General features: G+C 40.5%; 1 protein-coding gene, 53 non-coding genes and 1 pseudogene across 54 annotated transcripts; 16 read left to right on the plus strand and 39 right to left on the minus strand.

Annotated features, from left to right (window-relative positions):
• The first annotated feature begins 15,514 nt into the window (after positions 1-15,514).
• LOC127440874 (gastrula zinc finger protein XlCGF8.2DB-like) lies at positions 15,515-38,593 on the plus strand. Its single transcript, XM_051697920.1, has 3 exons — positions 15,515-15,690; positions 15,965-16,151; positions 35,219-38,593. The coding sequence occupies exons 2-3, from the start codon at positions 16,067-16,069 to the stop codon at positions 36,061-36,063; spliced, it is 930 nt and encodes a 309-aa protein (XP_051553880.1). The 5' UTR covers positions 15,515-15,690; positions 15,965-16,066; the 3' UTR covers positions 36,064-38,593.
• A 7,752-nt stretch (positions 38,594-46,345) lies between these two features.
• Positions 46,346-46,454, minus strand: LOC127441722 (uncharacterized; annotated as a pseudogene).
• A 1,484-nt stretch (positions 46,455-47,938) lies between these two features.
• LOC127441699 (U5 spliceosomal RNA) lies at positions 47,939-48,053 on the minus strand. Its single transcript, XR_007897364.1, has one exon. It is a non-coding gene; the product is annotated as a U5 spliceosomal RNA (small nuclear RNA).
• A 613-nt stretch (positions 48,054-48,666) lies between these two features.
• On the plus strand, positions 48,667-48,738 carry trnad-guc (transfer RNA aspartic acid (anticodon GUC)). Its single transcript has one exon. It is a non-coding gene; the product is annotated as a tRNA-Asp (tRNA).
• Positions 48,739-48,995: 257 nt separating this feature from the next.
• On the minus strand, positions 48,996-49,067 carry trnag-ucc (transfer RNA glycine (anticodon UCC)). The gene has a single exon. It is a non-coding gene; the product is annotated as a tRNA-Gly (tRNA).
• Positions 49,068-50,722: 1,655 nt separating this feature from the next.
• Positions 50,723-50,837, minus strand: LOC127441700 (U5 spliceosomal RNA). Its single transcript, XR_007897365.1, has one exon. It is a non-coding gene; the product is annotated as a U5 spliceosomal RNA (small nuclear RNA).
• A 612-nt stretch (positions 50,838-51,449) lies between these two features.
• Positions 51,450-51,521, plus strand: trnad-guc (transfer RNA aspartic acid (anticodon GUC)). The gene has a single exon. It is a non-coding gene; the product is annotated as a tRNA-Asp (tRNA).
• Positions 51,522-51,777: 256 nt separating this feature from the next.
• On the minus strand, positions 51,778-51,849 carry trnag-ucc (transfer RNA glycine (anticodon UCC)). The gene has a single exon. It is a non-coding gene; the product is annotated as a tRNA-Gly (tRNA).
• A 1,655-nt stretch (positions 51,850-53,504) lies between these two features.
• LOC127441701 (U5 spliceosomal RNA) lies at positions 53,505-53,619 on the minus strand. Its single transcript, XR_007897366.1, has one exon. It is a non-coding gene; the product is annotated as a U5 spliceosomal RNA (small nuclear RNA).
• Positions 53,620-54,232: 613 nt separating this feature from the next.
• Positions 54,233-54,304, plus strand: trnad-guc (transfer RNA aspartic acid (anticodon GUC)). The gene has a single exon. It is a non-coding gene; the product is annotated as a tRNA-Asp (tRNA).
• A 257-nt stretch (positions 54,305-54,561) lies between these two features.
• trnag-ucc (transfer RNA glycine (anticodon UCC)) lies at positions 54,562-54,633 on the minus strand. Its single transcript has one exon. It is a non-coding gene; the product is annotated as a tRNA-Gly (tRNA).
• Positions 54,634-56,288: 1,655 nt separating this feature from the next.
• LOC127441702 (U5 spliceosomal RNA) lies at positions 56,289-56,403 on the minus strand. Its single transcript, XR_007897367.1, has one exon. It is a non-coding gene; the product is annotated as a U5 spliceosomal RNA (small nuclear RNA).
• A 612-nt stretch (positions 56,404-57,015) lies between these two features.
• trnad-guc (transfer RNA aspartic acid (anticodon GUC)) lies at positions 57,016-57,087 on the plus strand. The gene has a single exon. It is a non-coding gene; the product is annotated as a tRNA-Asp (tRNA).
• A 257-nt stretch (positions 57,088-57,344) lies between these two features.
• trnag-ucc (transfer RNA glycine (anticodon UCC)) lies at positions 57,345-57,416 on the minus strand. The gene has a single exon. It is a non-coding gene; the product is annotated as a tRNA-Gly (tRNA).
• Positions 57,417-59,071: 1,655 nt separating this feature from the next.
• On the minus strand, positions 59,072-59,186 carry LOC127441703 (U5 spliceosomal RNA). Its single transcript, XR_007897368.1, has one exon. It is a non-coding gene; the product is annotated as a U5 spliceosomal RNA (small nuclear RNA).
• A 612-nt stretch (positions 59,187-59,798) lies between these two features.
• trnad-guc (transfer RNA aspartic acid (anticodon GUC)) lies at positions 59,799-59,870 on the plus strand. The gene has a single exon. It is a non-coding gene; the product is annotated as a tRNA-Asp (tRNA).
• A 257-nt stretch (positions 59,871-60,127) lies between these two features.
• On the minus strand, positions 60,128-60,199 carry trnag-ucc (transfer RNA glycine (anticodon UCC)). The gene has a single exon. It is a non-coding gene; the product is annotated as a tRNA-Gly (tRNA).
• Positions 60,200-61,854: 1,655 nt separating this feature from the next.
• Positions 61,855-61,969, minus strand: LOC127441704 (U5 spliceosomal RNA). The gene has a single exon (XR_007897369.1). It is a non-coding gene; the product is annotated as a U5 spliceosomal RNA (small nuclear RNA).
• An 813-nt stretch (positions 61,970-62,782) lies between these two features.
• On the minus strand, positions 62,783-62,854 carry trnag-ucc (transfer RNA glycine (anticodon UCC)). Its single transcript has one exon. It is a non-coding gene; the product is annotated as a tRNA-Gly (tRNA).
• A 1,655-nt stretch (positions 62,855-64,509) lies between these two features.
• On the minus strand, positions 64,510-64,624 carry LOC127441705 (U5 spliceosomal RNA). Its single transcript, XR_007897370.1, has one exon. It is a non-coding gene; the product is annotated as a U5 spliceosomal RNA (small nuclear RNA).
• Positions 64,625-65,437: 813 nt separating this feature from the next.
• On the minus strand, positions 65,438-65,509 carry trnag-ucc (transfer RNA glycine (anticodon UCC)). The gene has a single exon. It is a non-coding gene; the product is annotated as a tRNA-Gly (tRNA).
• A 1,655-nt stretch (positions 65,510-67,164) lies between these two features.
• Positions 67,165-67,279, minus strand: LOC127441706 (U5 spliceosomal RNA). The gene has a single exon (XR_007897371.1). It is a non-coding gene; the product is annotated as a U5 spliceosomal RNA (small nuclear RNA).
• Positions 67,280-68,094: 815 nt separating this feature from the next.
• On the minus strand, positions 68,095-68,166 carry trnag-ucc (transfer RNA glycine (anticodon UCC)). The gene has a single exon. It is a non-coding gene; the product is annotated as a tRNA-Gly (tRNA).
• A 1,655-nt stretch (positions 68,167-69,821) lies between these two features.
• LOC127441707 (U5 spliceosomal RNA) lies at positions 69,822-69,936 on the minus strand. Its single transcript, XR_007897372.1, has one exon. It is a non-coding gene; the product is annotated as a U5 spliceosomal RNA (small nuclear RNA).
• A 1,507-nt stretch (positions 69,937-71,443) lies between these two features.
• Positions 71,444-71,559, minus strand: LOC127441717 (U5 spliceosomal RNA). Its single transcript, XR_007897382.1, has one exon. It is a non-coding gene; the product is annotated as a U5 spliceosomal RNA (small nuclear RNA).
• Positions 71,560-72,171: 612 nt separating this feature from the next.
• Positions 72,172-72,243, plus strand: trnad-guc (transfer RNA aspartic acid (anticodon GUC)). Its single transcript has one exon. It is a non-coding gene; the product is annotated as a tRNA-Asp (tRNA).
• Positions 72,244-72,500: 257 nt separating this feature from the next.
• trnag-ucc (transfer RNA glycine (anticodon UCC)) lies at positions 72,501-72,572 on the minus strand. Its single transcript has one exon. It is a non-coding gene; the product is annotated as a tRNA-Gly (tRNA).
• A 1,655-nt stretch (positions 72,573-74,227) lies between these two features.
• LOC127441708 (U5 spliceosomal RNA) lies at positions 74,228-74,342 on the minus strand. The gene has a single exon (XR_007897373.1). It is a non-coding gene; the product is annotated as a U5 spliceosomal RNA (small nuclear RNA).
• Positions 74,343-75,849: 1,507 nt separating this feature from the next.
• Positions 75,850-75,964, minus strand: LOC127441709 (U5 spliceosomal RNA). Its single transcript, XR_007897374.1, has one exon. It is a non-coding gene; the product is annotated as a U5 spliceosomal RNA (small nuclear RNA).
• A 612-nt stretch (positions 75,965-76,576) lies between these two features.
• trnad-guc (transfer RNA aspartic acid (anticodon GUC)) lies at positions 76,577-76,648 on the plus strand. Its single transcript has one exon. It is a non-coding gene; the product is annotated as a tRNA-Asp (tRNA).
• Positions 76,649-76,904: 256 nt separating this feature from the next.
• On the minus strand, positions 76,905-76,976 carry trnag-ucc (transfer RNA glycine (anticodon UCC)). The gene has a single exon. It is a non-coding gene; the product is annotated as a tRNA-Gly (tRNA).
• A 1,655-nt stretch (positions 76,977-78,631) lies between these two features.
• LOC127441710 (U5 spliceosomal RNA) lies at positions 78,632-78,746 on the minus strand. The gene has a single exon (XR_007897375.1). It is a non-coding gene; the product is annotated as a U5 spliceosomal RNA (small nuclear RNA).
• A 613-nt stretch (positions 78,747-79,359) lies between these two features.
• Positions 79,360-79,431, plus strand: trnad-guc (transfer RNA aspartic acid (anticodon GUC)). The gene has a single exon. It is a non-coding gene; the product is annotated as a tRNA-Asp (tRNA).
• Positions 79,432-79,688: 257 nt separating this feature from the next.
• Positions 79,689-79,760, minus strand: trnag-ucc (transfer RNA glycine (anticodon UCC)). The gene has a single exon. It is a non-coding gene; the product is annotated as a tRNA-Gly (tRNA).
• Positions 79,761-81,414: 1,654 nt separating this feature from the next.
• Positions 81,415-81,529, minus strand: LOC127441711 (U5 spliceosomal RNA). The gene has a single exon (XR_007897376.1). It is a non-coding gene; the product is annotated as a U5 spliceosomal RNA (small nuclear RNA).
• Positions 81,530-82,141: 612 nt separating this feature from the next.
• trnad-guc (transfer RNA aspartic acid (anticodon GUC)) lies at positions 82,142-82,213 on the plus strand. Its single transcript has one exon. It is a non-coding gene; the product is annotated as a tRNA-Asp (tRNA).
• Positions 82,214-82,470: 257 nt separating this feature from the next.
• Positions 82,471-82,542, minus strand: trnag-ucc (transfer RNA glycine (anticodon UCC)). Its single transcript has one exon. It is a non-coding gene; the product is annotated as a tRNA-Gly (tRNA).
• A 1,655-nt stretch (positions 82,543-84,197) lies between these two features.
• On the minus strand, positions 84,198-84,312 carry LOC127441712 (U5 spliceosomal RNA). Its single transcript, XR_007897377.1, has one exon. It is a non-coding gene; the product is annotated as a U5 spliceosomal RNA (small nuclear RNA).
• Positions 84,313-84,924: 612 nt separating this feature from the next.
• trnad-guc (transfer RNA aspartic acid (anticodon GUC)) lies at positions 84,925-84,996 on the plus strand. Its single transcript has one exon. It is a non-coding gene; the product is annotated as a tRNA-Asp (tRNA).
• A 256-nt stretch (positions 84,997-85,252) lies between these two features.
• trnag-ucc (transfer RNA glycine (anticodon UCC)) lies at positions 85,253-85,324 on the minus strand. The gene has a single exon. It is a non-coding gene; the product is annotated as a tRNA-Gly (tRNA).
• A 1,655-nt stretch (positions 85,325-86,979) lies between these two features.
• Positions 86,980-87,094, minus strand: LOC127441713 (U5 spliceosomal RNA). The gene has a single exon (XR_007897378.1). It is a non-coding gene; the product is annotated as a U5 spliceosomal RNA (small nuclear RNA).
• Positions 87,095-87,706: 612 nt separating this feature from the next.
• On the plus strand, positions 87,707-87,778 carry trnad-guc (transfer RNA aspartic acid (anticodon GUC)). Its single transcript has one exon. It is a non-coding gene; the product is annotated as a tRNA-Asp (tRNA).
• Positions 87,779-88,034: 256 nt separating this feature from the next.
• On the minus strand, positions 88,035-88,106 carry trnag-ucc (transfer RNA glycine (anticodon UCC)). Its single transcript has one exon. It is a non-coding gene; the product is annotated as a tRNA-Gly (tRNA).
• A 1,655-nt stretch (positions 88,107-89,761) lies between these two features.
• On the minus strand, positions 89,762-89,876 carry LOC127441714 (U5 spliceosomal RNA). The gene has a single exon (XR_007897379.1). It is a non-coding gene; the product is annotated as a U5 spliceosomal RNA (small nuclear RNA).
• Positions 89,877-90,488: 612 nt separating this feature from the next.
• Positions 90,489-90,560, plus strand: trnad-guc (transfer RNA aspartic acid (anticodon GUC)). The gene has a single exon. It is a non-coding gene; the product is annotated as a tRNA-Asp (tRNA).
• A 256-nt stretch (positions 90,561-90,816) lies between these two features.
• On the minus strand, positions 90,817-90,888 carry trnag-ucc (transfer RNA glycine (anticodon UCC)). The gene has a single exon. It is a non-coding gene; the product is annotated as a tRNA-Gly (tRNA).
• Positions 90,889-92,542: 1,654 nt separating this feature from the next.
• LOC127441715 (U5 spliceosomal RNA) lies at positions 92,543-92,657 on the minus strand. Its single transcript, XR_007897380.1, has one exon. It is a non-coding gene; the product is annotated as a U5 spliceosomal RNA (small nuclear RNA).
• A 613-nt stretch (positions 92,658-93,270) lies between these two features.
• Positions 93,271-93,343, plus strand: trnad-guc (transfer RNA aspartic acid (anticodon GUC)). The gene has a single exon. It is a non-coding gene; the product is annotated as a tRNA-Asp (tRNA).
• Positions 93,344-93,600: 257 nt separating this feature from the next.
• trnag-ucc (transfer RNA glycine (anticodon UCC)) lies at positions 93,601-93,672 on the minus strand. The gene has a single exon. It is a non-coding gene; the product is annotated as a tRNA-Gly (tRNA).
• Positions 93,673-96,783: 3,111 nt separating this feature from the next.
• On the plus strand, positions 96,784-96,855 carry trnad-guc (transfer RNA aspartic acid (anticodon GUC)). The gene has a single exon. It is a non-coding gene; the product is annotated as a tRNA-Asp (tRNA).
• Positions 96,856-97,112: 257 nt separating this feature from the next.
• On the minus strand, positions 97,113-97,184 carry trnag-ucc (transfer RNA glycine (anticodon UCC)). Its single transcript has one exon. It is a non-coding gene; the product is annotated as a tRNA-Gly (tRNA).
• A 1,976-nt stretch (positions 97,185-99,160) lies between these two features.
• On the minus strand, positions 99,161-99,275 carry LOC127441716 (U5 spliceosomal RNA). Its single transcript, XR_007897381.1, has one exon. It is a non-coding gene; the product is annotated as a U5 spliceosomal RNA (small nuclear RNA).
• Positions 99,276-99,887: 612 nt separating this feature from the next.
• Positions 99,888-99,959, plus strand: trnad-guc (transfer RNA aspartic acid (anticodon GUC)). The gene has a single exon. It is a non-coding gene; the product is annotated as a tRNA-Asp (tRNA).
• Positions 99,960-100,216: 257 nt separating this feature from the next.
• Positions 100,217-100,288, minus strand: trnag-ucc (transfer RNA glycine (anticodon UCC)). The gene has a single exon. It is a non-coding gene; the product is annotated as a tRNA-Gly (tRNA).
• Positions 100,289-139,188: 38,900 nt separating this feature from the next.
• On the minus strand, positions 139,189-139,275 carry trnac-gca (transfer RNA cysteine (anticodon GCA)). Its single transcript is given in 2 exon segments — positions 139,189-139,224; positions 139,239-139,275. It is a non-coding gene; the product is annotated as a tRNA-Cys (tRNA).
• Positions 139,276-141,055: the final 1,780 nt, after the last annotated feature.

The raw sequence follows: 141,055 nt of genomic DNA on the forward strand, positions 1-141,055 counted from the left end.
GCATCAAGTGCAGCGCGAACATCGCTATTTATCCATGGCTTCTGGTTGGGGTAGATCCATATTGTTTTGGTCGGAACAACATCCTCTACACACTTTCTGATGAAATACGTTACGCTATCAGCGTACACCTCGATGTCATCATCAGAGGCGGTCCGGAACATCTCCCAGTCCACGTGATCAAAACAGTCTTGTAGCGTAATATCTGATTGGTCCGACCAGCACTGGATTATTCTGAGGGTGGGTGCTTCCTGTTTCAGTTTCTCCATGTAAGTGGGCAGAAGCAGAATGGAAGAGTGGTCTGATTTGCCAAATGGTGGGCGGGAGAGGGATTTGTAGCCATCCCGGAAGGCAGAGTAGCAATGGTCCAAAACTCGGTCCCCTCGTGTGTTGAAACTGATGTGTTGGTGGTATTTTGGTGCGATTTATTTAAAATTGTCTTTGTTGAAGTCCCCAGTCACAATGAATGTGGCCTCAGGGTGCACGGTTTCCTGCTTGCTTATAATCCTGTACAGTTCCTTGAGTGCCCGGTCTGTGTCGGCTTGTGGGGGGATTTACACAGCTGTGATTATGACCGCTGTGAATTCCCACGGTAGCCAGAATGGTCAACACAGAAGCATGATAAATTCCAGATCAGGAGAGCAGAAAGACTTGATAGAATGTACGTTCCTCTGATCACACCAGGATTTGTTGACCATAAAACATACACCACCACCTCTGCTTTTACCTGAGAGGTCTTTCGCTCTGTCCGCTCGGTGCATGGAGAACCCTGCGGGTTCGATGGCTGAATCTGGAATCTCAACAGACATCCAAGTTTCCGTAAGGCAGATAATGCAGCAGTCCCTCGTCTCTCGTTGGAAAGAGATCTGCGCTCTCAGCTCACAGAGCTTGTTGTCCAGAGACTGAACATTTGCCAGTAGAATACTGGGTAGTGGGGGTCGATTTGTGCGACGTCTAACCAGGCAACTACTAACAGTTAACTGTGTGAAAAAAACAGAAATGAATTTTGAGTATTCCACTATTCCTGCAAAAGTTTTAATATGTAAAAACAAGTCTAACTTGGGCATGGTTCAAAATACATATGTGTTTTATTGCATCCATGGTTGTATCATGGAAAACCTCAGCTGTTTTTATTATTATTGTTTTTGTCTTTTTGGAGGCACAAGTAAGGCTACGTTCACACAGTCAGTGTTTGGGATTGACAACCGTTTTTACTTACAGGTGTGAGTCTTGAAATGTACTGTTACAGTAGCAGTTCAAATGCTGTCTGTATGAACAAACAACCGAAGTCACAACCGTATTCTAACACCTGTAACCATAGTGACCGTGACTAAAGTAAATATCAAAGATGGCAACGTCCATAACACCAGTCTTAACACAACTGATGCTGCGTTATTAGTTCTTCTATCAAAGTGCGCTGTCCCAGCAGCTTTCACTTTTGCTGTTGCACGCTATCTCCGTGTTTATATCCACGTCCCTCTACTGAACGCACTTAGATGTGTTAAAATTCAATATAAAATTCAGGTAGTAATTCACTGCATTTTCATAAATTCTACGTATTGTATACAGTACACTGACTCCTGTTTTCTGTACACACAGTCCACAGAAACACTGCAATGTTTTGGGAGTGACAACCGCATTTATATGTGGGAGTGAATACTCTAAATTATCATTTTGAGTGTGCACAGAATACAGGAGTTTCTCCTGAAATTGCGGTGATTGACGATTGATAACGATTGCAACGCTTTACCATCTTGTGCCTGTGAACAAGAAACATCAGTTTATTTTGTATTCACTATTTTTACCAAAGTAATGTAATATTGAGTACATTTACATGCACTTTAAAAGTTTTATTTCATTTTTAATTATAACAATTATTTGTCTTTTAAAAATGTCATGTAAATGCAATAGTCCGACTGAAATCGTTCCAGTTCAGTTTTTGTGAAATAGAACTAACAGACCTAGATAATGTGATTGTAGATTGATTGTCCATGTCAATCATCCACAATAGGCCTCTGCGTCATGCACATGCTCCGAAAAAAAATAAAAATAATAAATAGAGGTGCTGCACAACATGTATTTAGCTCGGAAGTGGAACACAACACAAAGCAGAGAAGCAGCAGAGCAACAACAACAACTTGTGTGTGTTTCATTCTGAAGTGATCATCCCTAATGCCATATTCCCTTCACAGACTTTCCCATACACTGTGAGAGCTTTGGAAAGCTGAAGGGTGTGGGGCTTAAAAATAATGTTTATTCAGAACTCACCTTTTAAGTCATTTGTATTGGAAATTCTGTTTGGAGCGACTGTTGGTTACTGTTATGATTGTTCTCCCTTCTCCCTCCCTTCCCCTTTTGCAGTAGTATCAAATATCTTCCTTTATAAAAACAACTATATATATATATATATATGTAATTATTATTATTATTATTATTTTATTTATTTTTTTTGTACCATTTTCATGGTCTTACGTGGAGTATTTTCACAAATTCCATCATAAAATGAAACAAAAAAGGGTAACAGATGCATACTATGGCTAAGGTTAGCATGCTAGCATTAGCACCATTAATGCAGAATGAGAATGAGCTTTATTGCCAAGTATGCTTACACATACAAGGAATTTGTCTTGGTGACAGAAGCTTCCAGTGCACAAACAATACAACAACAAGACAGAGATAATAAAAATAGAATAAAAATTAAAAGCTAATAGAAAATATAAGTATATATATAAATAGACATAATAGAAATAGAAATACACAATAAGACAAAAAATATCTATATATATGCATATGTACAAATACAAATCTGTTATATACGATAGTGCAAGGGAATGTAATGGCAGAAGAAGTAGGATATGTTGGATAAATATAAATAGACTAAGCTGTGTATTGCACATAATTATTGCTCAATGGGGTAGTTTTAACTGTTCATGAGATGGATAGCCTGAGGGAAAAAACTGATCTTGTGCCTGAGGGTTCTGGTGCTCAGTGCTCTGTAGCGCCGGCCAGAAGGCAACTCACTCTGGAAGTGTACAGTTCTTGAAGGGAGAGCAGGGGGTAACCAATAATCTGCTCAGCAGTCTGAACTGTACTTTGTAGTCTTCTGATGTCTGATTTCATAGCTGAACCAAACCAGACAGTTATTGAAGTGCAGAGGACAGTCTCAGTGACTGCTGAGTAGAACTGTATCAGCAGCACCTGTGGCAGGTTGAATTTCCTCAACTGGCGAAGGCAGTACAACCTCTGCTGGGCCTTTTTCACAGTGGAGTCAATGTGGGTCTCCCACTTAAGGTCCTGAGATGGTACATCCCAGGAACCTGGGTGACTCCACTGCTACCATAGTGCTGTTCAGAATGGTGAGCGGGGTCAATGTTGGGGTGTTTCTCCTAAAGTGTTCTATCATCTCCACTGTTTTGAGCGTGTTCAGCTCCAGGTTATTCTGACTGCACCAGACAGCCAGCTGTTCAACCTCCCTTCTGTATGCAGACTCATCGTCATCCTGGATGAGGCCGATGACAGTAGTGTCGTCTGCAAACTTCAGGAGGTTAACAGAGGGGTCCTTGGTGGTGCAGTCATTTGTGTACAGGGAGACAGAGAGTGGGAGAGTTGTAGAACGGCACTGTTCTACAAACATATTGTTCTGGTTTCCTGCACTGACATTTAAGCATTCAGCTGTAAATGCATGAGATTAATATAATTAATGCTGTTAGGTATTTATTTACCACATTTGGCATGTTTTATTATGTTCTTTAATTGTTTTTGATGCATTATGAAGAATATACTGTAGAATCTGTGTTTTTGAGCCAGTGAGATGAGTAATGAGGGCTGTTGCATTCTTCCCATGTCTTCATGTTTTTTTGCTATTACGAGTATATTCCAAACAGACTCCCGAAACCAACTTATACATACACTTTAAATAATGAAGTGTAATCAGGTATAGTATAAAATATGATGCATCAGAACATTTAAAAAACAATATACTGTAAAAGAAAACATAAGTTCACAGTTTTGTTTCTCTTAGGCTGTGTTCCACTTCAAATTTTTATGCCCTCCCTCCATGTCATGGACTCGGATGTGCGCCATTGCTTATGAGTGCCCACTACCGGCAGAACCCATGCAGTGGGTTGAAATGGAACAGCCTAAACACTTGACCTCTTGTTATGTTATTTTATGGAATTTTTTGGCAATTTTTGCACCTGAGAAAACAACGTCTTCAGAGATGTATGAAATCACAGGTTCAGGTAAATTTTAGCTGTAATTTTAGATGCTTATGTATAAATTGTATTTTGTATAAGTTAACTTTTTAATTGTCAGAGGATTAATCAAGTTTGATTTCACACAAATGAAAATGTAACATTGCAATTAAAACAGGCTATGACTCAGTTTAAGGTAGCTACAAATATTACGCGGTTAAATGTCAATTGAACTCTTCTAAACAGCTTAATTTACAAAACTTCACATACAGTTGTAAACGGGGTTATTATTCACTAGAGTTGGGTGGGGTGGGGGTTGGTGAAGCACGATCTGCTGTGATTTCACAATCGAGTTGCATTGTGGGATATGGAGCTGCCTGAATTGTACATCTGAGTAGGCTCGCTCCCTTGGTTGAAATCGAGGGGTTGAGGGTCTGTCAGCAGAAACTTCCCTTGCACAATTATAGAAAATTTGTCTAAATGTGGACAGATGAATATCTAAGCTCTTCAAGATAACTTTGTAATCCTTTCCAGCTTAATGCAACAATTCTTGATCATAGGTCTTCTAAGTTCTCTTTTTTACGAGGCATGGTCCATGTCAGAAGATGCTTCTTGTGAATAGCAAACTCTAAATGTTTGAGTGCTTTTTATAAGTCAAAGTAGCTCCAACCCACACCTCCAATCTCGTTTAATTAATTGGATGCCAGGTTTGCCAACTCCTGACTCAGTTAGCTTTAGTTGACGTCATTATCCTAGGGGTTCACTTACTTTTTCCAAAATACTCTGTGAATGTTTGAATGATGTATTCCATATGAACAACAATACAATAATTTGTCTGTTATTAGTTGAAACAGATTGTGTTTGTTCATTATTGTAACTTAGATGAATATCAAACCAGATTTAAAGACAAATTTAGGCTATACATAAATGCAGAGATCTGGGGAATTTGGAGGCCAAGTCAACACCTTGAACTCTTTGTCATGTTCCTCAAACCATTCCTGAACAATTTTTGCAGTGTGGCAGGGCGCATTGTCCTGCTGAAAGAGGTCACTGCCATCATGGAATACCATTGCCGTGAAGGGGTGTACGTGGCAACAATCTTTAGGTAAGTGGTATGTGTAAAAGTAACATCCACATGAATGCCAGGACCCAAGGTTTCCCAGCAGAACATTGCCCAGAGCATCAAATAGCCCCCGCCGGCCTGCATTCTTCCAAAGTGCATCCTGCTGCCATCTCTTCCCCAGTTAAACGACACACACACACCCGGCCATCTACATGATCTAAAAGAAAGCATGATTAATCAGACCAGACCACATTCTTCCATTGCTCCATGGTCCAGTTCTGATGCTCACGTGCCCATTGTAGGCACTTTTGGTGGTGGACAGGGGTCAGCATGGGCACTGTTATGGGAATTTATGCTCATTCCACATGTCTTATAAATTTATCGTTTATTCTTCTGTGTTACTCGTTGCTTTTAATGCTGTCCTCTGTTGAAAAATGCTGTCCTCTATTTGAACTAATGTTCTGTGTGTGTGTTGAAGAAGATGTTTTTTTTTTTTACTCTAGTGTGGGTGTTGAGATAACAGCAAAGTTAAAGGCATAGTTCACCCAAAAATTTAAATTTGCTGATAATTTACTCACACTCAGGCCATCCAAGATTTATCTGAGTTTCTTTCTTCATCAAAACAGAATTTAAGATTTTTAGGATTTCATTTCAGGCCTCCTGCTTTAAACAATCAAGTGAATGTACTCCATTTTTTGACGGTCCAAAATGCATATTTAGGGTGCATCAAAATAATCCATACGACTCCAGTCGACAAATAAAGTTCTTCTGAACCCAAACGATTGATTATTTTTAGAAACAAAACAATACTTTTTAACTACAAATGTTCACTTCCATACATCTCTGTGACGCATGCTCATAAGAGGGATGACGTAAGCTCGTTGGTAAGGTCACGCGTCACGTGGAGTAGGAGGCAGGAAGCGCGTCATTGTTTAAAAGAGAAACTTGCACAGACCACTGACAAAGCGCCATTCACAAACCAAAACAGTCCAAAACAATAATATATATATATATATATATATATATATATATATATATATATATATATATATATATAAAATCATTTTCAAATAATAATAATAAAAAAAAACATTAACTGCAGTAATATTTTTAATATTAAAATACAGCAGGAGAAGCGATCTATCTACAGGAGTCTGCAGTTGCGTGTAAGTGTGTTTATTTCATTGTTTTACTTTGTTGTAGAGTGGTATTCATTGCTAGACTTGTGCTGTTTGTTTACTGTCTTGAACTCGTGTCGCTTAAAGGTGTGTTGTTGTGTGCTATATTGTTTTGACTTGTCCCAGGGTATTCACTGCTAGATTTAGAGTTGGTTGTCCAGTGTGTGTAAAATTATCATTGTTTTTAGTGTCTATAAACAGTGCTTCACTTGTTTTAGAGTATTATTTATTGCTAAAGTGCAGCATAATTTATTGACGGTGTACGGAAGTCGCGTTTGTACATGTGCTTGTCACCTCGTGCGACCCTTAATTTCAGTTGACCACGTGACTAGCTTTGTTGTGCTAAGTAGCATTAAGGCGTGTCCTGCTTTTTTCACTGAAAGGCTTGTTAACATTGTGTATATATTTGACTTGAATGCTGACGTGGAAGCAGCAGCGGAAGTGGTAGCCCTTGTGTAAAGCCCTCCTCGTGTGAAGACCTACTTGTGTAAAGACCAGCGAGTCTACCCGTGCGAGTCCACCAAGCAAGGACACGACAAGGCACCACTCATCATAGCACTTAAGTATCTGTTACTTTTATCTCGTCTTATTTTCCTTCTATATACTAACATGTCTACTTCACGAATAACACATGCCTTCAAGCACATCCCTGTTATCTGTTACAGACCATTTACACGATATCGATGCAAGACCAAATGCAACCCACACAACCTACGGCCACTTTGCACTTCAGCACCTGTTCCGTTCTCTTTCTCAGTGGGACTCTGGAACTGCCAGTCAGCTGTGAACAAAGCTGACTTCATTCCAGCCTTCGCCACACAGTCCACCCTCAGTATCCTGGCACTGACAGAAACATGGATACGTCCAGAGGATACAGCAACACTTGCTGCTCTCTCCAACAACTTCTCCTTCTCTCACACCCCTCGACACACCGGTAGGGGTGGGGGAACAGGTTTGCTCATTCATAACAATTGGACTTTTTCACCACAGTCTTCACTATGTAGCAATACTAGTTTTGAATTCCATGCTATTACTACAATGCAACCCACAAAAATAAATGTTGTTGTCATCTATCGCCCTCCAGGTCAGTTGACAAACTTTTTTGAGGATTTGGATGTCCTGCTCTCCTCCTTGCCGGAGGATGGTAGGCCACTTGTGGTTCATGGTGATTTCAGCATACACCAAGACAAGCCCCAGGCCACTGAACTGAATATTCTTCTGGCCTCATTTCACTTGGAAAGACCAACACCACAGCAACTCACAGATCGGGCAACCAGCTGGACCTCATTTTTACACGTAACTGTACCAACTCAAATATTCTTGTTACGGCTCTACATGTCTCTGATCACTACTTTGTTCAATTCAACATGACTCTCCCATCTACATTAAAACAGACTCCACCTTTGGTTTCCTTTTGCCGTAACCTCCATTCTCTTTCATCCTCATGCCTTTCCACTGCTGTCTCTACCTCTCTTCCCACACTAAATGTATTTTCCACGCTTGATGTATACACTGCCACAGACACACTAAGCTCTACTTTAACAACCTGTCTAGACAACATCTGTCCTATCTCCTCTAGGCCAGCACGTGCTACACCACCCAGCCTCTGGCTGTCTGACGTCCTTCGTGAACATTGGACTGACCTCAGGGCAGCTGAGAGGAGATGGCGGAAATCTAAAGATCCAGCAGATCTAGGTAAATATCAGTCTCTGCTTGCAACTTTTTCAGATAATGTTAAATCTGCAAAAACCTCCTATTACCAGAACAAGATCAACAGCACCACAGACACTCGCAGCTTGTTTAGAACATTCAACACACTTCTCTGCCCTCCCCCTCCACCACCTGACACATCACTGACAGCAGATGTCTTCGCCACATTTTTTACTAATAAGGTTACAACCATCAGCAATACATTCTCAGCACCACACCCTGTCAAACACCTATCTCCTGTATGCAACACCTCTGTCTCTATGTTCTCTCCTCTGACTGACACTGAGGTCTCTAAACTCCTCCTCTCCAACCACCCCACCACCTGTTCCCTTGACCCCATTCCTTCTCACCTTCTCCAGGCCATCTCTCTGTCCATCCTACCTGCACTCACACATATAATTAACACATCTCTACTTACAGGCACTTTTCCCACTACATTTAAGCAGGCTCGAGTAACCCCGCTGCTGAAGAAACCCGCACTTAACCCCACACAAATAGAACACTACAGTCTCTCTCATCCCATTCATGGCAAAAACACTTGAAAGGGCAGTTTTCAATCAAATCTCAGCCTATCTCTCACAGAACAAGCTGCTGAATGACAATCAGTCAGGCTTCAAAAGTGGACACTCCACCGAGACTGCCTTGCTGTCTGTCACTGAGTCACTGAGACAGGCGAAAGCTGAATCGAGATCATCCGTCCTGATACTGCTGGACCTTTCTGCAGCCTTTGACACAGTCAACCATCAGATCTTACTCTCTACCCTCTCCTTGCTGGGCATCACAGGAACTGTGTTTGACTGGTTTAATTCCTATCTCTCAGGTAGATCCTTCAAGGTAGCCTGGAGAGGTGAGGTATCCAAGTCACATCAGCTACTTACTGGGGTACCTCAGGGATCAGTGCTTTGGCCACTTCTCTTCTCTATATACACAACATCACTGGGACCCATCATTCAGGCACATGGTTTCTCTTACCACTGCTACGCTGATGACACGCAACTCTACTTGTCTTTCCAGCTCAACGACACCACGGTGACTGATCGAATTTCAGCCTGCCTGGCAGACATCTCGGCCTGGATGAAGGAACACCACCTGCAACTCAATCCAGCCAAGACTGAACTCCTTGTCTTTCCAACCAACCCTGCTGTTGAACACAACATCACTGTGCAGCTGGGTGCAACTACAGTAACGCCTTCCAAAATGGTCAGAAATCTAGGGGTAACCATTGACAACAGACTAAATTTCACAGACCACATCTCAAAGACTGCAAGATCATCTAATTTTACACTCTACAGTATCAGGAAGATAAGACCCTTCCTCTCTGAACATGCCACACAACTGCTTGTCCAGCCACTTGTCATAACTAGACTGGACTACTGTAACACTCTCATTGCAAGCCTCCCTGCATGTGCAATTAGACCCCTGCAAATGATCCAGAATGCAGCAACACGTCTGGTCTTTAATGAACCAAAGAGACCGCATGTTACACCACTCCTTGTCTCTCTCCACTGGCTGCCAATTGATGCACGTATCAAATTCAAGGCTCTGATGCTGGCATACAGAACAGTCACTGGGTCTGCTCCAGCATACCTAAAATCATTTATGCAGAGCTACGCGCTCACTAGAAGCCTGCGGTTGGCAAAGAAACATCGCCTTGTTGTACCAACACAAAGAGGCACCAAAACACTTTCCCGGACTTACAGCTTCATCATACCATGATGGTGGAATGACCTGCCCAACTCCATCCGTGAAGCTGACTCACTCTTTGTCTTCAAAAAATGACTAAAAACACATCTTTTCCATGATCACTTAACCAGTCATTAAAAAAAAGCACTTTAATCTGTTTTGAATACTATTCTGATGATAGTGAAACATTGTAATATGGCACTTTTCATACCACTGTCTCCTTAAGAAGATTTGCTTTTGTTTTCCTCTTTTATAAGTCACTTTGGATAAAAGCGTCTGCCAAATGAATAAATGTAAATGTAATTAACCATCCTTTATTTTGAAGCAATACCATTGTGTTATCTACTAGTGCTTTTTCTTTAGCAGAAATATATAGGCTATATGACTGTCAGGAATTCAAGTAACACAAGTTGTATTTAGTGAAACCAAGTGCGAGAGCGTTTACTGAGATTTGCAGGGTTTACACCGTGAGACAGTGAAGTGGTGTGAAGGTGAGTTATTTATGCAGGCAGTGATGAGCGAGTTAACTGAGTGAGGAGCGGAGTGCTGAGGGAGGTGCAGAGCCCGAGGGAGGCATGACAATGACAAAGTTTTCACACATATCTGAGTTCACTGGAAAAACAGCACGGGCACAGCCGATGAATTCAGATATCGACCCTTTGTTTCTTTCGATGGTCTGAAATCCACAGGGGTAAAATGTTCACTGCACACCCTCCAATATTTGAGAGAATGTAGGGGTGTACTGATATCCAGGTTCAGTGCGATAAGCCAGAGCTTCAATCGCTCATGTTCATGTACAGGCAATCTATGAAAAGTTTATATTTTTCCCGGCGTGCATTTTCTTTGGGGTTTCTGAATACTGAAGCATCCAGGATACACACGTCAAATGACCATTTTGAACATTACACTTATACAAATACAAATGTACACCAAAGACAATTAAACTTTTGTACAGCGCTCCTCTATGACGCGTTTCCTGCCTCCTTCTCCATGTGACGCGTGACCTTACCAACGAGCTTACATCATCCCTCTCATGAGCGTGCGTCACAGAGATGTACAGAAGTGAATGTGTACGTCCTGCCCCTAATTGGGCTAATCAGCCGAGGATAGGGATGAATTTGAATGAGTTGGTGGTCATCCCAGTTGGTGGAGAGTCATTTTCGCCATCTGCCGGTCTGTAGCTTTGTTGTCCACAATGCCTGCTGCTTGACCTTGTTCTTATGAACTGGCGTCTTTAAAATTTTAAGGATGGAGGCAACCTGATGCTCACTGTATCCCTCTGCCAGTAAAGCCAGAATTGAACCCTTCTTTTCCTTACTAAAAACTTTTCTTTTCAACTCTATCATGGTCGATATTTATTTTTTTATTAGAATGAGGTGTGCTTGTGTTGGAATTCAACAGACACTGGAATGGAATGGCTGCCATACATGTTGAAATGCTGATTTAAGAAAAATTTGGAGTGGTCTCTTAATTTTTTTTCAGAGCTGTATATTAATATTCCTGTATTCTTGTCCAAAGATTTGCTGCTGTCACAGGATAAAAACTAGGAAATTTGAAAAGTCTACTGTACCTTTAAAGGGATAGTTCACCCAAAAATGAAAATTCTCTCATCATTTACTCACCGTCATGCCATCCCTGATTTGTATGACTGACTCTCTTCTGCAGAACACAAAGATCTTTCAGCTCTGTAGGTCCATACAATGCAAGTGAATGATGATCAGACATTTGTAGATCCAAAAATCAAATAAAGAATACGTAAAAGTATTCCACAGTGCTCCAGTGTTTAAATCCATATGTTCAGAAGCAATATAATAGGGAAACAGAACAATATTTAAGTCCTTTTTACTCTAAATCTAAAAGTTAAAGTGGATATTTAGAGTGAAAAAGGGCTTAAATATTGTTCTGTTTCTCACCCTTCTGAAGATATGGATTTAACGACTGGAGTCTTATGAATTCTGTTTCCTTTATTTTATTTTTTGAGCTTGTTTTATTTTACCCTCATTTAAATTTTAAAAAACTCAATATGAAGAGGAAATGCTTTATGTTCTGTGTGGCTGCATATCTTGCAATATTCCTGGCAGCGGCTGGTTCAGGAGTGAACTCAATGAGCAGTGTCCTCGTCTACACCCGGGAGGAACACTTGCTGCTACTACCTCGATCGCAAGCCTGCTGCCTGCAGTTGAATTTGCCAGATGATTGCAGGGAACTGCTCAGGAATACCAGGAAAAAACACGCATTAAGACTTCATCAAAGAAGTGAGGATCGAGAGGAGGGGTACACCAAAGACTGAAAAGAAGAGGCCATAGACCTCCTTTACTGGTAATTACATTACCGGTAACCCTGTCTAACGTACGCTCCTTGAAGAGTAAAATGGATGAACTGACCGCAAAATCTAAATATGATAGTGATTTTAGACAGAGTAATTTATTATGCTTTACAGAGACTTGGTTAAAGGACGAAACTCAAGACATTGGTCTAAGTGTTTATACAGTAATCAGAGCTGATAGAGATGAATTAACGTCTCACAAGTCTATTGGAGGAGGTCTGTGCATTTTTGTGGATAATAGGTGGGCAACGTTTTTTTGGATCCATGAGCAAGTGTGTACTCCTGACTTTGAACTTTTGTCTGTGTCTTTTAGACATTTTTATCTACCAAGGGAATTTGGACAGATTACTATTATTTTAATATATGTTCCCGGACCAGACAATGTGAAAGCCGGGAACAAAATAACAGACAGCTATAATAATGCACTTGCTCGTTCCTCAGTTCAACCGATTTTAATCCTTGGGTGTGTTAACTCCTGTGATCTGTCATGTCACCTGCCAACCCTTCATCAGTATGTGGATTGTCCAACCCGATCCGCGTGTACCCTGGACAAATGTTTTGGCAATATAGCCGATGGTTACAAGGCCGTGTGCCGCCCCCCATTGGGGAAGTCAGACCATAATATTGTACACTTGCTTCCCAGCTATAAGCTTAATTAAACAGATACAACTGTGGACTGATCAAAGTAAAGAGGAGCTCAGAGACTGCTTTGATGATACGGACTGACAACTGTTTTTTAATAAATGTGATAATGCCCATGAAATAACTGACACCATTATGTCTTGTATACGTTTTTGTGAAAGCAATTGTGTTCAAACAAAAACAGTCCTAATGTATCCAAATAACAGTATGTGGCTTACTAAAGACCTTAAAATGAGTCTTAATGAGAAAAAGGTTGCTTTTCTCATAGGTGTTTATAATTTGGTTAGAGAGAAAAGAAGGGAACTCAGGACAAATTAAGAAAGCCAAGTTAGAATATAAGAACAAGATTGAAAGTAAGTTTTGTATGGGTAACGCAAAGCAGGCATGGGAAGGTCTTAACACTATGAAGGGAAGAGAAAGTAGAAATCAAAGATATCCTTTACATAGTGCATCCTTTGCAGAAGATCTGAATATATTCTACAGCAGGTTTAACATTGGGGAGTGTACTACTGAATGTGACAGTGTGTGCCTTAAAATTCCAACATATGAGCCTATTATTCTTAAAGAGCACGAAATCGCAGCCAGCCTGTCCAGCATTAAGCCTAAAAAGGCACCAGGCCCTGATGGGTTGAAGGGGCTAGCGTTAAAGGACTGCGTGTTTCAACGTTTGTTAGATAAGAGAACAGTTCCCAGATCTTCGAAATTATCAACTATTGTTCCTGTACCAAAAAATTCTGCCACTACTCAGTTAAATTATTTTAGACCCATTGCACTTATGTCTATCTTGTGTAAATGCATGGAAAGGGTTTTAACAAAACACAATGTCTTCTGTAACTAAAGATTTAGACCCCCTACAATTTGCATATAAAAGAGCAAGGGGTACTGATGACACAACATTAACTTTATGTAATTTAGTTGCTGAACATATACAGCAAACAACAAATTATGTTAGAATTGTATTTATAGATTGTAGTTCAGCTTTTAATACAATGTAGATAGACATCCTCTTACAGAGATTACTTGATTTATGGGTTAATGGAGGCCTCATCTGGTGGATCAGATATTTTCTTTCTAATCGTCCACAAAGAGTGTTCGTTAATGGTAAAAAGACAACTATTTTGAACAAAGGTTCACCACGGAACCATATTGTCACCTTTACTATTCTCATTGTATACTAATGAATTTAAAATTCAGGATGCACATTTTAGTTTAATTAAATATGCAGATGACATGGCACTTGTTGGCCTTTTGCAGGGAGGTAGAACAAATATGAATAATCTTTATTATAATCATGTAAATTCCCTCCAGAATTGGTGTCGGTTGAGTGCACTTGAGATTAATGTGAATAATCCCAAATAATTAGCTGTTACAAGCAAGAAGCAGGAAATCTCTGAACAAGCTGAACCTTTAATACTTGGTGCGCACCCTGTAGAAATAGTTTGCAGTTTTAAATATCTGGGAACATGTATAGTCATCTTAATTTTACTGAGAATACAGATTATGTTTTTAAAAAAGCAATGCAGAGACTGCAACTTATTAGGAGATTAAACAACTTTGGTGTAAGTAAAGACATTTTAGAAATGGTTTACAAGAATCTCGTGGAAAGCATTATTTCTTTCAATATGACCACGTGTTACAGAAACCTGAATGTAAAAAAACAAAGCAAAGTTGTCTAAAGTTGTTAATGTAGCAAGTAAAGTTGTAGGTAAGACACAGGTAGCTAAATGATATGTTTATATATAAAGTAAAACAAAAAGCTTTGGCGATTATAGAGGATCTTACCCATCCTCTACACAGTCAATTTCAGTTTTACCCTCAAGGAGGCGTTTTGGGCAACCTCGGGCTATCAAGAATGTGTCAGATGTCATTTGTGCCAACTGCAGTCAGATTATTAAACGCGTAGCTGTATATGTGTAAATATGTGGGTAGGTATTTGAATATGCCTGAAGAGAGTATACTTTTAATGGATTATATATATATATATATATATATGTATGCTGTTTTATGTGATGTGGTGGTGTTTTTATTGTGTATGGTGAAGCCGAAGACAAATTTCCACACTGTGGATAATAAAGTCACTGAACTGAACTGAACTGAACTGAAGGTCTGATCACCATTCACTTGCATTGTGTGGACCTACAGAGCTGAGATATTCTTTTAAAAATATTTGTTTCTGTTCTGCTGAATAAAGAATGTCATACACATCTAGGATGGCATGAGGGTGAGTAAATGATGAGAGAATTTTCATTTTTGGGTGAACTTTAAAGTGCATTATCCATTATCTATTTTAAACAAGTGCCTTGTCGCAGTAGTGTTACATTCTTCATTTTGAATTGTTTAAAAAGACATGCAACACACTTAACTGTGTAATTTCATTAAAAATCTGAGGCTGTTTATTCAGTTTAGTGTCCATACCGAGGTACCAGTGTTGGTATTTACTGAAGCCAAAATTTTGGTATTAAAGCAACCCTAACTGGGGGCACACTAGTGAAAGCTATATTTCCATATTCAGAATTGCCAGATGAAACTGAGACATATTAATAAAGTTGGTAATTTAGAATAAAACATGTTCTCAAAATCTAGGTGTGTTTTGAAAAATTATAAAATTAAAGATCATCAAATATTTTTAAAATATTTAATTAATGGTAAAAATAATATATTAGGTTACATTTAATATTTTTATCTCCCAGATTCCATTCTAATATTTTGTACATTGTTTTATGTGTTCACTATGCATAGTGTGATTTAAGAATTAGATGCTTTTTTGTTGTGACGTCATAAAGCCGCGCCGCGATTCAACGGTCTATTTCAGATTTGTCTTGAGCTTTTAATGTGAATAAATCGATACAAAACGTTCAAAAGTGCTGCAAAGCTTTACAAATATGTTCCAACAACATGGTAATGTTATTAATGTTATTTAAATCATTTTGAGGTGGTTTATGAAGTGCTGATAGTTGTAAATGTGTTTGTAAAGCGCATTTTATTGTTACTTTTATTTGTTTGTGATTCGTAATTTCTTCAGCATGCGATAATGAGTGGGCTGTCAAAGTATGTTTAGAAATGCAAGTCTAAAATTACAGTAAAGGATAAAAATAAGTAAATGTGATGATAAATATAGAAATGTATAAAGCAGATAAACTTAAATTCTGACATTTATTTTTAATGTTGGCAGGTCTGCTCTTCGCTACCACACAGTGATTGTGAATCCACTCCTTTCCAGAAGAGCAGGACAAACTTCAAGTGTGTCAACAATTTCTGACATACTACTACAAAGATGGATTTTATTAAAGAGGAGAGAGAGGACATGGTTTATCCAGAACCACACAGAGTGAAAGATGAAGAAACTGAGCAACAAATAGGTTTGTGTCCATTCTTGATTCTTCATTAATAACTGCTGAAGTGTGATTTGAGAATCAAAACGCATGTGAACATATCACATTTTAGGTGCAAATGCTAATTCGTCCTGCTGCATCCCAGACAGCAATTTTCTGCACCAAAGTATTCAGTTCTGGTGACATTGGTGGCAACTCCAGTGGTTTAATCCATATCTTCAGAAAAGATAGATGTGGGTGAAAAACAGATCAATATTTAAGTCCTTTTTTACTATAAATTTTCCTCTCTGTCCAGTAGGTGGTGATATGCATGAAGAATGTAAATTGCCAATTTTCTTTGGGAATCGGTCTACTGGTAGCACTTTATGTCTCATCTTGCACTGATTCAGTAGCAGTGTTGGTGTGGCGCTTAATAGTAATACAGGAAACACTGTCTGAGTATTTTAGTCCGGTTTTCTGTCCGCATCACCGAAATAATTCACGTTCAAGAACCGTTAACGAAACCGCATGTCATAAAAATCATTCGTTTTTTTTATTATAATGCAATCATTACCAGAGAAACTAACTTGCACATCCACTGTAAATCCAAGAGTGGTCTTCCTTTTATTCCGCTTATTTACTCTCCAGAACAGGGGTTGGCAACCTTTTTGACATGAAGTGCCATTTTTTATTTTCCTGGTTGATGGCTGTGCCAAAGAAAATGAAAAAAAAAAAAAAAAAACATGAGCATATATGTGATTTTCCGAAGTTTGAGTCCACTTGTGAAAATGTTTTTATTTTGCATTTTTCTTATTTAATCGTTTCTTTTTAATTACAAATTATATTATCAGCATAATAGTTTGAGTGAAAATTTTTGCAAAATCTGATGATTATGATACAATTATGATCCTGCATGTGAATTTTGTCTGCATTTTTGAATGTGCTTTAATGAAAGACAACCAATCCTTTTGTACAAAATGAGTTATCACAGTTAATGTCACAAATCTGCTTATTTGATTACTGATCATGAAATTGTGTGGAATCTTAAATATTTATTATATTATGTCATACATTTTTCAAAATCACGCAGTCTGATCACTAGCACACAAGCAACAGCGAGAGAGGAGCAGTCTATTTTATCAATATTACGTTTTTCGTACCTGCATTCCAAACTACATCTTGATGTAATCCTTCCTCTTGATCACGCAGTGTGTTTTCATCAGCTGAATGGGAGTCTAAACACTATTAAAGTGTGACGAGACTCGTGCTGCATGTGCAAGCCATTCGTGCATCACAAGCCGATCAACTATTTAGCCCTTTTTAGTGAATTGCACCTGCAAAATCCTAAAACTTTATTTCCAGGTTTAATGTATATTTTGAATAGACTCCGATATTTTGACCCCACGATGTGGGTTTGTTTTCTCTTTTAATCATTTAATGTCATTTTGAGTGTGACCATGGTTTAATGAGGGTGTACCTGGATGCTGGGTTGGAAATCTCAAGGCTTAATAGTGGTTTTTCCACAGGGCCTGGGTAGCTCAGTGAGTATTGATGCTGATTACCACCCCTGGAGTCGTGAGTTCGAATCCAGGGCGTGCTGAGTGACTCCAGCCAGGTCTCCTAAGCAACTAAATTGGCCCAGTTGCTAGGGAGGGTAGAATCACATGGGGTAACCTCCTTGTGGTCGCGATTAGTGGTTTTCGCTCTCAATGGGGCACGCAGTAAGTTCGCGGGATCACGGAGAGTAGCATGAGCCTCCATGTGCTGGGAGTCTCCGCGGTGTCATGCACAGCAAGCCATGTGATAAGATGCGTGGATTGACGGTCTCAGAAGCAGAAGCAACTGAAACTTGTCCTCCGCCACCCGAATTGAGGTGAGCAACCACGCCATCACGAGGACCTAGTAAGTAGTGGGAATTGGGCATTCCAAAGTTGGGGAGAAAAAGGAGATAAAATAAAAAATAGTGGTGTTTTCCTTATTACATCACGTGTTGTTCTGAAAGCAAAAAGAAACAAATGAAACATGGAATGTAGGCTGTCATCCGCGCAGCCTCACCGAAGCGAAGCGGGTGCATTTACTCACGCGATTAACCGAACATGAAGTGCTGCCGGCTCGTGATGCACACGCTGCATAAGTCTGTTGGGTATACTGCAGTCTCCTCACATTTTAACTTTTTGTTTATCCTCCTATTCAGCTCATGAAAACACGCTGTGTGATCACAAGGAAGGATTACAACAAGATGAAGATTGGAATGCAGGTGCGGAATTTATATAAATAAAATAGTCTACTCCTCTCTCGCCAATGCTAGCGTGCCAGTGATCACAACTGGCATGCGTGCCACAGGTTGCCGACCCCTGCTCCAGAACATTACTTTCATCTTACATTGATGTACTGCTAATGGTACGTGCCCACTAGTATTTTCTACTTTTATTTTCCAGTACGCAAGCAATGATGTCATCTTAAATATGCGCAATTACAGTTGGAAAAATGCCAACTTCATTTTCAAATGCCCAGAGTATACAAACAGTGTTGATTCATTAAACATTTGCATACCCAGCTACAGAATTGCCACACAGAATGCTTGCAATCAACATTTGAAGTCTGGATTAAAAGCACTGAATCCACCTTCGCTCACCATGCGCCAGTGAACACACAGTGTTTGAGACTATAGATGAGAAGCGGCACTACGAGCTAATAAGAGCCGTTCTATGTAAACATGTTTTACTGACTGTACTGTAGGCCTACAGAGCCTCCTTGAGGCCTCGCTTCACAGTTAGAGCACGGAGAGGACAAATGTACTGCAGATTGGTATAAAAATGAATTAAACAACAAATAAACATGCAAAGACAAATATGAGTATATGTTATGTAACGTTAGTAGTGACAGTTAGATGGTGTGTGGAGCGAAGAGACTGTTTAAGTGATCATTAGGGCTTTCAGCCTCACTCCCATCAACGTGCACTCTCTGTGTCAATCAAACAAGCAAGCTCTCCAGGTGCTTTCAATCTCATCAGTCACTCATCTAAGCGCTATTCTGTGAGGATCCCAATTTAAATCAGATTAATGTTAATGTTATTGCACCATATAGCCGATACTGCCTATGCCAGTAACGTACACATCAACGGCTAAAAATATTCTAGGTGTCAGATTCTGTTAATGTTGCTAAACTCCTATGCTAACATGACTAAATATCACTTAACAGCTGGACAGTAATTAAATAGGCTTAAATTCTTAGATGCTTTTTATTAATTTTTTTGACAGGAAAAAGCAAGATTGGCCGGTTTTTGAGAGGATCTCACTTGAGTTATGATGTTTCCAGTCGCACTGAATGCACTTCCAGAAAGCTGTGTTAATCTCGTCAGCAAAATTACAGACAACATTTTTTTGAGGTGTTGCTTGATTCAGTTAACAAAGACGGGATCATGAGGATAATTAAACTATTTTAATTCAAACATTGTTGATGAAAATATGATGAAATAACACTGCAAGATATTACCAATGCACTGACAATGTTTTAGAAGAAGAAAAGCCTTGTTGAATAAAACCTTTTTTATTGAAATGACACAGTCATAGTATTGTGAGGATTTTTCCTGTCTGCTGTGCATCGTGAGATGAAAGCGCTGATTCCTGGCAAACTGAAGCACTTTTTAATCACTTATTTTCAAACGCATCGTTGATTATCAGCTGCAAAAATATAATATTACAACTTAAATCTACAATAAAGTAAATGTACAATAGAACTTAAACAGCTGAATGAACTTGTAAAGAGAATTTTGTGAGGATTGCCTTGTGCACGTGCTGCGTGTTATGAGATGAAAGTGCTGAATCCCGGAAAACTGAAGCACTTTTTAATCCCCTATTTTCAAACGCTTCATATACAGTGCATTCATAAAGTATTCAGAGCCCTTTTTTTTCACATTTTGTGAAAAAAAGCCTTACGCTAAAATGCTTTATATTATTTTTTATCATTTTGTTTTCACAATAATCTACACTTCATACCCCATAATGACAAAGCAAAATCCAGATTTTTGATAACTTTGCAAATGTATTAAAAAGAAAAAACTGAAATATTGCATTGAAGTATTCAAACCCTTAACTCAGTACTTAGTTGAAGCACCTTCGGCAGCGATTACAGCCTCAAGTCTTTTTGGGTATGATCCAGCTTTGCACACCTGGATTTGGGGATTTTCTGCCATTCTTCTCTGCAGATCCTCTCAAGCTCTGCCAGGTTGGATGGGGACCGTCGGTGGACAGCCATTTTCAGGTCTCTCCAGAGTCCCTAAGCCACTCTTGCGTTGTCTTGGCTGTGTGCTTAGGGTCATTGTCCTGATTGGAAGGTGAACCTTCGGCCAAGTCTGAGTTCCTGAGCGCTCTGGACCAGGTTTTCAATAAGAGTATCTCTGTATTTTGCTGTGCTCAGCTTTCCTTTAACCCTGACCAGTCCCCCATCCCTGCCACTGAAAAACACCTCCACAGCATGATGCTTCCACCAGCATGCTTCACCGTTGGGATGGTATTGCGCAGGTGATGAGCGGTGCCTTTTTTCCTCCAGACATGATGCTTGGAATTGAAGCCAAACAGTTCAATCTTCGTTTCATCAGACCAGAGAGTCTTGTTTCTCACAGTCTGAGAGTCCTTTTAGGAACTTTTTTGCAAATTTCAAGCAAGCTTTCATAAAGCCCAGATCGGTGGAGTGTTGCAGTGTTGATGGTTGTCCTTCTGCAAGTTTCTCCCATCTCCACACATGATCTCTGGAGCTCAACCAGAGTGACCATCAGGCAGGGCAGCTAGCTCTAGGAAGAATCCTAGTTGTTCCAAACTTCCATTTAAGAACTATGGAGGCCACTGTGCTCTAGGGAACCTTTAATGCAGCCGAAATTTTTTTTAGCCTTACCCAGATTTGTGCCTCGACGCAATCCTTTCTCTGAGCTGCAGGCAGCTCCTTTGACCCTCATGGCTTGGTTTTTGCTCTGATATGTATTTTCAGCTGTGAGACCTTATATAGACAGGTGTATGCCATTTCAAATCATGTTCAATCAATTGAATTTGCCACAGGTGGACTTGGGGCTGGGCGATATATTGAATATTAACAATATAATCGAGATAATTTTGCAAAAGACGATGTAAAATTGACCAGTATTGTCAATATTGCGATGATTTTAATGTGCTTTCATTTGGCCATTAAGTTTCATAAAGAGTGCATCAGTAGACTAATTTCACAATTCTTCAGGGCTGCACAATTAAACAAAATAACATAAAAATGGCAAGTTGGTCATATGTGCTTATTAATCTACAAAAGTCTGTGATTAAAGACAGATTAATACGGTCTGTGTGTGTGATTCAGGACAAACCAGTGATGCGCTGATCTGTGTGCACGCGCATGGCGGCGCTCTCAGATCAGTTCATGTGCATTGTGAAATCAAAGTAATGCTGGTTCAAGCATTCGCGCAATTCCAAATATTAGTAACTGCTACAAGTTATTATACAAATCTACAAACGTGACACCGTATAACAGAAAAGGAGATTACAGCTTTTCATGAAATGCAGAACATTGTAAACTGTCAAATACACACAGACCTTTTTCACAGACTGTGATGACGTGTTTCCGCATTAAATAGCAGCGTAAGTCTAGTAAACTTTTTTAAATATAATTTTTTTAAATACTGAGTGTAAGTTTACAACATTATGTTTTGTGTTAAATTACCCTGGAATCAGTTTTAAAAAAACGAATTACTATAGCTGCGAGGGGGTTTCGATTACAGCTGCTGAGTGAGTGACAGTAAATTTGGCATCTTCTCCCATCTGACTGTCTTAATCCACCACTCTTTTTTTTTTTTTTCTTCTGGAAAGTCATTCAAATGTAATTGGGGATTTTTTTTATTTTGTTCTTGGAGCAAATGGGTAAGTGAAAATAATATTTGCTGTGGTCTCCCATTCACTCCCGTTCTCTGCTGTCGAAGTTTACTCTGCAAACGTTTACTTCCACGTTCCAAAGAGTGTGAAAAAGGTCTATTGCCTTTTCTGTGTCGAAATAAATGCTCCTTGCTAAGTTGAAGTAAATACTGCAGCACTTTCGGTGTCAAAATAAAAGCCCCCAGGTGAAGATGAAGTAAACGGGACAGAAATATATGACTTTTGTATAACGCAAATCTAATAATCAGAATAATAATGATAATTCAGAATGATATTATAATAATCATCCTGACATGTGCCACAGTAATAATTTAATATTATGCAATGTTCAACTGGGGTTTCCAAAATAAGTCAGTGAAGTAGCTTTACACAGTAAAAACATTTGAAGGTAAATAATGCTTTTTATTAAGCTACTATGTATCATTGTGTATGAAATATAAATATAAAGTGCATATCAATGAAATTGATTGAATTTCATTCTCCCTTGTGTTTATTTAATGACAAATGAATATTTAGATTTGTATTTAATGTCTTAAAAATATTTTATCTACTTGGCTACAATGGCTGTTTGGATGAAATGATGGTTCCTCTAATTAAAAAAAAACAAAAAACACTTTTGAGCCATTTAAGAGCAAATAAATAATTATCGAGATATATATTGAATATAGTCAATAGGCTGAAAAATATTGAGTTATAATTTAAGGCTTATCGCCCAGCCCTAGGTGGACTCCAATCAAAGTGTAGAAACATCTCAAAAATGATCCAGAGAAATGGGATGCACCTCAGCTAAATTTCAAATGTCATAGCAAAGGGTCTGAATACTTATGTCAGTGTGATATTTCAGTTTTTTCTTTTTAATAAATTTGCAAATGTTTAAAAAATCTGTTTTTTGCTTTGTCATTATAGGGTATGGAGTGTAGAATGATGTGAAAAATATTTAAAGCATTTTTAGCATAAGGCTGCAACATAACAAAATGTGAAAAAAATGAAGGGGTCTGAATACTTTATGAATGCACTATATATGAGCTTAATCTGCTATATTATTAACATAAATATAAAATTACAACTTAAATTTGCAATGAAGTGAATGCATAATGGAGCTTGACTTTTAGATAGAGCACATAAATATTGCGAGCCCTTTCTTGTTGTTTGTTGACGTTATCACGAATAAACTCTCCTGTGTGTGAGTTGTGAGAATTTCAAATGAATACAAAACACGATATGTGTGCGCTTGGCTTGAGTTGCACAATAAATGTGTCTCATTATGTGAATACGCCATTGCCACAACAATGCACTATGTAGCGCAAAATCAAGAGTCTCTAAAAAACTGAAAATTAATACGTCCCTAGAATGAAGAATCCACAACACAGTTACTAAGGATCTAATACTTTACTCATTAAATGACATTATTCCAGGAATTTATTTCAAGTTTTCGCAAGGTCTTTTATGTAATTTGATATATTTACATAACGTGCATAACCGCCAGTGGCACTTTGTCACACACACAAGAACTGGAAAGCAGCTGCCGACATGAAATAGTCCAGACTAACTCAAGCTGCAAATCTGAAGGGCTAAATAATTTGTATGCAAAGCTTTAGGCATATACCACACCATTGTCATTTGTTACCCTCTGCGGTATGCATTCTTCTTGCATAATAAAATAATTAAATCTCACAGATGTTATGGTGGTAATGCCACCTGGAGGCAGAATAAGTGTAATCACTTATAATATAAATATAATATTTAAAATTTGTCAAGCAAAATCTATATTTTAAAAAAATCAGCCCATTGTGTCTAGAATTTTCGGGGTTGATTTCAACAGCACAATTTTAGTAAGCAACTCTCTCCCTAAGTAATATTAACACTGAGTGGAAGCGTCGTCCCATTATATTTCTTAATTATTTCTTAGTGTATAACACATAATCAGAGCAGTAGATGGAATCGAGTAAAGGAGTAGATCGAGCACAGAACTGCTCTGAGATGCTCTGATGCATTCTCTTGAGGTGATGCTCTGATGCATTCTCTTAAGTCAAAAGTTTAGGGTCACTTACTCATTCTTTATTATTTTTCACATTTAAGGATAATAGTAAAGTCATTAAAACTATGGAAGAACAAAAATGGAACTATAGGAATTGTGTTGTGAATAAAAAAATCCCAAATAAATCAAAACTATGTTATATTTTAGCATCTTCAGAGTAGCCACCCTTTGCATAGACTTTGTAGAAATGTACTCTTGACATTTTCTCAACCAGCTTCTTGAGGTATCACCACGGGATGCTTTTTAAATGGTATCGAAGGAGTTCCCATCAATACTGGGCACTTATTAGCTGCTTTCTTTTAATTATTCGGTCCAAGTCATCCATTTCATAAACTTTTAGTTTTTTATATGAAATGTTAATTTTGTAATGAAATAAATTAATATGTTGGCACAATTATAATTTTGTCTACAAAACTAATTTCAAACATTTAAGCGTATGCCTTCAAATCAAAAGATTTTTAATCTTTTTACTCTGCATCTTACACATTATGAAGTGTTTAGCCACCAAAATCTCTTCTGACTTAAGATAATTTTTGTAATAATCAGCAGTCACTTTGAGATAGTACAGTGAGAAGTGAGATTCTACAGGCTTCACTTCCGTAAAATGCGGTAATTAGAATTCACACTGAAAAAAAGATACATTTATATTTAAGTTGAAAAATATATATCAATTATTGATTGGCATGTTATTTTCATGATATATTTTTGAGGCATCAATATATAACATTTGCCGACATTTAAATTAGAAACTTAATTTGTGTGCTTTCCAATTCACTGTCAGTTGGCTTTATGTTTAATGGAATATTCAGAGTTCAATACAAGTTAAGCTCTATCAACAGCATTTGTGGCATAATACTGATTACCACAAAAATTTACTTTGACTTGCCCCTCCTTTTCTTTAAAAAAAAAAAAAAAAAAAAAAGCAGAAATGTGGTTTGCACTAAGGCACTTACAATGGAAGTGAATGGGAGGCCAATTTTTTAATGTTAAAATACTCTCTTTTTCAAAAGTAAATCCACAAGACATAAACAATGTGCATGTACGGTTGTGCTCAAAAGTTTGCATACCCTGGCAGAAATTATGAAATTATGGCTTTGATTTTGAAAATATGACTGATCATGCAAAAAAACTGTCTTTTATTTAAAGATAGTGATCATATGAAACCATTTATTAGCACATAGTTGTTTGGCTCCTTTTTAAATCATAATGATGACAGAAATCACCCAAATGGCCCTGATCAAAAGTTTACATACCCTTGAATGTTTGGCCTTGTTACAGACACACAAGGTGACGCACACAGGTTTAAATGGCAATCAAAGTTTAATTTCCCACACATGTGTCTTTTTAAATTGCAATTAATGTCTGTGTATAAATAGTCAATGAGTTTGTTAGCTCTCATGTGGATGCACTGAGCAGGCTAGATACTGAGCCATGGGGAGCAGAAAAGAACTGTCAAAAGACCTGCGTAGCAAGGTAATGGAACTTTATAAAGATGAAAAAGGATATAAAAAGATATCCAAAGCCTTGAAAATGCCAGTCAGTACTGTTCAATCACTTATTAAGAAGTGGAAAATTCAGGGATCTCTTGATCCCAAGCCAAGGTCAGGTAAACCGAGAAAGATTTCAGCCACAACTACCAGAAGAATTGTTTGGGATACAAAGAAAAACCCACAGGTAACCTCAGGAGAAATACAGGCTGCTCTGGAAAAAGACGGTGTGATTGTTTCAAGGAGCACAATATGACGATACTTGAACAAAAATTAGCTGCATGGTCGAGTTGCCAGAAAGAAGCCTTTACTGCACCCATGCCACAAAACAGCCTGGTTACAATATGCCTGACAACACCTTGACACGCCTCATAGCTTCTGGCACACTGTAATTTGGAGTGAAGAGACCAAAATAGAGCCATAAGCCCTATGTTTGGAGAGGGGTCAACAAGGCCTATAGTGAAAAGAATACCATCCCCACTGTGAAGCATGGTGGTGGCTCACTGATGAGCCTATGTGTGAGCTGATGTGTGAGCTCTAAAGGCACAGGGAATCTTGTGAAAATTGTTTGCAAGATGAATGCAACATGTTATCAGAAAATACTGGCAGACAATTTGCATTCTTCTGCACGAAAGCTGCACATGGGACGCTCTTGTACTTTCCAGCATGACAATGACCCTAAGCACAAGGCCAAGTTGACCCTCCAGTGATTCCAACAGAAAAAGGTGAAGGTTCTGGAGTGGCCATCACAGTCTCCTGACCTTAATATCATCGAGCCACTCTGGGGAGATCTCAAATGTGCGGTTCATGCAAGACGACCAAAGACTTTGCATGACCTGGAGGCATTTTGCCAAGACGAATGGGCAGCTATACCACCTGCAAGAATTTGGGGCCTCATAGACAACTTATTACAAAAGACTGCACGCTGTCATTGATGCTAAAGGGGGCAATACACAGTATTAAGAACTAAGGGTATGCATACTTCTGCATTTAAATTTTTTTCTTTGTTGCCATGTTTTGTTTTATGATTGTGCCATTCTGTTATAACCTACAGTTGAATATGAATCCCATAAGAAATAAAAGCAATGTGTTTTGCCTGCTCATTCATATTTTCTTTAAAAATGGTACATATATTACCAATTCTCCAAGGGAATACAAACTTTTAAGCACAACTGTAAACATGATTTTAGTAGGATAAAATCACTTGCTAACCTTTTCTGTGTAAAGTTACAGCCAATTTTACAACTTGCTACAGTCGTTGCTATGACGATGTAATGTCAACAAACCCTAAAACGACTGTAACAGTTTTGATTGTAACAATTTTACAGCTCAAATAATGAGTTTTAACAGAAGAATTAATGTAAGTGCTTTTGTAAAATTATAAACTTCACATTTCAAACCTAAATTTTTACTTTTTTAAAGAAAAGGAGGGATGAGTTGAAATAAATTTTGTGGTAATCAACATTATGCCACAAATGCTGTCGATTGAGCTTGACTTGTATTGTACCCGGAATATTCCTTTAAAAGCGTGGTGACATATTCCTTTGCACAGTGAAATTCTGCGTGCAAAGACAGACATCTCAATGGGAATCCGCACGATCGTGAACTTCGTACGGTGGACTTCCGGTGGCTAAGAATTTCCTTGTGATGATTTCGCCTCAATTTCAAGTTTGGTGAACTTTGACTGGTGAAATCGCCACGTTGACCATTAGGAAGTTGCTTGGCTTGGCGGTGACCTCTGTGTGGGCGGTGCTTCGTAAACAGCTACACTAAATATTCACAATGAACAAGGATATAATTTTAGCAGCGAGTTTACTCTTAACTCTTTTTATCTTAAGTCTCACTGAGTATAAATTGCAGCATTAATAAGGCTGCTTGACAATTATATTTTTGCTGGTTTCACACACACTCAACTTCTGCCCACGCCATCTTCACCCACGGAATTTTGCCTTGAGAAGGTATGTGTGACTGTGCCTTAAGCCGTGTTCTCCAGGAGAAACCCAGGTGTGTTAAACTGCTTTCTATTAATCCCTTAAATGGCGTAAGGAAACTGGCTTTCTAGTTTACATGACATTGCCGAGTTAACTGGCAAATGTTAACTGCACATAAATTAATAAAACTGATTTAATTTCATTACCATAATATTGCACATTTCTGTGGGTGCTCGACCATACCTGTGGATGTCCAGGATCGGCGCCTATGCTTGTTGGAGTTACACTGGCGGCCAGAGGTTTGGAATAATGTACAGATTTTGCTCTTATGGAAAGAAATTGGTACTTTTATTCACCAAAGTGGCATTCAACTGATCACAATGTATAGTCAGAACATTAATAACATGAAAAATTACAATTTGAAAAAAATGTTCAGAACTTCTTAAACTACTTCAAAGAGTTCTCATCAAAAAATCCTCCATGTGCAACAATGACAGCTTTGCAGATACTTGGCATTCTAGCTGTCAGTTTGTCCAGATACTCAGGTGACATTTCACCCCATGCTTCCTGTAGCACTTGCCATAGATGTGGCTGTCTTGTTGGGCACTTCTCATGACTTTACAATCTAGCAGATCCCCCAAAAGCTCAATGGGGTTAAGATCCATAACACTCTTTTCCAATTATCTGTTGTCCAATGTCTGTGTTTCTTTGCCCACTGTAACCATTTCTTTTTGTTTTTCTGTTTCAAAAGTGGCTTTTTCTTTGCAATTCTTCCCATAAGGCCTGCACCCCTGAGTCTCCTCTTTACTGTTGTACATGAAACTGGTGTTGAGTGGGTAGAATGCAATGAAGCTGTCAGCTGAGGACATGTGAGGCATCTATTTCTCAAACTAGAGACTCTGATGTACTTATCCTCTTGTTTAGTTGTACCTGGGCCTTCCACATCTCTTTCTGTTCTTGTTAGAGCCAGTTGTCCTTTGTCTTTGAATACTGTAGCATGTACACCTTTTTATGAAATCTTTAGTTTTTTGGTAATTCCTCAATGATTTCTTTTTTTGTTGTTGCCATTTTTGACCTAATATTGACCTTTAGACATGCCAGTCTATTGCATACAGTGGCAACTCAAAAACAAACACAAAGACAATGTTAAGCTTCATTTAATGAACCAAGTAGCTTTCAGCAGTGTTTGATATAATGGCAAGTGATTTTCTAGAACCGCAATTCAGCATGATTACTCAAGGATAAGGTGTTGGAGTGATGGCTGCTGGAAATGGAGCCTGTCTAGATTTGATCAAAAATTACTTTTTCAAATAGTGATGGTGCTAATGTCCTGACTATGCTTTGTGATCAGTTGAATGCCACTTTGGTGAATTAAAGAACCAATTTCCTTCTGAAACAGCAAAATCTATACATTATTCCAAACTTTTGGCCGCCAGTGTAGGTAAAAATTAATATTCCACTAACAAAGACTGCAAATTATTTGGACATTCTTTTTTTATAAATTAACACCAAAGGTCTTTTTTCCATTAGTTACTGATAAATGAGAAACCCAAATTTGTTGGTCCTGTCGGACTTTGGTCGGGGAGCAGACCTCATAAAATATGCTCTGTCATGACAACTTAAAGATATTTAAGGCTATTGCTGCATTTAATTTTTTGACATTTAATATTTCGCATATTTAGCAATAATTATTACATCAACATTTGAATGAACAACTGTATATTTCCTTATATTTCGTAACAAACAATTATTGAATGGCTCGCTGTTTGTCAGTTTAACAATGAAAGAATAAAAATTAGCCAGCAATTTGTGCTGCTGGGGAATCCAAATCATTTTTGTTTAGAAAAATCAACATAAACTCAACAAAAAAAGAAACGTCCTCTCACTTTCAACTGCTTTTATTTTCAGCAAACTTAATGTGTAAATATTTGTATGAACATAAAAAGATTCAACAACTAAGACATAAACTGAACAAGTTTCACGGACATGTGACTAACAGAAATGGAATAATGTGTAGCTGAACAAAGGGGGGGTCAGAATCAAAAGTAACAGTTAGTATCTGGTGTGGCCACCAGCTGCATTAAGTACTGCAGTGCATCTCCTTCTCATGGACTGCACCAGATTTGCCAGTTCTTGCTGTGAGATGTTACCCCACTCTTCCAACAAGGCACATGTGCAAGTTCCCGGACATTTCTGGGGGGAATGGCCCTAGCTCTCACCCTCCAATCCAACAGGTCCCAGACGTGCTCAATGGGATTGAGATCCGGGCTCTTCGCTGGCCATGGCAGAACAAGACATTCCTTGCAAGACATTCCTGTCTTGCAGGAAATCACGCACAGAACAAGCAGTATGGCTGGTGGCATTGTCGTGCTGGAGGGTCATGTCAGGATAAGCCTTCAGGAAGGGTAACACATGAGGGAGGCGGATGTCTTCCCTGTAATGCACAGCATTGAGATTGCCTGCAATGACAACAAGCTCAGTCCGATGATGCTGTGACACACTGCCCCAATTTGTCTTGGTGACAGGAGCTTCCAGTGTACAACAATACAAAAACAGCAGTAAGACATAGATAATAATAAAAAATAAAAATAGTTATACACATACGTACATGCAGACACACACACACACACACACACACACACACACTACCGGTCAAAAGCTTTGAAACACTTGACTGAAATGTTTCTCATGATCTTAAAAATCTTTTGATCTGAAGGCGTATGCTTAAATGTTTGAAATTAGTTTTGTAGACAAAAATATAATTGTGCCACCATATTAATTTATTTCATTATAAAACTAAAATTTTAAAGTTTTTGAAATTGATGACTTGAACCAAATAATAAAGAAAAGCAGCAATTAAGTGCCCAACATAGATGGGAACTCCTTCAATACTGTTTAAAAAGCATCCCAGGGTGATACCTGAAGAAGTTGGTTGAGGAAAAAGTCAAGAGTACATGTCTGCAAATTCTTGGCAAAGGGTGACTACTTTGAAGATGCTAAAATATAACACAGTTTTTATTTATTTTGGATTTTGTTTAGTCACAACATAATTCCCATAGTTCCATTTATGTTATTCCATAGTTTTGATGACTTTACTATTATTCTCAAATGTGAAAAAATTATAATAATGTTTCAAAACTTTTGACCAGTAGTGTACATACATACACACATACACATACGTAGTGCAATCTAATACAAATCTGTTATCTGTTATGTACAGCGCAAATACAAATCTGTTATGTGCAGTGCAAATTTATTTTTGTGTTTTTTTTTGTTTTTTTTTTCGAGAGGAATGAAATGGCAGAAGAGGTTGGATGTGTTGGATAAATATAAAAAAAGACTAAACTGTGTATTACACATAGTTATTGCTCAGTGGGTCAATTTATCTGTTCATGAGATGGATAGTCTGATGGAAAAAACTGTTCCTGTGCCTGACGGTTCTGGTGCTCAGAGCTCTGAAGCGTTGGCCAGAAGGCAACAGTTCAAAAAGGTAGTGGGCAGGGTGAGTGGGGTCCAGAGTGATTTTTCCAGCCTTTTTCCTCACTTGAAGTTCTTGAAGGGAGGGCAGGGGGCAACCAATAATCTTCTCAGCAGTCCGAATTGTCCTTTTGTAGTCTTCTGATGTCTGATTTCATAGCTGAACCAAACCAGACAGTTATTGAAGTGCAGAGGACAGACTCAATGATCGCTGAGTAGAACTGTATCAGCAGCGCCTGTGGCAGGTTGGACTTCCTCAGCTGGCGAAGGAAGTACAACCTCTGCTGGGCCTTTTTCACAGTGGAGTCAATGTGTGTCTCCCACTTCAGGTCCTGTGAGATGGTAGTGCCCTGGAACCTGAATGACTCCACTGCTGCCACAGTGCTGTTTAGAATGGTGAGGGGGGTCAGTGTTGGGGTGTTCTGACTGCACCAGACAGCCAGCTGTTCAACCTCCCTTCTGAATGCAGACTCATCATCATCTCGGATGAGGCCGATGACAGTGGTGTTGTCTGCAAACTTCAGGAGCTTGACAGAGGGGTCCTTGGAGATGCAGTCATTGGTGTAGAGGGAGAAGAGTAGTGGGGAGAGCACACATCCCTGGGGGGCACCAGTGTTGATTGTACAGGTGCTGGAAGTCAGTTTCCCCTGTCTCACAAGCTGCAGCCTGTCCGTCAGAAAGCTGGTAATCCACTGACAGATAGACATGGGAACAGAGAGTTGGTGTAATTTATTCTGGAGTATAGCTGGGATGATGGTGTTGAAAGCCAAACTGAAGTCCACAAAAAGGATCCTTGCATATGTCCCTGGTCTGTCCAGTGTTGCAGGATATGATGCACTCCCATGTTGACTGCATCATCCACAGACCTATTTGCTCGATAAGCAAATTGAAGGGGATCTAGAAAGGGTCCAGTGATGTTCTTCAGGTGGGCCAACACCAGTCTCTCAAATTATTTCATGACCACAGACGTCAGGGCGACAGGCCTGTAGTCATTAAGTCCTGTGAGTTTTGGTTTCTTTGGGACAGGAATAATGATTGAGTGTTTGAAGCAGCATGGGACTTCACACTGCTCCAGTGATCTATTGAAGGTCTGTGTGAAGATGGGGGCCAGCTGGTTAGCACAGGATCGAAGACACGCTGGTGAGACGCCATCTGGGCCTGAAGCTTTCCTCGTCTTTTGTTTCTGAAAGTCGCGGCTCACATCATCTCCACAGATCTTAAGTGTAGGTTGAGTAGCAGGAGGGGGGTTGCAGGAGGTGTTGGTGTTTGTGTGAAGTGAAGGTCAGAGTGGGTGTGGGGTGTGAGATTGGGCCTTTCAAATCTGCAGAAGAACACATTCAGGTCGTCAGCCAGTTGTTGGTCCACCACAGGGTTGGGGGTAGGAGTCCTGTAATTTGTGAGTTGTTTCATGCTGCTCCACACTGATGCAGGGTTGTTAGCTGAAAACTTGTTTTTCAGCTTCTCAGAGTATCTTCTTTTAGCAACTCTGATTTCCTTGTTCAGTGTGTTCCTGGCCTGATTGTACAAGACTTTATCCCCACCCCCTGTAAGCATCCTCTTTGGCCTGATGAAGCTGCCTGAGCTCTGCTGTAAACCACGGTTTGTCGTTGTTGAACTTTAAATAAGTCCTAGTAGGAATGCACATATCCTCACAGAAACTGATATATGATGTAACAGTATCTGTGAGCTCGTCCAGGTATGTGGCTGCAGCCTCAAAAATACTCCAGACCTTGTAATCGAAGCAGGCTTGTAGTTCCCGCTCTGCTTCATTGGTCCATCTCTTTTAGTCCATCTCAGTCCTTACTACTGTCTTGGTTGATTTTAATTTCTGCCTGTAGGTTGGAATAAGATGAACCAGACAGTGATCAGAGAGTCCCAAAGCTGCTCTTGGGACAGAGCGATATGCATCCTTTATTGTTGTGTAACAGTGATCCAGTATGTTCCTGTCTCTGGTGGGGCATGTAATGTGCTGTCTGTATTTGGGCAGTTCACGTGTGAGATTTTCTTTGTTAAAATCCCCAAGAATAATAATAACTGAGTCCAGGTATTGTTGTTCCGTGTCTATGATTTGATCAGCCAGCTGTTGCAGCGCCGCATTCAAACACGCGTTTGGCGCGATATACACACTCACCAGAATAAACGAGGAAAACTCCCGCGGTGAATAGAAAGGCTTACAGTTAATAAAGAGTGCTTCCAAATTAGGACAGTGCATCCTCTTTAACACTGTTACATCTGTACACCAGCTTTCATTGATGTAAATTTAAGGTAATTAAACGTTCCACCACCTCTCGTTTTCCCCGTTAACTCTGCGATGCGATCTGCTCTGAACAGCTGGAAGCCCGGCAGATGTAACGCGCTGTCCAGAATGGCTTCACTCAGCCAGGTTTCTGTGAAGCACAAGGCAGCAGAGGTTGGAAAGTCCTTGTTTGTGTGGGTGAGGAGATGTAGTTCATCTGTTTTGTTAGGAAGAGAGCAGAGATTCGCAAGATGAATGCTCGGCAGCGTTGTTCGAAAGCCCCGCCGACAGAGTTTGACCTGTGCACCGGCTCGTCTTCCTCGCCTGCGTCTCCTGAACAACAAACTCTTTACTCTTTACAACCAAACAGGTTTCATTAAAAAAAACGTAGAGGTTTCTAACCAGAGGCACTTTTGTTGGCACTGCGCCCGTAGGAGTGCTTCACGGAAATCGTTGTCACATGACACAACAGCATGACGTGGTGCGCCTGAAGTTTAACCCTTACATGACAGTGTAGAGTCTTGTAAACAGTATTCAGTCAGTTAAAAGTAATTTGAATTATGCATTGCGTATAGCGAAGCCAAAATACAACGTCCACACATATGGATGCGGTTCAATGTAAATAATACATTAAAAGATATGCATATTTCCTTCATGTGTCTCTCAAGTATGCATTGCTTAATGTTTTTAAGCAGGGCCCTAATGAAATCTTTTTTCTTTTTTTTTCTTTTTTTTTTTTAGAATTCCCTTGTTTTAAAGTTTAATTTCATCATCAAAATGGTGTGTAATTAAATTCTTAACATTTAAAAACGTTTAACAAGTGAAAATAGAACAGATACTTTTCAACATACTACTGCATTTTTAACTGTTTTATTCAGTACAAAAGCACTCTTGCTTGTGATACATTGCTATATTATTATTATCATTATTCATTATTATTATTAGTATTACTACTATATTGAATATAAAATTTTACTAATAATTTGCAATTTATTTTTGTTGCAATTTCTTCAATTTCATATACCTCACTTTTTTTTGTTGACGTGGTTTTGACAGAAGCTTCACTTCTTCAGACGGATTCATAGTTTGCCACATGGCTCAGTGTGATCGTTAAAGCGCAAATGCTGTGATTTAATTATATAAATAGTCTACGTGTAATACGCTTTCACAGTGGGTTAGTGCTCTGCTCTGTCATGCCATGCCACGTGAATGATTGTTATTGTCTGTGGAGTTTCCAGTGTATGAGCGGTCTGCTTCATACATTCATTTAAAGCACACAGCTCAAATACAGATTAGATTGCAGCCTTTTGTGGTTTAATAATCACACTTGGACATATCACACTTTTAACTTGATTAATTGTCCATTTCAGTGTTAAAGGAGTAACAGTGCACATGCTAAAATAAGTGTGTGAGCATTTGAAGGCTGTTGTGTGACGGGTACCAAATAAATCAGTGCTCGGTACAACCGGTACTACAGAAACACTGGTATCATTACATCTTTTTTATTTTAGTATGACATAGTACCAAAGTACAGGTACCTTTGACAACACTAAATTATATATATATATATATATATATATATGCCATCACTGAAGCTCAATTTACTATCCAGATATGTAATTGTTGATTTTAAACTATCGACAGTTTCAGCAGGATGCTTATTGCTACTGGAGATACTATGACTTCTTGTTTTGAATTCCTGATCATCAGTTCTTCGGTTTTATTTATATTAAACTCAAATGCACTGTCATTGCACCATTTCACTAAAATATCTGCTCAGTTTAAATATTGATCCAAGTCTTCTCCATTGTCCTTGTTGAAGCCCACCAATGCCCTATCATCATTTTATTTAAAAAGATGAAAATTGGGCTTACAGATCATAAATTCATCGACAGAGGGAAAATAATATTGGTGATAGGACACACAACCATGTGTTAACAAGACCTTTATCTAACATATGGTTAGACTAATTTTCTTTTCATTTTACATATTTTGCCCTTTTTTTTTTTGTTGACCATTTAATGTTTGTTTTAGGCCTCGTGGAAGTGAAAGTGGAAAGTCAAGAACTGAAAGAAGTGGAGGAGAAACATCAGGATTCTCATATATCCATAACTGAGGAAAACTCATTTAGTTGCTCACAGACTGAAAATAATTCCTCACAACAAACAACTCAAAGCACAGAAGACGCAGATTCTTTAATCTGTCCTCATTGTGGAAAGAGTTTCACACGTAGAATAACCCTAAAGGAACACATAAGAATACACACTGGAGAGAATCCTTTCACATGTCCTCAGTGTGGAAAGAGTTTCAGACAGAAAACAAGCCTTAATGCCCACATGAGAATTCACACTGGTGTAAAGCCTTACACATGCTCTCTGTGTGGAAAGAGTTTCAGACGAATAGGAAGCCTTTATAGCCACAAAAAAATTCACTCTGGAGAGAGGCCTTTCACATGCACTCAGTGTGAAAAGAGTTTCCCACGGAAAGCAAACCTTAAATCTCACATGAGAGTTCACACTGGAGAGAGGCCTTTCACATGCAATCTGTGTGGACAGAGATTCAAATATTTAAATAATCTTCGACGTCATATTCAGTCCGTGCACACTGGAGCAAAGTCATTTAACTGTGATCAGTGCAATGAAAGTTTTATCTTGGAATCAGACCTGAAGACACACCTGAAAATTCACAAGGAACCCCAATTGTGTTCTTTTTGTGGAGAGAGTTTTTCATGCCCGCACCGTTTTAATGAGCACCAGAAAATTCATACTAGTGGGAAAACTCATGTGTGCCCTGAGTGTGGTGATGCCTTTTCAGGAGTTGGCAACTTCAAGATGCACCAAAGGGTCCATATTAAAGAAAAACCTAACAGCTGTTCATAATGTGTATAGTTACACTCATTCAGGAGTCCTGAAAACAAATGGAGGTTATCCTTCAAGCCTTCAAGGGGGAAGAGTTTCACCGAATCAAGTACCCAATCAACTAATTTAAAAAAAATAGAAATACACTTATAGAAATATCTATTATTGTAATGTCTCCTTTCAGTTTAATTTTTTTTTACATTTTGTTCACTGTTGAAAGGTGCTGATGCATTAAGTATTTGAAAATGGAACAGACTTTCTTGCAATAAAATCAAGATTATAGAATCTTAACCAGTCAGCTACTAACAGTTAACTGTGTGAATGAAAAAAAAATATATATAGAATTTTGATTATTCCTGAATTCCAGTTACATTTTTGCTTTGTAAAAGCAAGTCTAACTTGGGCATGGTTGAAAATATGTCTTTTATTGCATCCAAGATTGTATCACGGAAAGCCTGGAATTATCAGGAAATTTCAAAATTGTGTTTTCCAGGCCTAGAACAGTCATGCAAGTGCAATAAATTGTTAAAAGTTATGAAAATCTCTATAGTGAATGTAATTTGCTGTCCTTGGAGACTTGGTAAGCCCAGCTGTTTTTATTTTTATTTTATATTTTTGGAGGCCCAAATACGTGTAATTGTATTATCAAATAATTAAACTGTATAATGTAATGTCCAAATTCCAAGGATTGGTGGACTACTTGGCATGGAATTCCTCCCCAACAATCTCAATAAAATGATTTAAAAACATTTATACAATAGTCATTAACGGCTAGAAAAGTTATGGAGAGTCATTTGTCAGAAAGCGTGGAAACCCTATTTCCAAGGTCACTACAATGTAGTTGAAATCAGAATCAGCTTTATTGCCAAGTATGCTTACACATACAAGGAATTTGTCTTGGTGACAGGAGCTTCCAGTGTACAACAATACAAAACAATAAAAAAACAGCAGCAAGACATAGATAATAATAATTAAAAAATAAAAAAGAATTATACACATACGTACAGACGCACACATGCATACATACATACACATGGGTAGTGCAAATCTAATACAATCTGTTATGTACATTGCAAATACAAATATGTAATGTACAGTGCAAATTTGTTTGTTTTTTGTTTTTTCTTCAGAGGAATGAAATGGCAGAAGAGGTTGGATGTGTTGGATAAATATAAGAAAGACTAAACTGTGTTGCACATAGTTATTGCTCAATGGGGCAATTTAACTGTTAATGAGATAGATAGCCTGAGGGAAAAAACTGTTCCTGTGCCTGACGGTTTTGGTGCTCAATGCGCTGAATCGTCGGCCAGAAGGCAACAGTTCAAAAAGGTAGTGGGCAGGGTGAGTGGGTCCAGAGTTTTTTCCAGCCTTTTTCCTCACTCTGGAAGTGTATAGTGCTTGAAGGGGGGGCAGGGGGCAACCAATAATCCTCTCAGCAGTCTGAACTGTACTTTGTAGTCTTCTGATGTCTGATTTCATAGCTGAACCAAACCAGACAGTTATTGAAGTGCAGAGGACAGACTTAATGACTGCTGAGTAAAACTGTATCAGCAGCGCCTGTGGCAGGTTGAATTTCCTCAGCTGGCGAAGGAAGTACAACCTCTGCTGGGCCTTTTTCACAATGGAGTCAATATTGTGCTGATTGCAGTGATGCGTTGAGAAATAAAAATATTTTATTGCATTGAAATCACTTAGAGACTACTATCTATGGCAATGAACACAATTCAGTTGACTACGGTTGGCACTCTCCTTTTTAGTTCTTAATCCCATTCTGTACACAGTTCAGTAATTTGTAGCAGTGACATCCACTTTCTACAACCAAATAAACTCCTGAAGAAATCAAGTACTTGCACCGCATTTTCATAAATTCTACGTATTGTATACAGAGTCTTGTTTTCTGTACACACAGGCCACATAAACACTTTTGGGAGTGGCACCCGCTTTTGAATGTGGAAGTGAATCCCCTAAAATCATTTTGAGTGTGTACAGAATACAGGAGTTTCTCCTGAAATTGCAGTGATTGACGATTGATAACAATAGCAACGCTTTACAATCTGTCGCCTGTGAACAAGAAACCTGGATGCCACCACTATTTTAACCCATTTTATGTTTAATATTTTTACCAAAGAAATGTATTATTGAGTGTGTTTACGTGCACTATAAAAGTTTTATTTTATTCTAAATAAAGAAATAATTTGTTTTTCAGAAATGTCATGTAAACACATTAGTTCGACTGGAATCGTTCTAGTTCAGTTTTTGTGAAATGCACCCAACAGACCTATATAATGTGATTGTAAATCGATTGTACATGTCAATCTGTCAACAATAGGCCTCTGGGTTATGCGCATGCTCTGAAAAAAAAAACAAAAAAATAAACAGAGGTGCTGCATGACATGTATAGCAGGAGGTGCTCTGAGAGTCATATGCAACTAATTTTTTTTGTACATTTATTTTTTGCTTGTTTGTTGTTAAATTCGTGGATGGAGTTTATTTAGATTTTCTTGAAAACTTTGGGGAGCACAAATAAAACTGTTGCACTTACTGTATATGCTCGACAACTGTGCCATGAATTATTTTGAAATACCCTCCATGCAACTACGCTACTTGAAATATGGTGGCAGCGGTGGGATGGCAAGTCATAGAAGTGGGTTGCTGTCCCAGTCCAGGGCTACCATTGTGCAGGAGATGGATGATTGGGGAATGGCGCCCTCCACTTGGTGTCTGAGGAAGAGCAAGAAGACAATGGGGTAGAGATGGGGGCCTGGCCAAAGACCACAACGTATAGAGATACTTTGCCCCTGCTCCAACCCCAGGAACTGAACTGACATCTCTACTGTGAGAATTTTTGTCAGACCAGAGAAGAAGGCAGGAAGGCCTCCTTGAGGAGCTTAAAGGGCTGAGGACGACATTAAGAGAGGTTGGAGATGTCTGATTGTACTTACCAGAGATAGACCCTTAGTACTCAATCTTGCACACACCATCCCTTGGGCAGGGCACCTAGGTCACCAAAAGACATACCCTTGCATCAGCACACGTTTCTAAAAGCCAACCATGTATACTGATGTCCAGCTCTTTTGCACCACATACAACGTCTGCCAGAAAACAAGTGCTGTCTGTAGGTTTGATAGGCCTCCTCTGTACCCATTACCAGTCATCTCCAGTCCAGCGAGTAGCTATGGACATCGTAGGCTCATTAGAGAAGAGTAGTTCCAGATACCAATACAGCTTAATCATATGTGACTATGCCACCCGGTTTCCTGAGGCTTTCCCTCTTTGTTCTATCACAACACCCTAAATCATCAGTGCCTTCGTCCAGATGTTCTCTAGGGTAGGGTTTCCAGAGGAGATCTTAACTGATCAAGGGACTAATTGCACATCTCATCTCATGAAACGCTTGCATCAACAAGCTATCCGAACCAGTCTATGCCATCCCAAGACGGATGGACTGGTAGAAAGAATAATCAAACGTTAAAGAGAATGCGGAGGAAATTTTTCAGTGACTTAGGAAGAGACTGGGATAAGTGGCTTCCATTCCTCCTCTTCACGTACCATGAAGTTCCCCAGGCATCTACAGGTAATGCGCATTTACTACTGTATGGATGGCCGGTGCAGGGACTCTTAGACCCGCTGGGCAAGACCTGGGAAGACCCTAGAGGAAAAACTCTGGAAAAGGGAACTGTGCAGTATGTCCTGGAGATGAGAGACTGGTAAGAGTGTTACAAGGAGAGGTTCAATCCAACATGAAAAAATGATGGTATGATCAGTATGCATGCCACAGACAATACAAGTCAGGCCAGAAAGTTCTCCTGTTACTGCCAACCTTAAACAGCTCCTGGCAAAGTGGCAAGGGCCCTACACCATCACACGAAAGATGGGGCCTGTTACATATGAGATGTATCATCTTGATAAAAAAGGGCAAACAGGTTTACCATGTTAATCTGCTCAAGGAATGGAGAGAAGACCACCCAGCTACAGCATTTTTGGTATGCAAGGTACAGAAGTAATGAATCTGTGCCTGTAACTTTTAAGTTGTTTAACAACTTAAAAGTTTTGGTAAGCAGCACATATTTAAGGTCTGTCTAGCATTAAATGGAGTACTCTCTTCCACAAGATGGATAAGGCTGGATACAGACAGCAGGCATGCATTTTCAATTGGGGTATAAATTAGTATTTAGTTAATCCAGGCTTGTCCCCTGCTTTTGTATATTTGTGCACTTTTGAAAAACAAGTCTCCATCTGCTTGCTTTGGTGGTATAGTGGTGAGCATAGCTGCCTTCTTAGCAGTTGACCTGAGTTTGATTCCCAGTCAATGCATTGCATTTGGATCAAGCTGTTGTTACAATGAAATGCAGCTGGGTGGCTTGTTTCTTCAGCAGCTTGAAAGTAGACTTGTACCTTGTTTATGTGATCCAAGTTGTTTAGCAGCCATTAAAAAAAAGACACTTGCTGTCAGGGAAGAGAACCTAGGTCTAACATGTAAAGACAAAGTCCACTGTACTAACGAGGATGTGCTGTTAACTCATAGCATGAGCAGATTGCCAACTTGTGCAAAAGCCTGCCTGTTTGCAAGAATTCTATTGCTTACAATTTGAGAAACACTTTACAGAAACAAGCACTTCTGCAAAGTGTAAGGCATACAGGAGACAACCCTTTAAAGACACTTGAAGGTACACACACACAGCTCATTTAGAATGTGCAAGCTGTTGTTCAGAAGCCCCAAACTGTCAACCTCCCATCAGGGAAACAAACCCAGGTCTTCCACATGACAGGCAGAGATACTGTCCACTATACTAACAAGGACTGGCGTGGTAGTGTGCTCCCAGTCATAGTGACAAGCTGTGCAAACAGCCTATCCATATTTATATTTATACTATACTTGTATAGCTGTAGAGGAGATTTGCAACCTGTGTAACTTTTTTATTAAGCATTTGAGAAATAATAATTCATAATACATTTTGCAATAAATTGTCCAACCTTTGTGTTTACTGATTTATTTGTTTACTTAAGTTTTCTGTTCTGTATTTTAAAAGACAATATTAGAGCAGTTGTGAAATGGTCCTGTAATGAAAAGACATTTAAGAGGAAAAAATGGTATCAAAAATACAAAAAACAAAGTCAATATTAACCAGTTATGTATAAAAACATGGAGTAACATTCAGAACTAAATCAAATCAAATAATACTTTATTTGTGTAGTGCTTTTTACAAGCAATGTCACAAAGGGCTTAACAATAACCATAGACCAAACTTAACCCTCAAAGACAAGGGAAAAACTCAGTGGAGTGGAACAAGTCCAGTTTAACTGAGATGTCCTGGTTAAAATTGGTCCTGGAAGCACAGGTTTTGGTCAGATTCCCAGAGGTCACCTCGGACACTAGAGCGTCTGTGGTCTTCCAGGCGTCCCACAAGAGATGCTTGTGAGGCTTAGAGTCTGATACTCTAAAAGCCGCACAGCAGTCCCTATTGAAACAAGAGAAAAGAAAATATAATATAATAATAATTTATGATAAGTATTTATGGTTATAGTAAGTATTTAAGTTTATTGTAAGTATTACGTCTTAATTGCAGACTAACTTAAATCTCATCATTGAAATTGTATTACTTGTGAATGTAAATATATAGAATAATACTAGAAACTGTTTGTAATGTAGTGAGGGGTTCATACCTGTCCACCCAGTGGTGCCTGGCTTTCTCCACTCCAGCAGCAGTGTAACGACAGGCCAGCCCCTCATACATGGGCTCCAGAGACTTCTCACTCTCCGACTGAAGCATGACCCAGGACAGGATCATCCAGTTCTCATTCATCATGGCATAGGATGACATGGTGCCAGATTAGAGAGTCACCTTCCTGGCCACTTTGCGGGTGTGGTCAGATCTGAACACCTGACCGAAAGTGCCCTGTAGAAGCAGGTTGAGGGCTTCATCCTGCCGCTTGTACTCCTGAAGGAGACAGTCTGTCAGGTACTGTGAAGACACAGAAACACCATACCAGCCATCTGTGTCTTCATAGCCTCCAAAAGCAGCAGGTGAGTCCCCCTGTCTCAACATCCCTGTGATGCTCTTCTGCCCATACACCCTGCCTCAGCATCCCAGACATTCTGCACACTGAGCAGGTAAGCTAGGTGGGCCCTCTCATACTTCAGGTGCAGTGTCTCCATCACCTGGTTGGCCATGTTGTTGGGAGACTTGCCAGTGCATCTCAGCTCATCCATCACAGTCTTACAGATGGCCTTCTTGTGGGTGAGGAAGGCTGGCAGGATGTTGACAAAGTGTCTTGGCAGTTTGTCTAGCCACTGGGGTTTGTCAGCAAACCAGTACTTTTTACAAACCTTGCAGATGAGACGGGATGCCAGAATGTAGTACTGGCCACTGGTTCCGATGATAACACGAGGCCTCCCCACACCGGCAGACACCACCTGGGGGCTGTGGCAGCCATAGACAAGGCAGGATGTAGCTGTTCCTTAATCTCTCCATGATTTCATGCTCAGGTTTCCAGATGAAGAAGGGATGGAGCTGAAAGTACTCTGGGGACGGCAGCTCAGAGTACGTCTCGATGAGCTCAGGCTGAGGTGGGTAACGCCACAAGGACACCATGTTCATGAGATACCGTACCGGTCGGGACACTGGCCACAGACCCATGGTCTCCATCTCTGTCTTCATCCAGATTCTCTGCTGTTGAGAGCTGTTCCAGCGGCTGACATCCTGGTCATAGTTGGGTAGTGGTGGAGGAGGACACTCTGCGGGCTGTTCTGGGACAGGAGGAGAGTCTGCAAGTCATACCATACTGAAGCCAAATGTATTTATTTATTACGTTCTAAAACATGAAATTCTATTTGAAAGGTACCTTGAGAATGCAACATTTCCTGCTGTGCTATGGTGGGAATATGTGGCCTCACATTCCGTGGTAGAGAATCTGTTGTAGTAAGAAGTAATCAAACAGGAATTTGTAGCTTGTTAACACAAAGTAGGTCATAACATCCTTTAGAATAGCACTGGGCTGTGAGCAGCAGCTTTCAGTTCGAAACAAAAACATAATAATAATAATAATAATAATGTATTCATTTAAACAACACCTGGTTTTAAATGACTACTTATGAGGTTAGCCTACTTATTATGGGGTACTCTGGTAAATCCTATACAATGAGATCACATACCTTCTGTAGCCACCACACGCTGCTCTGACAGAGGACATGGAGTCAGGGATGGAGCCAAGGCAAGCAGCTGAGGAGGTACTGGCACTGGCACCTTCACTGGAGCTAAAGAAAATAACATGATAACATTATTCTGAGAGAGATAAGTGTTTCTAAGAATAAAAGGTGGACTGTAAAGAATGTAGAGCTTTCAACCTGGTAACAAATCTTCAGGAGCTCTTGACAGCATAGCTTCTGGTCTCCTTTGTACTGTTGAGGAAAAAGTGTTACTCTTCCCTCATTATGGCCTGGCTTACCAATATAAACTTTAATTGTGCTAACAATGACACAGTCAAGAATTTGGCATGGTTTGTATAACATTCTAAATTTGGCTGGTTAGATAATATCCAAATCAATATTCATACTTTAATGTAACATGCCAAAATCTTAAGACAAACTTTAAACACGCATACAAAAAGAGAACTCATGCACGCTTACCCTCTCCCCTGTTATGTTAAGTCCTTAAAACAGTTATTAATAGAACAAAAGAACACAAGCATCAGAACACGGCCAAAATAATAAACTAAAATATGGAAAAATAATTCTGTTGTGGTTCAACAAAGTCATCCTTCCAAACCGATGGAGCAAAACCTCGCGCTGTGGATGGTCCAATTACTGCTGCTGCTGGTGGTGAACCTGTGGAAAAGCACATGTAACAGATAATGTAACAGACTGGATAGATGAAAAGATTTAAAAATACAGGCTGTTGTTTCACTCACTGAGCTGGGTGAGGAACTTTGAACTTTGACCTTCTCCAAATCCTCATCCTCCTCCATCACTGAGAAAGGAAATTTAGATGGCATTATATAACCAAAGGAAAGGGAAAACACCAGGACCAGGAGAAGATTTAATATTTTGAAGATCACAGGTCATGGCTGTGGGGCAGAAACAACTGTGGGGGGGAGGAGCTGGATATGTAGTCAGCATCTGGCTCTGCCTCAACAGGTACTGCTGGAGCTTGTGCATTTTACTGCCAGGGACACATTTTGTTGTCATGATGAATGCAGCGTACCCATCAACCCTGATTTTCCATATCTGCTCCCAGGTGTTTTGAGCTTTGGCCCCAAAGCCAACAAGGTTGTCTTCTTCTCTTGCCACAACAGGTGCTGCAGGCCTACGAAGGTCCTCAACTTCCTTGAAGCTCCTGGAGTACTCAAGAAAAGACAGTAGGCTGTCCTTTCTGTGGCCGACTGGGTTGAACTGTCCAGCATTCTCCTCCTGTTCAACCTTACCGGTGAGGTACAAGGTGTAGCCAACATCATTCTCCAGCAGCCAACGAAAGGACTTGCCTTTGTATTTGCCAAACTGGAGGATGTAGTCTCCTAACACCTCCTGCCTGTCAGACACATCACCTCCTCTCAGGAGCACCTCAGAGCGGGCATTGGCCTTGACAACCTCCTCCCGTTGAGGTGCAGATTTGTCTTGCAGGGAGGGGTTGTTTTTTATTGTCATTGCCTCAGCGGAGGGGTCCTGTCTTAAATGCTCCGATGGGCCTCTTCTAAACTGAACTGTCCTCCTCCCGGGAAAGAACTCTATCTTCTTCATCCTGTAGATTAAAGCACATTTAAAAAAATATGTAATAAAGAGTAATTTAGTAATTGTACAGTTAAAAGTGTTGATAGAGATAGATAAAACAAATATTAATGAAAGTAATACGCAATAACATGCAATATGTCATTATTAATAACACATACTACATAGTAATACTACTATTAATACTGATAAGAGATTTAACATTACTTCACTTGTAGATCTTACTGTCCTAGAATTATGTTTCAGCTCGAATGTTATAATATGTTTGTATTACCTATATTGAAAGGTGCAATATAGATAAATTAATTAGTAAACATCCAAAATTGAAAAGTGGTACCAGTACCAGAATAGTGATATAATTGCTGTCATTGCAGACAAACAAAACAGTAACTCTATATGAGCTAATGTCCTTAACAGTAACTTAGCTTACAGTAGCAAAGCCCATCCACAATTATGGAAATGACAAAGGTAAGCTAATAACTCACTGGTAAATATGTAACGTTATGGTACTTCACTTTATCATTCAGGTTTCTTTATTTGATTTAGGCCCTACTATAGCATAATCTAAATACTCGGATGACAGACTATGTTGTGTAAAAGAAGTTTGTAATTTTTCGCAGTTCACGTTCGTTAGTTTAACTATTCACGTCAACAAAAATAACTTCAATCAAATCTTGAATACCTAACCTTCCATTTAAATTATCATAAAATATTGAGACATTGAGAGTGTTAAAAACAACAAAAACTATAAAACAAAATATTAAATCGAACTTTATTTACCTTGATTCTAGCGGTTGAGATGCGATTGAGACGTTGTGATGAACGTTATCTGCGCCTGTCTGTCTCCCTTACCATACAAAAATGCGGAACAGCGCCACTCATTTCGACGTGTGGCCAAAAATATATTACATCCGTACTGTAAGACATTACCATAGAGAATGCATTGGAACAGTTAAGGCTAACTATTTTCGGCTCCCGCGCGGAAGACCGGGGTTCGATTCTCCGGTGGGGAGGTTGACATTTTGGGGCTTCCGAACAAAAGCTCACACATTCTAAATGAGCTGTGTGTGCATCTTCAAGCATCTTTGAAGTTGTGTCTCCTGGATGACTAACACTTTGCAGAAGTGCTTGTTTCTGTAAAGTGTTTCTCAAATTGTAAGCAATAGCATTCTTGCAAACAGGCAGGCTTTTGCACAAGTTAGCAATCAGCTCAGGCCTTGAGTTAGCTGCATTTCATGACTGCAGCCTGTATCCGGCCTTATCCATCTTGTGGTAGAGAGTACTCCATTTAATGCTAGACAGACCTTAAATATGTGCTGCTTACCAAAACTTTTAAGTTGTTAAACAACTTAAAAGTTACAGGCACAGATTCATTACCCATCTCCAAACAAAAACAAAATGAGTGTTTTTCATGCTTTATCTGCAGAACAATTATCCCCTTTGGATCATTTCAAGATCAAGCAAAGGCCCAAACATAAGGTAATTCCACAGGCTATTCCAATGACCTGCTTACAGATCCCATGAAGCATCCTGCCTTGCAATCCCATGTTCATTCTTATGCTGTTTTTAACAAACTTGTGTAGCTCTGCTTGCAGCAGAGCCCCCCAAAATATGAAAAACTCACAAAGGCTCCCATCCACGGAAATCTTTAGTGAAAGATTTATTCGTAATGAGCTGTAAGCCTGATCCTCTGGTGCAGGCTCCTCCTGAATTGCTTTTTCTCAGTGGACCATTCCAATTTGGAGCATTTAAGGTAATACAATCCCCTCTAAAATTGAAAACAATCCCAATCTGAGGGGATCTCACTGAAGCTGAGGTTAAGTAATAATGGCCCTAATGGAAAGCATTGCAAATATTAGTTGACTTTAGCACAACGTTTGATAGGGTTCTTCTGGAGTAAGGGGTGTGGCAGCACAAGAAAGCTGTGCTTTGTGCAAGCATATTGTGACACATTAATATCATTGCCATTTGTTCTTAAGAGTAAGACATACAAAAACTGTATTGAAAAGGGCATGGCCCACACAGCACAGAACCAAAACATCATTTACACTGAGATACATCATGTGGATTTCTTCCATGGGCATCTCTCAGGAGTGAGTAAGAAACAGTTTTGTTTCCACTCAGTCTTTTCAGGCACAGGCTAGTACCATGTGACAATGTGATTCACACTGCACAGTAGTATTCAGGAACAAATAACGAATAGTTATGGGTGTCAGTCACTATCTGCATTGCGTAGGTGATTCACAGCACTGTTGACTAACACATGAACGCCAGTTACTATCTGCCTACGTCGGTGGAATTAACAGCCAAGGCCTTTAGCACACGAGAAAACTTAGCAGAAGTGCTTGTATCTGTAAAGTGTTTCTCAAATTGTAAGCATTAGGATTCTTGCGAACAGGCAGGTTTTTGCACAAGTTGGCATTCGGCTCAGGCTTTGAGTCAACGGCACATCCTTCTTAGTATAGTGAACTGTGTCTTTACCTGTTACATGTTAGACCTGGGTTCTCTTCCCTGACGGCTAGTGTCTTTTGTTTAGGGTTGCTAAACAACTCGGATCACATAAACAAGGTACAAGTCTACTTTCAAGCTGCTGAAGAAATGAGCCACTCAGCTGCATTTTATTATAACAACAGCTTGATCCAAATGCAATGTGTTGGCCAGGAATCAATCCCAGGTCAACTTGCTTGGAAGGCAGCTATGCTCACCACTATACCACCAACACAAGCAGATGGAGACGTTGGGCCATGTTTTACAAAAGTGCTCAAATATACAAAAGCAGGGGACAAGCCAGGATTAACTAAACTAGTTTATACCCCAGTTGAAAATGCATGCCTGCTGTCTGTATCCGGCCATATCCGTCTTGTGGTAGAGAGTACTCCATTTAATGCTAGACAGACCTTAAATATGTGCTGCTTACCAAAACTTTTAAGTTGTTAAACAACTTAAAGGTTACAGGCACAGATTCATTACTCATCTCCAAACAAAAACAAAATGAGTGGTTTTCATGCTTTATCTGCAGAACAATTATCTCCTTTGGATCATTTCAAGATCAAGCAAAGGCCCAAACATAAGGTGATTCCACAGGCTATTCCGATGACCTGCTTGCAGATCCCATAAAGCATCTTGCATTGCAATCCCATGTTCATGCTTATGCTGTTTTTAACAAACTCGTGTAGCTCTGCTTGCAACAGAGCCCCCAAAAATACGGAAAACTCACAAAGGTCCCCCTCCACGGAAATCTTTAGTAAAAGGCGAAAGATTTATACGTAATGAAGAGAAACTTGAGCTGTAAACAAGGTCCTTTGGGCCAGTAATCTACCACTGCTCTGCCATAATATTCAACAAGGGTAACCTCTGGTGCAGGCTCCTCCTGGATTGCTTTTTCTCAGTGGACAATTCCAATTAGGAGCATTTAAGGTAATAAAATCCCCCCTAAAAATGAAAACAATCCCAACCTGAGGGGATCTCACTGAAGCTGAGGTTAAGTAATAATGCCCCTAATGGAAAGCATATCAAATATTAGTTGACTTCAGCACAACGTTTGATAGGCTAATTCTGGAGTAAGGGGTGAGGCAGCATAAGAAAGCTGTGCTTTGTGCAAGCATATTCAGGAACAAATAACGAATAGTGGTGTCAACACACCATTGTAGGTGATCCGATGTGACTAACCAAAACCCAGTTTTTCTCCCTACTCTAATTGACAGCCAAGGCCTTTAGCACACAAGAAAACAGTGCATGTCATTCTTTGAAATCTTTGTTGAATTGATCAAAATGCATCACATTCCTTGAACTGTCTGTGATTCATTTTTGTAAAGTGATTACAACATACAAAAATATCCTGGATATGGATAGGCTGTTTGCCCAGCTTGGGACTGTGACTGGGAGGCATGCTGCCTCACCAGTCCTCGTTAGTATAGTGGACAGTATCTCCGCCTGTCACGCGGAAGACCGGGGTTCGATTCCCCGACGGGGAGATTGACATTTTGGGGGCTTCCGAAAAAAAGCTCACACATTCTAAATGAGCTGTGTGTGCACCTTCAAGCGTCTTTAAAGGTGTGTCTCCTGGATGCCTAACACTTGGCAGAAGTGCTTGTTTCTGTAAAGTGTTTCTCAAATTGTAAGCAATAGTATTCTTGCCAACAGGCAGGCTTTTGCACGAGTCAGCGATCGGCTCAGGCCTCGAGTCAGCTGCATTCCATTTCATTATAACAACAGCTTGATCCAAATGCAATGCGTTGGCCGGGAATCGAACCCGGGTCAACTGCTTGGAAGGCAGCTATGCTCACCACTATACCACCAACGCAAGCAGATAGTGACTGACGCCCATGTTTTACAAAAGTGCTGTAAATACTAGTTTATACCCCAGTTGAAAATGCATGACTGCTGTCTGTATCCGGCCTTATCCATCTTGTGGTAGAGAGTACTCCATTTAATGCTAGACAGACCTTAAATATGTGCTGCTTACCAAAACTTTTAAGTTGTTAAACAACTTAAAAGTTACAGGCACATATTCATTACCCATCTCCAAACAAAAACAAAATGAGTGTTTTTCATGCTTTATCTGCAGAACAATTATCCCCTTTGGATCATTTCAAGATCAAGCAAAGGCCCAAACATAAGGTAATTCCACAGGCTATTCCAATGACCTGCTTACAGATCCCATGAAGCATCCTGCCTTGCAATCCCATGTTCATACTTATGCTGTTTTTAACAAACTTGTGTAGCTCTGCTTGCAGCAGAGCCCCCCAAAATATGAAAAACTCACAAAGGCTCCCATCCACGGAAATCTTTAGTGAAAGATGTATTCGTAATGAGCTGTAAGCCTGATCCTCTGGTGCAGGCTCCTCCTGAATTGCTTTTTCTCAGTGGACCATTCCAATTTGGAGCATTTAAGGTAATACAATCCCCTCTAAAATTGAAAACAATCCCAATCTGAGGGGATCTCACTGAAGCTGAGGTTAAGTAATAATGGCCCTAATGGAAAGCATTGCAAATATTAGTTGACTTTAGCACAACGTTTGATAGGGTTCTTCTGGAGTAAGGGGGTGTGGCAGCACAAGAAAGCTGTGCTTTGTGCAAGCATATTGTGACACATTAATATCATTGCCATTTGTTCTTAAGAGTAAGACATACAAAAACTGTATTGAAAAGGGCATGGCCCACACAGCACAGAACCAAAACATCATTTACACTGAGATACATCATGTGGATTTCTTCCATGGGCATCTCTCAGGAGTGAGTAAGAAACAGTTTTGTTTCCACTCAGTCTTTTCAGGCACAGGCTAGTACCATGTGACAATGTGATTCACACTGCACAGTAGTATTCAGGAACAAATAACGAATAGTTATGGGCGTCAGTCACTATCTGCTTGCGTTGGTATTTACAGCACTTTTGTAAAACATGGGCGTCAGTCACTATCTGCTTGCGTTGGTGGAATTAACAGCCAAGGCCTTTAGCACACGAGAAAACTTAGCAGAAGTGCTTGTATCTGTAAAGTGTTTCTCAAATTGTAAGCATTAGGATTCTTGCGAACAGGCAGTGCTCAAATATACAAAAGCAGGGGACAAGCCAGGATTAACTAAACACTAGTTTATACCCCAATTGAAAATGCATGCCTGCTGTCTGTATCCGGCCATATCCGTCTTGTGGTAGAGAGTACTCCATTTAATGCTAGACAGACCTTAAATATGTGCTGCTTACCAAAACTTTTAAGTTGTTAAACAACTTAAAGGTTACAGGCACAGATTCATTACTCATCTCCAAACAAAAACAAAATGAGTGGTTTTCATGCTTTATCTGCAGAACAATTATCTCCTTTGGATCATTTCAAGATCAAGCAAAGGCCCAAACATAAGGTGATTCCACAGGCTATTCCGATGACCTGCTTGCAGATCCCATAAAGCATCTTGCATTGCAATCCCATGTTCATGCTTATGCTGTTTTTAACAAACTCGTGTAGCTCTGCTTGCAACAGAGCCCCCAAAAATACGGAAAACTCACAAAGGTCCCCCTCCACGGAAATCTTTAGTAAAAGGCGAAAGATTTATACGTAATGAAGAGAAACTTGAGCTGTAAACAAGGTCCTTTGGGCCAGTAATCTACCACTGCTCTGCCATAATATTCAACAAGGGTAACCTCTGGTGCAGGCTCCTCCTGGATTGCTTTTTCTCAGTGGACAATTCCAATTAGGAGCATTTAAGGTAATAAAATCCCCCTAAAAATGAAAACAATCCCAACCTGAGGGGATCTCACTGAAGCTGAGGTTAAGTAATAATGCCCCTAATGGAAAGCATATCAAATATTAGTTGACTTCAGCACAACGTTTGATAGGCTAATTCTGGAGTAAGGGGTGAGGCAGCATAAGAAAGCTGTGCTTTGTGCAAGCATATTCAGGAACAAATAACGAATAGTGGTGTCAACACACCATTGTAGGTGATCCGATGTGACTAACCAAAACCCAGTTTTTCTCCCTACTCTAATTGACAGCCAAGGCCTTTAGCACACAAGAAAACAGTGCATGTCATTCTTTGAAATCTTTGTTGAATTGATCAAAATGCATCACATTCCTTGAACTGTCTGTGATTCATTTTTGTAAAGTGATTACAACATACAAAAATATCCTGGATATGGATAGGCTGTTTGCCCAGCTTGGGACTGTGACTGGGAGGCATGCTGCCTCACCAGTCCTCGTTAGTATAGTGGACAGTATCTCCGCCTGTCACGCGGAAGACCGGGGTTCGATTCCCCGACGGGGAGATTGACATTTTGGGGGCTTCCGAAAAAAGCTCACACATTCTAAATGAGCTGTGTGTGCACCTTCAAGCGTCTTTAAAGGTGTGTCTCCTGGATGCCTAACACTTGGCAGAAGTGCTTGTTTCTGTAAAGTGTTTCTCAAATTGTAAGCAATAGTATTCTTGCCAACAGGCAGGCTTTTGCACGAGTCAGCGATCGGCTCAGGCCTCGAGTCAGCTGCATTCCATTTCATTATAACAACAGCTTGATCCAAATGCAATGCGTTGGCCGGGAATCGAACCCGGGTCAACTGCTTGGAAGGCAGCTATGCTCACCACTATACCACCAACGCAAGCAGATAGTGACTGACGCCCATGTTTTACAAAAGTGCTGTAAATACTAGTTTATACCCCAGTTGAAAATGCATGACTGCTGTCTGTATCCGGCCTTATCCATCTTGTGGTAGAGAGTACTCCATTTAATGCTAGACAGACCTTAAATATGTGCTGCTTACCAAAACTTTTAAGTTGTTAAACAACTTAAAAGTTACAGGCACATATTCATTACCCATCTCCAAACAAAAACAAAATGAGTGTTTTTCATGCTTTATCTGCAGAACAATTATCCCCTTTGGATCATTTCAAGATCAAGCAAAGGCCCAAACATAAGGTAATTCCACAGGCTATTCCAATGACCTGCTTACAGATCCCATGAAGCATCCTGCCTTGCAATCCCATGTTCATACTTATGCTGTTTTTAACAAACTTGTGTAGCTCTGCTTGCAGCAGAGCCCCCCAAAATATGAAAAACTCACAAAGGCTCCCATCCACGGAAATCTTTAGTGAAAGATGTATTCGTAATGAGCTGTAAGCCTGATCCTCTGGTGCAGGCTCCTCCTGAATTGCTTTTTCTCAGTGGACCATTCCAATTTGGAGCATTTAAGGTAATACAATCCCCTCTAAAATTGAAAACAATCCCAATCTGAGGGGATCTCACTGAAGCTGAGGTTAAGTAATAATGGCCCTAATGGAAAGCATTGCAAATATTAGTTGACTTTAGCACAACGTTTGATAGGGTTCTTCTGGAGTAAGGGGGTGTGGCAGCACAAGAAAGCTGTGCTTTGTGCAAGCATATTGTGACACATTAATATCATTGCCATTTGTTCTTAAGAGTAAGACATACAAAAACTGTATTGAAAAGGGCATGGCCCACACAGCACAGAACCAAAACATCATTTACACTGAGATACATCATGTGGATTTCTTCCATGGGCATCTCTCAGGAGTGAGTAAGAAACAGTTTTGTTTCCACTCAGTCTTTTCAGGCACAGGCTAGTACCATGTGACAATGTGATTCACACTGCACAGTAGTATTCAGGAACAAATAACGAATAGTTATGGGCGTCAGTCACTATCTGCTTGCGTTGGTATTTACAGCACTTTTGTAAAACATGGGCGTCAGTCACTATCTGCTTGCGTTGGTGGAATTAACAGCCAAGGCCTTTAGCACACGAGAAAACTTAGCAGAAGTGCTTGTATCTGTAAAGTGTTTCTCAAATTGTAAGCATTAGGATTCTTGCGAACAGGCAGTGCTCAAATATACAAAAGCAGGGGACAAGCCAGGATTAACTAAACACTAGTTTATACCCCAATTGAAAATGCATGCCTGCTGTCTGTATCCGGCCATATCCGTCTTGTGGTAGAGAGTACTCCATTTAATGCTAGACAGACCTTAAATATGTGCTGCTTACCAAAACTTTTAAGTTGTTAAACAACTTAAAGGTTACAGGCACAGATTCATTACTCATCTCCAAACAAAAACAAAATGAGTGGTTTTCATGCTTTATCTGCAGAACAATTATCTCCTTTGGATCATTTCAAGATCAAGCAAAGGCCCAAACATAAGGTGATTCCACAGGCTATTCCGATGACCTGCTTGCAGATCCCATAAAGCATCTTGCATTGCAATCCCATGTTCATGCTTATGCTGTTTTTAACAAACTCGTGTAGCTCTGCTTGCAACAGAGCCCCCAAAAATACGGAAAACTCACAAAGGTCCCCCTCCACGGAAATCTTTAGTAAAAGGCGAAAGATTTATACGTAATGAAGAGAAACTTGAGCTGTAAACAAGGTCCTTTGGGCCAGTAATCTACCACTGCTCTGCCATAATATTCAACAAGGGTAACCTCTGGTGCAGGCTCCTCCTGGATTGCTTTTTCTCAGTGGACAATTCCAATTAGGAGCATTTAAGGTAATAAAATCCCCCCTAAAAATGAAAACAATCCCAACCTGAGGGGATCTCACTGAAGCTGAGGTTAAGTAATAATGCCCCTAATGGAAAGCATATCAAATATTAGTTGACTTCAGCACAACGTTTGATAGGCTAATTCTGGAGTAAGGGGTGAGGCAGCATAAGAAAGCTGTGCTTTGTGCAAGCATATTCAGGAACAAATAACGAATAGTGGTGTCAACACACCATTGTAGGTGATCCGATGTGACTAACCAAAACCCAGTTTTTCTCCCTACTCTAATTGACAGCCAAGGCCTTTAGCACACAAGAAAACAGTGCATGTCATTCTTTGAAATCTTTGTTGAATTGATCAAAATGCATCACATTCCTTGAACTGTCTGTGATTCATTTTTGTAAAGTGATTACAACATACAAAAATATCCTGGATATGGATAGGCTGTTTGCCCAGCTTGGGACTGTGACTGGGAGGCATGCTGCCTCACCAGTCCTCGTTAGTATAGTGGACAGTATCTCCGCCTGTCACGCGGAAGACCGGGGTTCGATTCCCCGACGGGGAGATTGACATTTTGGGGGCTTCCGAAAAAAAGCTCACACATTCTAAATGAGCTGTGTGTGCACCTTCAAGCGTCTTTAAAGGTGTGTCTCCTGGATGCCTAACACTTGGCAGAAGTGCTTGTTTCTGTAAAGTGTTTCTCAAATTGTAAGCAATAGTATTCTTGCCAACAGGCAGGCTTTTGCACGAGTCAGCGATCGGCTCAGGCCTCGAGTCAGCTGCATTCCATTTCATTATAACAACAGCTTGATCCAAATGCAATGCGTTGGCCGGGAATCGAACCCGGGTCAACTGCTTGGAAGGCAGCTATGCTCACCACTATACCACCAACGCAAGCAGATAGTGACTGACGCCCATGTTTTACAAAAGTGCTGTAAATACTAGTTTATACCCCAGTTGAAAATGCATGACTGCTGTCTGTATCCGGCCTTATCCATCTTGTGGTAGAGAGTACTCCATTTAATGCTAGACAGACCTTAAATATGTGCTGCTTACCAAAACTTTTAAGTTGTTAAACAACTTAAAAGTTACAGGCACATATTCATTACCCATCTCCAAACAAAAACAAAATGAGTGTTTTTCATGCTTTATCTGCAGAACAATTATCCCCTTTGGATCATTTCAAGATCAAGCAAAGGCCCAAACATAAGGTAATTCCACAGGCTATTCCAATGACCTGCTTACAGATCCCATGAAGCATCCTGCCTTGCAATCCCATGTTCATACTTATGCTGTTTTTAACAAACTTGTGTAGCTCTGCTTGCAGCAGAGCCCCCCAAAATATGAAAAACTCACAAAGGCTCCCATCCACGGAAATCTTTAGTGAAAGATGTATTCGTAATGAGCTGTAAGCCTGATCCTCTGGTGCAGGCTCCTCCTGAATTGCTTTTTCTCAGTGGACCATTCCAATTTGGAGCATTTAAGGTAATACAATCCCCTCTAAAATTGAAAACAATCCCAATCTGAGGGGATCTCACTGAAGCTGAGGTTAAGTAATAATGGCCCTAATGGAAAGCATTGCAAATATTAGTTGACTTTAGCACAACGTTTGATAGGGTTCTTCTGGAGTAAGGGGGTGTGGCAGCACAAGAAAGCTGTGCTTTGTGCAAGCATATTGTGACACATTAATATCATTGCCATTTGTTCTTAAGAGTAAGACATACAAAAACTGTATTGAAAAGGGCATGGCCCACACAGCACAGAACCAAAACATCATTTACACTGAGATACATCATGTGGATTTCTTCCATGGGCATCTCTCAGGAGTGAGTAAGAAACAGTTTTGTTTCCACTCAGTCTTTTCAGGCACAGGCTAGTACCATGTGACAATGTGATTCACACTGCACAGTAGTATTCAGGAACAAATAACGAATAGTTATGGGCGTCAGTCACTATCTGCTTGCGTTGGTATTTACAGCACTTTTGTAAAACATGGGCGTCAGTCACTATCTGCTTGCGTTGGTGGAATTAACAGCCAAGGCCTTTAGCACACGAGAAAACTTAGCAGAAGTGCTTGTATCTGTAAAGTGTTTCTCAAATTGTAAGCATTAGGATTCTTGCGAACAGGCAGTGCTCAAATATACAAAAGCAGGGGACAAGCCAGGATTAACTAAACACTAGTTTATACCCCAATTGAAAATGCATGCCTGCTGTCTGTATCCGGCCATATCCGTCTTGTGGTAGAGAGTACTCCATTTAATGCTAGACAGACCTTAAATATGTGCTGCTTACCAAAACTTTTAAGTTGTTAAACAACTTAAAGGTTACAGGCACAGATTCATTACTCATCTCCAAACAAAAACAAAATGAGTGGTTTTCATGCTTTATCTGCAGAACAATTATCTCCTTTGGATCATTTCAAGATCAAGCAAAGGCCCAAACATAAGGTGATTCCACAGGCTATTCCGATGACCTGCTTGCAGATCCCATAAAGCATCTTGCATTGCAATCCCATGTTCATGCTTATGCTGTTTTTAACAAACTCGTGTAGCTCTGCTTGCAACAGAGCCCCCAAAAATACGGAAAACTCACAAAGGTCCCCCTCCACGGAAATCTTTAGTAAAAGGCGAAAGATTTATACGTAATGAAGAGAAACTTGAGCTGTAAACAAGGTCCTTTGGGCCAGTAATCTACCACTGCTCTGCCATAATATTCAACAAGGGTAACCTCTGGTGCAGGCTCCTCCTGGATTGCTTTTTCTCAGTGGACAATTCCAATTAGGAGCATTTAAGGTAATAAAATCCCCCTAAAAATGAAAACAATCCCAACCTGAGGGGATCTCACTGAAGCTGAGGTTAAGTAATAATGCCCCTAATGGAAAGCATATCAAATATTAGTTGACTTCAGCACAACGTTTGATAGGCTAATTCTGGAGTAAGGGGTGAGGCAGCATAAGAAAGCTGTGCTTTGTGCAAGCATATTCAGGAACAAATAACGAATAGTGGTGTCAACACACCATTGTAGGTGATCCGATGTGACTAACCAAAACCCAGTTTTTCTCCCTACTCTAATTGACAGCCAAGGCCTTTAGCACACAAGAAAACAGTGCATGTCATTCTTTGAAATCTTTGTTGAATTGATCAAAATGCATCACATTCCTTGAACTGTCTGTGATTCATTTTTGTAAAGTGATTACAACATACAAAAATATCCTGGATATGGATAGGCTGTTTGCCCAGCTTGGGACTGTGACTGGGAGGCATGCTGCCTCACCAGTCCTCGTTAGTATAGTGGACAGTATCTCCGCCTGTCACGCGGAAGACCGGGGTTCGATTCCCCGACGGGGAGATTGACATTTTGGGGGCTTCCGAAAAAAAGCTCACACATTCTAAATGAGCTGTGTGTGCACCTTCAAGCGTCTTTAAAGGTGTGTCTCCTGGATGCCTAACACTTGGCAGAAGTGCTTGTTTCTGTAAAGTGTTTCTCAAATTGTAAGCAATAGTATTCTTGCCAACAGGCAGGCTTTTGCACGAGTCAGCGATCGGCTCAGGCCTCGAGTCAGCTGCATTCCATTTCATTATAACAACAGCTTGATCCAAATGCAATGCGTTGGCCGGGAATCGAACCCGGGTCAACTGCTTGGAAGGCAGCTATGCTCACCACTATACCACCAACGCAAGCAGATAGTGACTGACGCCCATGTTTTACAAAAGTGCTGTAAATACTAGTTTATACCCCAGTTGAAAATGCATGACTGCTGTCTGTATCCGGCCTTATCCATCTTGTGGTAGAGAGTACTCCATTTAATGCTAGACAGACCTTAAATATGTGCTGCTTACCAAAACTTTTAAGTTGTTAAACAACTTAAAAGTTACAGGCACATATTCATTACCCATCTCCAAACAAAAACAAAATGAGTGTTTTTCATGCTTTATCTGCAGAACAATTATCCCCTTTGGATCATTTCAAGATCAAGCAAAGGCCCAAACATAAGGTAATTCCACAGGCTATTCCAATGACCTGCTTACAGATCCCATGAAGCATCCTGCCTTGCAATCCCATGTTCATACTTATGCTGTTTTTAACAAACTTGTGTAGCTCTGCTTGCAGCAGAGCCCCCCAAAATATGAAAAACTCACAAAGGCTCCCATCCACGGAAATCTTTAGTGAAAGATGTATTCGTAATGAGCTGTAAGCCTGATCCTCTGGTGCAGGCTCCTCCTGAATTGCTTTTTCTCAGTGGACCATTCCAATTTGGAGCATTTAAGGTAATACAATCCCCTCTAAAATTGAAAACAATCCCAATCTGAGGGGATCTCACTGAAGCTGAGGTTAAGTAATAATGGCCCTAATGGAAAGCATTGCAAATATTAGTTGACTTTAGCACAACGTTTGATAGGGTTCTTCTGGAGTAAGGGGGTGTGGCAGCACAAGAAAGCTGTGCTTTGTGCAAGCATATTGTGACACATTAATATCATTGCCATTTGTTCTTAAGAGTAAGACATACAAAAACTGTATTGAAAAGGGCATGGCCCACACAGCACAGAACCAAAACATCATTTACACTGAGATACATCATGTGGATTTCTTCCATGGGCATCTCTCAGGAGTGAGTAAGAAACAGTTTTGTTTCCACTCAGTCTTTTCAGGCACAGGCTAGTACCATGTGACAATGTGATTCACACTGCACAGTAGTATTCAGGAACAAATAACGAATAGTTATGGGCGTCAGTCACTATCTGCTTGCGTTGGTATTTACAGCACTTTTGTAAAACATGGGCGTCAGTCACTATCTGCTTGCGTTGGTGGAATTAACAGCCAAGGCCTTTAGCACACGAGAAAACTTAGCAGAAGTGCTTGTATCTGTAAAGTGTTTCTCAAATTGTAAGCATTAGGATTCTTGCGAACAGGCAGTGCTCAAATATACAAAAGCAGGGGACAAGCCAGGATTAACTAAACACTAGTTTATACCCCAATTGAAAATGCATGCCTGCTGTCTGTATCCGGCCATATCCGTCTTGTGGTAGAGAGTACTCCATTTAATGCTAGACAGACCTTAAATATGTGCTGCTTACCAAAACTTTTAAGTTGTTAAACAACTTAAAGGTTACAGGCACAGATTCATTACTCATCTCCAAACAAAAACAAAATGAGTGGTTTTCATGCTTTATCTGCAGAACAATTATCTCCTTTGGATCATTTCAAGATCAAGCAAAGGCCCAAACATAAGGTGATTCCACAGGCTATTCCGATGACCTGCTTGCAGATCCCATAAAGCATCTTGCATTGCAATCCCATGTTCATGCTTATGCTGTTTTTAACAAACTCGTGTAGCTCTGCTTGCAACAGAGCCCCCAAAAATACGGAAAACTCACAAAGGTCCCCCTCCACGGAAATCTTTAGTAAAAGGCGAAAGATTTATACGTAATGAAGAGAAACTTGAGCTGTAAACAAGGTCCTTTGGGCCAGTAATCTACCACTGCTCTGCCATAATATTCAACAAGGGTAACCTCTGGTGCAGGCTCCTCCTGGATTGCTTTTTCTCAGTGGACAATTCCAATTAGGAGCATTTAAGGTAATAAAATCCCCCTAAAAATGAAAACAATCCCAACCTGAGGGGATCTCACTGAAGCTGAGGTTAAGTAATAATGCCCCTAATGGAAAGCATATCAAATATTAGTTGACTTCAGCACAACGTTTGATAGGCTAATTCTGGAGTAAGGGGTGAGGCAGCATAAGAAAGCTGTGCTTTGTGCAAGCATATTCAGGAACAAATAACGAATAGTGGTGTCAACACACCATTGTAGGTGATCCGATGTGACTAACCAAAACCCAGTTTTTCTCCCTACTCTAATTGACAGCCAAGGCCTTTAGCACACAAGAAAACAGTGCATGTCATTCTTTGAAATCTTTGTTGAATTGATCAAAATGCATCACATTCCTTGAACTGTCTGTGATTCATTTTTGTAAAGTGATTACAACATACAAAAATATCCTGGATATGGATAGGCTGTTTGCCCAGCTTGGGACTGTGACTGGGAGGCATGCTGCCTCACCAGTCCTCGTTAGTATAGTGGACAGTATCTCCGCCTGTCACGCGGAAGACCGGGGTTCGATTCCCCGACGGGGAGATTGACATTTTGGGGGCTTCCGAAAAAAAGCTCACACATTCTAAATGAGCTGTGTGTGCACCTTCAAGCGTCTTTAAAGGTGTGTCTCCTGGATGCCTAACACTTGGCAGAAGTGCTTGTTTCTGTAAAGTGTTTCTCAAATTGTAAGCAATAGTATTCTTGCCAACAGGCAGGCTTTTGCACGAGTCAGCGATCGGCTCAGGCCTCGAGTCAGCTGCATTCCATTTCATTATAACAACAGCTTGATCCAAATGCAATGCGTTGGCCGGGAATCGAACCCGGGTCAACTGCTTGGAAGGCAGCTATGCTCACCACTATACCACCAACGCAAGCAGATAGTGACTGACGCCCATGTTTTACAAAAGTGCTGTAAATACTAGTTTATACCCCAGTTGAAAATGCATGACTGCTGTCTGTATCCGGCCTTATCCATCTTGTGGTAGAGAGTACTCCATTTAATGCTAGACAGACCTTAAATATGTGCTGCTTACCAAAACTTTTAAGTTGTTAAACAACTTAAAAGTTACAGGCACATATTCATTACCCATCTCCAAACAAAAACAAAATGAGTGTTTTTCATGCTTTATCTGCAGAACAATTATCCCCTTTGGATCATTTCAAGATCAAGCAAAGGCCCAAACATAAGGTAATTCCACAGGCTATTCCAATGACCTGCTTACAGATCCCATGAAGCATCCTGCCTTGCAATCCCATGTTCATACTTATGCTGTTTTTAACAAACTTGTGTAGCTCTGCTTGCAGCAGAGCCCCCCAAAATATGAAAAACTCACAAAGGCTCCCATCCACGGAAATCTTTAGTGAAAGATGTATTCGTAATGAGCTGTAAGCCTGATCCTCTGGTGCAGGCTCCTCCTGAATTGCTTTTTCTCAGTGGACCATTCCAATTTGGAGCATTTAAGGTAATACAATCCCCTCTAAAATTGAAAACAATCCCAATCTGAGGGGATCTCACTGAAGCTGAGGTTAAGTAATAATGGCCCTAATGGAAAGCATTGCAAATATTAGTTGACTTTAGCACAACGTTTGATAGGGTTCTTCTGGAGTAAGGGGGTGTGGCAGCACAAGAAAGCTGTGCTTTGTGCAAGCATATTGTGACACATTAATATCATTGCCATTTGTTCTTAAGAGTAAGACATACAAAAACTGTATTGAAAAGGGCATGGCCCACACAGCACAGAACCAAAACATCATTTACACTGAGATACATCATGTGGATTTCTTCCATGGGCATCTCTCAGGAGTGAGTAAGAAACAGTTTTGTTTCCACTCAGTCTTTTCAGGCACAGGCTAGTACCATGTGACAATGTGATTCACACTGCACAGTAGTATTCAGGAACAAATAACGAATAGTTATGGGCGTCAGTCACTATCTGCTTGCGTTGGTATTTACAGCACTTTTGTAAAACATGGGCGTCAGTCACTATCTGCTTGCGTTGGTGGAATTAACAGCCAAGGCCTTTAGCACACGAGAAAACTTAGCAGAAGTGCTTGTATCTGTAAAGTGTTTCTCAAATTGTAAGCATTAGGATTCTTGCGAACAGGCAGTGCTCAAATATACAAAAGCAGGGGACAAGCCAGGATTAACTAAACACTAGTTTATACCCCAATTGAAAATGCATGCCTGCTGTCTGTATCCGGCCATATCCGTCTTGTGGTAGAGAGTACTCCATTTAATGCTAGACAGACCTTAAATATGTGCTGCTTACCAAAACTTTTAAGTTGTTAAACAACTTAAAGGTTACAGGCACAGATTCATTACTCATCTCCAAACAAAAACAAAATGAGTGGTTTTCATGCTTTATCTGCAGAACAATTATCTCCTTTGGATCATTTCAAGATCAAGCAAAGGCCCAAACATAAGGTGATTCCACAGGCTATTCCGATGACCTGCTTGCAGATCCCATAAAGCATCTTGCATTGCAATCCCATGTTCATGCTTATGCTGTTTTTAACAAACTCGTGTAGCTCTGCTTGCAACAGAGCCCCCAAAAATACGGAAAACTCACAAAGGTCCCCCTCCACGGAAATCTTTAGTAAAAGGCGAAAGATTTATACGTAATGAAGAGAAACTTGAGCTGTAAACAAGGTCCTTTGGGCCAGTAATCTACCACTGCTCTGCCATAATATTCAACAAGGGTAACCTCTGGTGCAGGCTCCTCCTGGATTGCTTTTTCTCAGTGGACAATTCCAATTAGGAGCATTTAAGGTAATAAAATCCCCCTAAAAATGAAAACAATCCCAACCTGAGGGGATCTCACTGAAGCTGAGGTTAAGTAATAATGCCCCTAATGGAAAGCATATCAAATATTAGTTGACTTCAGCACAACGTTTGATAGGCTAATTCTGGAGTAAGGGGTGAGGCAGCATAAGAAAGCTGTGCTTTGTGCAAGCATATTCAGGAACAAATAACGAATAGTGGTGTCAACACACCATTGTAGGTGATCCGATGTGACTAACCAAAACCCAGTTTTTCTCCCTACTCTAATTGACAGCCAAGGCCTTTAGCACACAAGAAAACAGTGCATGTCATTCTTTGAAATCTTTGTTGAATTGATCAAAATGCATCACATTCCTTGAACTGTCTGTGATTCATTTTTGTAAAGTGATTACAACATACAAAAATATCCTGGATATTTATATATATATATATATCCTGGAAAAAAGCTCACACATTCTAAATGAGCTGTGTGTGCACCTTCAAGCGTCTTTAAAGGTGTGTCTCCTGGATGCCTAACACTTGGCAGAAGTGCTTGTTTCTGTAAAGTGTTTCTCAAATTGTAAGCAATAGTATTCTTGCCAACAGGCAGGCTTTTGCACGAGTCAGCGATCGGCTCAGGCCTCGAGTCAGCTGCATTCCATTTCATTATAACAACAGCTTGATCCAAATGCAATGCGTTGGCCGGGAATCGAACCCGGGTCAACTGCTTGGAAGGCAGCTATGCTCACCACTATACCACCAACGCAAGCAGATAGTGACTGACGCCCATGTTTTACAAAAGTGCTGTAAATACTAGTTTATACCCCAGTTGAAAATGCATGACTGCTGTCTGTATCCGGCCTTATCCATCTTGTGGTAGAGAGTACTCCATTTAATGCTAGACAGACCTTAAATATGTGCTGCTTACCAAAACTTTTAAGTTGTTAAACAACTTAAAAGTTACAGGCACATATTCATTACCCATCTCCAAACAAAAACAAAATGAGTGTTTTTCATGCTTTATCTGCAGAACAATTATCCCCTTTGGATCATTTCAAGATCAAGCAAAGGCCCAAACATAAGGTAATTCCACAGGCTATTCCAATGACCTGCTTACAGATCCCATGAAGCATCCTGCCTTGCAATCCCATGTTCATACTTATGCTGTTTTTAACAAACTTGTGTAGCTCTGCTTGCAGCAGAGCCCCCCAAAATATGAAAAACTCACAAAGGCTCCCATCCACGGAAATCTTTAGTGAAAGATGTATTCGTAATGAGCTGTAAGCCTGATCCTCTGGTGCAGGCTCCTCCTGAATTGCTTTTTCTCAGTGGACCATTCCAATTTGGAGCATTTAAGGTAATACAATCCCCTCTAAAATTGAAAACAATCCCAATCTGAGGGGATCTCACTGAAGCTGAGGTTAAGTAATAATGGCCCTAATGGAAAGCATTGCAAATATTAGTTGACTTTAGCACAACGTTTGATAGGGTTCTTCTGGAGTAAGGGGGTGTGGCAGCACAAGAAAGCTGTGCTTTGTGCAAGCATATTGTGACACATTAATATCATTGCCATTTGTTCTTAAGAGTAAGACATACAAAAACTGTATTGAAAAGGGCATGGCCCACACAGCACAGAACCAAAACATCATTTACACTGAGATACATCATGTGGATTTCTTCCATGGGCATCTCTCAGGAGTGAGTAAGAAACAGTTTTGTTTCCACTCAGTCTTTTCAGGCACAGGCTAGTACCATGTGACAATGTGATTCACACTGCACAGTAGTATTCAGGAACAAATAACGAATAGTTATGGGCGTCAGTCACTATCTGCTTGCGTTGGTATTTACAGCACTTTTGTAAAACATGGGCGTCAGTCACTATCTGCTTGCGTTGGTGGAATTAACAGCCAAGGCCTTTAGCACACGAGAAAACTTAGCAGAAGTGCTTGTATCTGTAAAGTGTTTCTCAAATTGTAAGCATTAGGATTCTTGCGAACAGGCAGTGCTCAAATATACAAAAGCAGGGGACAAGCCAGGATTAACTAAACACTAGTTTATACCCCAATTGAAAATGCATGCCTGCTGTCTGTATCCGGCCATATCCGTCTTGTGGTAGAGAGTACTCCATTTAATGCTAGACAGACCTTAAATATGTGCTGCTTACCAAAACTTTTAAGTTGTTAAACAACTTAAAGGTTACAGGCACAGATTCATTACTCATCTCCAAACAAAAACAAAATGAGTGGTTTTCATGCTTTATCTGCAGAACAATTATCTCCTTTGGATCATTTCAAGATCAAGCAAAGGCCCAAACATAAGGTGATTCCACAGGCTATTCCGATGACCTGCTTGCAGATCCCATAAAGCATCTTGCATTGCAATCCCATGTTCATGCTTATGCTGTTTTTAACAAACTCGTGTAGCTCTGCTTGCAACAGAGCCCCCAAAAATACGGAAAACTCACAAAGGTCCCCCTCCACGGAAATCTTTAGTAAAAGGCGAAAGATTTATACGTAATGAAGAGAAACTTGAGCTGTAAACAAGGTCCTTTGGGCCAGTAATCTACCACTGCTCTGCCATAATATTCAACAAGGGTAACCTCTGGTGCAGGCTCCTCCTGGATTGCTTTTTCTCAGTGGACAATTCCAATTAGGAGCATTTAAGGTAATAAAATCCCCCTAAAAATGAAAACAATCCCAACCTGAGGGGATCTCACTGAAGCTGAGGTTAAGTAATAATGCCCCTAATGGAAAGCATATCAAATATTAGTTGACTTCAGCACAACGTTTGATAGGCTAATTCTGGAGTAAGGGGTGAGGCAGCATAAGAAAGCTGTGCTTTGTGCAAGCATATTCAGGAACAAATAACGAATAGTGGTGTCAACACACCATTGTAGGTGATCCGATGTGACTAACCAAAACCCAGTTTTTCTCCCTACTCTAATTGACAGCCAAGGCCTTTAGCACACAAGAAAACAGTGCATGTCATTCTTTGAAATCTTTGTTGAATTGATCAAAATGCATCACATTCCTTGAACTGTCTGTGATTCATTTTTGTAAAGTGATTACAACATACAAAAATATCCTGGATATTTATATATATATATATATCCTGGAAAAAAGCTCACACATTCTAAATGAGCTGTGTGTGCACCTTCAAGCGTCTTTAAAGGTGTGTCTCCTGGATGCCTAACACTTGGCAGAAGTGCTTGTTTCTGTAAAGTGTTTCTCAAATTGTAAGCAATAGTATTCTTGCCAACAGGCAGGCTTTTGCACGAGTCAGCGATCGGCTCAGGCCTCGAGTCAGCTGCATTCCATTTCATTATAACAACAGCTTGATCCAAATGCAATGCGTTGGCCGGGAATCGAACCCGGGTCAACTGCTTGGAAGGCAGCTATGCTCACCACTATACCACCAACGCAAGCAGATAGTGACTGACGCCCATGTTTTACAAAAGTGCTGTAAATACTAGTTTATACCCCAGTTGAAAATGCATGACTGCTGTCTGTATCCGGCCTTATCCATCTTGTGGTAGAGAGTACTCCATTTAATGCTAGACAGACCTTAAATATGTGCTGCTTACCAAAACTTTTAAGTTGTTAAACAACTTAAAAGTTACAGGCACATATTCATTACCCATCTCCAAACAAAAACAAAATGAGTGTTTTTCATGCTTTATCTGCAGAACAATTATCCCCTTTGGATCATTTCAAGATCAAGCAAAGGCCCAAACATAAGGTAATTCCACAGGCTATTCCAATGACCTGCTTACAGATCCCATGAAGCATCCTGCCTTGCAATCCCATGTTCATACTTATGCTGTTTTTAACAAACTTGTGTAGCTCTGCTTGCAGCAGAGCCCCCCAAAATATGAAAAACTCACAAAGGCTCCCATCCACGGAAATCTTTAGTGAAAGATGTATTCGTAATGAGCTGTAAGCCTGATCCTCTGGTGCAGGCTCCTCCTGAATTGCTTTTTCTCAGTGGACCATTCCAATTTGGAGCATTTAAGGTAATACAATCCCCTCTAAAATTGAAAACAATCCCAATCTGAGGGGATCTCACTGAAGCTGAGGTTAAGTAATAATGGCCCTAATGGAAAGCATTGCAAATATTAGTTGACTTTAGCACAACGTTTGATAGGGTTCTTCTGGAGTAAGGGGGTGTGGCAGCACAAGAAAGCTGTGCTTTGTGCAAGCATATTGTGACACATTAATATCATTGCCATTTGTTCTTAAGAGTAAGACATACAAAAACTGTATTGAAAAGGGCATGGCCCACACAGCACAGAACCAAAACATCATTTACACTGAGATACATCATGTGGATTTCTTCCATGGGCATCTCTCAGGAGTGAGTAAGAAACAGTTTTGTTTCCACTCAGTCTTTTCAGGCACAGGCTAGTACCATGTGACAATGTGATTCACACTGCACAGTAGTATTCAGGAACAAATAACGAATAGTTATGGGCGTCAGTCACTATCTGCTTGCGTTGGTATTTACAGCACTTTTGTAAAACATGGGCGTCAGTCACTATCTGCTTGCGTTGGTGGAATTAACAGCCAAGGCCTTTAGCACACGAGAAAACTTAGCAGAAGTGCTTGTATCTGTAAAGTGTTTCTCAAATTGTAAGCATTAGGATTCTTGCGAACAGGCAGTGCTCAAATATACAAAAGCAGGGGACAAGCCAGGATTAACTAAACACTAGTTTATACCCCAATTGAAAATGCATGCCTGCTGTCTGTATCCGGCCATATCCGTCTTGTGGTAGAGAGTACTCCATTTAATGCTAGACAGACCTTAAATATGTGCTGCTTACCAAAACTTTTAAGTTGTTAAACAACTTAAAGGTTACAGGCACAGATTCATTACTCATCTCCAAACAAAAACAAAATGAGTGGTTTTCATGCTTTATCTGCAGAACAATTATCTCCTTTGGATCATTTCAAGATCAAGCAAAGGCCCAAACATAAGGTGATTCCACAGGCTATTCCGATGACCTGCTTGCAGATCCCATAAAGCATCTTGCATTGCAATCCCATGTTCATGCTTATGCTGTTTTTAACAAACTCGTGTAGCTCTGCTTGCAACAGAGCCCCCAAAAATACGGAAAACTCACAAAGGTCCCCCTCCACGGAAATCTTTAGTAAAAGGCGAAAGATTTATACGTAATGAAGAGAAACTTGAGCTGTAAACAAGGTCCTTTGGGCCAGTAATCTACCACTGCTCTGCCATAATATTCAACAAGGGTAACCTCTGGTGCAGGCTCCTCCTGGATTGCTTTTTCTCAGTGGACAATTCCAATTAGGAGCATTTAAGGTAATAAAATCCCCCTAAAAATGAAAACAATCCCAACCTGAGGGGATCTCACTGAAGCTGAGGTTAAGTAATAATGCCCCTAATGGAAAGCATATCAAATATTAGTTGACTTCAGCACAACGTTTGATAGGCTAATTCTGGAGTAAGGGGTGAGGCAGCATAAGAAAGCTGTGCTTTGTGCAAGCATATTCAGGAACAAATAACGAATAGTGGTGTCAACACACCATTGTAGGTGATCCGATGTGACTAACCAAAACCCAGTTTTTCTCCCTACTCTAATTGACAGCCAAGGCCTTTAGCACACAAGAAAACAGTGCATGTCATTCTTTGAAATCTTTGTTGAATTGATCAAAATGCATCACATTCCTTGAACTGTCTGTGATTCATTTTTGTAAAGTGATTACAACATACAAAAATATCCTGGATATTTATATATATATATATATATCCTGGAAAAAAGCTCACACATTCTAAATGAGCTGTGTGTGCACCTTCAAGCGTCTTTAAAGGTGTGTCTCCTGGATGCCTAACACTTGGCAGAAGTGCTTGTTTCTGTAAAGTGTTTCTCAAATTGTAAGCAATAGTATTCTTGCCAACAGGCAGGCTTTTGCACGAGTCAGCGATCGGCTCAGGCCTCGAGTCAGCTGCATTCCATTTCATTATAACAACAGCTTGATCCAAATGCAATGCGTTGGCCGGGAATCGAACCCGGGTCAACTGCTTGGAAGGCAGCTATGCTCACCACTATACCACCAACGCAAGCAGATAGTGACTGACGCCCATGTTTTACAAAAGTGCTGTAAATACTAGTTTATACCCCAGTTGAAAATGCATGACTGCTGTCTGTATCCGGCCTTATCCATCTTGTGGTAGAGAGTACTCCATTTAATGCTAGACAGACCTTAAATATGTGCTGCTTACCAAAACTTTTAAGTTGTTAAACAACTTAAAAGTTACAGGCACATATTCATTACCCATCTCCAAACAAAAACAAAATGAGTGTTTTTCATGCTTTATCTGCAGAACAATTATCCCCTTTGGATCATTTCAAGATCAAGCAAAGGCCCAAACATAAGGTAATTCCACAGGCTATTCCAATGACCTGCTTACAGATCCCATGAAGCATCCTGCCTTGCAATCCCATGTTCATACTTATGCTGTTTTTAACAAACTTGTGTAGCTCTGCTTGCAGCAGAGCCCCCCAAAATATGAAAAACTCACAAAGGCTCCCATCCACGGAAATCTTTAGTGAAAGATGTATTCGTAATGAGCTGTAAGCCTGATCCTCTGGTGCAGGCTCCTCCTGAATTGCTTTTTCTCAGTGGACCATTCCAATTTGGAGCATTTAAGGTAATACAATCCCCTCTAAAATTGAAAACAATCCCAATCTGAGGGGATCTCACTGAAGCTGAGGTTAAGTAATAATGGCCCTAATGGAAAGCATTGCAAATATTAGTTGACTTTAGCACAACGTTTGATAGGGTTCTTCTGGAGTAAGGGGGTGTGGCAGCACAAGAAAGCTGTGCTTTGTGCAAGCATATTGTGACACATTAATATCATTGCCATTTGTTCTTAAGAGTAAGACATACAAAAACTGTATTGAAAAGGGCATGGCCCACACAGCACAGAACCAAAACATCATTTACACTGAGATACATCATGTGGATTTCTTCCATGGGCATCTCTCAGGAGTGAGTAAGAAACAGTTTTGTTTCCACTCAGTCTTTTCAGGCACAGGCTAGTACCATGTGACAATGTGATTCACACTGCACAGTAGTATTCAGGAACAAATAACGAATAGTTATGGGCGTCAGTCACTATCTGCTTGCGTTGGTATTTACAGCACTTTTGTAAAACATGGGCGTCAGTCACTATCTGCTTGCGTTGGTGGAATTAACAGCCAAGGCCTTTAGCACACGAGAAAACTTAGCAGAAGTGCTTGTATCTGTAAAGTGTTTCTCAAATTGTAAGCATTAGGATTCTTGCGAACAGGCAGTGCTCAAATATACAAAAGCAGGGGACAAGCCAGGATTAACTAAACACTAGTTTATACCCCAATTGAAAATGCATGCCTGCTGTCTGTATCCGGCCATATCCGTCTTGTGGTAGAGAGTACTCCATTTAATGCTAGACAGACCTTAAATATGTGCTGCTTACCAAAACTTTTAAGTTGTTAAACAACTTAAAGGTTACAGGCACAGATTCATTACTCATCTCCAAACAAAAACAAAATGAGTGGTTTTCATGCTTTATCTGCAGAACAATTATCTCCTTTGGATCATTTCAAGATCAAGCAAAGGCCCAAACATAAGGTGATTCCACAGGCTATTCCGATGACCTGCTTGCAGATCCCATAAAGCATCTTGCATTGCAATCCCATGTTCATGCTTATGCTGTTTTTAACAAACTCGTGTAGCTCTGCTTGCAACAGAGCCCCCAAAAATACGGAAAACTCACAAAGGTCCCCCTCCACGGAAATCTTTAGTAAAAGGCGAAAGATTTATACGTAATGAAGAGAAACTTGAGCTGTAAACAAGGTCCTTTGGGCCAGTAATCTACCACTGCTCTGCCATAATATTCAACAAGGGTAACCTCTGGTGCAGGCTCCTCCTGGATTGCTTTTTCTCAGTGGACAATTCCAATTAGGAGCATTTAAGGTAATAAAATCCCCCTAAAAATGAAAACAATCCCAACCTGAGGGGATCTCACTGAAGCTGAGGTTAAGTAATAATGCCCCTAATGGAAAGCATATCAAATATTAGTTGACTTCAGCACAACGTTTGATAGGCTAATTCTGGAGTAAGGGGTGAGGCAGCATAAGAAAGCTGTGCTTTGTGCAAGCATATTCAGGAACAAATAACGAATAGTGGTGTCAACACACCATTGTAGGTGATCCGATGTGACTAACCAAAACCCAGTTTTTCTCCCTACTCTAATTGACAGCCAAGGCCTTTAGCACACAAGAAAACAGTGCATGTCATTCTTTGAAATCTTTGTTGAATTGATCAAAATGCATCACATTCCTTGAACTGTCTGTGATTCATTTTTGTAAAGTGATTACAACATACAAAAATATCCTGGATATGGATAGGCTGTTTGATAGGGTTCTTCTGGAGTAAGGGGGTGTGGCAGCACAAGAAAGCTGTGCTTTGTGCAAGCATATTGTGACACATTAATATCATTGCCATTTGTTCTTAAGAGTAAGACATACAAAAACTGTATTGAGAAGGGCATGGCCCACACAGCACAGAACCAAAACATCATTTACACTGAGATACATCATGTGGATTTCTTCCATGGGCATCTCTCAGGAGTGAGTAAGAAACAGTTTTGTTTCCACTCAGTCTTTTCAGGCACAGGCTAGTACCATGTGACAATGTGATTCACACTGCACAGTAGTATTCAGGAACAAATAACGAATAGTTATGGGCGTCAGTCACTATCTGCTTGCGTTGGTATTTACAGCACTTTTGTAAAACATGGGCGTCAGTCACTATCTGCTTGCGTTGGTGGAATTAACAGCCAAGGCCTTTAGCACACGAGAAAACTTAGCAGAAGTGCTTGTATCTGTAAAGTGTTTCTCAAATTGTAAGCATTAGGATTCTTGCGAACAGGCAGTGCTCAAATATACAAAAGCAGGGGACAAGCCAGGATTAACTAAACACTAGTTTATACCCCAATTGAAAATGCATGCCTGCTGTCTGTATCCGGCCATATCCGTCTTGTGGTAGAGAGTACTCCATTTAATGCTAGACAGACCTTAAATATGTGCTGCTTACCAAAACTTTTAAGTTGTTAAACAACTTAAAGGTTACAGGCACAGATTCATTACTCATCTCCAAACAAAAACAAAATGAGTGGTTTTCATGCTTTATCTGCAGAACAATTATCTCCTTTGGATCATTTCAAGATCAAGCAAAGGCCCAAACATAAGGTGATTCCACAGGCTATTCCGATGACCTGCTTGCAGATCCCATAAAGCATCTTGCATTGCAATCCCATGTTCATGCTTATGCTGTTTTTAACAAACTCGTGTAGCTCTGCTTGCAACAGAGCCCCCAAAAATACGGAAAACTCACAAAGGTCCCCCGTCCACGGAAATCTTTAGTAAAAGGCGAAAGATTTATACGTAATGAAGAGAAACTTGAGCTGTAAACAAGGTCCTTTGGGCCAGTAATCTACCACTGCTCTGCCATAATATTCAACAAGGGTAACCTCTGGTGCAGGCTCCTCCTGGATTGCTTTTTCTCAGTGGACAATTCCAATTAGGAGCATTTAAGGTAATAAAATCCCCCTAAAAATGAAAACAATCCCAACCTGAGGGGATCTCACTGAAGCTGAGGTTAAGTAATAATGCCCCTAATGGAAAGCATATCAAATATTAGTTGACTTCAGCACAACGTTTGATAGGCTAATTCTGGAGTAAGGGGTGAGGCAGCATAAGAAAGCTGTGCTTTGTGCAAGCATATTCAGGAACAAATAACGAATAGTGGTGTCAACACACCATTGTAGGTGATCCGATGTGACTAACCAAAACCCAGTTTTTCTCCCTACTCTAATTGACAGCCAAGGCCTTTAGCACACAAGAAAACAGTGCATGTCATTCTTTGAAATCTTTGTTGAATTGATCAAAATGCATCACATTCCTTGAACTGTCTGTGATTCATTTTTGTAAAGTGATTACAACATACAAAAATATCCTGGATATGGATAGGCTGTTTGCCCAGCTTGGGACTGTGACTGGGAGGCATGCTGCCTCACCAGTCCTCGTTAGTATAGTGGACAGTATCTCCGCCTGTCACGCGGAAGACCGGGGTTCGATTCCCCGACGGGGAGATTGACATTTTGGGGGCTTCCGAAAAAAAGCTCACACATTCTAAATGAGCTGTGTGTGCACCTTCAAGCGTCTTTAAAGGTGTGTCTCCTGGATGCCTAACACTTGGCAGAAGTGCTTGTTTCTGTAAAGTGTTTCTCAAATTGTAAGCAATAGTATTCTTGCCAACAGGCAGGCTTTTGCACGAGTCAGCGATCGGCTCAGGCCTCGAGTCAGCTGCATTCCATTTCATTATAACAACAGCTTGATCCAAATGCAATGCGTTGGCCGGGAATCGAACCCGGGTCAACTGCTTGGAAGGCAGCTATGCTCACCACTATACCACCAACGCAAGCAGATAGTGACTGACGCCCATGTTTTACAAAAGTGCTGTAAATACTAGTTTATACCCCAGTTGAAAATGCATGACTGCTGTCTGTATCCGGCCTTATCCATCTTGTGGTAGAGAGTACTCCATTTAATGCTAGACAGACCTTAAATATGTGCTGCTTACCAAAACTTTTAAGTTGTTAAACAACTTAAAAGTTACAGGCACATATTCATTACCCATCTCCAAACAAAAACAAAATGAGTGTTTTTCATGCTTTATCTGCAGAACAATTATCCCCTTTGGATCATTTCAAGATCAAGCAAAGGCCCAAACATAAGGTAATTCCACAGGCTATTCCAATGACCTGCTTACAGATCCCATGAAGCATCCTGCCTTGCAATCCCATGTTCATACTTATGCTGTTTTTAACAAACTTGTGTAGCTCTGCTTGCAGCAGAGCCCCCCAAAATATGAAAAACTCACAAAGGCTCCCATCCACGGAAATCTTTAGTGAAAGATGTATTCGTAATGAGCTGTAAGCCTGATCCTCTGGTGCAGGCTCCTCCTGAATTGCTTTTTCTCAGTGGACCATTCCAATTTGGAGCATTTAAGGTAATACAATCCCCTCTAAAATTGAAAACAATCCCAATCTGAGGGGATCTCACTGAAGCTGAGGTTAAGTAATAATGGCCCTAATGGAAAGCATTGCAAATATTAGTTGACTTTAGCACAACGTTTGATAGGGTTCTTCTGGAGTAAGGGGGTGTGGCAGCACAAGAAAGCTGTGCTTTGTGCAAGCATATTGTGACACATTAATATCATTGCCATTTGTTCTTAAGAGTAAGACATACAAAAACTGTATTGAAAAGGGCATGGCCCACACAGCACAGAACCAAAACATCATTTACACTGAGATACATCATGTGGATTTCTTCCATGGGCATCTCTCAGGAGTGAGTAAGAAACAGTTTTGTTTCCACTCAGTCTTTTCAGGCACAGGCTAGTACCATGTGACAATGTGATTCACACTGCACAGTAGTATTCAGGAACAAATAACGAATAGTTATGGGCGTCAGTCACTATCTGCTTGCGTTGGTATTTACAGCACTTTTGTAAAACATGGGCGTCAGTCACTATCTGCTTGCGTTGGTGGAATTAACAGCCAAGGCCTTTAGCACACGAGAAAACTTAGCAGAAGTGCTTGTATCTGTAAAGTGTTTCTCAAATTGTAAGCATTAGGATTCTTGCGAACAGGCAGTGCTCAAATATACAAAAGCAGGGGACAAGCCAGGATTAACTAAACACTAGTTTATACCCCAATTGAAAATGCATGCCTGCTGTCTGTATCCGGCCATATCCGTCTTGTGGTAGAGAGTACTCCATTTAATGCTAGACAGACCTTAAATATGTGCTGCTTACCAAAACTTTTAAGTTGTTAAACAACTTAAAGGTTACAGGCACAGATTCATTACTCATCTCCAAACAAAAACAAAATGAGTGGTTTTCATGCTTTATCTGCAGAACAATTATCTCCTTTGGATCATTTCAAGATCAAGCAAAGGCCCAAACATAAGGTGATTCCACAGGCTATTCCGATGACCTGCTTACAGATCCCATAAAGCATCTTGCATTGCAATCCCATGTTCATGCTTATGCTGTTTTTAACAAACTCGTGTAGCTCTGCTTGCAACAGAGCCCCCAAAAATACGGAAAACTCACAAAGGTCCCCCTCCACGGAAATCTTTAGTAAAAGGCGAAAGATTTATACGTAATGAAGAGAAACTTGAGCTGTAAACAAGGTCCTTTGGGCCAGTAATCTACCACTGCTCTGCCATAATATTCAACAAGGGTAACCTCTGGTGCAGGCTCCTCCTGGATTGCTTTTTCTCAGTGGACAATTCCAATTAGGAGCATTTAAGGTAATAAAATCCCCCTAAAAATGAAAACAATCCCAACCTGAGGGGATCTCACTGAAGCTGAGGTTAAGTAATAATGCCCCTAATGGAAAGCATATCAAATATTAGTTGACTTCAGCACAACGTTTGATAGGCTAATTCTGGAGTAAGGGGTGAGGCAGCATAAGAAAGCTGTGCTTTGTGCAAGCATATTCAGGAACAAATAACGAATAGTGGTGTCAACACACCATTGTAGGTGATCCGATGTGACTAACCAAAACCCAGTTTTTCTCCCTACTCTAATTGACAGCCAAGGCCTTTAGCACACAAGAAAACAGTGCATGTCATTCTTTGAAATCTTTGTTGAATTGATCAAAATGCATCACATTCCTTGAACTGTCTGTGATTCATTTTTGTAAAGTGATTACAACATACAAAAATATCCTGGATATGGATAGGCTGTTTGATAGGGTTCTTCTGGAGTAAGGGGGTGTGGCAGCACAAGAAAGCTGTGCTTTGTGCAAGCATATTGTGACACATTAATATCATTGCCATTTGTTCTTAAGAGTAAGACATACAAAAACTGTATTGAGAAGGGCATGGCCCACACAGCACAGAACCAAAACATCATTTACACTGAGATACATCATGTGGATTTCTTCCATGGGCATCTCTCAGGAGTGAGTAAGAAACAGTTTTGTTTCCACTCAGTCTTTTCAGGCACAGGCTAGTACCATGTGACAATGTGATTCACACTGCACAGTAGTATTCAGGAACAAATAACGAATAGTTATGGGCGTCAGTCACTATCTGCTTGCGTTGGTATTTACAGCACTTTTGTAAAACATGGGCGTCAGTCACTATCTGCTTGCGTTGGTGGAATTAACAGCCAAGGCCTTTAGCACACGAGAAAACTTAGCAGAAGTGCTTGTATCTGTAAAGTGTTTCTCAAATTGTAAGCATTAGGATTCTTGCGAACAGGCAGTGCTCAAATATACAAAAGCAGGGGACAAGCCAGGATTAACTAAACACTAGTTTATACCCCAATTGAAAATGCATGCCTGCTGTCTGTATCCGGCCATATCCGTCTTGTGGTAGAGAGTACTCCATTTAATGCTAGACAGACCTTAAATATGTGCTGCTTACCAAAACTTTTAAGTTGTTAAACAACTTAAAGGTTACAGGCACAGATTCATTACTCATCTCCAAACAAAAACAAAATGAGTGGTTTTCATGCTTTATCTGCAGAACAATTATCTCCTTTGGATCATTTCAAGATCAAGCAAAGGCCCAAACATAAGGTGATTCCACAGGCTATTCCGATGACCTGCTTGCAGATCCCATAAAGCATCTTGCATTGCAATCCCATGTTCATGCTTATGCTGTTTTTAACAAACTCGTGTAGCTCTGCTTGCAACAGAGCCCCCAAAAATACGGAAAACTCACAAAGGTCCCCCTCCACGGAAATCTTTAGTAAAAGGCGAAAGATTTATACGTAATGAAGAGAAACTTGAGCTGTAAACAAGGTCCTTTGGGCCAGTAATCTACCACTGCTCTGCCATAATATTCAACAAGGGTAACCTCTGGTGCAGGCTCCTCCTGGATTGCTTTTTCTCAGTGGACAATTCCAATTAGGAGCATTTAAGGTAATAAAATCCCCCTAAAAATGAAAACAATCCCAACCTGAGGGGATCTCACTGAAGCTGAGGTTAAGTAATAATGCCCCTAATGGAAAGCATATCAAATATTAGTTGACTTCAGCACAACGTTTGATAGGCTAATTCTGGAGTAAGGGGTGAGGCAGCATAAGAAAGCTGTGCTTTGTGCAAGCATATTCAGGAACAAATAACGAATAGTGGTGTCAACACACCATTGTAGGTGATCCGATGTGACTAACCAAAACCCAGTTTTTCTCCCTACTCTAATTGACAGCCAAGGCCTTTAGCACACAAGAAAACAGTGCATGTCATTCTTTGAAATCTTTGTTGAATTGATCAAAATGCATCACATTCCTTGAACTGTCTGTGATTCATTTTTGTAAAGTGATTACAACATACAAAAATATCCTGGATATGGATAGGCTGTTTGCCCAGCTTGGGACTGTGACTGGGAGGCATGCTGCCTCACCAGTCCTCGTTAGTATAGTGGACAGTATCTCCGCCTGTCACGCGGAAGACCGGGGTTCGATTCCCCGACGGGGAGATTGACATTTTGGGGGCTTCCGAAAAAAGCTCACACATTCTAAATGAGCTGTGTGTGCACCTTCAAGCGTCTTTAAAGGTGTGTCTCCTGGATGCCTAACACTTGGCAGAAGTGCTTGTTTCTGTAAAGTGTTTCTCAAATTGTAAGCAATAGTATTCTTGCCAACAGGCAGGCTTTTGCACGAGTCAGCGATCGGCTCAGGCCTCGAGTCAGCTGCATTCCATTTCATTATAACAACAGCTTGATCCAAATGCAATGCGTTGGCCGGGAATCGAACCCGGGTCAACTGCTTGGAAGGCAGCTATGCTCACCACTATACCACCAACGCAAGCAGATAGTGACTGACGCCCATGTTTTACAAAAGTGCTGTAAATACTAGTTTATACCCCAGTTGAAAATGCATGACTGCTGTCTGTATCCGGCCTTATCCATCTTGTGGTAGAGAGTACTCCATTTAATGCTAGACAGACCTTAAATATGTGCTGCTTACCAAAACTTTTAAGTTGTTAAACAACTTAAAAGTTACAGGCACATATTCATTACCCATCTCCAAACAAAAACAAAATGAGTGTTTTTCATGCTTTATCTGCAGAACAATTATCCCCTTTGGATCATTTCAAGATCAAGCAAAGGCCCAAACATAAGGTAATTCCACAGGCTATTCCAATGACCTGCTTACAGATCCCATGAAGCATCCTGCCTTGCAATCCCATGTTCATACTTATGCTGTTTTTAACAAACTTGTGTAGCTCTGCTTGCAGCAGAGCCCCCCAAAATATGAAAAACTCACAAAGGCTCCCATCCACGGAAATCTTTAGTGAAAGATGTATTCGTAATGAGCTGTAAGCCTGATCCTCTGGTGCAGGCTCCTCCTGAATTGCTTTTTCTCAGTGGACCATTCCAATTTGGAGCATTTAAGGTAATACAATCCCCTCTAAAATTGAAAACAATCCCAATCTGAGGGGATCTCACTGAAGCTGAGGTTAAGTAATAATGGCCCTAATGGAAAGCATTGCAAATATTAGTTGACTTTAGCACAACGTTTGATAGGGTTCTTCTGGAGTAAGGGGGTGTGGCAGCACAAGAAAGCTGTGCTTTGTGCAAGCATATTGTGACACATTAATATCATTGCCATTTGTTCTTAAGAGTAAGACATACAAAAACTGTATTGAAAAGGGCATGGCCCACACAGCACAGAACCAAAACATCATTTACACTGAGATACATCATGTGGATTTCTTCCATGGGCATCTCTCAGGAGTGAGTAAGAAACAGTTTTGTTTCCACTCAGTCTTTTCAGGCACAGGCTAGTACCATGTGACAATGTGATTCACACTGCACAGTAGTATTCAGGAACAAATAACGAATAGTTATGGGCGTCAGTCACTATCTGCTTGCGTTGGTATTTACAGCACTTTTGTAAAACATGGGCGTCAGTCACTATCTGCTTGCGTTGGTGGAATTAACAGCCAAGGCCTTTAGCACACGAGAAAACTTAGCAGAAGTGCTTGTATCTGTAAAGTGTTTCTCAAATTGTAAGCATTAGGATTCTTGCGAACAGGCAGTGCTCAAATATACAAAAGCAGGGGACAAGCCAGGATTAACTAAACACTAGTTTATACCCCAATTGAAAATGCATGCCTGCTGTCTGTATCCGGCCATATCCGTCTTGTGGTAGAGAGTACTCCATTTAATGCTAGACAGACCTTAAATATGTGCTGCTTACCAAAACTTTTAAGTTGTTAAACAACTTAAAGGTTACAGGCACAGATTCATTACTCATCTCCAAACAAAAACAAAATGAGTGGTTTTCATGCTTTATCTGCAGAACAATTATCTCCTTTGGATCATTTCAAGATCAAGCAAAGGCCCAAACATAAGGTGATTCCACAGGCTATTCCGATGACCTGCTTGCAGATCCCATAAAGCATCTTGCATTGCAATCCCATGTTCATGCTTATGCTGTTTTTAACAAACTCGTGTAGCTCTGCTTGCAACAGAGCCCCCAAAAATACGGAAAACTCACAAAGGTCCCCCTCCACGGAAATCTTTAGTAAAAGGCGAAAGATTTATACGTAATGAAGAGAAACTTGAGCTGTAAACAAGGTCCTTTGGGCCAGTAATCTACCACTGCTCTGCCATAATATTCAACAAGGGTAACCTCTGGTGCAGGCTCCTCCTGGATTGCTTTTTCTCAGTGGACAATTCCAATTAGGAGCATTTAAGGTAATAAAATCCCCCCTAAAAATGAAAACAATCCCAACCTGAGGGGATCTCACTGAAGCTGAGGTTAAGTAATAATGCCCCTAATGGAAAGCATATCAAATATTAGTTGACTTCAGCACAACGTTTGATAGGCTAATTCTGGAGTAAGGGGTGAGGCAGCATAAGAAAGCTGTGCTTTGTGCAAGCATATTCAGGAACAAATAACGAATAGTGGTGTCAACACACCATTGTAGGTGATCCGATGTGACTAACCAAAACCCAGTTTTTCTCCCTACTCTAATTGACAGCCAAGGCCTTTAGCACACAAGAAAACAGTGCATGTCATTCTTTGAAATCTTTGTTGAATTGATCAAAATGCATCACATTCCTTGAACTGTCTGTGATTCATTTTTGTAAAGTGATTACAACATACAAAAATATCCTGGATATGGATAGGCTGTTTGCCCAGCTTGGGACTGTGACTGGGAGGCATGCTGCCTCACCAGTCCTCGTTAGTATAGTGGACAGTATCTCCGCCTGTCACGCGGAAGACCGGGGTTCGATTCCCCGACGGGGAGATTGACATTTTGGGGGCTTCCGAAAAAAAGCTCACACATTCTAAATGAGCTGTGTGTGCACCTTCAAGCGTCTTTAAAGGTGTGTCTCCTGGATGCCTAACACTTGGCAGAAGTGCTTGTTTCTGTAAAGTGTTTCTCAAATTGTAAGCAATAGTATTCTTGCCAACAGGCAGGCTTTTGCACGAGTCAGCGATCGGCTCAGGCCTCGAGTCAGCTGCATTCCATTTCATTATAACAACAGCTTGATCCAAATGCAATGCGTTGGCCGGGAATCGAACCCGGGTCAACTGCTTGGAAGGCAGCTATGCTCACCACTATACCACCAACGCAAGCAGATAGTGACTGACGCCCATGTTTTACAAAAGTGCTGTAAATACTAGTTTATACCCCAGTTGAAAATGCATGACTGCTGTCTGTATCCGGCCTTATCCATCTTGTGGTAGAGAGTACTCCATTTAATGCTAGACAGACCTTAAATATGTGCTGCTTACCAAAACTTTTAAGTTGTTAAACAACTTAAAAGTTACAGGCACATATTCATTACCCATCTCCAAACAAAAACAAAATGAGTGTTTTTCATGCTTTATCTGCAGAACAATTATCCCCTTTGGATCATTTCAAGATCAAGCAAAGGCCCAAACATAAGGTAATTCCACAGGCTATTCCAATGACCTGCTTACAGATCCCATGAAGCATCCTGCCTTGCAATCCCATGTTCATACTTATGCTGTTTTTAACAAACTTGTGTAGCTCTGCTTGCAGCAGAGCCCCCCAAAATATGAAAAACTCACAAAGGCTCCCATCCACGGAAATCTTTAGTGAAAGATGTATTCGTAATGAGCTGTAAGCCTGATCCTCTGGTGCAGGCTCCTCCTGAATTGCTTTTTCTCAGTGGACCATTCCAATTTGGAGCATTTAAGGTAATACAATCCCCTCTAAAATTGAAAACAATCCCAATCTGAGGGGATCTCACTGAAGCTGAGGTTAAGTAATAATGGCCCTAATGGAAAGCATTGCAAATATTAGTTGACTTTAGCACAACGTTTGATAGGGTTCTTCTGGAGTAAGGGGTGTGGCAGCACAAGAAAGCTGTGCTTTGTGCAAGCATATTGTGACACATTAATATCATTGCCATTTGTTCTTAAGAGTAAGACATACAAAAACTGTATTGAAAAGGGCATGGCCCACACAGCACAGAACCAAAACATCATTTACACTGAGATACATCATGTGGATTTCTTCCATGGGCATCTCTCAGGAGTGAGTAAGAAACAGTTTTGTTTCCACTCAGTCTTTTCAGGCACAGGCTAGTACCATGTGACAATGTGATTCACACTGCACAGTAGTATTCAGGAACAAATAACGAATAGTTATGGGCGTCAGTCACTATCTGCTTGCGTTGGTATTTACAGCACTTTTGTAAAACATGGGCGTCAGTCACTATCTGCTTGCGTTGGTGGAATTAACAGCCAAGGCCTTTAGCACACGAGAAAACTTAGCAGAAGTGCTTGTATCTGTAAAGTGTTTCTCAAATTGTAAGCATTAGGATTCTTGCGAACAGGCAGTGCTCAAATATACAAAAGCAGGGGACAAGCCAGGATTAACTAAACACTAGTTTATACCCCAATTGAAAATGCATGCCTGCTGTCTGTATCCGGCCATATCCGTCTTGTGGTAGAGAGTACTCCATTTAATGCTAGACAGACCTTAAATATGTGCTGCTTACCAAAACTTTTAAGTTGTTAAACAACTTAAAGGTTACAGGCACAGATTCATTACTCATCTCCAAACAAAAACAAAATGAGTGGTTTTCATGCTTTATCTGCAGAACAATTATCTCCTTTGGATCATTTCAAGATCAAGCAAAGGCCCAAACATAAGGTGATTCCACAGGCTATTCCGATGACCTGCTTGCAGATCCCATAAAGCATCTTGCATTGCAATCCCATGTTCATGCTTATGCTGTTTTTAACAAACTCGTGTAGCTCTGCTTGCAACAGAGCCCCCAAAAATACGGAAAACTCACAAAGGTCCCCCTCCACGGAAATCTTTAGTAAAAGGCGAAAGATTTATACGTAATGAAGAGAAACTTGAGCTGTAAACAAGGTCCTTTGGGCCAGTAATCTACCACTGCTCTGCCATAATATTCAACAAGGGTAACCTCTGGTGCAGGCTCCTCCTGGATTGCTTTTTCTCAGTGGACAATTCCAATTAGGAGCATTTAAGGTAATAAAATCCCCCTAAAAATGAAAACAATCCCAACCTGAGGGGATCTCACTGAAGCTGAGGTTAAGTAATAATGCCCCTAATGGAAAGCATATCAAATATTAGTTGACTTCAGCACAACGTTTGATAGGCTAATTCTGGAGTAAGGGGTGAGGCAGCATAAGAAAGCTGTGCTTTGTGCAAGCATATTCAGGAACAAATAACGAATAGTGGTGTCAACACACCATTGTAGGTGATCCGATGTGACTAACCAAAACCCAGTTTTTCTCCCTACTCTAATTGACAGCCAAGGCCTTTAGCACACAAGAAAACAGTGCATGTCATTCTTTGAAATCTTTGTTGAATTGATCAAAATGCATCACATTCCTTGAACTGTCTGTGATTCATTTTTGTAAAGTGATTACAACATACAAAAATATCCTGGATATGGATAGGCTGTTTGCCCAGCTTGGGACTGTGACTGGGAGGCATGCTGCCTCACCAGTCCTCGTTAGTATAGTGGACAGTATCTCCGCCTGTCACGCGGAAGACCGGGGTTCGATTCCCCGACGGGGAGATTGACATTTTGGGGGCTTCCGAAAAAAAGCTCACACATTCTAAATGAGCTGTGTGTGCACCTTCAAGCGTCTTTAAAGGTGTGTCTCCTGGATGCCTAACACTTGGCAGAAGTGCTTGTTTCTGTAAAGTGTTTCTCAAATTGTAAGCAATAGTATTCTTGCCAACAGGCAGGCTTTTGCACGAGTCAGCGATCGGCTCAGGCCTCGAGTCAGCTGCATTCCATTTCATTATAACAACAGCTTGATCCAAATGCAATGCGTTGGCCGGGAATCGAACCCGGGTCAACTGCTTGGAAGGCAGCTATGCTCACCACTATACCACCAACGCAAGCAGATAGTGACTGACGCCCATGTTTTACAAAAGTGCTGTAAATACTAGTTTATACCCCAGTTGAAAATGCATGACTGCTGTCTGTATCCGGCCTTATCCATCTTGTGGTAGAGAGTACTCCATTTAATGCTAGACAGACCTTAAATATGTGCTGCTTACCAAAACTTTTAAGTTGTTAAACAACTTAAAAGTTACAGGCACATATTCATTACCCATCTCCAAACAAAAACAAAATGAGTGTTTTTCATGCTTTATCTGCAGAACAATTATCCCCTTTGGATCATTTCAAGATCAAGCAAAGGCCCAAACATAAGGTAATTCCACAGGCTATTCCAATGACCTGCTTACAGATCCCATGAAGCATCCTGCCTTGCAATCCCATGTTCATACTTATGCTGTTTTTAACAAACTTGTGTAGCTCTGCTTGCAGCAGAGCCCCCCAAAATATGAAAAACTCACAAAGGCTCCCATCCACGGAAATCTTTAGTGAAAGATGTATTCGTAATGAGCTGTAAGCCTGATCCTCTGGTGCAGGCTCCTCCTGAATTGCTTTTTCTCAGTGGACCATTCCAATTTGGAGCATTTAAGGTAATACAATCCCCTCTAAAATTGAAAACAATCCCAATCTGAGGGGATCTCACTGAAGCTGAGGTTAAGTAATAATGGCCCTAATGGAAAGCATTGCAAATATTAGTTGACTTTAGCACAACGTTTGATAGGGTTCTTCTGGAGTAAGGGGGTGTGGCAGCACAAGAAAGCTGTGCTTTGTGCAAGCATATTGTGACACATTAATATCATTGCCATTTGTTCTTAAGAGTAAGACATACAAAAACTGTATTGAAAAGGGCATGGCCCACACAGCACAGAACCAAAACATCATTTACACTGAGATACATCATGTGGATTTCTTCCATGGGCATCTCTCAGGAGTGAGTAAGAAACAGTTTTGTTTCCACTCAGTCTTTTCAGGCACAGGCTAGTACCATGTGACAATGTGATTCACACTGCACAGTAGTATTCAGGAACAAATAACGAATAGTTATGGGCGTCAGTCACTATCTGCTTGCGTTGGTATTTACAGCACTTTTGTAAAACATGGGCGTCAGTCACTATCTGCTTGCGTTGGTGGAATTAACAGCCAAGGCCTTTAGCACACGAGAAAACTTAGCAGAAGTGCTTGTATCTGTAAAGTGTTTCTCAAATTGTAAGCATTAGGATTCTTGCGAACAGGCAGTGCTCAAATATACAAAAGCAGGGGACAAGCCAGGATTAACTAAACACTAGTTTATACCCCAATTGAAAATGCATGCCTGCTGTCTGTATCCGGCCATATCCGTCTTGTGGTAGAGAGTACTCCATTTAATGCTAGACAGACCTTAAATATGTGCTGCTTACCAAAACTTTTAAGTTGTTAAACAACTTAAAGGTTACAGGCACAGATTCATTACTCATCTCCAAACAAAAACAAAATGAGTGGTTTTCATGCTTTATCTGCAGAACAATTATCTCCTTTGGATCATTTCAAGATCAAGCAAAGGCCCAAACATAAGGTGATTCCACAGGCTATTCCGATGACCTGCTTGCAGATCCCATAAAGCATCTTGCATTGCAATCCCATGTTCATGCTTATGCTGTTTTTAACAAACTCGTGTAGCTCTGCTTGCAACAGAGCCCCCAAAAATACGGAAAACTCACAAAGGTCCCCCTCCACGGAAATCTTTAGTAAAAGGCGAAAGATTTATACGTAATGAAGAGAAACTTGAGCTGTAAACAAGGTCCTTTGGGCCAGTAATCTACCACTGCTCTGCCATAATATTCAACAAGGGTAACCTCTGGTGCAGGCTCCTCCTGGATTGCTTTTTCTCAGTGGACAATTCCAATTAGGAGCATTTAAGGTAATAAAATCCCCCTAAAAATGAAAACAATCCCAACCTGAGGGGATCTCACTGAAGCTGAGGTTAAGTAATAATGCCCCTAATGGAAAGCATATCAAATATTAGTTGACTTCAGCACAACGTTTGATAGGCTAATTCTGGAGTAAGGGGTGAGGCAGCATAAGAAAGCTGTGCTTTGTGCAAGCATATTCAGGAACAAATAACGAATAGTGGTGTCAACACACCATTGTAGGTGATCCGATGTGACTAACCAAAACCCAGTTTTTCTCCCTACTCTAATTGACAGCCAAGGCCTTTAGCACACAAGAAAACAGTGCATGTCATTCTTTGAAATCTTTGTTGAATTGATCAAAATGCATCACATTCCTTGAACTGTCTGTGATTCATTTTTGTAAAGTGATTACAACATACAAAAATATCCTGGATATGGATAGGCTGTTTGCCCAGCTTGGGACTGTGACTGGGAGGCATGCTGCCTCACCAGTCCTCGTTAGTATAGTGGACAGTATCTCCGCCTGTCACGCGGAAGACCGGGGTTCGATTCCCCGACGGGGAGATTGACATTTTGGGGGCTTCCGAAAAAAGCTCACACATTCTAAATGAGCTGTGTGTGCACCTTCAAGCGTCTTTAAAGGTGTGTCTCCTGGATGCCTAACACTTGGCAGAAGTGCTTGTTTCTGTAAAGTGTTTCTCAAATTGTAAGCAATAGTATTCTTGCCAACAGGCAGGCTTTTGCACGAGTCAGCGATCGGCTCAGGCCTCGAGTCAGCTGCATTCCATTTCATTATAACAACAGCTTGATCCAAATGCAATGCGTTGGCCGGGAATCGAACCCGGGTCAACTGCTTGGAAGGCAGCTATGCTCACCACTATACCACCAACGCAAGCAGATAGTGACTGACGCCCATGTTTTACAAAAGTGCTGTAAATACTAGTTTATACCCCAGTTGAAAATGCATGACTGCTGTCTGTATCCGGCCTTATCCATCTTGTGGTAGAGAGTACTCCATTTAATGCTAGACAGACCTTAAATATGTGCTGCTTACCAAAACTTTTAAGTTGTTAAACAACTTAAAAGTTACAGGCACATATTCATTACCCATCTCCAAACAAAAACAAAATGAGTGTTTTTCATGCTTTATCTGCAGAACAATTATCCCCTTTGGATCATTTCAAGATCAAGCAAAGGCCCAAACATAAGGTAATTCCACAGGCTATTCCAATGACCTGCTTACAGATCCCATGAAGCATCCTGCCTTGCAATCCCATGTTCATACTTATGCTGTTTTTAACAAACTTGTGTAGCTCTGCTTGCAGCAGAGCCCCCCAAAATATGAAAAACTCACAAAGGCTCCCATCCACGGAAATCTTTAGTGAAAGATGTATTCGTAATGAGCTGTAAGCCTGATCCTCTGGTGCAGGCTCCTCCTGAATTGCTTTTTCTCAGTGGACCATTCCAATTTGGAGCATTTAAGGTAATACAATCCCCTCTAAAATTGAAAACAATCCCAATCTGAGGGGATCTCACTGAAGCTGAGGTTAAGTAATAATGGCCCTAATGGAAAGCATTGCAAATATTAGTTGACTTTAGCACAACGTTTGATAGGGTTCTTCTGGAGTAAGGGGGTGTGGCAGCACAAGAAAGCTGTGCTTTGTGCAAGCATATTGTGACACATTAATATCATTGCCATTTGTTCTTAAGAGTAAGACATACAAAAACTGTATTGAAAAGGGCATGGCCCACACAGCACAGAACCAAAACATCATTTACACTGAGATACATCATGTGGATTTCTTCCATGGGCATCTCTCAGGAGTGAGTAAGAAACAGTTTTGTTTCCACTCAGTCTTTTCAGGCACAGGCTAGTACCATGTGACAATGTGATTCACACTGCACAGTAGTATTCAGGAACAAATAACGAATAGTTATGGGCGTCAGTCACTATCTGCTTGCGTTGGTATTTACAGCACTTTTGTAAAACATGGGCGTCAGTCACTATCTGCTTGCGTTGGTGGAATTAACAGCCAAGGCCTTTAGCACACGAGAAAACTTAGCAGAAGTGCTTGTATCTGTAAAGTGTTTCTCAAATTGTAAGCATTAGGATTCTTGCGAACAGGCAGTGCTCAAATATACAAAAGCAGGGGACAAGCCAGGATTAACTAAACACTAGTTTATACCCCAATTGAAAATGCATGCCTGCTGTCTGTATCCGGCCATATCCGTCTTGTGGTAGAGAGTACTCCATTTAATGCTAGACAGACCTTAAATATGTGCTGCTTACCAAAACTTTTAAGTTGTTAAACAACTTAAAGGTTACAGGCACAGATTCATTACTCATCTCCAAACAAAAACAAAATGAGTGGTTTTCATGCTTTATCTGCAGAACAATTATCTCCTTTGGATCATTTCAAGATCAAGCAAAGGCCCAAACATAAGGTGATTCCACAGGCTATTCCGATGACCTGCTTGCAGATCCCATAAAGCATCTTGCATTGCAATCCCATGTTCATGCTTATGCTGTTTTTAACAAACTCGTGTAGCTCTGCTTGCAACAGAGCCCCCAAAAATACGGAAAACTCACAAAGGTCCCCCTCCACGGAAATCTTTAGTAAAAGGCGAAAGATTTATACGTAATGAAGAGAAACTTGAGCTGTAAACAAGGTCCTTTGGGCCAGTAATCTACCACTGCTCTGCCATAATATTCAACAAGGGTAACCTCTGGTGCAGGCTCCTCCTGGATTGCTTTTTCTCAGTGGACAATTCCAATTAGGAGCATTTAAGGTAATAAAATCCCCCTAAAAATGAAAACAATCCCAACCTGAGGGGATCTCACTGAAGCTGAGGTTAAGTAATAATGCCCCTAATGGAAAGCATATCAAATATTAGTTGACTTCAGCACAACGTTTGATAGGCTAATTCTGGAGTAAGGGGTGAGGCAGCATAAGAAAGCTGTGCTTTGTGCAAGCATATTCAGGAACAAATAACGAATAGTGGTGTCAACACACCATTGTAGGTGATCCGATGTGACTAACCAAAACCCAGTTTTTCTCCCTACTCTAATTGACAGCCAAGGCCTTTAGCACACAAGAAAACAGTGCATGTCATTCTTTGAAATCTTTGTTGAATTGATCAAAATGCATCACATTCCTTGAACTGTCTGTGATTCATTTTTGTAAAGTGATTACAACATACAAAAATATCCTGGATATGGATAGGCTGTTTGCCCAGCTTGGGACTGTGACTGGGAGGCATGCTGCCTCACCAGTCCTCGTTAGTATAGTGGACAGTATCTCCGCCTGTCACGCGGAAGACCGGGGTTCGATTCCCCGACGGGGAGATTGACATTTTGGGGGCTTCCGAAAAAAGCTCACACATTCTAAATGAGCTGTGTGTGCACCTTCAAGCGTCTTTAAAGGTGTGTCTCCTGGATGCCTAACACTTGGCAGAAGTGCTTGTTTCTGTAAAGTGTTTCTCAAATTGTAAGCAATAGTATTCTTGCCAACAGGCAGGCTTTTGCACGAGTCAGCGATCGGCTCAGGCCTCGAGTCAGCTGCATTCCATTTCATTATAACAACAGCTTGATCCAAATGCAATGCGTTGGCCGGGAATCGAACCCGGGTCAACTGCTTGGAAGGCAGCTATGCTCACCACTATACCACCAACGCAAGCAGATAGTGACTGACGCCCATGTTTTACAAAAGTGCTGTAAATACTAGTTTATACCCCAGTTGAAAATGCATGACTGCTGTCTGTATCCGGCCTTATCCATCTTGTGGTAGAGAGTACTCCATTTAATGCTAGACAGACCTTAAATATGTGCTGCTTACCAAAACTTTTAAGTTGTTAAACAACTTAAAAGTTACAGGCACATATTCATTACCCATCTCCAAACAAAAACAAAATGAGTGTTTTTCATGCTTTATCTGCAGAACAATTATCCCCTTTGGATCATTTCAAGATCAAGCAAAGGCCCAAACATAAGGTAATTCCACAGGCTATTCCAATGACCTGCTTACAGATCCCATGAAGCATCCTGCCTTGCAATCCCATGTTCATACTTATGCTGTTTTTAACAAACTTGTGTAGCTCTGCTTGCAGCAGAGCCCCCCAAAATATGAAAAACTCACAAAGGCTCCCATCCACGGAAATCTTTAGTGAAAGATGTATTCGTAATGAGCTGTAAGCCTGATCCTCTGGTGCAGGCTCCTCCTGAATTGCTTTTTCTCAGTGGACCATTCCAATTTGGAGCATTTAAGGTAATACAATCCCCTCTAAAATTGAAAACAATCCCAATCTGAGGGGATCTCACTGAAGCTGAGGTTAAGTAATAATGGCCCTAATGGAAAGCATTGCAAATATTAGTTGACTTTAGCACAACGTTTGATAGGGTTCTTCTGGAGTAAGGGGGTGTGGCAGCACAAGAAAGCTGTGCTTTGTGCAAGCATATTGTGACACATTAATATCATTGCCATTTGTTCTTAAGAGTAAGACATACAAAAACTGTATTGAAAAGGGCATGGCCCACACAGCACAGAACCAAAACATCATTTACACTGAGATACATCATGTGGATTTCTTCCATGGGCATCTCTCAGGAGTGAGTAAGAAACAGTTTTGTTTCCACTCAGTCTTTTCAGGCACAGGCTAGTACCATGTGACAATGTGATTCACACTGCACAGTAGTATTCAGGAACAAATAACGAATAGTTATGGGCGTCAGTCACTATCTGCTTGCGTTGGTATTTACAGCACTTTTGTAAAACATGGGCGTCAGTCACTATCTGCTTGCGTTGGTGGAATTAACAGCCAAGGCCTTTAGCACACGAGAAAACTTAGCAGAAGTGCTTGTATCTGTAAAGTGTTTCTCAAATTGTAAGCATTAGGATTCTTGCGAACAGGCAGTGCTCAAATATACAAAAGCAGGGGACAAGCCAGGATTAACTAAACACTAGTTTATACCCCAATTGAAAATGCATGCCTGCTGTCTGTATCCGGCCATATCCGTCTTGTGGTAGAGAGTACTCCATTTAATGCTAGACAGACCTTAAATATGTGCTGCTTACCAAAACTTTTAAGTTGTTAAACAACTTAAAGGTTACAGGCACAGATTCATTACTCATCTCCAAACAAAAACAAAATGAGTGGTTTTCATGCTTTATCTGCAGAACAATTATCTCCTTTGGATCATTTCAAGATCAAGCAAAGGCCCAAACATAAGGTGATTCCACAGGCTATTCCGATGACCTGCTTGCAGATCCCATAAAGCATCTTGCATTGCAATCCCATGTTCATGCTTATGCTGTTTTTAACAAACTCGTGTAGCTCTGCTTGCAACAGAGCCCCCAAAAATACGGAAAACTCACAAAGGTCCCCCTCCACGGAAATCTTTAGTAAAAGGCGAAAGATTTATACGTAATGAAGAGAAACTTGAGCTGTAAACAAGGTCCTTTGGGCCAGTAATCTACCACTGCTCTGCCATAATATTCAACAAGGGTAACCTCTGGTGCAGGCTCCTCCTGGATTGCTTTTTCTCAGTGGACAATTCCAATTAGGAGCATTTAAGGTAATAAAATCCCCCTAAAAATGAAAACAATCCCAACCTGAGGGGATCTCACTGAAGCTGAGGTTAAGTAATAATGCCCCTAATGGAAAGCATATCAAATATTAGTTGACTTCAGCACAACGTTTGATAGGCTAATTCTGGAGTAAGGGGTGAGGCAGCATAAGAAAGCTGTGCTTTGTGCAAGCATATTCAGGAACAAATAACGAATAGTGGTGTCAACACACCATTGTAGGTGATCCGATGTGACTAACCAAAACCCAGTTTTTCTCCCTACTCTAATTGACAGCCAAGGCCTTTAGCACACAAGAAAACAGTGCATGTCATTCTTTGAAATCTTTGTTGAATTGATCAAAATGCATCACATTCCTTGAACTGTCTGTGATTCATTTTTGTAAAGTGATTACAACATACAAAAATATCCTGGATATGGATAGGCTGTTTGCCCAGCTTGGGACTGTGACTGGGAGGCATGCTGCCTCACCAGTCCTCGTTAGTATAGTGGACAGTATCTCCGCCTGTCACGCGGAAGACCGGGGTTCGATTCCCCGACGGGGAGATTGACATTTTGGGGGCTTCCGAAAAAAGCTCACACATTCTAAATGAGCTGTGTGTGCACCTTCAAGCGTCTTTAAAGGTGTGTCTCCTGGATGCCTAACACTTGGCAGAAGTGCTTGTTTCTGTAAAGTGTTTCTCAAATTGTAAGCAATAGTATTCTTGCCAACAGGCAGGCTTTTGCACGAGTCAGCGATCGGCTCAGGCCTCGAGTCAGCTGCATTCCATTTCATTATAACAACAGCTTGATCCAAATGCAATGCGTTGGCCGGGAATCGAACCCGGGTCAACTGCTTGGAAGGCAGCTATGCTCACCACTATACCACCAACGCAAGCAGATAGTGACTGACGCCCATGTTTTACAAAAGTGCTGTAAATACTAGTTTATACCCCAGTTGAAAATGCATGACTGCTGTCTGTATCCGGCCTTATCCATCTTGTGGTAGAGAGTACTCCATTTAATGCTAGACAGACCTTAAATATGTGCTGCTTACCAAAACTTTTAAGTTGTTAAACAACTTAAAAGTTACAGGCACATATTCATTACCCATCTCCAAACAAAAACAAAATGAGTGTTTTTCATGCTTTATCTGCAGAACAATTATCCCCTTTGGATCATTTCAAGATCAAGCAAAGGCCCAAACATAAGGTAATTCCACAGGCTATTCCAATGACCTGCTTACAGATCCCATGAAGCATCCTGCCTTGCAATCCCATGTTCATACTTATGCTGTTTTTAACAAACTTGTGTAGCTCTGCTTGCAGCAGAGCCCCCCAAAATATGAAAAACTCACAAAGGCTCCCATCCACGGAAATCTTTAGTGAAAGATGTATTCGTAATGAGCTGTAAGCCTGATCCTCTGGTGCAGGCTCCTCCTGAATTGCTTTTTCTCAGTGGACCATTCCAATTTGGAGCATTTAAGGTAATACAATCCCCTCTAAAATTGAAAACAATCCCAATCTGAGGGGATCTCACTGAAGCTGAGGTTAAGTAATAATGGCCCTAATGGAAAGCATTGCAAATATTAGTTGACTTTAGCACAACGTTTGATAGGGTTCTTCTGGAGTAAGGGGTGTGGCAGCACAAGAAAGCTGTGCTTTGTGCAAGCATATTGTGACACATTAATATCATTGCCATTTGTTCTTAAGAGTAAGACATACAAAAACTGTATTGAAAAGGGCATGGCCCACACAGCACAGAACCAAAACATCATTTACACTGAGATACATCATGTGGATTTCTTCCATGGGCATCTCTCAGGAGTGAGTAAGAAACAGTTTTGTTTCCACTCAGTCTTTTCAGGCACAGGCTAGTACCATGTGACAATGTGATTCACACTGCACAGTAGTATTCAGGAACAAATAACGAATAGTTATGGGCGTCAGTCACTATCTGCTTGCGTTGGTATTTACAGCACTTTTGTAAAACATGGGCGTCAGTCACTATCTGCTTGCGTTGGTGGAATTAACAGCCAAGGCCTTTAGCACACGAGAAAACTTAGCAGAAGTGCTTGTATCTGTAAAGTGTTTCTCAAATTGTAAGCATTAGGATTCTTGCGAACAGGCAGTGCTCAAATATACAAAAGCAGGGGACAAGCCAGGATTAACTAAACACTAGTTTATACCCCAATTGAAAATGCATGCCTGCTGTCTGTATCCGGCCATATCCGTCTTGTGGTAGAGAGTACTCCATTTAATGCTAGACAGACCTTAAATATGTGCTGCTTACCAAAACTTTTAAGTTGTTAAACAACTTAAAGGTTACAGGCACAGATTCATTACTCATCTCCAAACAAAAACAAAATGAGTGGTTTTCATGCTTTATCTGCAGAACAATTATCTCCTTTGGATCATTTCAAGATCAAGCAAAGGCCCAAACATAAGGTGATTCCACAGGCTATTCCGATGACCTGCTTGCAGATCCCATAAAGCATCTTGCATTGCAATCCCATGTTCATGCTTATGCTGTTTTTAACAAACTCGTGTAGCTCTGCTTGCAACAGAGCCCCCAAAAATACGGAAAACTCACAAAGGTCCCCCTCCACGGAAATCTTTAGTAAAAGGCGAAAGATTTATACGTAATGAAGAGAAACTTGAGCTGTAAACAAGGTCCTTTGGGCCAGTAATCTACCACTGCTCTGCCATAATATTCAACAAGGGTAACCTCTGGTGCAGGCTCCTCCTGGATTGCTTTTTCTCAGTGGACAATTCCAATTAGGAGCATTTAAGGTAATAAAATCCCCCCTAAAAATGAAAACAATCCCAACCTGAGGGGATCTCACTGAAGCTGAGGTTAAGTAATAATGCCCCTAATGGAAAGCATATCAAATATTAGTTGACTTCAGCACAACGTTTGATAGGCTAATTCTGGAGTAAGGGGTGAGGCAGCATAAGAAAGCTGTGCTTTGTGCAAGCATATTCAGGAACAAATAACGAATAGTGGTGTCAACACACCATTGTAGGTGATCCGATGTGACTAACCAAAACCCAGTTTTTCTCCCTACTCTAATTGACAGCCAAGGCCTTTAGCACACAAGAAAACAGTGCATGTCATTCTTTGAAATCTTTGTTGAATTGATCAAAATGCATCACATTCCTTGAACTGTCTGTGATTCATTTTTGTAAAGTGATTACAACATACAAAAATATCCTGGATATGGATAGGCTGTTTGCCCAGCTTGGGACTGTGACTGGGAGGCATGCTGCCTCACCAGTCCTCGTTAGTATCAGTGGACAGTATCTCCGCCTGTCACGCGGAAGACCGGGGTTCGATTCCCCGACGGGGAGATTGACATTTTGGGGGCTTCCGAAAAAAAGCTCACACATTCTAAATGAGCTGTGTGTGCACCTTCAAGCGTCTTTAAAGGTGTGTCTCCTGGATGCCTAACACTTGGCAGAAGTGCTTGTTTCTGTAAAGTGTTTCTCAAATTGTAAGCAATAGTATTCTTGCCAACAGGCAGGCTTTTGCACGAGTCAGCGATCGGCTCAGGCCTCGAGTCAGCTGCATTCCATTTCATTATAACAACAGCTTGATCCAAATGCAATGCGTTGGCCGGGAATCGAACCCGGGTCAACTGCTTGGAAGGCAGCTATGCTCACCACTATACCACCAACGCAAGCAGATAGTGACTGACGCCCATGTTTTACAAAAGTGCTGTAAATACTAGTTTATACCCCAGTTGAAAATGCATGACTGCTGTCTGTATCCGGCCTTATCCATCTTGTGGTAGAGAGTACTCCATTTAATGCTAGACAGACCTTAAATATGTGCTGCTTACCAAAACTTTTAAGTTGTTAAACAACTTAAAAGTTACAGGCACATATTCATTACCCATCTCCAAACAAAAACAAAATGAGTGTTTTTCATGCTTTATCTGCAGAACAATTATCCCCTTTGGATCATTTCAAGATCAAGCAAAGGCCCAAACATAAGGTAATTCCACAGGCTATTCCAATGACCTGCTTACAGATCCCATGAAGCATCCTGCCTTGCAATCCCATGTTCATACTTATGCTGTTTTTAACAAACTTGTGTAGCTCTGCTTGCAGCAGAGCCCCCCAAAATATGAAAAACTCACAAAGGCTCCCATCCACGGAAATCTTTAGTGAAAGATGTATTCGTAATGAGCTGTAAGCCTGATCCTCTGGTGCAGGCTCCTCCTGAATTGCTTTTTCTCAGTGGACCATTCCAATTTGGAGCATTTAAGGTAATACAATCCCCTCTAAAATTGAAAACAATCCCAATCTGAGGGGATCTCACTGAAGCTGAGGTTAAGTAATAATGGCCCTAATGGAAAGCATTGCAAATATTAGTTGACTTTAGCACAACGTTTGATAGGGTTCTTCTGGAGTAAGGGGGTGTGGCAGCACAAGAAAGCTGTGCTTTGTGCAAGCATATTGTGACACATTAATATCATTGCCATTTGTTCTTAAGAGTAAGACATACAAAAACTGTATTGAAAAGGGCATGGCCCACACAGCACAGAACCAAAACATCATTTACACTGAGATACATCATGTGGATTTCTTCCATGGGCATCTCTCAGGAGTGAGTAAGAAACAGTTTTGTTTCCACTCAGTCTTTTCAGGCACAGGCTAGTACCATGTGACAATGTGATTCACACTGCACAGTAGTATTCAGGAACAAATAACGAATAGTTATGGGCGTCAGTCACTATCTGCTTGCGTTGGTATTTACAGCACTTTTGTAAAACATGGGCGTCAGTCACTATCTGCTTGCGTTGGTGGAATTAACAGCCAAGGCCTTTAGCACACGAGAAAACTTAGCAGAAGTGCTTGTATCTGTAAAGTGTTTCTCAAATTGTAAGCATTAGGATTCTTGCGAACAGGCAGTGCTCAAATATACAAAAGCAGGGGACAAGCCCATGGATTACAAAAGTGCTGTAAACACTAGTTTATACCCCAATTGAAAATGCATGCCTGCTGTCTGTATCCGGCCATATCCGTCTTGTGGTAGAGAGTACTCCATTTAATGCTAGACAGACCTTAAATATGTGCTGCTTACCAAAACTTTTAAGTTGTTAAACAACTTAAAAGTTACAGGCACAGATTCATTACCCATCTCCAAACAAAAACAAAATGAGTGTTTTTCATGCTTTATCTGCAGAACAATTATCCCCTTTGGATCATTTCAAGATCAAGCAAAGGCCCAAACATAAGGTAATTCCACAGGCTATTCCAATGACCTGCTTACAGATCCCATGAAGCATCCTGCCTTGCAATCCCATGTTCATACTTATGCTGTTTTTAACAAACTTGTGTAGCTCTGCTTGCAGCAGAGCCCCCCAAAATATGAAAAACTCACAAAGGCTCCCATCCACGGAAATCTTTAGTGAAAGATGTATTCGTAATGAGCTGTAAGCCTGATCCTCTGGTGCAGGCTCCTCCTGAATTGCTTTTTCTCAGTGGACCATTCCAATTTGGAGCATTTAAGGTAATACAATCCCCTCTAAAATTGAAAACAATCCCAATCTGAGGGGATCTCACTGAAGCTGAGGTTAAGTAATAATGGCCCTAATGGAAAGCATTGCAAATATTAGTTGACTTTAGCACAACGTTTGATAGGGTTCTTCTGGAGTAAGGGGGTGTGGCAGCACAAGAAAGCTGTGCTTTGTGCAAGCATATTGTGACACATTAATATCATTGCCATTTGTTCTTAAGAGTAAGACATACAAAAACTGTATTGAAAAGGGCATGGCCCACACAGCACAGAACCAAAACATCATTTACACTGAGATACATCATGTGGATTTCTTCCATGGGCATCTCTCAGGAGTGAGTAAGAAACAGTTTTGTTTCCACTCAGTCTTTTCAGGCACAGGCTAGTACCATGTGACAATGTGATTCACACTGCACAGTAGTATTCAGGAACAAATAACGAATAGTGGTGTCAACACACCATTGTAGGTGATCCGATGTGACTAACCAAAACCCAGTTTTTCTGCCTACTCTAATTAACAGCCAAGGCCTTTAGCACACGAGAAAACTTAGCAGAAGTGCTTGTATCTGTAAAGTGTTTCTCAAATTGTAAGCATTAGGATTCTTGCGAACAGGCAGGCTTTTGCACAAGTTGGCATTTGGCTCAGGCTTTGAGTCAACGGCACATCCTTCTTAGTATAGTGAACTGTGTCTTTACCTGTTACATGTTAGACCTGGGTTCTCTTCCCTGACGGCTAGTGTCTTTTGTTTAGGGTTGCTAAACAACTCGGATCACATAAACAAGGTACAAGTCTACTTTCAAGCTGCTGAAGAAATGAGCCACTCAGCTGCATTTTATTATAACAACAGCTTGATCCAAATGCAATGTATTGGCCAGGAATCAATCCCAGGTCAAATTGCTTGGAAGGCAGCTATGCTCACCACTATACCACCAACACAAGCAGATGGAGACGTTGGGCCATGTTTTACAAAAGTGCTCAAATATACAAAAGCAGCGGACAAGCCAGGATTAACTAAACACTAGTTTATACCCCAATTGAAAATGCATGCCTGCTGTCTGTATCCGGCCATATCCGCCTTTAGCACACAAGAAAACAGTGCATGTCATTCTTTGAAATCTTTGTTGAATTGATCAAAATGCATCACATTCCTTGAACTGTCTGTGATTCATTTTTGTAAAGTGATTACAACATACAAAAATATCCTGGATATGGATAGGCTGTTTGCCCAGCTTGGGACTGTGACTGGGAGGCATGCTGCCTCACCAGTCCTCGTTAGTATAGTGGACAGTATCTCCGCCTGTCACGCGGAAGACCGGGGTTCGATTCCCCGACGGGGAGATTGACATTTTGGGGGCTTCCGAAAAAAAGCTCACACATTCTAAATGAGCTGTGTGTGCACCTTCAAGCGTCTTTAAAGGTGTGTCTCCTGGATGCCTAACACTTGGCAGAAGTGCTTGTTTCTGTAAAGTGTTTCTCAAATTGTAAGCAATAGTATTCTTGCCAACAGGCAGGCTTTTGCACGAGTCAGCGATCGGCTCAGGCCTCGAGTCAGCTGCATTCCATTTCATTATAACAACAGCTTGATCCAAATGCAATGCGTTGGCCGGGAATCGAACCCGGGTCAACTGCTTGGAAGGCAGCTATGCTCACCACTATACCACCAACGCAAGCAGATAGTGACTGACGCCCATGTTTTACAAAAGTGCTGTAAATACTAGTTTATACCCCAGTTGAAAATGCATGACTGCTGTCTGTATCCGGCCTTATCCATCTTGTGGTAGAGAGTACTCCATTTAATGCTAGACAGACCTTAAATATGTGCTGCTTACCAAAACTTTTAAGTTGTTAAACAACTTAAAAGTTACAGGCACAGATTCATTACCCATCTCCAAACAAAAACAAAATGAGTGTTTTTCATGCTTTATCTGCAGAACAATTATCCCCTTTGGATCATTTCAAGATCAAGCAAAGGCCCAAACATAAGGTAATTCCACAGGCTATTCCAATGACCTGCTTACAGATCCCATGAAGCATCCTGCCTTGCAATCCCATGTTCATACTTATGCTGTTTTTAACAAACTTGTGTAGCTCTGCTTGCAGCAGAGCCCCCCAAAATATGAAAAACTCACAAAGGCTCCCATCCACGGAAATCTTTAGTGAAAGATGTATTCGTAATGAGCTGTAAGCCTGATCCTCTGGTGCAGGCTCCTCCTGAATTGCTTTTTCTCAGTGGACCATTCCAATTTGGAGCATTTAAGGTAATACAATCCCCTCTAAAATTGAAAACAATCCCAATCTGAGGGGATCTCACTGAAGCTGAGGTTAAGTAATAATGGCCCTAATGGAAAGCATTGCAAATATTAGTTGACTTTAGCACAACGTTTGATAGGGTTCTTCTGGAGTAAGGGGGTGTGGCAGCACAAGAAAGCTGTGCTTTGTGCAAGCATATTGTGACACATTAATATCATTGCCATTTGTTCTTAAGAGTAAGACATACAAAAACTGTATTGAAAAGGGCATGGCCCACACAGCACAGAACCAAAACATCATTTACACTGAGATACATCATGTGGATTTCTTCCATGGGCATCTCTCAGGAGTGAGTAAGAAACAGTTTTGTTTCCACTCAGTCTTTTCAGGCACAGGCTAGTACCATGTGACAATGTGATTCACACTGCACAGTAGTATTCAGGAACAAATAACGAATAGTGGTGTCAACACACCATTGTAGGTGATCCGATGTGACTAACCAAAACCCAGTTTTTCTGCCTACTCTAATTAACAGCCAAGGCCTTTAGCACACGAGAAAACTTAGCAGAAGTGCTTGTATCTGTAAAGTGTTTCTCAAATTGTAAGCATTAGGATTCTTGCGAACAGGCAGGCTTTTGCACAAGTTGGCATTTGGCTCAGGCTTTGAGTCAACGGCACATCCTTCTTAGTATAGTGAACTGTGTCTTTACCTGTTACATGTTAGACCTGGGTTCTCTTCCCTGACGGCTAGTGTCTTTTGTTTAGGGTTGCTAAACAACTCGGATCACATAAACAAGGTACAAGTCTACTTTCAAGCTGCTGAAGAAATGAGCCACTCAGCTGCATTTTATTATAACAACAGCTTGATCCAAATGCAATGTATTGGCCAGGAATCAATCCCAGGTCAACTTGCTTGGAAGGCAGCTATGCTCACCACTATACCACCAACACAAGCAGATGGAGACGTTGGGCCATGTTTTACAAAAGTGCTCAAATATACAAAAGCAGCGGACAAGCCAGGATTAACTAAACACTAGTTTATACCCCAATTGAAAATGCATGCCTGCTGTCTGTATCCGGCCATATCCGTCTTGTGGTAGAGAGTACTCCATTTAATGCTAGACAGACCTTAAATATGTGCTGCTTACCAAAACTTTTAAGTTGTTAAACAACTTAAAGGTTACAGGCACAGATTCATTACTCATCTCCAAACAAAAACAAAATGAGTGGTTTTCATGCTTTATCTGCAGAACAATTATCTCCTTTGGATCATTTCAAGATCAAGCAAAGGCCCAAACCACAGGCTATTCCGATGACCTGCTTGCAGATCCCATAAAGCATCTTGCATTGCAATCCCATGTTCATGCTTATGCTGTTTTTAACAAACTCGTGTAGCTCTGCTTGCAACAGAGCCCCCAAAAATACGGAAAACTCACAAAGGTCCCCCTCCACGGAAATCTTTAGTAAAAGGCGAAAGATTTATACGTAATGAAGAGAAACTTGAGCTGTAAACTTGGTCCTTTGGGCCAGTAATCTACCACTGCTCTGCCATAATATTCAACAAGGGTAACCTCTGGTGCAGGCTCCTCCTGGATTGCTTTTTCTCAGTGGACAATTCCAATTAGGAGCATTTAAGGTAATAAAATCCCCCTAAAAATGAAAACAATCCCAACCTGAGGGGATCTCACTGAAGCTGAGGTTAAGTAATAATGCCCCTAATGGAAAGCATATCAAATATTAGTTGACTTCAGCACAACGTTTGATAGGCTAATTCTGGAGTAAGGGGTGAGGCAGCATAAGAAAGCTGTGCTTTGTGCAAGCATATTCAGGAACAAATAACGAATAGTGGTGTCAACACACCATTGTAGGTGATCCGATGTGACTAACCAAAACCCAGTTTTTCTCCCTACTCTAATTGACAGCCAAGGCCTTTAGCACACAAGAAAACAGTGCATGTCATTCTTTGAAATCTTTGTTGAATTGATCAAAATGCATCACATTCCTTGAACTGTCTGTGATTCATTTTTGTAAAGTGATTACAACATACAAAAATATCCTGGATATGGATAGGCTGTTTGCCCAGCTTGGGACTGTGACTGGGAGGCATGCTGCCTCACCAGTCCTCGTTAGTATAGTGGACAGTATCTCCGCCTGTCACGCGGAAGACCGGGGTTCGATTCCCCGACGGGGAGATTGACATTTTGGGGGCTTCCGAAAAAAAGCTCACACATTCTAAATGAGCTGTGTGTGCACCTTCAAGCGTCTTTAAAGGTGTGTCTCCTGGGTGCCTAACACTTGGCAGAAGTGCTTGTTTCTGTAAAGTGTTTCTCAAATTGTAAGCAATAGTATTCTTGCCAACAGGCAGGCTTTTGCACGAGTCAGCAATCGGCTCAGGCCTCGAGTCAGCTGCACTGCATTTCATTATAACAACAGCTTGATCCAAATGCAATGCATTGGCCAGGAATCAAACCCAGGTCAACTGCTTGGAAGGCAGCTATGCTCACCACTATACCACCAACGCAAGCAGATAGTGACTGACGCCCATGTTTTACAAAAGTGCTGTAAATACTAGTTTATACCCCAGTTGAAAATGCATGACTGCTGTCTGTATCCGGCCTTATCCATCTTGTGGTAGAGAGTACTCCATTTAATGCTAGACAGACCTTAAATATGTGCTGCTTACCAAAACTTTTAAGTTGTTAAACAACTTAAAAGTTACAGGCACAGATTCATTACCCATCTCCAAACAAAAACAAAATGAGTGTTTTTCATGCTTTATCTGCAGAACAATTATCCCCTTTGGATCATTTCAAGATCAAGCAAAGGCCCAAACATAAGGTAATTCCACAGGCTATTCCAATGACCTGCTTACAGATCCCATGAAGCATCCTGCCTTGCAATCCCATGTTCATACTTATGCTGTTTTTAACAAACTTGTGTAGCTCTGCTTGCAGCAGAGCCCCCCAAAATATGAAAAACTCACAAAGGCTCCCATCCACGGAAATCTTTAGTGAAAGATGTATTCGTAATGAGCTGTAAGCCTGATCCTCTGGTGCAGGCTCCTCCTGAATTGCTTTTTCTCAGTGGACCATTCCAATTTGGAGCATTTAAGGTAATACAATCCCCTCTAAAATTGAAAACAATCCCAATCTGAGGGGATCTCACTGAAGCTGAGGTTAAGTAATAATGGCCCTAATGGAAAGCATTGCAAATATTAGTTGACTTTAGCACAACGTTTGATAGGGTTCTTCTGGAGTAAGGGGGTGTGGCAGCACAAGAAAGCTGTGCTTTGTGCAAGCATATTGTGACACATTAATATCATTGCCATTTGTTCTTAAGAGTAAGACATACAAAAACTGTATTGAAAAGGGCATGGCCCACACAGCACAGAACCAAAACATCATTTACACTGAGATACATCATGTGGATTTCTTCCATGGGCATCTCTCAGGAGTGAGTAAGAAACAGTTTTGTTTCCACTCAGTCTTTTCAGGCACAGGCTAGTACCATGTGACAATGTGATTCACACTGCACAGTAGTATTCAGGAACAAATAACGAATAGTGGTGTCAACACACCATTGTAGGTGATCCGATGTGACTAACCAAAACCCAGTTTTTCTGCCTACTCTAATTAACAGCCAAGGCCTTTAGCACACGAGAAAATAGTGCATGTCATTCTTTTAAATCTTTGTTGAATTGATCAAAATGCATCACATTCCTTGAACTGTCTGTGATTCATTTTTGTAAAGTGATTACAACATACAAAAATATCCTGGATATGGATAGGCTGTTTGCACAGCTTGTCACTATGATTAGGAGCATGCTGCCTCGCCAGTCCTCGTTAGTATGGTGGACAGTATCTCCTTCTGTCAGCGCAGGGCCAGTCCCGTATATGTGTAAAGGGCTTTTGTGACCTCAAGTAACCTCTTCAGCCAAGATTTGAGATTCATGGTTCAATTCTCAGCTGAAATTTTTTTTTATTTTTCTAATATTTATTATTGTCCCTATTATTCACGTCAGGCCATTATTCAATTGTATTTTAACCTTCCTCAAAACTGGATACTTAGTATTTCTATTTTTGGTTTGTATTTCCACTTGTATAGATGTAGAGGAGATTTGCAACCTATGTAACTTTTTTATTAAGCATTTGAGAAATAATAATTCGTAATACATTTTGCAATAAATTGTCCAACCTTTGTGTTTACTTATTTGTTTACTTAAGTTTTCTGTTCTGTATTTTAAAAGACAACATTAGAGCAGTTGTGAAATGGTCCTGTAATGAAAAGACATATAATAGGAAAAAACTGTATCAAAAATACAAATAACAAAGTCAATATTAACCAGTTATGTATATATACATGGAGTAACATTCAGAACTAAATCAAATCAAATCATACTTTATTTGTATAGTGCTTTTTACAAGCGATGTCACAAAGGGCTTAACAATACCCATAGACATCCAGATATCCAAACTTAACCCTCAAAGACAAGAGAAAAACTCAGTGGAGTGGATCAAGTCCAGTTTAACTGAGATGTCCTGATTAAACTTGGTCCTGGAAGCACAGGTTTTGGTCAGATTCCCAGAGGTCACCTCGGACACTAAAGCATCTATGGTCTTCCAGGCGTCCCACAAGAGATGCTTGTGAGGCTTAGAGTCTGATACTCTAAAACCAGCACAGCATTCCCTATTGAAACAAGAGAAAATATAATATAATATAATAATAATATATGGTATTTATGTTTATAGTAAGTATTTAAGTTTATTGTAAGTATTACATCTTAATTGTAGACTAACTTAAATCTCATCATTGAAATTGTATTATTTGTGAATGTATATATATAGAATGATACTAGAAACTGTTTGTAATGTAGTGAGGGGTTCATACCTGTCCACCCAGTGGTGGCTGGCTTTCTCCACTCCAGCAGCAGTGTAGCGACAGGACAGCCCCTCATACATGGGCTCCAGAGACTTCTCACTCTCCGACTGAAGCATGACCCAGGACAGGATCATCCAGTTCTCATTCATCACGGCATAGGATGACATGGTGCCAGATGAGAGAGTCACCTTCCTGGCCACTTTGCGGGTGCAGTCAGACCTGAACACCTAACCGAAAGTGCCCTGTAGAAGCAGGTTGAGGGCTTCAACCTGACAGTCTGTCAGGTAGTGTGAAGACACAGAAACACCATACCAGCCATCTGTGTCTTCACAGCCTCCAATGCAGCAGATGAGTCCCCCTCTCTCAACATCCCTGTGATGCTCTTCTGCCCATACAGCCCTGCCTCAGCATCCCGGACATTCTGCACACTGAGCAGGTAAGCTAGGTGGGCCCTCTCATACTTCAGGTGCAGAGTCTCCATCACCTGGTTGGCCATGTTGTTGGGGGACTTGCCAGTGCGTCTTAGCTCATCCATCACAGTCTTACAGATGGCCTTCTTGTGGGTGAGGAAGGCTGGCAGGATGTTGACAAAGCGTCTTGGCAGTTTGTCTAGCCACTGGGGTTTGTCAGCAAACCAGTACTTTTTACAAACCTTGCAGTTGAGACGGGATGCCAGAATGTAGTACTGGCCACTGGTTCTGATGATAACACGAGGCCTCCCCACACTGGCAGACACCACCTGGGGGCTGTGACAGCCGTAGAGACAAGGCAGGATGTAGCTGTTCCTTAATCTCTCCATTATTTCATGCTCAGGTTTCCAGATGAAGAAGGGATGGAGCTGAAAGTACTTTGGGGATGGCAGCTCAGAGTACATCTCGATGTGCTCAGGCTGAGGTGGGTAACGCCACAAGGACACCATGTTCATGAGATGCCGTACCGGTCGGGACCCTGGCCACAGACCCATGGTCTCCATCTCTGTCTTCATCCAGATTCTCTGCTGTTGAGAGCAGTTCCAGCGGCTGACATCCTGGTCATAGCTGGGTAGTGGAGGAGGAGGACACTCTGCAGGCTGTTCTGGGACAGGAGGAGAGCCTGCAAGGCATACCATACTGAAGCCAAATGTATTTATTTATTACGTTCTAAAACATGAAATCCTATTTGAAAGGTACCTTGTTTTTAAAAATTTTTATTGATTCATAAATTAACACAAGAAATACAACAACATCTATATAATGAATCAAAAATTTTTAACATTAAACCCCCACTATATCCCCTCCCCCTACCAAACTCTCAAACCACCCTGACCCCCCACGAACACCCCTGTGGTCAATAGAATATAGACACACACACACAGAAAACTAAAACAACAACATAAAATAACATACAATAATCAAGTATAATAATAATAAAAATAAAAAAAATAAAATAAAAAAAACTTTAAATTACTCCCTCCACCGCCCCACCTTGAGATTCCCTCAAAAATGCTAAATAATTGCCCCATTTCTTATTGTAAGTTTCCCTAACCCCCATCCTAATACTCGACCCCTCCTCGAAGGCAGCCACCCTCCCCATCTCCGCGCACCACTCCGGGAACGAGGGTGCTCCATCCAACTTCCAACTCCTCAAAATAACCTGTCTACCAATCATCACACCGGTCAAAACCCAGTCCTTCATGTGCTTATCTTCCAAATCCATGACCTCCTTATCACCCAAAATACAGAGTCTGGGGCAGAACAAGACCTGAGTGCCCAACACATCACACACAAAACCTTGCACCTTCAGCCAAATTTCTTGGATCTTAAGGCACCCCAAAAAACATGGATGGTGTCTCCATCTTCAGTATGGCATCGCCAGCAGATGGGTGTGTCCTTAAGACCAAGCCTATACAATCTAGAGGGGGTCCAATAAAATCTATGTAAAATCTTAAATTGCATAAGGCGAACCCTTGCATCTCTAGATGCAGACTTTATGTTTTTTAGAATCCTTGCCCACACTCCCTCCTCCAATACCAAGTTTAAATCTTTCTCCCATAATCTTTTAAGAGAATTTGAAGCTCGGTCCCCCAGACTCTGAATTAACAAGGAGTAATACACTGATGCCTCATGACCCTTCCCAAAAGCAGCAATCACCACTTCCAGAGTATCTGCCACTCTAGGGGGGTGTATGCTACTCCCAAAAACAGAGCAGAGCATATTCGAAAGGTACCTTGAGAATGCAATGTTTCCAGCTGTGCTGTGGTGGGAATATGTGGCCTCACATTCCGTGGTAGAGAATCTGTTGTAGTAAGAAGTAATCAAACAGGAATTTGTAGCTTGTTAACATAAACAAAGTATGTCATAACATCCATTAGAATAGCATTGGGCTGTGAGCAGCAGCTTTCAGTTTGAAACAAAAACATAATAATAATAATAATAATAATAATAATAATGTATTAATTTAAACAACACCTGGTTTTAAATGACTACTTATTAGGTTAGCCTACTTATTATGGGGTACTCTGGTAAATCCTATACAATGAGATCACATACCTTCTGTAGCCACCACACGCTGCTCTGACAGAGGACGTGGAGTCAGGGATGGAGCCAAGGCAAGCAGCTGAGGAGGTACTGGCACTGGCACCTTCACTGGAGCTAATGAAAATAACATGATGAAGCATTATTCTGAGAGAAATCAGTGTTTCTAAGAATAAAAGGTGGATTGTACAGAATGTACAGCCTGGTAACAATCTTCAGGAGCTCTTGACAGCGTAGCTTCTGGTCTTCTTTGTACTGTTGAGGAAAAAGTGTTACTCTTCCCTCATTATGGCCTAGCTTACCAATATAAACTTTAATTGCGATAACAATGACACAGTCAAGAATTTGGCATGGTTTGTATAACATTCTAAATTTAGCTGGTTAGATAATATCCAAATTAAGATTCATACTTCAATGTAACATGCCAAAATCTTAAGACAAACTTTAAACACGTATACAAAAAGAGAACTCATTCACGCTTACCCTCGCCCCTGTTATGTTAAGTCCTTAGAACAGTTATAAATAGAACAAAAGAACACAAGCATCAGAACAGGCCAGAACACGGCCAAAATAATAAACTATAATATGGAAAAATAATTCTGTCGTGGTTCAACAAAGTCAACCTTCCAAACCGATGGAGTAAAACCTTGCGCTGTGGATGGTCCAATTACTGCTGCTGCTGGTGGTGAACCTGTGGAAAAGCACATTACAGTGAAATGTAACAGACTGGACAGATGAAAAGATTTAAAAATACAGGCTGTTGGTTCACTCACTGAGCAGGGTGAGGAACTTTGAAGGAGACAGGCTCATCATTTCCTTTTCCAAATCCTCATCCTCCTCCATCACTGAGAAAGGAAATTTAGATGGCATTATTTATGACCAAAGGAAAGGGAAAACACCAGGACCAGGAGAAGATTTAATATTTTGAACTAACCTGGAAGATCACAGGTCATAGTTGAGGTGATGGTTGGCTGTGGGGCAGAAACAACCGTGGGGGGATGAGCTGGAGATGTAGTCAGCAGCTGGCTCTGCCTCAATAGATACTGCTGGAGCTTGTGCATTTTACTGCCAGGGACACACTTTGCCATCATGATGAATGCAGCGTACCCATCAGCCCTGCTTTATATCTACTCCCAGGTGTTTTGAGCTTTGGCCCCAAAGCCAACAAGGTTGTCTTCTTCTCTTGCCACAACAGGTGCTGCAGGTCTCTCGGAGAGGAACCTACGAAGGTCCTCAACTTCCTTGAAGCTCCTGGAGTACTCAAGAAAAGACAGTAGGCTGTCCTTTCTGTGGCCGACTGGGTTGAACTGTCCAGCATTCTCCTCCTGTTCAACCTTACCGGTGAGGTACAAGGTGTAGCCAACATCATTCTCCAGCAGCCAACGAAAGGACTTGCCTTTGTATTTGCCAAACTGGAGGATGTAGTCTCCTAACACCGCCTGCCTGTCAGACACATCACCTCCTCTCAGGAGCACCTCAGAGCGGGCATTGGCCTTGACAACCTCCTCCCGTTGAGGTGCAGATTTGTCTTGCAGGGAGGGGTTGTTTTTTATTGTCATTGCCTCAGCGGAGGGGTCCTGTCTTAAATGCCCCGATGGGCCTCTTCTAAACTGAACTGTCCTCCTCCCGGGAAAGAACTCTATCTTCTTCATCCTGTAGATTAAAGCACATTTAAAAAATATGTAACAAAGACTAATTTAGTAATTGTACAGTTAAAGTGTTGATAGAGATAGATAAAACAAATATTAATGAAAGTAATACGCAATAACATGTAATATGTCATTATTAATAACACATACTACATAGTAATACTACTATTAGTACTGATAAGAGATTTAACATTACTGGGGTTGGTGCCCTACTCACTAGGCTGCGTATATGCATTTAGAGAGCGGCAGTACTGTTGTACAGAAATAATGATCTAAATACTTAGGACACAGAAAACTGTAACTACACTGAAATAAGAATCCACACAGGACTTTAAAAGTTATGAAATAGCGAAAGCAGGCATTAATAAAGCAATATCTTGCTTTGGTTTATATTTCAGCATTATATATAACATCCTTGTGGGACATTTTCACGTTTTCACTGTAATAATTACTAGAAATGTTTCCAAACCTCTCTTCTTATTGACAAATTCATCCAGATCTGACAAGAGCCCTTAAAGGGATAGTTCACCCAAAAATTACAATTCTCATTATTTACTCACCCTCTTGCCACCCCAGATGTGTATGTCTTTCTTTCATCTGCTGAACTCAAATGAAGATTTTTAGAAAAATTTCTCAGCTCTGTAGGTCCATACAATGCAAGTAAATGGGTGGCAGCATTTTAAAGCTAAACAAAATCACATAAATCAGCATAAAAGTAATCCATAAAACTCCAGTGGTTAAATCAGTATCTTCAGAAGCGATGTGATAGGTGTGGATGAGAAACAGAGAAACAGATCACTTTCACATTCTTCTTCTTGTGTTTTTGGTGATTCACATTCTTCTCTGCATATCGCTTTCTAGCAAAAAATGACAAATATTGATCTGCTTCTCACCCACACCTATCATATCACTTCTGAAGACATGGATTTAACTACTGGAGTCTTATGGATTACTTTTATGCTGCCTTTATGTGCTTTTTGGAGCATAAAAATGTTGGCCTACGGAGCTAAAATATTCTTTTAAAATTCTTAATTTGTGTTCTGCAGAAGAAAGGAAGTCATACACACATCTCTTTAAAGTGATAGCTCAGACATAATTTAATATTCTGTCATGATTTCTCTACCCTCATGTTGTTCCAAACCAGTGTGATGCTTTGTATTATGTGGAACACAAAATATGTTAGACAGAATGTTAGGGACTGAGAGTCTCAGTCACCATTCACTTAAAAAAAAAAAAAAAAAAAAAATATATATATATATATATATATATATATATATATATATAAACACATTCACTGAAAGTAAATAGTGACTCAGGCAAACATTCTCTCTAATATGGTGTTGCATGGAAGAAAGAAAGTCATACAGGTTTGGAACAACATGATGGTGAATGATGACAGAATTTCCATTAATAATAATAATAATAATTCTGTAATACATGTTAAATGTGTATTATGTAATGGAATATAGGGGAGTTAACATCCATTATGTCATTTGTGAAAGTAAGGAGTTACTACTTGAGTACTCTTTTAATTGGATACTTACTCTTACTCAAGTAATTATTTATGTTAGTGCTTTTACTTCTACTTGAGTCATTATTTTTTTTAAAGTAATTGTACTTTTACTTGAGTACAGTTTTTGGCTACTCTACCCATCTCTGAACACAGTCATTGGCTGACAACATTTGCAATTTACAATGTGTTCAAGGCCAGGGGTTTACAATGTGTTCAAGGCCAGGGCAGTATCACATTTTATTATTGTTATTTCTTTGATGATTTGAAGGTATATAGCCATAATTGAATGTATTTATGTAACACAAACAATATTCACAAGATAACAGAACAACTTAGTGACAAATGTTAATTAATTTAGATCCTTTTTTAGTGAAGAATGTAACCTTTAATTTATTGAAACATTTTATTTTCAATAATTTTCTATTAGAGTATTTGGGATTTTTCTTGTTTCAAAGGGGGGTGTGAACTGAAAAAATTGAGAACCACTGTGCTAAAGGTTAATCCTGTCATTGTAATGTCAATAACATCAAATATGGTAGATACCTTTTATACAAGGTGTAAGACTGTCACAAGAATTGTTTGCATCACTTCCGGGCAAGTCAAAGAATTCTGCGAGAACCAACGTCATAAAACTCTCACACAGAGGAGCATCTCCACCTGACAAAACACACCCTACTGATTGGGAACCATAAAACGCAAATCACATTCACATCTGCTCTCTCTCTCTCTCTCACTCACCTCAGGTCACTTTAAGGACACTAAAAACTAAGTTAGAACTTATCCTGTTCTGTAATATAAAAGGTTTTCTGATCATACATGTTTGGTATCTCTCAAGAGGTCTCAGTGCAAGTGGTAAAACGGTCTCATTCCCTTTCAGCAAAGTCAAATCACAGGTAAGATTTAAGAACTTAGTAAAATACAGTATTCTATCCGGGGCATGCCCCTCCCAAGTCTCACACAGAGACCAGATGCTGTATGCAGATTAGGTGTATTCTTGGTAAACATCAAACAACCTACTCAATCAAAGGTCGACTTACAACTCCCTAAATTGTAAACCAAATCCTAAATAACATCAAACACACACATCTGAAACAACAATAGAATCGTAGGGTACTTAAGGAAGGATGGCAGAGAAGCTCGGGGAATCTGTAAGTCAGATCTCCCATGCTTTGCCATTTGCATGTAGTCTTTCTTTACCAGGTATTTCTTATTATAGATAAATGTTTGAAGGAATCTGTAAGCCAGATCTCCCATACTTTACCGTTTGCATGTAGTTTTTCTCTACCAGGTATTTCTTATTATTGATAAATATTTGAAGGAATCTATAAGCAGATCTCCCATACTGTACCACTGCATGTAGTTTATATTTATCAAGGTCTCTCTGTTGCCAGAAGATCCACACAGTAAACATTGTGTGTAGTTTTTTCTCTACCAGGTAATTGCAATTTGTATTTCTTATGTTTGATAAATGTTTGAATGGAATGCAACTTTAATTATATTATTATGCTTGGTTCACTGATAGCTTTGAGTTTGATTTATTATTTTAATTGGATTGTTTGAATGTATTACTATTATCTGGTAAATAAATTGTTATTATGATTCATTCTGAAGGACTGTTTTCTAGTATATTTCTTATTAACTACAAATCTATGGTCAGAGTTGGCTTAATTAAGCTACTTCAGAAGTAACCCATTAGTTAAGTATATACTAAAAGGCTAAACGGCGAACCGAGAATCTATAATAGAACTTAGCCAAGCAGAATTAAAACGGGAATACTAAGGGTAGGACCGAGAATCTGTAAAACAGAACTTAATTGACTGGGGCTAAACGGTGAGTCGAGAATCTATATGAACTTAGCCAAATCAGACTAAACGGATAAAGCCGAGAATCTATAAGGACTTAGTCTAAAACTTACTAATATCTGAAACTGATGAATTTGTAGTTAAAGGACCTGTGTCCAGCTGGCACAGGACCTAAATAACATTGAAATAATAAATGCAGTCTAGAAGAGAGAATTACTAAAATTCAGAGCATAGATACATCAACGAGGTTTTTCATATTTGGAGTCAGATGAAATAAAGAAAATAATTAATGATAAGATTAATAAAACATGGAACTCAAATCAAATAATTAAAGTATTATTTAATGTTGTGCACGATAAGACAGAACACCCAGGAGACCTTCAGCCACGCCATTGGATACCGTCCTTGGACCAGTGGGTGACTTCCCCCTTACAAAGGTTATGATCATTAATGCATGTTAAGCTTTTTTGTTCCTAACCTTTATGTTTTTTTATGATTTTAAAATTACTTTCAAACACATCTAGTGAACTGACTAAGTTGTTACATTAAATAAGTGTTGACCCTAAAATGAACATTGCTCACAATGACAATTTTGGGCAATGGTTTTTTAAATGAGTCTTTAGACTACTTGATTTGGTGAAACTCTTCCCACATGAAGTGCAGTGGTACGGCTTCACTCCTGTATGCACTTTCTCATGTGCTTTCAGGGTTTTTGAGTAAGCGAAACTCTTTCCACAAAGAGAACAAACATGAGGCTTCTCATTAGTATGAGATGTCAGGTGTAACTTTAGTTGTGATGAAACTGCGTAGTTTACTGCGTAAATGTCTTGCCACACTGATCACAGTTAAATGGCTTTAATCCAGAATGAGTGTTCAGATGACTTGTGAGATGGCCAGCTTGTTTGAAACTCTTTCCACACTGAAAGCATGTGAAAGACCTTTCTCCAGTGTGAATCCTTACATGAGTCTTAAGATCTCTTTTTACTGCAAAACTCTTTCCAAAGTGAGAGCATGTGAAAGGCCTTTCTCCAGTGTGAATTCTCATATGAACATCAAGATGCCCTTTCTTTGTGAAACTTTTTCCACACTGAAGACATGTGAAAGGTTCTGCTCCAGTGTGAGTTCTTATGTGGCTATTAAGGTTTCTTGTATGTATGAAAATCTTTCCACACTGAAGGCAGGTGAAAGGTTTCTCTCCAGTGTGAACTTTCATGTGACGCTCAAGGTCTCTTCTAACTGCGAAACACTTTCCACATTGAAAGCACGAGAAAGGTTTCTCTCCAGTCAGAAGTTTTAAGTGAGAACTACTGTCATGTTTATGTGTTTTGTTCTTGTATTCATGTCTTTTATTTTCAAGTTTAGTTCCTGTTCCTGTCATGTCATGTGATTTCCTGTTCCCTTATGTGATCTTGTCATGTGTTTCCCCTGTTAATATGTCTTGTTTTCTTTGGTTCATTGTTTGATTAATTTGTTATTAGTTTTGTCTTTTCGTTGGTTTAAGTTCATTTAGTCTTGTTATCTTGTTTATAGTTTAGTCTTGTGATTGGTTGTCTTGTTTACCTGTTACCTATGTCCTTTTATTTAAGCCCTCATGTTTGTCATTGTCTAGTGTCTGGTATTGTGAATGTAACCTTGTTGTTTTTTTAAGTCAAGTTTATGAGTCAAGTTCATGTTTTGTTCAAGTTCATGTTTTTGTTTAGTTCACGTTTGTAGTCAGGGTTTTGGGTCCATGTCTGAAAAATAAATTGCACTTGGGTTCGTCACTTCATCGTCATCATCATTGCCAGAGCCAGCCACTCGTTACAACTATGGCTTCTTTTTTGTATGAAACTTTTTCCATGCTGAGAGCAGGTGAACACTTTTTTTTTGTTGTTTGTTTTTTTTTTTTTTTCTTTTGAGTTATTTTCTGTGAGAAATTATTTTCAGTATTTGAGCCACTAAACGATTCTTCACCAGTCATGAAATTATCAAATGTACGATACGGATGGTGTTTCTCCTCCACGTCATTCAGTTCTTGACTTTCTTTTACTTTTATCAAGTCTAACATGAACAAAGTAAATTGAGACAAATTAAAAAAACAATTGAACCCCTTTTTAATGCCAGTTAGCAGCAAAGTCCAAGTATCTACTTTGAGATGTTAGTTCTGCAATTCTCATGTTGATTCTGGTATTATTTGATTAAGTGAAAACCTTTACTGATTCTGTTTTGTTTTTTCTCTAACTACAGCTGCTAATCTAGTGAACTACCTGAAGCTTTGTTACCTAAATGTTCCTCAAAACAATCATTATGAAGAACCAAGAATGGGCACCAACCTCTTTGTTCCTCATTAGCTTCATTTTTTTTTATTCTGTGTGGCTCTGGATCACTCGTGTCTTTAAACTCATCTTTATCAAACTTCATATTTGCAATAGTATGTCAGTAGACTTCAGCTCTTACACTTGGAGTTGTTGCTCTTTATAATCCACTTTTCTTTCTTCACTTGTTGGATGATGGAAATAATCGCAGCATTTATTGGTGAATTGCTGTGGGAGTGTCTTCACTGCTGGGAGGAAACACGATTGCTGTGTGGTATGGAGGAGCAGATCTGCCAAAAGAAAAAAAAAAAGGCCAAATTCATTAATATTTACAATAACACGTTGTATGAAATGCAATTAGTTCAAATGCTATTTTAAACATTTATGTACTACACAAGGAAACTTGACTTTATGACCTTAGGAATGTAAGCTTGGCTGTGTTATTACAAGAATGTAACAATGTCGATATAATACGCTTAGAGATAATATAGTTCAGTGCTTACAATGACTAAGTGTCTAAACACTGAAGTTGTGTTAAAAAAAAGTGTAAGAAATATAAATCACAGGACCAGGTGTCGATCTTGAAATGAAGATGCTGAAGTCTTTATTACAGTGTAGCAGTGACAAAGTACATGGATTCTGTGGAGTCAGACTGAACAATGAACATTGTAAACTCAAAGCTTTTAACCAGTTTGTGAAATCATTTACTGCCCACAATGTAAATGAAGTTGTGTTCATGTAAATTAAGATTCCTAAAAGATTTTGTATGTTAATTTAGCTCAGGCACCCCATTGTCTGAAATAGTTCTCCATGACCCATTCTCGTGTAGTAGGACCCCCCTGTGGTGTGACGACACCTAATTTGAAACATTTCTTTATTTTCATAATCAAGCCCTTTAAGTGATGTGGCCGTTTTGAGGTCAGGTCAAGTGGAAGTCATATTTTAGGGCAGAATACTCAAATCTCTTACAGCAGACGTGTGACTTATGCTTGACCTAAGAATAACATGTTGACTGGTGATGTTATATAAGTTATGCTTTTTCATGCACATTCTTCAAAAACCTGTTGAACTAACACTGAAGCAGTGTTGAGTGTTGAATTTACCAAAGAGATCATTAAATAAAGTATGTGCAATCTCTGAGTGATTATTGAACATTACTGATGACACCTGCTGTTAACAAGCAGTGTCTACTGAAAAGAAAGGGACAACAAGAACAAACCAGTAGACACCACAACAATTCAGTCTGTCTTAAAGGTTCACTCAGTATTTTATTCCTAATTTATTAAGTTTTACTTCTAAATAAATGATTAGTAATTTTGAAGTATATGTATAAAAACATGAGCATTCATGTGAGATGAAGAGTTCAGTCATATCAGTAAGCTTAAAAGCTGTTTATTGTACATGGATCAGGGGTTGTAGAATAACTTTAGAAATGAAGCTCAGTGTTTGGAGCTTTTAACACATTGTCAGGAAAAAAACTTTATAAAGTAACTTTAAACAATTCAAACATTAATTTTCTCTCTTTGTCTATTTCTTTCTACTGCTTCAGCTCCTGATACAGAAACTTTGGGAACATGAAATATTGCATTTTGATGACTTGTATCACAAATTACTCGTATAGCATGTTTTGGATAAAAACTTATGCTACATGACTAAATGTAAATAAATATAATCTTTCACATCTAAAAATATTGTTAAGTGTTGCGTGTAAAACATACGAGACTCAAACATGTGCTAGTTTTCACTATTGTGCTGCAAAAATATAAAATAATTACATATTTCACAAATCTTACATCTTAATAGAATAATTAAATCTTACATATTAATTTAATCCTCCATATTCATGTTATGATGAGTTTATCTTGTTTTAATTATTAATTAACCTAAACAGTGAAACAAACAGATTGTACAATATTACATTTATTTTATATCACCGATGCAAAATTATTTCAAATACCCATGTGGTTTATTTAAAAACATTAAAGCACTTTTAAAAGATTTGAATTGTTTTATACATTTTAGCTGAAAAACACAAACCTTGAAAAACACAAACTTTTAATCAGCCAAATCACAGCAGGTTGTGGGAGAAAAGTGCCTCAGTTTGCTTCTTCTTCTTTCTCCCTTTCAGTGGCGGAATTCAGACATAAAAACGTGCATTGTCACCTGCTGTTGTCTGGGACCAGGGAATTCCTTCTTTTCCTTCTCCCCTCTTAGAACCATCAGGGCTCCTGTTTCAGCTTCCACTAGATCCTCTCATAGCTCAAAAAATAAATAAAAATACTACATAATATTTATTATACCATATGTTATACTCCTTTTTATTCATCTATACCAGGGGTGGGAAACTATTTTGGTAAAGGGTCCACTTCGGGTTTTAAGTAGTGCATAGGGGCCACATTGTAAATTATAATAAAGTATAGAAAGAGTTGTCAGAAACATACCATCTAATCCTGTCTCATGCCTGTTTTCCAAGCAGTATTATGAATTATGTTTTAGTGGCTCCATTTGTTTTATTTTACCTCCCGTTCTCACTTCGACTGCTATCTGTTTACATTACTGAAGCAGGAGAAGCGGTCTGAAATAGCCAAATGTGGTGAAATACAGTAAAATACAGCACCCTACAGTACAGGTCAAGTTAATCAAATCACAAAATAAAATGTGTCCAGTAACTCATATAAATGCACTGCTGTACATTTGCGATTTTACTTGGTTTATTGGAGTCTTTCGGTATTTGAACTTGAACCATTTCTCGCTGCCTGTCTATATTCACAGCAGGCAGTCCTGTGATAGCAGTAGTAAAGTTTTGTATTATACTGTCGGTCCATCACAGGTAGCAAGGATGGCTGAGTCTTAAATAATAACAATATATATATATATATATATATATATATATATATATATATATATATATATATATAAAATTAACAGTTATTTTGATCGATTTAACTTCAAGAGTGAATAATACATAATGGCTAATGCGATTTATTTTCTTTCATAAGTGATAGCCCAGGTGAGTTTGAAAGGTGCTGCATAAATGCCAGAGGAGGCTGAAAGCTCAAGACAAGGCTCCACTTAGTAAACTGAATAATAATAATAATAATAATAATAAAGAGTTTAGTTTCAAATTATGCAACGTCAATTGTTTGCACCTAAAATGTGTCCGAATAATGTGAAATTATGTTTGCCTTCTTCCACATTAATAAACAATAATTATCTGAGGTGAACTTTCAAGCCAAGCTTTCAGTATCATGTCAGTAGGCTTAGATCATCAAGCCTGGTTGTTGTTAACTTGACAGATGAAGAAAGTGAAATTTAGCCAAATATCAATAAAACGTCTTGGTTACTGATGTAACCTCTGTTCCCTGATGGAGGGAACGAGACACTGTGTCGATGTAGTGACACTAGGGGTTCGATCTTGAGAGCCCCAATCACCTTTTCTTAAAATAGAAAAGGCCAATGGAAATTGGCAAGTGGAATTTGCATGCCACTCTCCGCCCCGGACATACGGGTATAAAAGGAGATGGCATGCATCCCTCATTCATATTTATGCTGAGGAGCTGATAGACAGTCCCGGCCATGTCAGCAGCCAGTTCAGCGCCGCAGCAGGAGGGACACAAAGTCTCGTTCCCTCCATCAGGGAACAGAGGTTACATCAGTAACCAAGATGTTCCCTGTCTGTCACTCACTCGACGTTGTGTCGATGTAGTGACACTAGGGGTTCCTATAGGAAATGCCGCAGGCGCTGAAGAGTGGACACGGGCAAGCTGCTTCATGTCTCGCAGTGAGCGCTCAACCATGTCGTAACCAGTCCGGGGTCTCAAGATCCCGTGAGAGTGTGCCGGCCCGAACTCCAGGCATTCGCTGGTAACAGAGAGCACCTGCAGGTCCCCCACCCTCTTGATGGAAGTGAACACCACCAGGAGGGCCGTCTTCAGAGACAGAGTGCTGAGCTCAGCCTGCTCCAGGGGCTCAAACGAGGCTCTCTGTAGGGCAGGTAGGACCACAGAGAGATCCCAAGAGGGGATCAGGTGCGGTCAAGGAGGATTCAATCTTCTCGTGCCTTTGAGGAACCTGTTGATCAGGTCGCGCTGTCATGAGGGACTGCCGTCCAGTGTGTCGTGGTGAGCTGCTATGGCAGCCACGTACACTTTCAGTGTAGAGGGAGACAACCGTCTCTCCAGCCCTTCCTGAAGAAAAGACAGCACAGACCCGATGGTGCACCTCTGTGGGTCTTCCCCACGGGAAGAACACCAGTTAGCGAAAAGATGCCACTTCAAGGCATACAGCCGCCTCGTAGAGTGATTGTGTCTACCACCGCTGGCGGAAGACCTGCTAGGTCTTCAGCATCCTGTCCAGGAGCCAGACGTGGAGATTCCAGAGGTCCGGCCAAGGGTGCTGGAGCATGCCTTGCCCCTGAGTGAGAAGGTCCTGCCTCAAGGGAATGCGCCAGGGAGGTGCTACTGTCAGGAGCATCAGATCTGAGAACCAAGTCCGGTTGGGCCAGTACGGCGCAACGAACAGGACTTGCTGCTCATCCTCCCTGACTTTGCACAGAGTCTGTGCAATGAGGCTCACAGGAGGAATCGCATACTTGCGTAGCCCCCGAGCCCAGCTGTGCGCCAAGGCATCTGTGCTGAGGGGGGCCTTGGACAGGGAGTACCACAGGGGGCAGTGAGAGGAGTCTTGAGAGGTTAACAGGTCTACCTGTGCCTCCCCGAATCTCTCCCAAATCAGCTGGACTACGTAGGGGTGGAGTCTCCACTCCTCGTGGAGTGTTACCTGCTGTGAGAGCGCGTACGCTGCACGGTTGCAGGCGCCCGGAAGGTGAGTGGCTCGCAGAGACTTCAAGGTCTGCTGACTCCAAAGGAGGCGGCAGCGGGTGAGTTGCGACAAGCGACGCGATCGTACACTGCCTTGGCGGTTTATGTACGCTGCGGTCATGGTGTTTTCGGTTCGGACCAACACATGCTTGCCCTGAATCAACAGCCAGAGCCTCCTCAGGGCCAGCAATACTGCCAGCAACTCTAAGCAGTTGATGTGCCATTGGAGTCGGGGCCCCGTCCAGAGCCCCGACACTGCCTGCCCGTTGCACATAGCGCCCCAGCCCGAATTCGAGGCGTCCGTCATGACCATAATGTACCTTGAGACCTGCTCTAGGGGAACACCTGCCCGTAGAAATGCCAGGTCCAACCAAGGGCTGAAAGTGAGAGATAACGGCCACATCCAGTAGCGCAAACATATAAATGCACAGCACTGTTAGCACGCTTAAATATTACAAAAAATTGCATCTTTCAATTCATCCCTTTAAAAGCACCACAGTCAAAACTAATAAACTCACTAGTTTGTTGTTGGAGGACTTGTGGAACATCCGGTCCCATTTGTAGGATGTGTACCTTTATATGACTTCTGTGACTGTGTATTACATCCGATCGTCTTCAGTCAGTTATTCAAATGTTTCCAAACAGATGATTTAAGTCCCTTTTTATGGTTATGAGACTGGTAGATTGAATTCCTTTCTTATATTTTGGAGTTTGTGTGTTTAAGGCGCAGTTTCACGTGAACTGAAAGTGCACGTTCAGTCCCGTAACCGTAACATCAGCCAGTAACCAGCCAGGCACAAGCGCAAGAGATCTTGACTTTTAGGCTTACAATGAAAAACTCCTTTATATTATTAATTTATATATTACATATATAGTATTTTTGCCACCTGTAAATGAAAAAATTATTGTCTTAAATTAACCGTGCCATTTTTAAAGGGCAGCAGGTATCTCTGAGGTGGTCATTCACCGTGTTGGACTCATTTAAATTATTGTGGAGTGGCAACTTCAACTTAGTCAATTTCACAGTGATAATTTTCATATTTATTTCAACTTTAACTTTAGTCTGTTACTTTGTCTGAATTCAGATGTGCTGCGCCATACTGAGTAAACTGTCATTACATTCTCAAATACTGTGTTTTAATTTCTGGGACAAACCCTGTGGCATTTTCTGCACCAGTGTTCACCACAGAGGCCCAAATGAGCATTGCAAAGGTAGAAGTCTCAAGTTACAATATAACGTACATATAAAATGCATCATCATCTGCTGTACCTACCGTGATTGTGTGTGGTTTGTGTTTTAACCAAATGCTTTAATTTTATGATAATGATTGATAATGATTTTATGATAATGATTAGTAGTAGGACTGTTTAAAAATACTGTTTATTATTGTCACTTGAATGTTTTACTCTATTTCAGAAATACATGTGTAGTGCCTTACCCCTGTTTCATTTGTTTCATGCTTTTGTAGGTAATCACTTTAAGACATTATTTTCTACATTATAACTTTTCAGCTGCAGTAAATCCACCCCAAAGAGGCTCAAATACAGAACAAAGTGGTATTGTAGTTGTATTGTAATGTCATATATCACAAGACAATGTTTGACAGGGTGGAGTTAAAAAATAAATACATTTCTGTATAATTCTAGAATTTACATTCTTGAAGGATTAGTTCACCCAAAAATTTAAATTATCTCATCATTTGCTCACCTTCAAATCATCCCAGATGTGAATAACTTTCTTATAATGCAAATAAACAGGTTTCAAGTTTTGACGGTCCAAAAGTCACATTTAGGCTGAATAAAAGTAATCCACACAACTCCAGTTGATCAAATAATGTCTTCTGAAACTAATCGATAGGTTTATGTTAGAAACACATTGATAATTAAAACTTTATTAACTTAAAATAAATTGCTTCCTACCAGCACTCAACGCATCATGTAGCTGTCACGTTACGTAAGCGTGTTGCCGCGTTCACACGAGAAGTTGGAAGCACCACTTTTGGTTACGACAGAAGAATGAATGTCACATGAGAGTTATGTCAATTAAACCAGCATCCGAGTGCTGGACAGAAGCGGCGATTTAAGGTTAAAAACTATTTTAATTATCGACTTGTTTCTTACACAAACCTATCAATTCATTTCAGAAGACATTAATTGATCGACTGGAGTCATGCGGATTACTTTTATGCTGCTCAAATGTGACTTTGGGACTGTCAAAACTTGAAACCTGTTTACTTGCATTATAAGGACAAACAGAGCTCAAATCTTTTTCTTAAAATCTTTGTTTGTGTTCTGCTGAAGAAAGAAAGTCATTCACATTTGGGATGGCATGAGGGGGAGTACATGATGAGAGAATTTTCATTTTTGGGTGAACTACCCATTTAAGACTTGACTTTTTTTAAAATGAAATGACCCATTGTTGAAATACAGTTTCACTTTTTTTTTTACCTTTAGGGAGGAACTCCTCAACAGAGCCACATCGCAGCACATCAGTAAATGGTAAAGGCTTTCTCTTGTGTAACATTAATTACAATTTTCCACCTTTGCAAGCTTATTGTACAGTAGGGCTGGGCAATTGGACGATGTAATAGGATATGGACAATATCTTAAAAATTGCATGTAAAGAGTTTTCACTCTTTTTTTCTCTTATTCATTCTTCTGAAAACTGTTTGCAAGAATAATGTTGTCTATGAGAATGCTGCAAATTATCTCCAATCACCTCGGGAGGTGCTGTGAGTTTAGTTCACTTTATTTCCACATGGTTAGCATGCATTGTGAACGCTACTCTGCAGGTTCAGTAATATATATCTTTGTATTAAAGAAACAAAGACAAAAGTGATTAAATCATAAATAATACAAGACATATTCACCTTGAACTTAAAATTTAGTTCTATTCTATTTTCTTTAGGCAGCATTAACTGTATTACCAAAACGCAACACGAACACACATGAGGCAGCATTACTTTGGGAACACAAGGGAATTTATTAGGCTTTATGATGATAATTATTATTATCTTTATTTCTTATATACTGCTTTTATTGGCAGTTTTACAGCATGTATCTTTCATGAAAATAACATGTTGGAGGTAGGAACATTTGCCATGAATTCAGTGGACTTCTCACATTTCTGCCATGTTACTTTAAATTTAAGATTGTGAGTTGATGAGGAGTTTTAATATAAATTCACATGACATCAGTATTTGCAGGGACCCTTATTTTTAATAATTTTCACAGAAATAAACTTACTGCTCCTGACATCAGCCTCTCAAATGCTTTTTCAAAAATCTTTGTAGGTTTTTACAAGGCATCATAAGATTTTTTACAGTTATGGGAAGACTCCTGTGAATAGATAAGACTTGATACTTTGAAATAAGTATGGCTATTTTTGAATTACATTGTTTTTATTGCAGGTCTTCTGTGAGCCTCAGTTCAAGAAAAAGAGAACTTAAAGATTTTGGACATAACCAGTTGATAACCTGGACAGATGTTTATTCCAGTCCTACCCTTCACCCCACCAGACTGCTTTTATATGGATCACTGTCTACAAGCAAGTTCTCATCAAAATTAGATGTATGCAAATGTAACTCAGGGACATAAAGAATTAAATATTGCAAGGAATTATTCAGCCAAAAATGATAATTCTCTCATCATTTACTCATCCTTATGCCATCTCAAACTTGTATGACTTTCTTCTACAGAACACATTCAAAGATGTCATAATGGAGATATGATGTCTATACATAAATATATTTGTCCATAAAATGCAAGTAAATGGGGACCAAACTTTCAAGCTCCAAAATGGACATAAAGGTAATCCATACAACTCCAGTGGTATATTCCATGTCTTCTGAAGTGATACAGTCGATTTTGGATGATAACAAACCAAAATATAACTCCTATTTCACAATAAATCTTGCCATCAGCAGTCTACTTGGTGATCATGATTTAAAGCTTGATTACACTTCCTAGCACTCTGCATGCCTCAAGCACTAGGAATTGTAATCAAGCTTAGAATCATGATCGTGTCTAGAGACTACATTGGCAAGGTGTACAGTGAAAAAGGAGTTACATTTTGGTCTGTTCTCTCCCAAAACTGATTTACAAGTTCACTCATATAGTCCTGGAGCGCATTAAGGTAAACAGATTAGGCGTGCTGTCCATAACGGAGGGGCTCGAGTACGGGACTGGGGTTGCACTCTGAGATCCCCCTAGACTAGTGACTAATTTTGATATTATAATTGGTATAAACCTCTGGAGTTGCATGGATTACCTTAATGCAATCTCAGTTTGTGTCCACAGGAGAAAGAAAGTCATACAAGTTTGAGATGACATAAGGATGGGTAAATTATTTGAATTATCATTTTTGGGTGAACCTTTCCTTGAATTGCTAAGGAAAAGATTTTATCCATTAGTTTAATGAGCCTGCATTACAAGCCTCATCCGTCCCAGAGCCTGCGTTGCAAGCCTCGCCCCTCCCAGAGTCAGCATTGCAAGCCTCGTCTGTCCCAGAGCCAGCTCTCACTGTGCTAATAGACCTGGAGTTGGTTCCTGCCCTTGTCCTCCTGATCAACCGGTTCCCCCCAAGTCAACGGCTCGACCATCGCCCCCTGTGACATCTCAGACAAGGAGAACTTCCGACCCTCCAACTCCATCTAGACCCTCTGAGCCCTGGACTCCGCCTTGGCCCTCCGATCCCTTGACATCACCTCGGCTCTACGTTCCCTTGGCTCCACCGTGGTCCTCCAGCCTATCGGCTTCACCAGGGCTCCCTTGGCTCCACCGTGGTCCTCCAGCCTATCGGCTTCACTGGGGTTCCTAGTCCCTCCAGCTCCTCCTTGGTCTGTCAGTCACCTAGCTCCACCTTGGCTCTCCGATCCTCCGGCTACGCCTTGGCTCTCCGATCCTTTGGCTCCACCGGGGTCCTCCATCCCTACGGCACCGCCTTGGTCCTCAGCCCCACCGGCTCCGCCTCAGTCTTCCGATCCCCCAGCTCCACCTTGGTCCTCCGAGCCCCCAGCACGGCCTTGGTCCTCTGAGCCTCCGGCTCCACCCTGGCCCTTCGAGCCTTCAGCTACTCTCCGGGCTCCAAGTTCTCCAGTTTTGCCCCTCAAGCCTCTCACGGCTCCACCTTCCATGGCTCCGCCCCTCGAGCCTCTCATGGCTCCACCTTCACTGACTCCACCCTGCTCTCCTGCTCCACGCCCGGTTTTGCCAGGCCATGCTCCATGCCCTGTTTCACCAGACCATATTGTTAATTTTGTTTATGTTTGTGCATTGGGAGCCGTCCCTTGTGGGGCGATATGTCACATTTAAATGTGTTTTTGTTCTTGTTTTGTGTTCATGTCTTTTATTTTGAAAGTTTAGTTCCTGTTCCTGTTTAATGTCATGTGGTTTCCTGGTCATGTGATATCCTGTTTTCCTCCATGTTCATGTGTCTTGTTTTCATTGTTTTTTTTGTTTTGTTTTTTTTTTTGTCTTGTTAACTTGTTACCCATGTCAGAGTATTTATAGCCCTCATGTTTTGCTTTTGTCTTGGTCGAGTATTGTGTTGGTGTAACGTTGTGTCATTGTTCTTTCAAGTCAAGTTCATGTTCATGTTTATGTTTTGTTTTGGTTTAACATTCTGGAATATACTCACATTTGAATAAACTGCACTTGGGTTCTTCACTTCATCATCGTCTTCGTCTGTCTGTCATTGCAAGCAACGTTACAATATGTATGTCCTCTTTCTTTTGTGGAACACAAAAGACAACATTGAAATAATTAGTCTCAGTTACCATTAACTTTTATAAAAAAACAAAAATAAATAAAAAAGATGCAATGAAAGTGAGGTGACTAAGAATGTCAGTCCTTAATGTTCTGCCTAATATCTCACAGAATAAAAAAGTCATAAAGGTTCAGAACAACATGAGGGTGTGTACAGTGGCCTCCACTAAAATTGGCACCCTTGGTAAATATGAGCAAAGATGGCTGTAAAAAGGTATCTTTATTGTTTATCCTTTTGATCTTTCATTCAAAATATTCACAAAAAAAAATCTATCCTCTAATGGATATCAAACAATTGCAAACATATCACAAGTTTAATAAAAAAAAATAATATATATATATATATATATATTTGTCAAATATATGAGTGGCACAATTATTGGCACCCTTTTATTCAATACTTTGTGCAACCTCCCTCCGCCAAGATAACAGCTCTTAGTTTTCTCTTATAATGCCTAATGAGGTTGGAGAACACATGGCAAGGGATCTGAGACCATTCCTCCATACAGAATCTCTCCAGATCCTTAAAATTCTGAGGTCCATGTTCATGTTGGTGGACTCTCCTCTTTAGTTCACCCCACATGTTTTCTATGGGGTTCAGGTCAGGGGACTGGGATGGCCATGGCAGAACCTTGATTCTGTGGTCAGTGAACCATTTTTTGTTGATTTTAATGTTTGTTTTGGATCATTGTCCTGCTGGAAGATCCAACCAGGGGTAATTTTAAGCTTTCTGGCAGAGGCAGTCAGGTTTTGATTTTTTGTCTTTTGGTATTTGATAGAGTCCATGGTGCCATGTATCAGAAAAAGATGTCCAGGACCTCTGGCATAAAAACAGCCCCACAACGTTAAAGATCCACCACCATATGGCTACCTTGCTGTGTGCGCCAAAAATCTCTTATTTGTTTAATCTGACCATAGAACCCAGTCACATTTGATGTTCCAGTATTGTCTGGCAAACTGAAGACGCTTGAGTTTGTTTTTGGTTGAGAGCAGCTGCTTTTGTCGTGAAACCTTCCCAAACAACTTGTGGTGATGTATGTGTAGGGCTTTACCGGTTGTTTAGATCAGTGTTACTATCAGAAATAATTAATAATTATTTCTGTAGTTATTAATTAATATATAATTAATTAATTGGATCTAACTCATTAAAACCTCATATGGGACTCCAGTAAATGTAGTGTGCTACGTTTAGGAGCAAGCTTGGTTATTAGCAATAATTAATAATTATCAAAGATAATTACTAATTATTAAAATCAATAGAACATTGATGAGAATCAATGTTAGCTTTTTTTTAATCCTTTAAAATCAACAATTATCAAAGACAATCGTTAATTGTTAACATCGATGAAACATTAATTAAAATTAACACTAGCTGATTGATCATTCAAATTCAACAATCATCAAAGATAATTATCAATTATCAAAAATCAATAGAGTATTAATAAGGATTAACATTGAGGGGGCACCACCCTGGAATCAGGGACTAATAACCGAATATTAAAACAGTCTCAATATTAGATTGTTTTCTTAGGAAAATCGACATCCGAAGAATATCGATTTTCGGGAAAAAAACAATGAATGAAGGTTTGAATCCGAGCACTGACATCCCGTCAGCATGACACAGGCGTATGCAAAACAAACCAAAACACTTCTCTTTGTAATATAAACAAAGTTTATTTATGCAGTAATATCAATTAATAATTAATACAATGCAGTCAATAAACTTCCGACTTACAACTACAAACTAAACAGTGACATGATTAGATATGGAAATAAAAATAATCCTATAACACATAAGGTGTGTGTGTGTGTGTGTGTGTGTGTGTGTGTGTGTGTGTGTGTGTGTGGTTAGTGAGAGAGAGAGAGAGAGATTATTAAGTGACAGCCCGAAAGCTGATTTCACGATAGCTGGAGAGAAAGCAACCGTGTTCATCACTCAGATACGCGGTTTTACGAGCGGGGCTCGTAAAAGTCCTGTGTTATTTGACTCTTTAATGGATGAACTCAGTTTCTGTCTCACCTGTGATGGCGAAATTGCACAATCCAATTTGGTTGGACCACAATACAGCAAAACAAATTTGTGATAATTAATACCCTGAGTATTAATAATGAGTGGACATGGTGGTCCGTAAACTGTACAAGCAAAAACCTTGAAACACAAGAATAACACACTATAATATTCTATCTCTGCCCAGACGTAAACCTCTTACTTGAATCGCATGAGGACACAGGTAGAATGTGTTTTCCTCCGTCCTTTAACTTTGACCCGGTTCCTTGAGGCTCGGGTGGTGACGGGAGGCCGTTTTCTCTCTCTGTCGGCGGGCGGTACGGCTGTTGATCCTCGGCGGGCTGGCGGAGAACTCAGAAATGTCGACTTGATTGAAGATGGAAGAGAAATCTTTAATCTCTTCACTTCTGTAGGCCAACGGATGAAGATGCGAATTGCTCAGCGGTCTCCTTCGGATCCGTTAGAGTGTTCGGATGAACACAGAGTAATCTCAACTCGTCCAGCGAGATGGAGATTGTATGGCTACAGTTTCAAGTCGGACATTACTCCCTTGTGCCATGAGGTTACACCGGAGAGCATTAAAAGCTACGTCTTTATTCGGTGAACGAAGTCGCTGGAAGCGAAATCTTTATGCATTTCAGAATTATTTGAACTCCTGATGATGTCATGTTTGAGGGACGTTCTGTTGTGTGCCTCATCCAATAGGAGTTGAGAGCTCGATCCTTTAGTGAGCAAGGCTTCCTGGATTTGTAGTCTGTTTTGGACTCCCTTTGTTTGATTTTGGTGCGATTTTTATCAGTAAAATTTACGACATGGAATGTGTGGGGGCTGAGTTAGGTTTTACGACTGTTAGGCCTGCCTTTGTCTTCTATCAGAATACATGAAACGGCCTCCCGTCATCACCCGAGCCGCAAGGAACCGGGTCAAAGTTAAAGGACGGAGGAAAACACATTCTACCTGTGTCCTCATGCGATTCAAGTAAGAGGTTTACGTCTGGGCAGAGATAGAATATTATAGTGTGTTATTCTTGTGTTTCAAGGTTTTTGCTTGTACAGTTTACGGACCACCATGTCCGCTCATTATTAATACTCAGGGTATTAATTATCACAAATTTGTTTTGCTGTATTGTGGTCCAACCAAATTGGATTGTTGTGCATTTTCGCCATCGCGGGTGAGACAGCAACTGAGTTCATCCATTAGAGTCAAAAAACACAGGACTTTTACGAGCCCCACTCTGAGTGATGAACACGGCTGCTTTATCTCCAGCTATCGCGAAATCAGCTTTCGGGCTGTCACTTAATAATCTCTCTCTCTCTCTCTCACTAACCACACTGACACACACACACACACTGATACACACACACACCTTATGTGTTATAGGATTATTTTTATTTCCATATCTAATCATATCACTGTTTAGTTTGTAGTTGTAAGTCGTAAGTTTATTGACTGCATTGTATTAATTATTAATTGATATTACTGCATAAATAAACTGTTTATATTACAAAGAGAAATGTTTTGGTTTGTTTTGCATACGCCTGTGTCATGCTGACGGGATGTCAGTGCTCGGATTCAAACCTTCATTCATTGTTTTTTTTTTCCCGAAAATCGGTATTCTTCGGATGTCGATTTTCCTAAGAAAACAATCTAATATTGAGACTGTTTTACTATTCGGTTATTAGTCCCTGATTCTAGGGTGGTGCCCCGTCAATGTTAATCCTTATTAATATTCTATTGATTTTTGATAATTGATAATTATCTTTGATTGAATTTGAATGATCAATAAGCTAGTGTTAATTTTAATGTTTCATCGATGTTAACAATTAACGATTATCTTTGATAAGTGTTGATTTTAAAGGATTAAAAAAAGTTAACATTGATTCTCATCAATGTTCTATTGATTTTTATAATTAATAATTATCTTTGATAATTATTAATTATTGCTAATAACCAAACTTGCTCCTAAACGTAGCACACTACATTTACTGGAGTCCCATATGAGGTTTTAATGAGTTAGATCCAATTAATTAATTTAAATATTGATTAATAACTACAGAAATAATTATTAATTATTTCTGATAGTAACACTGATCTAAACAACCAGTAAAGCCCTACAATAACACAAAATCAAAGTAGAACCTGACATTGGTTACTAGGAACAAAATGTTAGAGGAAAGGAGGGTTAAAGGTTAAAAGGCTTATCCTTGGAAATGATGGGGTTAACCTGTGGGATGGGCTTAGACTGGTGTGTAAAACGCGACTGTATGAGAAGTGAGTCCAGTCTGGCCTGTAGGTGTTGAATGTACCTGTACATGGCGTGTGTAATAATTGCGATGATGATCCAACCACTAAGGAGGAGCCAGAGGGCAACCAAACTGATAGGGTGTTCTCGGTAAGATGACGATCTGCTTATGTGACTATGAAATATAGTGGTCAAGCCAGTCGGTTTGAGACTGAACTTCACTAATTCCATCCCTTCAGCCTGAAGCTGCTGTTGAAGGGTGTCATCAACGGTGAGGCTGTGACCTCTAAATGCGTCCATGATCTCAATTTCTGCGTCATGTTTGTTGACGTTGAGATGATGGAGGACAATATCGTCAGTGTGCACGATGGCTCTTTGGGGAACCATTAAGAACACCGTTTGGTTTGGTAGCCTTAGTTTAGTGGCCTTAGCTTAGTGGCTGTATCATGGCAGTCGTATGACCTCGGTGGCTGGTGTTAACGAGCCAGCGACTGCCTGCTCGCTCTACCTTTGTCTCTGTTCCTTCATCTTTGATTGACGTGCTACCATGTCACTTGTTCAGGGAGGTAGTTAGTCACCTCTCTAACAAAGGGGTTGCGTTTGGACAAACCCAATGAATGTTCTTTGTCTTGGTACACATGTTTAGGTTAGAGATAAGGTAGAGTGAGGGGTCCTCATCATGGTTGGTGAGTGTTGGTGGTGTTTTGAGGTGAATGTGTGCATTACCTCTCTGAAAACCAACATTAAGTACATATTTTAGTCTATATATATTCTGCCTATGACGGTAGATGGAGGCTAAATCCTATTTTGAGGTTCTGAGGATTTACATGGATTGGAATTTCAATGCCAAAACTATATGCCATGTGTATCTGTGAAGGATGCACAATGGAGATAGTAGCAGATCTAAGGATTTGTTCGACAATGTCTAGGGAGACCAGGTAAGCTGGAATCCTTCCATCACTCAGACTGTTGACAGAGGAGCTAATTTGGACACTGTTCCCCTTTTCCCGACCTACAAAGTAAACTTTGGCTTTAACGGGAGAGGGTACATCGTCTAGTCATACTGACGAGGTTTCAGCGCAGTGTTCCTTTGAGGAGGTCGACGGACCTGGTGAACAACGGAGCACGTCAAGCTTAGTTACTAACTCAGTTAAGCGTCTCCTTATATCCTCCATTTCCTCTCTCAAATCTTGTTCTCTGAGGGGATTTGAAACCTTGCCTACCCACTCACCTTCTTGTTTGGGTTTTCGTCCGAAACGTGCATTTCTTTTCGGCCAGCGAATATTTTGTTGTTTAGGCCTGCCATGACCCTGGGGGTGTGTCTGGTCACCACCCCCCTGGTTTTGTTGCCTACCCTTCTGGCGGGGTGATCGGCGCCTCTGGGGTCCTGTTCAAGCATTCACCTTAACGCGAGGCATTTCGTTGCCTTCAAGCGCTAGGTCTGCATATGAGGCTTGGATCCCCAGGGCTCTGGCGTCGCCTTCATGCCCTCGGGCAGGGCGCACACGTGTCTCCCATGCCAGTTGCGTGTACTTTCTGATTTCCTGCATGGTGGGGTTACCCATTCTGCAGTGCATCGTCACGTCATATCGCACGCACTCGTGGAGGTTGTGAAGGAAAAGAGACTTGAAAGCTCGTTCCTCCTCCAGACCTGGTGCGTTACTTCCTTGGAAGTACGTGGTTCTCAGGCATCTATAATATTCACGCGGAGGCTCGTGCCTCTTCTGGGTGATGGCGAAAGCAGCAATGGTAGCGGAGGCTTCGTCGATATACAGCGAATACTCTTCGCGTAGGGCTTTACACAGAGCTGAGTAGCGGTTTCACGTACCAGTCGGTAGCGTTTCCATGAATGCATGGACACTCCTTACCGTGGTCTTCCATATAAGCTTGAGTTTTTCACGCGACGAAGCGTAAGGCAAGTTAATCAGGCAGTGCTCAATTTCCCTAAGATAATTGTCGATGTTTGAATCTCGATTACTTGGGTCAAAGTGTTCTATGTCCCCTGCGAGGGACTCGAGTTGTCGGATGTGCAAGCGTTGGTGTCGGTATGACCACGGGTCGTCCGAGTCATCCGAAACATCATAGTCACTCGGATCGCTATAGCGATGAGGACGACTTCCTCCCCTTCGTGGTGGGGAAGGAGTCCAGTCGACGCGTGGGGGTTGACCCCGGGTTGCGTACAGCTCCCTGGCTAATGGGATATTCGAGCCGCTTACACCACTATGGGCTTGAAAATAATCGCCCCCCTTCGTAGTGTGGAATCAGTCGGTTTGAAATGCATGGTGGCGTGACTGAAAACTGATATCCAATCAGCAGGCCGCTGGAGGATTTTGAAAGGTGTCTTGGAGGACGAAGTCAGAGACTGTACCACTAGGGGCAGCTCGGCTCCTAGCGTGTGTTCCTGGGTTTCTCAGGGGCACATTTCTACGCGTATCGCTAAAAAGGGGGCCCTCTTCTATGTCAGATGTTGTGCTGTGCGTTTCAGCTGCACTTACCTGATCTGACTCTACTTTTAGCTGGGCAGCTTGAAGCTGCCTGCGCAGGGCTTCGTTTTCCTCCTGCATCCGGACATTATTTTCCTGTGCCTGGACTTTCTCAGCTTGGGTGCACCTGATTTCTTGGTGCAGGCTGAGATTTTCCTTCTGCACCACTTGATAGCTGCTCTGCAGCTGTGCGAGCTGGGCCTGGTGCTCGGTGGTTTGCAGTTGGGTTTTGCGGTGATGAAGAAGGAACATTTGGCCCACAAGGTCCAGGATTGTGCGCATTGGCTTCCCGACCGGGTTGTTGACATAATCAACTAGTTCCTGCAATGCTTCATCACAACGACTAATATTGTAGCCGTTAAGGTTATTTCTCTCCTCTATGGAGAGACGAAGGACAGCAGCAACTACATTTTGCAGTGCTGGGTTGACTAACCTCTGTGGAGCTTTAGCTCCAGTCACGCAGGGCGATTGGTGACTCATTTTACTGGGGCCGTAAAAATTATTGTGATAGTGGCTCTGACAGCTTGTTGTTTTACAGTTGATATAATGCTAACACAAAAGCACAGTTGAGAGGCTTCGACCTGTGGCTTACGGTCTACTGTTATGTAATGTGCAAATTTCACTGTGTTCTCTCTTTGGTGGACGTCAATGAAGTGACTTGGCACCTCTCTGTAACATTTAGAGGAAAGCGTTAGGAGTTAAATAACAACAACAGCAGGTTTTAAGCAGACTATAGTAAATTTACCAACCCCTAATTCACTCTTAAGAGCACTTTCACACCACACTGGCTTATGTTTGGCAAGTTGTGAGAAGTAAATTGTCAAACAGAACCAAACTTTGAAGTAAGGATTTCAAGTTATTACTTTGGATTCTTATGCATACACACTGTGACAGAACTGGCACGTAGGGTTCCTCACACGGGGCACCAATTATTATGTCGGTGTGGTTAGTGAGAGAGAGAGAGAGAGAGAGAGAGAGAGAGATTATTAAGTGACAGCCCGAAAGCTGATTTCACGATAGCTGGAGAGAAAGCAACCGTGTTCATCACTCAGAGACGCGGTTTTACGAGCGGGGCTCATAAAAGTCCTGCATTATTTGACTCTAATGGATGAACTCAGTTTCTGTCTCACCCGCGATGGCGAAATTGCACAATCCAATTTGGTTGGACCACAATACAGCAAAACAAATTTGTGATAATTAATACCCTGAGTATTAATAATGAGCGGACATGGCGGTCCGTAAACTGTACAAGCAAAAACCTTGAAACACAAGAATAACACGCTATAATATTCTATCTCTGCCCAGACGTAAACCTCTTACTTGAATCGCATGAGGACACAGGTAGAATGTGTTTTCCTCCGTCCTTTAACTTTGACCCGGTTCCTTGAGGCTCGGGTGATGACGGGAGGCCGTTTTCTCGCTCTGTCGGCGGGCGGTATGGCTGTTGATTGTCAGTGGGCGGTACGGCTGTTGATCCTCGGCGGGCTGGCGGAGAACTCAGAAATGTCGACTTGATTGAAGATGGAAGAGAAATCTTTAATCTCTTCACTTCTGTAGGCCAACGGATGAAGATGCGAATTGCTCAGCGGTCTCCTTCGGATCTGTTAGAGTGTTCGGTTGAACACAGAGTAATCTCAACTCGTCCAGCGAGATGGAGATTGTATGGCTACAGTTTCAAGTCGGACATTACTCCCTTGTGCCACGAGGTTACACCGGAGAGCAGCAAAAGCTACGTCATTATTCGGTGAACGAAGTCGCTGGAAGCGAAATCTTTAAGCATTTCAGAATTATTTGAACTCCTGATGATGTCATGTTTGAGGGACGTTCTGTAGTGTGCCTCATCCAATAGGAGTTGAGAGCTTGATCCTTTAGTGAGCAAGGCTTCCTGGATTTGTAGTCTGTTTTGGACTCCCTTTGTTTGATTTTGGCGCGATTTTTATCAGTAAAATTTACGACATGGAATGTGTGGGGGCTGAGTTAGGTTTTACGACTGTTAGGCCTGCCTTTGTCTTCTATCTGAATACATGAGGCCCAACATATGTGATGTCTAATATTTGTATTTAGACTTTCTGACCCCAAGACTCAACTAATTTCAGCAATTCTCCAGCTGTGATCCTTGGAGAATTTTTTGCCACTTGAACTGTCCTCCTCACTGTGCCTAGATACAATATATTCCAGGATGATTCTTAAGATCTCAAGTTGATTGGAACTTGTTAATTATTGCCCTGATGGTGGAAATTGGCATTTTCAATTCTTCAGCTATTTGTTTATAGCCACTTCCCATTTTGTGAAGCTCAACAACCTTTTGCCACACATCATAACTTTATTCTTTGGCCTTACCCACTGTGACTGTGGACTAAGGGAATTTGGCTTGTGTGTTACCTCATATTTATACCTCTGTGAATCAGGAAGTGATGGCTGAACAATTTCATGTTCCTAGTCACCCATGTGTACTAAAAAAATGTAAAATATGAATGGGAATATACTTCAGATATATTTCACTCATAAGAATTTCTAGGGGTGCCAATAATTGTGGCAACTGTGTTTAGAAGTAAAATATTTCTTTAATCCCTCCTTTCAATTATTTTACTTTAATTAAAGGTTGAGGTCAAGGTCAATTTATTTCTAGAGCTCATTTAAAACAACAAGTGTATGCCAAAGTGCTGTACAAGTAGTAATGCAATTTAAAAGATAAGGTAACATAAAATACAAAAACACACATAAGAGCAGACAAAATTCACATATCAATCACTCAAAGGCCAAGGAAAACAAGTAAGTCTTAAGTTGGGACTTTAAAATATGTAAAGAGGGAGCTGATCTAATTTATGAAGGCAAGCTATTCCACAGTTTAGGCCCTATTACAGAGAATGCACGATCTCCTTTAGACTTCAAGCGGGAGCATGGAATATGTAGGAGACGCTGGTCTGTAGATTTGAGAGTCCTGGAGGAATGCTGATGGACAAGGAGTTCTGATAAATAGGGTGGGGCCAAGCCATTTAAGGCTTCAAAACAAATAGCAAAATCTTAAAATCAATCCTGTATTTAACAGGTAACCAATGCAGAGAAGCCAGAACAAGAGAAATACTTTCCCTCTTCCTAGTGCCAGTCAGTTACCTGGCGGCTGCGTTTTGGACTAACTGCAGGCATCGTAAAGTCATATGATTTATTCCAGAGTAAAGGGCATTGCAGTAGTCAAGCCGAGATGAGATAAATACATGAATAAGGGTCTCCAAATCTTTAAGAGAAAGCATAAGTTTTAGTTTGGCAATCAGTTTGAGTTGATAAAAACTGTTTTTCATCACAGCATTATTTGTATTTCAATCTTCAGTGCAGAATCAAAAATCACTCCAAGATTTTTGACAGTGGGGTGAACAGCTGACAACAAAGACGCCAAGCTGTTGGTAACATCAGAGACAGCATTTGGAGATCTGAAAACAACTATTTCTGTGTTACTCTCATTGAGTTGAAGGAAATTTCTTGCCATCCAGCATTTAATTTCCTCCAGGCAAGCAATGATAGAAGAAAAGGAATCACCATTAGGACTGAGAGGGACATATAACTGAGTGTCATCGGCATAACAATGAAATGAGATATTATGCTTCTTGAAAATAGACCCCAATGGAAGCATGTATATTGAGAATAAAATTGGTCCCAGAATAGATCCTTGTGGAACCCCACATGTGAAAGTTACAGAGGGAGAGGAAGAATTCCCAATCCTAACACTCACAAATCTATCTGAAATGTAAGATGTAGACCAGTCCAAGGCTGTACCATTGATTCCCACCTCACACTTATCAAGAAGAATAGTATGGTCTACTGTATCAAACATAGCACTCAGGTCAAGCAAAATAGCTGATCTCCCAGAGTCCAAAGTAAGGAGCAAGTCATTAGTCACCTTCAGAAGTGCAGACTCAGTGCTATGATGAGCTCTAAACCCAGACTGAAATGTATCTAAAATCATGTTTTCGTCTAAAGATAAGGGAGAGCACACAATTTCTTCTAAGACTTTAGATATTATTGAAAATTATTACATAAAATTGAAATTATTACAATTAGTATGATCCAGATTATGCTTTTTAAGAACAGGTAAGACCTTTGTGTGCTTGAAACAAGAAGGAATGATACTGTCTCTTAGGGAGCCATTCAAAATGGATAAAACACTAGGACCAACACTGTCCATCACTTAATAAAGAGCCGAGCGGGAATAATGTCAGCAGAGGAGGTTGTTATTTTCATCCGTCGGATTATATAATTTTACTCTAGGAGAGATATGGATTCAAACCGATCTAAATGAGCAGAGCAGATAACAGAATCAGAGGGCTCTTCAGAATTATCAGCAAAGCATGAACGGAAAGCTCCAACCTTGCTAATAAAAAAGTCAAGACAGGAGGCGACAACAGGAGAGAGTACTTTATTTAATGTGTTAAAAAGAATTTTATGTTTGTGGGAGTTATTAGAAATTATCTCAGACAGTTACATGTTTTTAGCATCCTAAACAAAGTGCTGATATGCAGATAGACAATTCTTTAAAATTTCATAGGACACTTGAAGCCTGTCTTTTGCTCAACTTTTCTACATGCCTGCCTGAGAGCACGCATATACTTATTTAGCCAGAGCTGAGTCTTACTGGTGGTTTTCTTAAATTTAAAAGGAGCAATAGAATCTAAAATGTTTGTGCAGGTGGCATTAAACAGTAGTTATCTCCTCTAAGTCTAAGTTTGACAGGGAATTGTGTATAAAATAGAAGCAGAGGAAAAAGCATCAGAGAAAACTTTGGCTGTGGAAGGGGTTAAAACATGCAAATAATACCCAGACAATTTGGAATTCGAAGTCTGGCGTGGGAATACAGCATTAAAAATAACAGGACTGTGATCCGATAGACAAAATTCAGAGATGTTAACATTGCAAACTGGAATACCAAGTGACGGAACAAGATCAAGGGTGTGCCCATGAATGTGTATTGGACCACTTACATTCTGTGTCAGATTAAAAGAATCGATAAGTTTTATGAACTCATTAACCAGTGGTTTGGACGGGCAACAAAAATGAATGTTAAAATCACCAAGTATGATAACATTGTCAGCTAAGGCCAGAGTGAATCAGCAAATTCATTGAGAAAGTCCTTATTGTACTTTGGAGGTCTCTAAAAAGGGGCACAGAGTACCGGACTGGGTAACTGAGCCCTGAGCAACTGAACTTCAAAACTTTGGTTAGGTTCTGAAGGCAGTAAATGGAACTTAAACTGTTTTTTTATTTTGTTTTGTTTTTTAACTGTGGCTAAACCCCCACCACGTCCTTCACTTCTGGGGGAGCTGAAAACGTCACAGTCACTTGGAGAAAGTTCAGATAGAGGATCCAACTCACCAACATTGAGCCAAGTTTCTGTCAAAAATAGGAAGTACAATGTATGTGAAGTGTAGAAATTGTTTAAAATCAAAGTTTTACTGGACAGGGATCTTGAAATCATCAAGCCCAAGTTTGCATGGTGGAGTTTCTCATCCTCGGGCATAATAGCGTCTGAGGATATTGTTTGCATATTTGTTAATAAATATGCACCTTTTCTTATTATTTGCGGTCTCGCTGAAATTGGAGCACAATGCAATAGTACCATATCTGGAAGAATGGGCTGGAGGCAGGTGTATTGGTGCTCCAGCTAACGTCAAGGGATGCTGTAACCGCACCAATCAGCATTTCCATGGAAGACATCAGACACGGACCCCACATCCGCCCTTGAAGTGACCAGGGATCTCCTAATTCCTGACTAGGAGACCACCTCGTTTCCCCCATTTTCTGTGGCACTTCTTACGGTGTAGTGAGCAGCCAGGCAAACTGCACATACTCATAGGAAAGGATGTGGAATAACAACTGTTTAAGAAGTGCTCTCCATCAGATCCACAAGTGCACAGATCCACAACACAAGACCGTAAATTAAGGAGCGATTGACTATCATAGGTTAGTAACGCACTTATTCCTTGTGCATGGATGCACAAGAATGACACAAACATTCAAAGGACAGATAACACAGAACAGGGGCGATGGCATGCCAACAACCAACCTGGCGCCATCTTGCCACGTTAACCATTAATTAATTTGTGTTCTGTGTGTGTTAGATTTTTGTGAATATTTTGAATGAAAGATCAAAAGGATAAACAATAAAGACTTTTTTTTTACAGCCTTCTTTGCTCGTATTTACCAAGGGTGCCAATATTAGTGGAGGCCACTGTATATGATGACAATTTTATTTTTTGGGGTGAGTTAGCTACCTATTGCTTTAACTAAGACTAGTTAAATTAGCAATTGATGTGATTATTATTATGCATTCATTTGTGAATGTACCAATGCGAAGGCATTTTTATATATTTTATGCGTTTTAAATGTGTAATTACGTTTATATGTGTTTGTAAATGTATATTTTTATAAATAAAACAATGAATTACTGAATGTGCTGTGTGTTTAATAAACTACTTCATACATATATGTTGATGTAACAGTATATGGATGGGCAAGGAGGAGGCGGGAACCGGCTGAACAGTAAACATAAAGTTTTAATGTCAAACTTAACTTAAAACAAACATAAACACAGACACACGTGCAATGTGGCCACATGCGTCTCTCTCTCTCTCGAACCGGCATCTCCGGCTGCCCTTTATCTCGCTCTCCCGCTGATCAGCTGATTCAGCACAGGCCATGCTCCATCATGGCATGGCCACGCCCTCCTCCTCGTCACAATTGATTTATTCATTTATTTAAGCATTTGAGATTTTAGAAAATAAGTAGATAAGTAGAAAATAAGCTGATTGTATAACATTGTTTTACCCACCTGAAATCAACAGTTTCAACATCAGATAAGCAAACCAATTAGATTGAATTTACATTCGTTTTGAATGGCGTGACTGATGTTGATTCAATATGACAAAAATATGCAGAATCAACGTCACACATCAATCACAGCCAATCAGGTGAGAAGCTATGGTACCTCCCCTATCCGTTTCAAATTATTTGCTGTTGTGTTTTCTAACATGTTTGTTTTTGGATTTGATGTTGGGTTTCCTGATTTGCTCTTTTGTTTTCAGATTTGAAGTTGTATTTCTGAATTGTTATTTTGTCTTTGGATTTGCCATTGTGTTTTTAGATTTGTTGTTTTGTTTTGCACTTCATGCCAACCGTAGACGAGAGTAGTGGAAACACACAGACACATTTATTGAGAGTTCTGTATTTTGAAAAAACACTAAACAAAAAAATCAGCGAACCCAGATATTCAGACAGCAACAACCTTCCCTTTTCAGTGCTCAGGGGATAAAGCAAAACTGCAGCTGGTGTCTTTACTTGGAAAGTAGCAAATGTGACACAACACCACTGGTCACACAGTTCTAGTATGATCGCAGAGCAAAAATTTGTCAGAATTGTGTTTTGAATCTACACATCCAAGGGTAAATGCAACCTGAAAACAGTGCCTTAGACCACTCAGCCATACAGGTTTGGTGATGGTTGCCCATTTGTGACCATACTATAGACCAAGTTGCTTAAAAAAAAATCAGTTTGCTGATCAGCTTGTGCAAGTGAAGTGCCTCATTGGTGGAGTTAGCCAACGTGTCAGTCTTGTAATCTTGAGATTGTAAGTTTGAGTCTTGCATGGAAACGCTTGTTTTTAGGACAAATGAGAGACTTTGTTTCTGGAGGAAGAAAACCCAACCTTGCTGTTCAACAAATTTTGCAAGGCCTCCTCAGCTGCTCTGGAGGGCAGACAAGTACCAGGCCCTCCGTGGTGGACTTGTGGTTAGGATTTAGTGCTCTCACTGCCATGGCCCAGGTTCGATTACCAGTCAGGGAATGTGTTTTTGTCAATCAAAAGCTGGCGTCTTTGACACAAGTTCAAACAACTGTGAGTTTGAAGGCAAGGCAAGTAGTGCCTCTAAGTGATAAAAAACAAGTTCCTACAAGCTGGAATCAAACCAGCAACCTAAGGATGACCAATGCAACATCTACAACCTTCCACTCTACCAGCTGAGCTATTGAATGGATGATGCCTTTGAGTGTATTTTCCTAATTTACAGAGCTACTGGTTCCAGGTGCACGTGGCATTGTAATGCCATGAGAGTCAGAGAGTAGAAAGAAGATAAGTCAACAGAGGTAGCTAGGAATTGAACCTAGAATCTTTTAATCCATAGTCAGATGCATTATCCATTGTGCCACTGGCCCATTGTCCTTTAGGCCCACTGTACTGTTAACTAGCTGCTTCCTGAATGGCAGCATGCCCATTGATGTGGTGTGCTTGAAATGTTCTAGTTTCCTAGTAATCATAAAAACTAAAAAAATAAATAAATAAAAAAAACTAAACACAGAAACCAAAGCATGGAAAGAAATTTTAACTCCTTCCCTTATCAGTGCACAGGGGCACTGAATGTACAAGGAATGTCGGAGGGCACATTACCGCTTTTCACCGCTGGGGGCAGTCTGTGTCAATTCAGTTTCCAATCTGAGCCGAAAGTTTACAACATTTGACGATGACACGCTCACACTCTTGGAAAGTGTCAATGACCCTCAGGGGGAGTGTCAGAGGTCAAAAAAGTTCACGATTTACAGTACAACGAGCAGCAGTTTATTTGCAGTCAGACTCAGCGAATTAGATGTTTGTTCAGCAAGGTATTACACTAATACAACAGGTAATTACGCATATTTTAATCAGATAATTGAATATCATCACCACTATTTTTATTTTTTAAAACACTCTTAAAATTTGTGTAGTTTTGTGTAAAACACTTTTATCTAGGACATCCAAGAAAATGTCTTACAATGTTGAACAATGTTTTACTGCACAGCCAATTGTGTTCAAGGGCTTCAAAATTTGCAGCCAATCACAGAGCGAGATTCTTGAAAATTTCTTAACATTTACATCTTTTGTCCAACCAGAGTTCAGGGAATGTCAGAGGGCATATAACCGCTTTTCACAGCTGGGGGCAGTCTGTGTCAATTCAGTTTCCAATCTAAGCTATTTTTATTTTTTAAAACACTCTTAAAATTTGTGTAGTCTTGTGTAAAACACTTTTATCTAGGACATCCAAGAAAATGTCTTACAAACCTAAAAATACACACAAAGCCATGTCTGACACGGATTGGATATCGCGTCTAAAAAAATTTCCAGCACAGAAGTTTGGCCATCAAGTGAGGGAAACAGGCCAGCTCCTCGACAGCAGAAGTGCCATGAATTTGAAGCTTCCTGTTCGACGAGTTTTGCAAGGTGTCCTCGGCTGCTCTGGAGGGCAGGCAGGTACCAGACCCTCACTTCTGGTCTTGTGATTAGGATTTGGTGATGTCAATGTTGCGGCGGGGGTTCGATTACCGGTCAGGGAACGTGTTTTTGTCGATCCAAGGCTGGCCTCTTTGACAAAAGTTCAAGCAACTGTGAGTTTGAGGAGCAAGGCAAGTAGTGCCTCCAAGAGATAAAAAGCACTTTCCTTCAAGCCAGAATTGAACCAGCAACCTAAGGATGGCCAATGCAATGCCTGCAGTCCTCCGCTCTACCAGCTGAGCTATCGAAGGGACATTCCTATGGAGTGCATGTTCCTAATTTGCAGAGCTACTGGTTCCAGGTGAACATGGAATTGTAATGCCATGAGCGTCATTGAGTAGAAAAAAAGATAAGTCAAGCGAGCCAGCCAGGAGTTGAAATTAGAATCTTCTGATACATAGACAGATGCATTATCCATTGCGCCACTGCACTTTTGACCCCATGATGCGTTAACTAGCTGCTTCCTGAGTGGCAGCATGCCCATTGATGTGGTGTGCTTGAAAAGTTCTATTTTCCTAGTAATCATAAAAAAAACAACAAAAAAAACAACAAATCTTGGAAAGAACGATAACTCCTTCCCTTTTCAGTGCTCAGGGGTTCAAGCAAAAGTGCAGCCGGTGCTTTTACTTGGAAAGTAGCAAATGTGACACCACAATGCTGGTCACACTGTTCCAGTACGATTGCATAGGAAAAACATTTCAGAAGTGGGCTTCGAACCCACGCTTCTAGGGTAGACTGCGACCTGAGCGCCAGCTTCTGCAGAATGGTCCGTCTAAATGTTGAAGAATGTTGAACAATGTTTTACTGCACAGCCAATTTTGTTCAAGGGATTCAACATTTGCAGCCAATCACAGAGCGAGATTCTTGAAAATTTCTTAACATTTACAACTTTTGTCCAATCAGAGATCAGGGAATGTCGGAGGGCATATTACCGCTTTTCACCGCTGGGGGCAGTCTGTGTCAATTCAGTTTCTAATCTGAGCCGAAAGTTTACAACATTTGACGATGATATGCTCACACTCTTGGAAAGTGTCAATGACCCTCAGGAGGAGTGTCAGAGGTCAATAAAGTTCACGACTTACAGTACGACCAGCAGCAGTTTATTTGCAGTCAGACTCAGCGAATTAGATGTTTGTTCAGCAAGGTATTACACTATAACAACAGGTAATTATGCATATTTTAATCAGATAATTGAATATCATCACAAATATTTTTATTTTTTAAAACACTCTTAAAATTTGTGTAGTTTTGTGTAAAACACTTTAATCTAGGACATCCAAGAAAATGTCTTACAAACCTAAAAATACACACAAAACCATGTCTGACACGGATTGGATATCGCGTCTAAAAAACGACAGCAGAAGTGCCATGAATTTGAAGCTTCCTGTTCGACAAGTTTTGCAAGGCCTCCTCGGCTGCTCTGGATGGCAGGCAAGGACCAGGCCCTCCCTGCAGGCAGGTACCAGACCATCACTTCTGGCCTTGTGATTAGGATTTGGTGCTCTCAATGTTGAGGCCCGGGTTCGATTACCGGTCAGGGAACGTGTTTTTGTCGATCCAAAGCTGGCCTCTTTGACAAAAGTTCAAGCAACTGTGAGTTTGAGGAGCATGGCAAGTAGTGCCTCCAAGAGATAAAAAGCACATTCCTTCGAGCAGGAGTTGAACTGGCAACCTAAGGATGGCCAATGCAATGCCTACAGTCCTCCGCGCTACCAGCTGAGCTATCGAAGGGATAGTTCTATGGGGTGCATGTTCCTAATTTGCAGAGCTACTGGTTCCAGGTGAACATGGAATTGTAATGCCATGAGCGTCATGGAGTAAAAAAAGGATAAGTCAACTGAGCCAGCAAGGAGTTAAACCTAGAATCTTCTGATCCTTAGTCATATGCATTATCCATTGCACCACTAACTTGCTGATCAAAAAACACACACACAAAACCCAATGCGTGGAAAGAACGATAACTCCTTCCCTTTTCAGTGCTCAGGGGTTTAAGCAAAAGTGCAGCCGGTGTCTTTGCTTGGAAAAACTTGT

The sequence above is a fragment of the Myxocyprinus asiaticus genome, chromosome 5 (assembly GCF_019703515.2).
Source record: "Myxocyprinus asiaticus isolate MX2 ecotype Aquarium Trade chromosome 5, UBuf_Myxa_2, whole genome shotgun sequence".
Classification (NCBI taxonomy): Eukaryota; Metazoa; Chordata; class Actinopteri; order Cypriniformes; family Catostomidae; genus Myxocyprinus; species Myxocyprinus asiaticus.

What these genes read in the sequence shown, in the direction of transcription:
- LOC127440874 (XM_051697920.1), top strand. Translation starts at nt 16,067, where the DNA reads ATGGATTTTATTAAAGAGGAGAGAGAGGACATGGTTTATCCAGAACCA. An exon ending in AGAAACTGAGCAACAAATAG is followed by an intron (nt 16,152 to 35,218) that starts GTTTGTGTCCAT and finishes TGTTTGTTTTAG; the next exon opens with GCCTCGTGGAAGTGAAAGTG.